Here is a 134521-nt window from a genome sequence, read left to right on the forward strand (position 1 = left end):
CTAAACCTATGGCCTCTAGTTCTAGCCTCACCCAATCTGAGGAGAAAAGAGCTTGCATGCATTCGTCAGGCTCTAGGGCAGATGGATGTCTTCATCCTTTGCACCCATTGCATCAAGTTTGAATGCCTGAAGGTGATGTATATTTAATTTAGGGAATCCCAGGCTTGTTGCAGAAACTAGAAAGAGAAGCATGTCAGGTAAGTGGGATTCTCCCTCTCATTAGCAGACAGAAATTTTGGGTTAAGACATTAAATATGTGTGTGGCCAAGTCTATCCCCTTCCTCATTACAGAACTTTCACAGACATGCGAGCTTTCTTGGACTTTGTCTGGTCCTCATCACCCACTCACCAGCCTTTACACTCAATTGATCATCCTCTGCAATTTATGCCAGCCTGAGCAAGATTCCACTATAGAGACATATTCCCCTCCACTTTAAGCATTTAGAGTAATCGAACACTACAGCACAGAAATCGGCCCTTCATCCCACCTAGTCTGCACTGAACAGTTACTCTGCCTAGTCCCACCAACCTGCACCTGGCCCTTAGCCCTCCATACCCCTCCCATCTACGTACTTAACCAATCGTCTCTTAAATTTTGCAATTGAACCTGCATCCACCACTCCCACTGGCAGCTCATTCCAAACTCACTGAATAATGTTTCCCCTCAGGTTCCCTTAAATATTTCACCTGTGACCTCTAGTTCTGATCTCGCCCAACCTCAGTGGAAAAAGCCTGCTTGCATTTAGCCTAACTATACCCCTCATAATTGTGTGTACCTCTATCAAATATCTCTCAGACTCCAATACTCCAGGGAATACAGTTCTAACTTTTTAAGCCTTTCCTTATAACTCAAATCAAGTCCTGGCCACATCTTTAAAAATTTTCTCCACACTCTTTCAATCTTTTTGATATACTTCCTGCAGGTAGGTGGCCAGAACTGCACACAATACTCCTAATTTTCTCACCAACATCTTATACCACTCTAACATAACATCCCAACTCTTGTAGTCAATGCTCTGATTTATGAAGGTCAATGTGCCAAAAGCTCTTTTTTACAACCATATCTGCTTGTGACATCACTTACAACGAATAATGGATCTGTATTCCCAGATCCCTTTTCCTACCATATTCTTCAGTGCCCTTCAGTTCACTGTGTAAGTCCTACCCTGGTTTGCCCTCCCAAACTGCAAGAATAACATTTGTCTGCATTAAATTCCATTTACCATTTTTCAACCTATTTTGCCATCTGGTCCAGATCTGATTGCAAGCTTTGGTTGCCTACCTGTCTGTCCACTACACCTCCAATCTTGATGTCATCCTCAAACTTGCTGATCCAGTTAATCACATTATCATCAAGATCATTGATATAGATAGCAAACAACAATGAACCCAGCACCTATCTGTGTGGCACGCCACTAGTCACAGGCTTCCAGTCAGCAAGGCAACCATGAACAACCACTTTCTGATTTTCCAACTAAGCCAATGTTAAATCCAAATTACTACTTCATCCTGAATGCCAAGTGATTGAATCTTATGGACCAGCTTATCATGTGGGACTTTGTCAAAGGCCTTGCTAAAGTCCATGTAGACAATGTCCACAGCCATTCTTCCATCAACTTTCCTGATAACCTCCTCGAGAACATCTATAAGACTGGTTAGACACAACTTGCCACACACCAAGTCATGCCGACTATCATTAATCATGCCCTGTTTATCCAAGTACTTATATATTTTGTCCCTTAGAATGCCTTCCAATAATGTACCCATGGCTGATGTCAGGCTCATTGGCCTATAATTTCCCAACTTATTCTTAGACCCATTCTTGAACAACTTCCTTTGCTACCCTCCAGTCCTTAGGCACCTGACCTGTGGCTAAATATATTTTTAATAGCTCTGCCGGACCCCTGCAGTTTGGGCACTAGCCTCCCAAAAGTTCCAGGGAGACACCTTGTCAGGCCCTGAGTATTTATCCACCCTAACTTGCCTCAAGACAGCAAGGTCTCCTCTTCAGTAATTTGGATACAGTCCATGACCACTTTACTGTTTTGCCTCAACTCTATAGACTGTGTCCATTACCCGAGCAAATACAGATGCAAAAAATGCATTTAAGATCTCCCCCATTTCTTTCAGCTCTATGTACAGATGACTACGCTGATTTTCAAGTGGACTAATTTTGTTCCTTGCTATTCTTTTGCTCTTAATATAACCATAGAAGCCTTTGGGATTCCCCTCCACCTTGTGTGCCAGAGCAACTTCATGCCTTATTTAACCCTCCTAATTTCCCTCTTAACTGTTCCCCTACATTTCCTATGCTCCTCAAGCACTTCATTTGATCCTTGTTGTCAATACCTGTTATCCACCTCCTTCTTCTTCTTAACCAGAGCCTCAATATACATCAAAAACCAATGTACCCTAAACCTATTAGCCTTGCCTTTTATTCTAACAAGAATATAAAAATCTGTACTCAAAATATTTCAGTTTGGAAGGCCTCCCACTTACCAAGTAACCCTTTGCCAGAAAACAAAATATCCCAGTCCACACTTGCCAGATCCTTTCTGATGCCATCAAATTTGGCCTTTCTCCAATTTAGAATCGCAACCCAAGGTCCATTCCTATCCTTTTCCACAATTATCTTGAAACTAATGAAATTATGATCACTAGATCCAGTGCTTCCCTACACACACTCTGTCAACTGCCCTATCTCATTCTCCAATAGGAGATCCAGTATCACACTTACCCTAGTTGTGACCTCTATATATTGATTAGAGAAACTTTCCTGAACATATTTAATAAATTTTATCCCATCCAATCCTTTTACAGTATGGGAGTACTGGTACTAGTATGTGGAAAGTTAGATTCACCTACAATCACAACCTTATCTTTCTTGCAACTATCTACTCTTTCTCCATAAATTTGTTCCTCTAAACACAGCTGACTGTTGGGTAGTCTATAATATAATCCTATTAATAAGAACATAAGAAATAGGAGCAAGAGTAGGCCATCTGGCCCTTCGAAGTTGCTCCACCATTCAATAAGATCATGGCGGATCTGGCCACGGACTCATCTCCACCTTTTTCCCCATAACCCTTAATTCCCCTACTATGCAAAAACCTATCCAACCTTTACTTAAGTATATATACTGAGGTAGCCTCCACTGATCCACTGGGCAGAGAATTCCACAGATTAATCACCTTCTGGGAAAAGCAGATCCTCACAGCCCTTTGTATTCCTCAGTCCACCCATATAGCCTCAGTTGACGAGTTCTCCGTCTATCCTGTCTGAGCACAGCCATGACCTACTTCCTGATGAGTAATGCCACCACTTCCCTGTTAATACCTCCCGAAGTATCATGTCTAAAACAACCGAACTTTGACGCTGAGCTGCTACTCCTGCCCCTCTTGCAACTATGCATCTCCAATGGCTACAATATCATAATTCCTTGTGCTGATCCATGCTTGAAGTGTGTCTACCTTATCTACGATAGTCTTTGCATTGAAATAGACACAAATCAGGACAGGAGTGACACCTTGCTCAACCTTTTGGTTCCCGCTTTTGTACATAGACTTAACATCGACTTTCTCCATAACCACTTCACTATCTACCCTGGCACACTGGTTCCCATTCCCCGGAAATTCCAGTTTAAACCCCATGGAGCCACACTAGCAAACCTTTCTCCAAGGATATTGATCCCTCTCTGGATCTGGTGAAAACTGTCCTGTTTGTACAGATCATAAGATATAGGAGCAGAAGTAGGCTATTTGGCCCATTAAGTCTTCTCTGCCATTCAATCATGGCTAATTTATTATCCCTATTCTCCTGCCGTAACTCTGTAACCTTTGTAGCCATACTAATCAAGAACTTTTTAACCACTGCTTTAAATATACCAATAACTTGGCCTACACAGCCGTCTGTGCAATGAATTTCACTGATTCACTATCTCTGGCTAAAGAAATTCCTCCGTTCTAAATGGATGTCCCTCCATTCTGAGGCAGTGCACTCTGACCCTAAACTCCTCCATATAGGAAACATCCTCTCTATGTCCACTCTATCTAGGCCTTACAATATTCCATAAATTTCAAAGAGGTTAGCCCTCATTCTTCTAAACTCCAGTGGGTACAGGCCAAGAACCATAAAACGCTCCTCATATGTTAACCTTTTCATTGTCGAGATCATTCTTGTGAACCTTCTCTGAACTTTCTTCAATGTCAACGAATCCTTTCTTAGATAAGGGGCCCAAAACTGCTCACAGTATTCTAAGTACTGTCTGACCAATACCTTATAAAGCCTCAGTATTATTGTTGCTTTTTGTACCATCAACCTAACCTGCAAATTAACCGTTAGGGAATAATGCACAAGGACTCCCAAGTTCCTTTGCACCTCTGATTTCTAAATTTTCTTCTCATTTAGAAAGTAGTCTATGCTTTTATTTTTTCTACCAAAGTGCATGACCATACACTTCTCTACACTATATCCATCTGCCACTTCTTTGCCCATTCTCCTAATCTGCATAAGTCCTTCTACAGATTTCAAGCTTCCTCAATGCTACCTGCCCCTCCACCTATCTTCATATCATCATCAAACTTCGCCACAAAGCCATCAGGTCTCACCTTCCCTGGAAGAGAGCCCAATGATCCAATAATCAGAAGTCCTCCTTCACCAACATCTCATGAGTGTTAAACGTTTTTATCTTCCTATTTCTAGCCTCACTAGCATGCGGCATGGATAGCAAACCTGAGATCACCACCCCGGAGGTTTTGTCCTTTACCATAGCGCCTAACTCCCTGAACTCACTTTACAGGACCTCCTCAACCTTCCCGCCTATGTCATTGATACCAACATGGACCACAACCTCCAGCTGCTCACCATTGTCCTTGTGACCCTGGCACCTGGGAGGTAATATACCATCCAGGAACGTTATTCTTGTCCATCGAACCTGCTGTCTGTTCCCCTGACGAATTAATCCCCTATCACTATGGCTTGCCTCTTCTCTGAACTTCCTTTCTGAATCAAAGAGCCAGCTTCAGTGCCAGAGATCTGACTGCTGTGGCATTCCTCTGTTAGCTTGTCCCTTCCAATAGTATCCAAAGCAATATATTTGTTTTTGAGGCTCAGCTCTGGCTGCCTACCTCCTTTCCCTTGCCTGACAGTCACCCAGTTAACTGTGTCCTGCTCTTTAGGTGTCACTACCTCCATGTATCTCCTGTCAATCAAGCCCTTCATCTCCCAAATAAACTGAAGAGCATCCAGCTCCAGCTCTGGTTCCGTACTGCATTGTGCGAGAAGCGTCAGCAGGGTGGACTTATTGCAGATGTAGTAACCAGGGATAGCAGGGGCCTCCCCGCCTACTCACAGCTTGCACGAGGATTACTCCACTGTCCTGACTGTCCTTCCTACTGCTCTAACTGTGCAATAAGAAGGAAAAAAATCTTACCAAAAAAACTTTCCTCAGACTCTGCCCCTTGTTGCCGAAGCCTCTTGAGTCAAAGCCTCACATCGCCACTCTAAGCCTGGTCCCCTCCTTACATGGCAACTCCACTTAAACCTAACTTCTTCTTATTGGCCCTTGGCAAGTATGTAATAAGTCACCTAATATTGGAAGGACCAATCCCTTCCCAACTCCATGATCCAGCCTCACCAGCCATTCCGTCTTAGGACACTTTCCCATACAACTCTATGAGTGCAAACACATCCTTTTCACCCTCCTATTTTCCTGGGGCCATGACAGTCTTTCCAGGGAAGGCAGCAATTCACTTTCAGCAACATTCTTTCAGATTATTGTGGTCTCCTGAGAAGCCAGGCTCATTCTGTGACTGTGAACCTGGTTGGTCCTGTGATTGTCACCCCAACAGAGATGTCCACTTTGTTCCTCTCACTGCTCTCCCAGCTCCTGTGCAACAAAACACTGCTTAATTTCTCTCTTTCCCAGTTCAAACAAAGGGTCTTGGGCCTACAGTGCAAATTCTGCTTTCCTGTCCGCAGTTGCTACCTTGTCTTTGGCATTTTCTGTTTTTATTTCAGATTTCCAGCAACTGCAAGTTTTTACTGATATTCATGACTGACTATTGTTCACTTGCACACTTCAAGGCACAGGAGGCAAGAATCATGGAACAACCTATACAAAGGGCCAAATCCATTGTGTCATACCTTCTCCACCTAACCTCCTTTACTCAAAAAGTACAAAAAGATATTATCATATATAAAAATATGCAATCGTACATCTTTTTATCTAGGACATATTTATTGAAAAATACAAATCATTGCTCCAATGGAAAAGATTATATGTATAGAGTTCTACATTCTTATGAAATAAAGTATTTACTTTTGTATATTAAAAAGCTAACACTGATGAAATGGTCATATAGCCTCCTTTCAATTACTTTAAGGTTATAAGAAGGCTAGATGAAATGCAAGCTGCAGTGATAGAAGCAGGGATTATATGAAAATTGTTTTCCAAGTCTTCCAACTCTGAGAGGAGATGCAAGAAGTATGTGAGAAATACTAAAACAAGCATTGGCACCCTGTTATGAACTTCTATTTTTGACTATGTTTGGACCCAATTATCTCCCAGTATGAGTTCTATCATCCTGAGATGGGCAACATGGAAAAAGTACGAAAAAACTTTAAGTACTTTATACCATACATTGTCACCCAATGAAAGCCACATGATAACTGTTCAGTTGACACTGTGTTGTTTGATCTAGAAATTGTTTCTGCTTGCGTTTAGTGTTTATTTATTTGCACAATGCTGGAATCAATCCAAAATTTTCACTTTGCTGCATTAACAGAAATATTTTTTAAAATTTCCAAATTTCTTTTCATTTGATGAAAAGTCCAAAATGTGAAGCACTCAAAATGTCAGATGCAGCTTGACCTATTGAGAGTTTCCATCATTTTCTGTTTTTATTCTATGTTCTCTCTTGTACTTCAAGGGAAAAAAACTTGTTTTTCCTTTCTATTTATATCTGTCTCCTTTGATGCACTTTCTTTCTTTCCATTTCTCTTTCTATATGTATTTCTTTAGACTATAACTAATTCCACTTCCAGCTTTTGGTTCCTTCCTTCTTCATTTTTTTCAGAATCATAATCAGATTTAATATCACTGGCATATATCTGAAATACATTGTTTCGCAGCAGCGGTACAGTGCAATACATAATGCAATTACAATAAGATATATAAATAAATGCAATGCAATTATAATGCAATTACAATAATATATATAAATTAAACAAGTAGTAATAAAGAGAGCAAAAAAGGAAAAAAAGATGGTGTATATGGGTTCATTGGAAATCTGATTGCAGGAGGAAGAAGCTGTTCCTGAACATTGAGTGTGTGTCTTCAGGCTCCTGTATCTACTCTTGATGGCGGCAATGAGAAGAGGGCATGTCCTGGATGAAGAGAATCCTTAATGATGGATGCTGCCTTTCTGAGGAATCGCCTTTTGAAGGAGTCCTCGATACTGGAGAGGCTAGTGCTCATGATGGAGCTGGCTGAGTTTACAACTTTCTTCAACGGGACAAGTGTGTGTTCCCTTGACCTCCCCTTCTTGAAGTCCACAATCAATTCCTTGGTCTTACAAGGTTGTTGTTTTGACACCACTCAACAGGAAGACCTATCCTGAGCACAATATTTTGATGCAATTACAAAGAAGACACAACAGCAGCTATATTTCATTAGTTTGAGAAAACTTGGTTTTTCACCAAAAACTCCCGCAAATTTCTACAGATGTACCATGGAGAGCATTCTTTGAGGGATAAAATCTTGTACACATGGCTCAGATTTGTCATCAACAGCACAATATCTTTATTGAATTCATCTTTCAGTAGTTGAAAACAAGATACAGTGAGATCCTGTTAATAGTGAGACCAGGATCTATTTAACACATTTGTCATCAAACCCATAATTGCAAGACATTTTTATACCAAATCCAATTTTTATTGTTGCATAATATATTTGAATGTGTTTTAACTCATAAAAGTTCAGAGCAGTAAAAAAGTAAAATAATAATTCAACAAGTCTCATAACTGAGGAGTTCCTACATTTATTTCTAGTTACATATATATTTTTGGCAAAACAACAATTTTACATTATTCCATATTTCCTTACATCATAGATGGAAAACATTTCAACTCACTGAATGTATTCTGGCTCACAGAGTCATTTCATCAACTCACTGATGTTATCTCCAACCTATTCTCCCCACTTTACAGTCAGATCCTGCCAGATTCCATCACTTGTCTACATCAACTGTAAGTTTCCACTTACAGCTCTCTAGATATCCTCCAATTTTCAAATATGAGTAACTACTACCAGGACAAACAACAATACCTGTCCTAGATTCCATGGGAAAGCAAAAAAAAAAAAAAAAAAAAATGCAGTTCCTGGCAACCAGAAATAAAAACAGAAAATGTTAGAAATATCCAACAGGTCAGGCAGCATCTGTGGAGAGTGAAACGGAATTTTTATGTTAAGCCTTCGATCTGAAACATTGACTCTCTTTCTCTTACCACAACTAACTTTGTCCTAGATTCAATGTTTTGTGCTCAGTAGCTGGTTTCAACAGCGACCGAGTGAAGTTGATTCTCATATCCCTGCACCAGTGAAGGAAAAAAAACTCAACCAGGATTAAGTGACCTGTTATGGAGAAATTGTGTGATATTTGCTGAGGATGAGAATGACTAGCAATTAACTCATGGCTTTCCATGCATTAGCCTCACACATGATGAAGCTCACCAGCATAATATTCAAAACTGTTCATTATCTACAAAGATCTGCTTCCCCAACAAGAGTTGCTCCTTCAGGACAGGACAGGGGGAGTGTGTCCCTGGTTGAGCTATCAAAGACAGTACCTAAAGTAAGTAACCAGTGCCTAACACTCCTCATATTGCATGAAACCTGTCATTGTGGGAGTCTGCAAAATATTGAATATGCAAGATTTAAATGGTCTAAAACAAAATACTTACTGTAGGATACAAAGACTCTTACAGACAGTTTCTCAAATAATCGGAGTGTGCATTTGAACCTATGCCTCATATGTGAAAGAAAGGAAGTGACTTCAACTTCCTCTGTCCAGCACAAACCAAAATGGCTCCTCTTATGACTTACCTGTGTGCTGAACTGCTGGTCTTCAGGCTGCATAATCTTCTTCAACCCAAAGCAAGCAGACTGGTTCCCTCCAGACACTTGTTTCAGATAGGCAGCTGGCCTATCAAATAGACAGCCTGCCATCTCCTCTACTGAACACATCATCCCAAAGCTATTAAGCACAAAAGCTAATTCATCTGAGAGGGCAAGTTCCGTATTCTCTGCTTCTTGTTTAAGTGTAGAAAATCCCAAATAGGGAAAGCATGCATGCAAATCCCCTGATTATGTTTAAGATGGGAGCTTTGATGTCTAATGATGTTTAAAATAGGAGTGAACTATACAACCTCTGACCCAACCTATCTTTTCCCTACAGGGTAACATATTAAAGTGACCCTCCGTACGTTTGGTTTGTCTCCCATGTTGGGTTAAATAACAAGAAGAAGATCCTTCACTCAGTTTCTCATTATATATTGGATCCCACCTCTCCTCTTTCAGGGATGGATCTGAATGCAAGCAATTTTATCAACCATCCAACCTTATCAAGCACGAAGTAAGACGGATATCATTAGCAGAAAATGTGTGGCAGCAATCATTCCTCCAAGAAAGATTCTGCACTTTGTGACAGCTACATTACCTTATGAATACTAACATTTATAATTAAACACATTTTTAAATTATAGATAGATGTTAAGACTGCACTATAACCATTGGTGATAAGTAACAGCTTTCTCAACCTGCCATAGAACACCACCTCTCTGTTCCTGCTCATTGATGGTCCAAAAATGAGCCATGCACCAAATATTTCCAGTCTGACCCTCCTGATTTGTCCTTGGAGACCACAGGGAATTCATCAATGCAGGACTCAAATTATTGAAAACAAAAATAAATCAAACCATGCAGACAAAGACTGATTTAATACAAAATTTATTTCATGCTAGAACTTTTTTTGCATATTATATTGTGCATGCACGTATTCAGAACTAAATTGCATACAGTGCCGAAGTATTGATTCCAACTTTAGGAGACCAAATTTGAGTAAAGATATTCGCTGACTTGGACTGATAGTCCTGCCATGGAAAATGGTGCCGATAAATTGGTACTGTTCAATGGAATGCACGCTTCCTAATTTAGAGTCTGCAAGTCTGAAATATACACTTTTAAATGCAAAGAGGCTAAGACCATCTGGATGAAGAGTTAATATTTATAGATACACATGATGTCCAGAAAATACAAGATTACTAGCATGCCAACCTAATCAGATACAGGGTCAGAAATGCTTTCTGAATACATGGTTTTAACGGCTTGTTTCAGATGAAGATCTGAAGCATGGATGAGTGGTCAATATGACCAATCGCCATCTACATACAGTTTTCTCTAATCTTGCACTGTTTCATGAATATTACAAAAAAAAGCTATCCATTGCAAATAAATATAGTTAATTCTGACATTACTGTATGATTACATCAAAGTTTTGTAAAAGTAAATTAGTTTGGAAGGAAATATAGCTTCTGATTTAAAGATTACTCATAGAATTACATTTTCTATAACATGCAATTCATGCTAGCAAACAAATATAAATCTACCTTTTTTCTTAGAAACATTTGGGCTTTAGAAAGCCGACAATTCTGGGTCAAATCTGTTACGTACAATGGTCCTTAGAAGCCTGTTTGGCTTGAAGTAGTTTTGCTTGTCCTAAAGAGGTGGGTCTTCTTCTCTTGAAATGTTCCCAATGGGCAGATAATTGCCCACAGAGCGTCCAATTCTGTCCCAGCTCATTAAGTTACTCTGACTGCCCCTGCTTGCATATACTTAGCAATGACAGGGCTGCCTTTGCAGAAATCTGCATGCAAAGAATACAGTGAATACTTGACCTTCTTTCCCCTGCTTTTCAACATAAATGTGGCATTTTGTTTCTATTTAAAAAAAATATAGCTACATGCAGCGGGGGCAGTGTCCTTCTTGTAAAGACCTTCACATGCACCCAGATTAACTGGGACCTCTACAGAGTATTGCTCACAACTGGTTTGGCTTCCATGCAATGGTATCTCAAACTGCTTGTTTTGTGTGAACTCCCTCAGGGTTATATGGCTCAAAAGGTCCTGAGAAAGAAATCTTCACTCGTTGACCAGGTGCACTAATAAATATAAATGTTACCCATTTTCAAAGAGCCAGTGTTTACACAAATGGACAAATGCACACCCAAAGCAATGGGCTGGATCATCAATTATTTGAAACTGCATGTAGCTGCATTATTTCCATCTATGCACCAAGCACATGGAGCATACAGACCACTGGTGCCATCATGTGCCTGTGCGATCCCATCTAGAAATCAACGAGGATTGTCCCACCTAATGTCAACAGTAGAATCATCAGCAGCAAGGTGCTACCTAGAGACATGCAATCTTCAGACTTATTACCTGGTTTTATGCAAGACAGTATAGGCTGTAGGACTAAAGCTTTGGACCATTCTCAGCTACTAATCCATGCTATAAAATGGATGGTATGGGAGACGGAGAAAGCCTCAATGGACAAGGAGTGCTGTAGAGTGAAGAAGACACTGAAGGCAATTTTAGTATATTTCTGCTCATGCCAGCTCTGTTGCTTAGGCTCCTTGAGTTTTCAAAACCTTTATGTAGGAAAAATGCAAAGTACAGCATTGGATCAACAATAGAATGGATAATGATGAGTCTACATCATTGCCAGTCTGATAAAGCATCTCCATGCACTTGCATGCTCAGAGTAGTATCAATGTTAATGAAAGACAAAGAGAAGTGGTTACTAGGGATTGTTTCTACATCCCTAAGTTAACAACCATTATTTCACCAGGCATTGATTTCTAAGGAAGAACTTGGGCAATGTGATAGGCTGTGTTGGATGTGAATGTTCTCTTCGATATTGTGCTACTTTGCTAAATAGTTTTGTTTCTCTGAGCTATTCATTTTTTTAAACTATTTTGTGGTTTAAGTTACCATTTTCAGAGTTTTCAGTGTAAGTTTTGGGGCAAGTTTCTACTTCAGCACAATTAGAGGTTCAAAAATTGTTGATATTATCATGTCCTCATTTCATCCCTGGGGTAGCAATATTTCAGTTAATAGTCCAAACCAAAGTGCAACGAACAAACAACCAAGATCTACCCATCCTGCAATCAATTGCCAAATATAATTCTACCCAGCTTCTGCTAGCCAAGGGTAGGCATGAACTTCTCGTGCACATGCATTTCTTTGCCTTATTGAATGTTTACCATGCAGAGTGATTGTATGAAGTAATTGCCCTTTTATCTCATGAGCTGAGGAAATATTTGTCAAAATTAAAATTATTCACTAATGCCAATACAGTTGACAATCCTGACTCTAAAACACGAGCTGTATGCCAGGTCAAGATGATAAACAGTTTTGTAATATTTAAACTGTTATATGCAAATACTGTGAAGGAGACCAAACAGGGTGATACTGTTTTGAATTAAGTTTTGATTCGAAAGCAAGAATACAGAAATCAGTTTACTAGTTCCCACAATATACTGAATCAAGGACTCGTTCAGCATTGGAGCCTATTTAGTCTGCATCATTGAATTTTTCTGAAGTAGGAGTTTGATTGTATAAAATGAGAAAGAACATTTCTTTTAAGAATCTATATGTGAGGAGCCAGGGGAAATTAAAGTTAATCCAAGCGATCACCATTGCAACCACACTGGCTCAGTGGGGATCATGGTAGAAGATTCTTTCCAGAGGCTCTTACACACTGTTTTCAAGTCAAACATGTTCTGTGAATTCTGAGGAGTTAGGGGAAGGAGTGGCAGTATTGAAGAAGCAGTAATTTCTATCCATCATTACTTGTATTCAACATCATCAGTTCAGTTAACATGGTAACCATAGTCTCTAGTGAGTACCACCAGTAATCTTTCCATTTCCAATACATTTCAGAATGTGAAATTGCCAAATGAGAGATAAGTTTGGGAGTATAATGGCCATTCTCATGCAGAAGTGCATTAATGCCAGTCAGAATATCAGCCAACTAAAGAAAGATTTAATACATTGATAGAGTTTTGTGTTGATCTAGGGGACAGAGGTGAAAGACCAACACCAATTCACCAAATGTCCCCGTCCCATCTCCTTTTCCCATTGGCAACTCCCCACTCCAAGTAACAATTCACTGTTTTCAAATTAGGAAATACCTTAGCCTCCTATTTTGAAAACATGATTGTAGAAAAAAAAATATCCTAGATAATAAGTACATCAGAAACACAAAGCCATTATGTTAGTCTTCCATTAATATAGTAAACTAACCAGCAAGATATTGAATAGTTTATTCTATGTAGCTATTCTGTTTTCTGAGACACAAACATGCAACCCAACTAGAGTAAACGTTGAAATGATGTATAATTAAATCAACTGAACAGAAAATCCAATGTTCAGTTGGTTAGATAGGCCGTGCCAAAGTCATTTCATTTGTCTACTCCTTTTATTAACAAATTTACTTCACCAAATTTAATTTAATGCAAACACTTTTATAGGATATTAACATCACATCAATGGTGGAAATTTGATTAACTTGAGTTTGATCTGACATCTCACCCCATACATCATATGAATTGGCTTGAAGGAATGCCTGGGAACTCTTTAGTCTTTCATCGCAGTAAGAATTGGTCTCATTTTGATGCCAATTTGATACTATTCTGAAGTCCATTGAAGCATTTAAAGACTAGACATGCAACCAATTCCATTTCAAACATGCACAAGAACTTAACATTGAACAGATCTACAAGAACACATACAGGATGAATTTAAGCTGAAAGGTTTCCATCGTTCATGCTGGTAGAAACATACTTCCACGGGCCAACAATATGCTGACATTGAAACACACTAGTGAATTACTCTTTAGCCAATCTGTCCAATACGGAATCAAATTCAACACTTTGCTACAAAGATAATTTTAGCTGAGGTTTTCAAGCTACTTTCTTATGAAAGTGTTGTGATCAATTTTTTTTTAGTCTGGCTTTTAATTTACTTTATAAATTATATTTACATATTAAGTGTTCTCTATAGAAGACTGTCCATCAGAAATGGCACATGAAGCTCCTATATACCACACCAATGGCATGGTTTGGATAATACTGTCTCTCTATGTATAGATCTACATATATATATATAATTTTATATATATATATATATATACACATACAATACACCAGTGAGAGGACTTGAATGAAATTCTACACTTTAATTCATGGCGCTTAGCGTCTTTCTAAAATCTCTATGGAATTTCATAGACAATTACTCTACACAGCTAAGCATTGCTTATTAATCCATGATAAACCTTCCCAATGCAGCTGTATATCCTAGCAATACTAGATTAACAGATTGATATATATACCTATAAGGTTACGTATCTTGCCTGTGTGTTACGTACCCTTTCTTATTCCTCCATCGGGTGGACATGCAAATTCCCCGGTTGATAAGAGGAAGCAGGGCCCGTCTCTGGCATTCCTCTCCCTGGTGTTAGAACGAGTGAAGGGGAGGTGATCTTCAGGCGTCATTGCCTGGTCAATATGAGGACAATCTTCGTTTGCCAATGCTGCATTTGCTGCATCACCGTTCTGTTTAAAATCTTCAAATATACAAGCAAAAGCTGAATGAAATGCTAAGTAGTATGTTTGTGTTTCTTACTAAAGGTTAGCAGAATCTATGGTTTGTAACACTCTATGCAATCAACTAAAGTTACTCCAGAGGCAGCACATCCAGCCAATAAAATATTTTGCATTGGCAAATAATATCACATAAATATAGTAAGCAACGGCACCAAAATTGCGGAAGATAGATCTCAACAATTATCAGCAAAACTACTCTTGGTGTGCATGGAACAGAATGAACAGGGCTTTACAAATGAGAGACAACATTCTGTCACGACAGACCGATGGAGGGACAAAGGATCCACTGTTGCAATTCATGCTTTCTGCAGTGGATACTTCAATGTGATTTCTATAGCTGAGACCACCATCAAGGAGTTTAAACCAAGGCCATTGGGCTTAGTAAGGAAATAATGGGGCAGAATCAAGTTATGCCTGTAAACCATCCTATTTTGTTAAATGCTGAAGTTTTATGTAATATTTATTCTAACAGAATGTTATGCTCAGTTTGTTTTATGGACAAGCTTTTAATCACCTGCACAACCAATTACCATATGGCCCAGAGCAGCAATAGTCTGATCTCTTAGCCACAAGCATCCTTTAACAAAGTCCAATGTCAAATAAATTTGGGGGCCACTCCTTTCATAAGTAGCTGCTGAAGTTACAGAATTGTAGCACAGAAGTCTATTTGGCACATTGTGCTTTTTCCAGATCATTGATGAGGCTAACTACTTAGTCCCTTTCCCAAGAGTTATATAACAAAGTGTTTAAACATCTAGCAGATAAAAACTAATAAATAGCAATAGCAGTTAATGAAAAATGCAAAATGTGTTTCTAAATGCAGCACCCTGTTCCCCATTAATTTTCTTCCATAGGATTACTCCCTGTTATCCCTCCCTTCTCAGATTCCCATTTGCAGCTAATTTTTGGCTTGATGCATTAAAATGCATTGAAGCACATCATCCTAGGAAACACCATATCTGGGAAGGTAAATGAAACAAGCTATGAACAACAGGACAACAGATCTTTTTGCTCGAGGACCTACTGCCACAATCTTCCCAAAACCCGAGCCACCCTGGGAAGAGCCTCATACCATAAATATACCTAAAGACCATTTGTCTAATGTCCACCACAAGTGAGTCATGAGACTGGTTCATGGATCACAGGTTGGTAGGGTGGTGGGGGGGGGGGGTGGAGAAAACTCCTAACAAGGGAAACTACAAAAGCTAGCCATTAGTTCAGAGGATTGGGGAATGGGCAGTTGAAATCAAAGTTGGAGAAGGTTTCATTGGGCTGTACAGCACACTACACAGTGAAGTAAACCTGCTGTGTTCCTTTCCCTTTAAGCTACAACAAAGCAGGATTGCAAGTCCGCCAAAGTCACAGGCCATGCACATATGCACGAAAACAACGCAAGCGTGCCTATATTTGCAACTCTGGACTTTGGATGCTGCTATACGTACAAAGCAGTCAGGTGTCTTTGTGTATCTGATGCACCAAGCACCCAGAAAGGAAAATCTCAGATCTGGCAGAGTACTCAGCAAGTCTGAGAACATCCTTCATTGAGGATTATCTGATGAAATTATATCTTATAGCACACATAAATAATGTGCTATAAGATACAATATCTTGGCCCTCACGTTATCAGTTGTTACAATGAAAAGAAAGGGTCTCCCTCCTTCCCAAGCTTGCTGAATATGGTGAGTGAAATAGTGTAAATCGGTTCAAAAGGCAAAGACTATTGTGAATGGGGAAGGAAATACTGTGTTTTAGTGAGCGTGGTATACAATGTGAAACAGAAGACAGAAGTGTGAAAAATATAAAGGGAAAGTTGCAGATGCTTGGAAAAGCACACTGAATTGGAGACTAAAATACTATAGTTCTCAGTAACTGAAATGGTTTTGGTTACATCATAATTGGACGGTTTAAATACCAGCTCAATAATTAAACAAAGAAGATTTTATTCCTTTTATATAATTTAGCAGCATGTAGCTTTGCTTCCATAGGTCAATATGTAAAAAATGTGCTTCTTCACACCTTCTCTCTTGCTCTCAGTTAGCCGTCACTTATATTTTGATACATTCTGGTCTTTTGTGCAGTGTAAAGGGACAACACATGGGAAGGGGAACGATGCCAGCTGGAGACAGCTAACTTTAGAAACAGTGCAAAATGTGTATTATCCATCGTACACTGGCTTCGGTCAATTAAATACCACTGTGCCTGCTCTGTCAAGGCACTTTTCTTAGAAATATAGGAGCAGATGTAAGAAGTTGAAGGTGGTGTAGGCTATTTACCCACATGTCAACTTCAGTAAGATCATGGCTGACCTTTTACCCCAGCTCCGCTTTATCCCCTTGATTCCTTTCATCAATGAATATCTATCAACCTCAGTGAAGGAAGTTCTTATTTTGAATTAATGTACCCTACTTATAAACACCCCAGTGTCATAAATATATCCTTCCTTAGGTACAGAGATGATCTTGTACTCAATATTACAGGTGCACCCTTACCAAGACGCTATATAGTTAAAGATGCACGGCAGAGCAGACTCGATGGGCCAAATAGAATCATAGAACCATAGAAACTACAGCACAGAAACAGGCCCTTTGGCCCTTCTTGGCTTGCCGGACCATTTTCTGCCTAGTCCCACTGACCTGCACACAGACCATATCCCTCCATACCCCTCCCATCCATGTATCTGTCCAATTTATTCTTAAATGTTAAAAAAGAACCAGCATTTACCACCTCGTCTGGCAGCTCATTCCACACTCCCACCACTGTCTGTGTGAAGAAGCCCCCCCCTAATTTTCCCTTTAAACTTTTCCCCCCCTCACCCTTAACCCATGTCCTCTGGTTTTTTTCTCCCCTTGCCTCAGTGGAAAAAGCCTGCTTGCATTCACTCTATCTATACCCGTCATAATTTTATATACCTCTATCAAATCTCCCCTCATTCTTCTATGCTCCAGGGAATAAAGTCCTAACCTATTCAACCTTTCTCTGTAACTGAGTTTCTCAAGTCCCGGCAACATCCTTGTAAACCTTCTCTGCACTCTTTCAACCTTATTTATATCCTTCCTGTAATTTGGTGACCAAAACTGAACACAATACTCCAGATTCGGCCTCACCAATGCCTTATACAACCTCATCATAACATTCCAGCTCTTATACTCAATACTTTGACTAATAAAGGCCAATGTACCAAAAGCTCTCTTTACGACCCTATCTACCTGTGACGACACTTTTAGGGAATTTTGTATCTGTATTCCCAGATCCCTCTGTTCCACTGCACTCCTCAGTGCCTTACCATTAACCCTGTATGTTCTACCTTGGTTTGTCCTTCCAACGTGCAATACCTCACACTTGTCAGTATTAAACTCCATCTGCCATTTTTCAGCCCATTTCTCCAGCTGGTCCAAGTCCCTCTGCAGGCTCTGAAAACCTTCCTCACTGTCTACTACACCTCCAATCTTTGTATCACCAGCAAACTTGCTGATCCAATTTACCACATTATCATCCAGATCATTGATATAGATGACAAATAACAATGGACCCAGCACTGATCCCTGTGGCACACCACTAGTCACAGGCCTCCACTCAGAGAAGCAATTCTCTACCACCGCTCTCTGGCTTCTTCCATCGAGCCAATGTATAATCCAATTTACCACCTCTCCATGTATACCTGGCGACTGAACTTTCCTAACTAACCTCCCATGCGGGACCTTGTCAAAGGCCTTACTGAAGTCCATGTAGACAATATCCACTGCCTTCCCTTCATCCACTTTCCTGGTAACCTCCTCGAAAAACTCCAACAGATTGGTCAAACATGACCTACCACGCTCAAAGCCATGTTGACTCTCCCTAATAAGCCCCTGTCTATCCAAATGCTTGTAGATTCTGTCTCTTAGTACTCCCTCCAATAACTTACCTACTACTGATGTTAAACTCACCGGCCTACAATCTCCCAGATTACTTTTCGATCCTTTTTTAAACAACGGAACAACATGAGCAACTCTCCAATCCTCCGGCACTTCACCCGTAGACAGCAACATTTTAAATATTTCTGCCTGGGCCCCCGCAATTTCAACACTAGTCTCCTTCAAGGTCCGAGGGAACACTCTGTCAGGTCCCGGGGATTTATCCACTTTAATTTTCCTCAGGACAGCAAGCACCTCCTCCTTTTCAATCTGTACAGTTTCCATGGTCTCACTACTTGATTCCCCCAATTCCATAGATTTCATGCCAGTTTCCTTAGTAAATACAGACGCAAAAAACCTATTTAAGATCTCCCCCATTTCCTTTGGTTCCGCACAAAGCAGACCACTCTGATCTTCAAGAGGACCAATTTTATCCCTTACAATCCTTTTGCTCTTAATATACTTGTAAAAGCTCTTTGGATTATCCTTCACTTTGACTGCCAAGGCAACCTCATGTCTTCTTTTTGCCCTCCTGATTTCTTTCTTAAGTATTTTCTTGCACTTCTTATACTCCTCAAGCACCTGATTTACCCTCTGTTTCCTATACATTTCTTACAACTCCCTCTTCTTCTTTATCAGAGTTGCAATATCCCTTGAGAACCAAGGTTCCTTATTCCTATTCAATTTGCCTTTAATCCTGACAGGAACATACAAACTCTGCACTCTCAAAATTTCCCCTTTGAAGGCTCCCACCTACCAATCACATCTTTGCCAGAGAACAACCTGTCCCAATCCACGCTTTTTAGATCCTTTCTCATTTCTTCAAATTTGGCCTTCTTCCAGTTCAGAACCTCAACCCTAGGACTAGATCTACCCTTGTCCATGATCAAATTGAAACTAATGGTGTTATGATCACTGGAACCGAAGTGCTCCCCTACACAGACTTCTGTCACTTGCCCTAATTCGTTTCCTAACAGGAGATCCAATATTGCATACCCTCTAGTTGATCCCTCTATATATTGATTTAGAAAACTTTCCTGAACACATTTTACAAACTCTAAACCATCTAGACCCCTAACAGTATGGGAGTCCCAATCAATGTATGGAAAATTAAAATCCCCTACCACCACAACTTTATGTTTCCTGCAGTTGCCTGCTATCTCTCTGCAGATTTGCTCTTCCAAGTCTCGTTGACTATTGGGTGGTCTGTAATACAATCCCACTAATGTGGCCATACCTTCCCTGTTTCTCAGCTCCACCCATAAGGACTCAGTAGACAAGCCCTCTAATCTGTCCTGCCTGAGCACTGCTGTAATATTTTCCCTAACAAGCAATGCTACTCCCCCACCTTTCATTCCTCTGCCTCGATCACACCTGAAACATCGGAACCCTGGAATATTAAGCTGCCAGTCCTGCCCCTCCTGTAGCCAAGTTTCACTAATTGCTACAACATCATAATTCCACGTGTCAATCCACGCCCTCAACTCATCCGCCTTCCCCGCAATACTCCTAGCATTGAAATATATACACCTCAGAAGATTTTTACCACCACTCACAACCTTTCATGGCCTACTTCTGCTCCTACAGCTTATGGCCTTATGCCAAAACTCATTATCAAGTGCTCTTGAGATAGACTTTTTCCTTCCCAAATGCTTTTTCTTTGTTATCTTTCAGGGTTTTGCTTTCATGGATTCACAAACAACTTTCAATCTCTCACCATATAAAATGTTCTCCGATATTCTTACTTGCTTTATTCTACCACAGTGGCTGAGCTCACAATTTCTCTACGTCCTTTGGAATAGTTTAATTGTTATACAGCACGGAGACTGAAGCAGACAGCTGATCATTCTCATCACTGCTAGTTCTATCAAGTAAACTAAGTTCCAATTGCAGGTGACTAACTAGTTCAAATGTAAACTTTCACTGGTAGGGGCAGGTTGAAAGGTGTTTAAAAACAGAGGGGATCATGTGCCCAGTAGAATATGAGAGTAAAAATCATGATGAGCCATTATAAAGCCTTCATAAAACACTGGTTCAACCACTGTTGAAATATTGTTTGCAATTCTGCATCTGCGCAGATTCCGTCTGCGTGAGATGATGGGACTTTCGAGAGTCTTTGAGACTTTATTTTACTGTACCCATGGTCTGTTCTTTATCAAATTCCGGTATTGCTTTGCACTGTTGTAACTATATGTTATAATTATGTGGTTTTTGTCAGTTTTTTTAGTCTTGGTTAGTCTTGTGTTTCTGTGATATCATTCTGAAGGAATATTGTATCATTTCTTAATGCATGCATTACTAAATGACAATAAAAGTGTCCTCATAATAAAAATGTCCTCATAATCTAATCTAATCAAAATTCTGTGTGCTTCCCTCTAAGTAAAATATAAAGGTTTTTAAGGGGGTGCAAAAGAGATTTACTAAATTTATTCCAGGGATAGGGTAGACTGGAGAAGCTACAGTTCTTGAAACTGAGGAGGCTGTGAGGAGATCTGATAGAGAAAATAAAAAAATCATGAAGAATACAGACAATGGATAGAGAGAAAAATTATCAGTGGCAAAGGGCTATGAACTAGGGGTGAAAATTTGTAGGTGATTGGGAAAGGAATCTATAGTTAGATGAGATTTTTAAAAATTATGCAGCAGGTGAGTAGGGTGTTCAATCCACTGCCTGGGATAATAGTAAATTTGACTGTGGTTTTCAAAAGCAGCTGAAAATTCATCTAAAAGGAAAAATAAATTGCAGGACCATTAAGAGGGCAGATAAGTTAGAGTAAGTAAGATTGCTCACATGTAATTTTGGTACAGAACTCAATGGGTTGAATGACATCCTTCCCCGTTGTAACTCTTACGATCACTTTTCTTGGGGGTTGAGAAGGGCAGGAGTGAAAATGACCATGGTGCACAAATGTGGAATTGGGAATGAGAATAGGACAGGAGACAGAATGTCTTGGGATCTGTGAGGGATACAATCACAGGGCTGATTCTGAGATTGAAGGGATTGCATAGTGAAGAGGGGCAGAAGAAGATATATTCACTGAAGCTTGAAAGAAAGTAATCTCAATGAGGCATGGACAATTCTGAGAGGGAATGACAAGTTGGATACCAAGAAGTTGTTTCCATGAGGTGGAGAGGTAAAGCTCATGATTATAAACAATGAGATTTCATGCCGCAGAAATCTTGAAAAGCTATAGGGCCTATTACTGTTTCAGTTTCTTTCATAATATTCTAAAGTGTGGAGGCATGTGAGAGGACTGGAATGAGAAACAGGAGTGTGGAACTGGAAGTGAAGTTGACTCATCTTTGTAGAAAGTCTCATTCCGTTACCAAAGAACCCAGCAGGCTAGGCAAGATGAACAGGGTGGAACTCTAGATGCTGACTGCTATGAAAATATTGTTTTACCAAAGCAGAAATATTAAATACATTAAAGAAAGGTACATTATCAAACAAGAGTGAATTTTAATCAGTAATGTGGAAGTTACCCTCCATTGTATCTATGACTGTTCCCTGCACTCCCTGATACTTTGTCTTTGATGATAATTGGTTAAAATTATTAGCTCATATCCCTGTTACAAAAAGAACAGAGAAAGGAGCATGTTGGGGTTGCAGTAACGTTACCAACCGTAATCTTTTATGTCTTGGAAACACAGTTCATTGCTAAATATATTAAAATTAATCTCTATATTTTGATGTTTCTTCAGAAGACTATTTGTAAAAGCAAAGTAAGAAGTTACTGTTGTGATATTAGCAAACGCACAATTAAAGCGTTTGACACTCCTCTGTTAATGCTGGTGTTAACCTGTTTATTCTAAATGCTTCTGTTAGTATACAAATAGCATTTTTTAGACTAAAAATCTTTAATACTAAAATAGGTATTAGAAACATCGTAATCTGATGTGATTATATGAGTATATTTCTCTCATTGAAAGAGTTAAATATTTTTTGTACTAAAATGCACAATTATTTTATGCTAATTCACTCGGAAACAGCGGGGAAAGTGGCTTCTTCTCACATTGGGTTACAAAGATAGAGCATGATCTACACTCTGATACTAAGTTATGTTGTAATTATAATGCATGGCAAATTTTTAAGAGCAACATGAAATATATTTACAAAGAAGCTACTAAGATCTGGAGTGAAACACTTTAATACTTTTCAGGCAGTAAACTGTACTAATTTTCTAGGAGATTGAAGCCTATATTTGTGTATCTTTTCATGCAGCAAGTTTCCTGTAAAAGAGCCAATAATTAGACTATAGACAAATATTTAGAATCCTACATCCTCAGTTTAGCCTGGGGTATAGTCTTTTTTAATCACACAGTTTTACCCTGATCTTGATCCTTACAATTGGTCAAATAAGACAACACTCTGTCCGAAATCCACTTGATACTTCATTTTAGAGATTGGTAGCTAATAAACTATGAGCAGTGCTAAATACTTCAGGGAACTATAGTAGATTCTGGTAGTCATTCTAGGGTATACTCTTATGCATTTTTGCTTTTCTTCTCTACAAGATAAACTGTCGAAGCCGTAATTTAACATATCATACTAAGATTCCAGGAGGAGCTTACCTCAGCAATGCATGGTTTCATTCCAATAAAGAAAGTTGCCAGGTTGGCTGCACTCTATTTGGTAACGTGCTTACTAAAAGAATGTTTGATACAAAACACTAGCATGGCTTAAATGTGCTGCCTTTCCAGAAATCCAAAGCTGGTTGAGATATAAAATGACTACCAGGGGTAGGTGCAAAGGAGGCATTCGAGGGTTAGATGGACATTCCTCTAAGAGGTTTCCTACCTGCTCTGTTTATTTCTAAAATCTCTTCCTGAGCGAGTGGGCATGTGTCACTCTGTGTACTGTGATGTGGAGAGTTTACACCAGATTTACAATAATTGGGGGATCCCAGCTGGGGCGGTCTCGGTATATGCTTCTTTTTCTTCTTTGGTAATTTTTGTTTGGCCATCGCTAAGGAGTAATACATTCCAAAATTATTGACAATGACAGGGACTGGCATAGCAATGGTCAGCACGCCCGAAAGAGCACAGAGGGCTCCTACCAACATGCCCGACCATGTCTGAGGATACATGTCTCCATAGCCAAGTGTAGTCATGGTTACTACGGCCCACCAAAATCCAATTGGAATATTTTTGAATTGTGTGTGGTTATCGGCTCTCAGGTCATGGGGGCTAGCACCTATCCTCTCAGCATAGTAGATCATGGTGGCAAATATCAGGACGCCAAGTGCCAAGAAGATGATGAGCAGCAGGAATTCATTGGTGCTTGCACGCAAAGTATGTCCTAAAACTCTCAGTCCTACAAAATGACGGGTCAGCTTGAAGATTCGCAGGATTCGAACAAAGCGAACCACTCTCAGGAAGCCCAGAACATCCTTAGCAGCTTTGGAAGACAAAGCACTGAGTCCTACCTCCAGATAGAAGGGCAGAATGGCCACAAAGTCTATGATATTGAGAGTGTTCTTGATAAACTCCACTTTGTTGGGACAGAAAGTGATCCTCATGAGAAATTCAAAGGTAAACCATACCACACAGACTCCTTCGATGTACATTAAGAAGGCTTCTGTTTCTGTTTCCTGAATAGTTTCCATCCGGGTTTCATTTCCATTCCTTACAATCTCCGTTCTATTAACGATGGGGTTAAATGCCTCATGAGTCTCGAGGCAGAAGGTGCTGATTGACACCAAGATGAAGAAAAGCGAGGCAAAAGCACAGTACTGTGAAGTAAATCAGAAAACAAAAATATTAGTGGCAAGAACTGAAAGATCAGACAAGTGCATGCACAGCAATTCAAAACAGTGAAGAATACAACATATTGGCACATAATGTCATTATTTTCAACAAAGCCTTTTCATTCCTGATTCCTCTCAAACCTCATCATCTCAGAGGTAAATTTAGCAATCTCCTGCCATAGATATTTTACCATAAAATTAAATTCTTTACTTCATAGAAAGTTGTACAGAAAATATTCTACAAACAAAGGTAACATTTTACGACTGTATAATCAATCATTTTATTTCATGAACATCTTCTAAATAACATGACACAGGCTAATTCCTGCATGTTGTATGCAAGGGATGTTTGGAGGGCATAGCCTTACAAATTTCCTTCTAATGCCAGTAGATACTTTGCATTGGTTGCACCTTGTTTAAGTAGTCCTTAATTAGTACTGAATCCTGATACTTGGCAACATTCGGTCGATGGTAATTCTTTGAGTGGAAAGACCAGCAGCTTCGAAGCAAAGCACAGGGCCCCTTTCATTGAGTTGACCCACAACTAGCACAACTGATGTCACAACCAAGACCAGAGAGCAGCATGTAGAACACAGAATCCTGTGTAATCAAGATGTTGTTGATGAACCAAGAACTCACCACTGGGTTTTCCATCCTAACCATAGCCTTAAGGACAGCTTGCAATAGTTCTGAGCACATTGAAAGTAACCCCAAAGCAACACCACAAATATTTTGCCCAAAAGTTATCGCCATTAATGGGTTGGAAGTAACCAAACGGTACAGGGAGGCTGATATTCCCTATCAAGCAACCTACAACCTGATGTCTACAGGAAGGTTCTGATTATGAGATGATTTTGCCAAGTGGTCTTGTCAGCAAATTATCTAATTGGATCCACTCCCTCTTATCCTCTTAGGACATTAAACAGGTTCTAAGCAGACCATTGTTCCATAGTTTTAGAGTTAAATATTCCTCTTCAGAAATCTCTCCACTTGAGAATGTTGAAGAGAAAAACTCCACCTTGCTAAGATATGCTGAGTCTGCTTTGTCAACATGACCAGACAGAGCCTTCTCAGAGTAGGTAAACACCTAACTTTTGCAAATTGTGACACTCAGTATTTACGTACTGGGGCTTTACAAACTTCCTGATATTTAGACAAAGGTGGCCATCAACACCAGAACAATAATGGAGATTTCCCTCCCCATTTACTCTGAAAGACTGAAGAAGCATTCTACCTTGGGGCTCCAGACAAAATGTCTGTGACTACAATTCATTGAGAGGCTTGTGGCATTGTGAAAAGACCTTGGTTACATGGACAACACCACAAGACTCTCAACTCTCTATTAATTATCTGCATTATAGTATCTGTAGGTTTTGATTGTGGATAACTCATCAGTCCTGATTGGAATGCAAAAGTTATAAATAGCAAGATACTGTCTGCAAAGCTCCTCCCTTTAATAAATCATGAACAACAGTGACCCACATTCAATATGGCTCATAGATTCCTAGAAGCTATATTGAAATGGAAGGAGGAAATTATAATTCAGCAGAATGTGTATCTGTTGCATGGTCTTCCTTCAGTTTCTATGGAAGAAACAGAACAAGCACTACGAGCAAAGGTCGGGTGCAAAGTGATAAGCTATTTTAGTTCACAGTGGGGTGTGGGAATTGTGAGTCAGTTATGAGGTGGTAACATGCATACAAGGTAATGTAGAATTTTTTAAACTACTGGTGTCCATGCTTTCTCTCATGTCATAGTCCTTCTAAGCTGTTCTAACAAAGCTCACACTTCTAATAATGGGTCACAGATCTGAAGTATTCACTGTTTAGCCTTTCACAGATACTGTCCAACCTGCTGATTTTTTCCCAACACTTTCTGTCTTTTTTAAGTTTCTAGCATCTGCAGCTTTTTAAATCTTGAAACTTAAAATAAATTCAAGGATCAGCGCATCATCCTCTGATAGGCCAAATTATAATCTTCCTACCTTATTATTGGCATAGCTTCGAGTTCAACCCTCTTCCCCACTTTAGCAACCAACAATGCATACCACGAACACTTCCGTCCTATCCCCCACCCCTCAATGTCCAGCTTATTGCAAATTAGTTACATCTTGCAAGAAGATGTATGATTGAGGTTAGAAGCATAAAAATGTTCAGGCCTAACCAGGCTTATTCTATTTAAATCTTGACACCACTCTTTAGGAAGAGGACTTGGGAACATGCTCAAGATATAATGAGAAAACTGGATATTGTATACTAAGCAAATTGAGCAGTATTTTAAAGCAAATGAAATAGCCAATGAAAAGCGAGTGCCAGTTTTGCTGAGTGCATTGGGTTTAAAAGCATACAGTTTGCTTTGTGGTTTGACTGCTCAAGCCAAACCAATCGAAATGAGCTTTGCTGATATCCTGAAAGTAATGCAGGAACAAGCCATTGTTAACTGCAGAACGATTTAGGTTCGATGAGCAGATACAAAAGGAAAGGGCGTCCACTTCAGCGTATGTGGCTAAATTGAAGTTGTCTGAGCATTGTCAGTTCAGTGATGGGCCTAATGATGCACTGAGAGATCATTTAGTTTGTGGAATCTTATAAGAAATTATCCAAAATTGGCCCCTGAGGTACAACTTAGATTTTAAAGAGCAGTTTAAATAGCTGTATCAATGGAAACAGCAGAGACAAAATTAGGTTAGAGTCAGAAATGAAAGTGAGTGTGAACAAAATTGCAAGGTCTTAGTCAAACATATGGAGTTACCATTGTGGCAGAGGCTCACATGTAACAGACCAATGCAGTTTTAAAGGTGAAACTTGCAGAAAATGCAACAAAGTAGGACACATACAAAGACTATGTCAGGCAGACAAAAATAAATGAACTGCACATGGTAGAGGAAAAGATAAAAAGTCAAGTTGCAGTTTCAGAAAGAGCACTAAAGTGCATGCTGTTGATGAAATATCTGATAATGATGAGAGTTCCATAGATCGTGTAGCCGTTAGATTCACAATGTGAAAACTAACAATAGACAAGCAATATGGCTTACATTAGAAGTGAATAGTAAATTAATTAAAATGAAAATAGACATTGTCTCAGCTGTTTCAGTTACTCCACAAAATGAGTTTGAATGCTACTGTTCTATAGATTTGCTAAGTATACTCACAGAGAAAAGAATCTCAGGTTGTATGTCGTGACGTGTTATGTGCTCTAATAATAAATTTTACTTTGAACTTTGAACTTTTAATGGCATTTCAAGGATATTAAACAGAAGCCTGCAGATATGCAACTAAGAACTTATAATGAAGAAAAGATCATTCCTGTGGGAATGACATTTGTATCTGTGAAATACAACAACCTACAGGCCACATTGGGCTTGTTTGTGGTAGAAGCTGGAGGGCCAGAATTGTGGAGGCATGGGTAGCTGAGACAACAACTTGACTGGGGATCCATCCACCATTTGCAGCCACATCACCTGCAAAAGAGTCAACTGAAAGTGAAATAAGAAAGATACTGGATGATGCCACAGCAGTGTTGAGAGAACGAATTGGAAGGTACAAACATATCAAGGGTAAAATTGTGTTAAATGAAAATACCACACCCGAGTTTTACAAAGCTCGTCTGGTTCCTTATACCATCCATGATAAAGTAGTCAGTGAGCTACATTGCAGGGAGACTGACAGAATTCTTTCCAAGGTTAAGTGGAGCCTACAGGCAATGCTTATGGTCCCAGTGGCCAAGAAGGATGGGTCTGTCAGGAACTGTGGCAATTTTAAGGTAACCATCAACCCAGAACTGAAAGTAGACCAATACTGTCTGCCTAGGGTAGAGGTTATCTTTCCAAACTTTCTGGAGAGAAACACTTCAGCAAGATGAATGTAGCTGAGGCCTACCTACAGAAGGAGGTAGAAGAGGAGTCCAAAGTGTTTCTCACCATAAACACCCACAAAGGGCTTTATTGCTATAGTAGGCTTATTTCTGGAGTAGCATCTGCACCTGCACTCTGGCAGAAACCAATGGGCCAGGTGCTGCAAGGCTACCCAGCACTTTGTGTTACTTAGATGACATCCTTGTTACCAGTAAAGATGTCAATGGGCATCTCCAAAATGTCAAAACAGTGTTAAAAACAGCATGATGCAACAAGTGTGAATTCTTTAAACCAAGTATCCCTTACTGGAGTCACACCATGATACTCAAGAATTACACAAGTGTGCTGAGAAAATTCAAGCAGTGGTGAATGCCCCAAGGCCAAAGGACATGACACAGTTGTCATCCTTTTTACGATTTGTCAATTACTGTAACAGGTTCCTGCCAAACCTGGCTACTGTGCTCTACCCCTTGAACTCATTATTATAGATGGGGAGGAAACAGCAGTGTGAGCCCAAGGAAATGGTAATGTCAGACACTGTACTCACACATTATGATCCAATGCTTGCCACGCATAGTCCAGGATGCCAACACAACCCGAAGATATGTTCAGAGCTATCAGAACCACTTTTTGCAGTCCCATATTCAACTCCTACAACCACCACAGAGGAGCCCCCAGAATCTGAGGTTGTTTCACAGACACAAGTCTCACCTGCCAAGCAGAGGGATCCCTCTTGTCAAGGAAGATGTTATCCCACAAGAGTAAGAAAGCCTCCAGGGTGATTAAATCTTTAGGCTTGAATGGGACAGTTTAAAATTTACTATGCTGTGGATGTCTATATTGTAGTTGCATTCTATAGAATACTTTATATAAAAGTATTGATACATTCTATACTTATATATAAAAGTTGAGACACATTCTGTATTAAGTTGGAGTTCTATGTACCGAGGGATGTTGTGTATTTAATATTTCAGTAATATTTGAGTAATATTGTAATTTTTCATTTAATTAAGCATTTTGTTCATTTAAATAATTCTTTACTAGTTATATCTATAAGTACATGAACAGCATATGTCATCATGCCACCACGTTATACCTGTGTGCTAAAAGTAAAAACTAATTATGTTATCCCAGTTCCCTGTTTTCATTTTGATTAGTTTTATGTTTTGGAACTACAATACTATAGAGAATGTGGTGCCCTGTCTTTAGTCCTGGGCTAAGAAATTCTCTAGCGGAGCACCCTGTAAGAATTAGTGTGTGTTAATCTGAGGGACTTGATGGCATTCACCTACTTTGATGTGCTGAAGTGAGCTTGGCTGTGTTAAAAGTCCTGACAAACTCCAGCACAGACAGGTGGATCAAATGATCATAGTTCAACATTAGCATACAACAATAAGTAACGATGAATTAGAAAATGATTCTCCCACCTTTACCACCTCCCAACCCTCCCCCCCCACCCCCTCACAGTCCATTCTCAGCTGTTTTTGATAGCTTGAAAGAGGCTTTCTGGTGGTTAAATATTCCAAATTGCCTGCATCAGTGCAATAAAAAAAGAGAAAATCAAAGAAATGTATATGGAAGGTGCAAATAGTTTCACTTGATAGGTCACAGCAAAAAAATGAGCACTAGGCTAGAAATCAGTCAATTAATCAATTATTTTTGAAAAACATTTTCTTTTTTTTTGTCACTCCAAAGTTGTCAGAACTCCTAAAATTGTTTTCATGAATAGTCCCCTACTTGCCCCAGCTACCGGCATAATTAAGAATCATGCTCTGAACAGTTAAAATTTCAGGACTACAACCTGAAAGCCTCGACAGATGCTCCCTGACCTGCTGAGTTCTTCCAGGTTCCAATGAGATTTACAGGAAGATGTTGTCTCTTGCTTGGCATTGCTGCCTGCCACACCTGTGACAGTGTCCTTAGGGCAGCTGCAGGATTGTCAGCCAGGGATCACCACTCCCTTAGCCCTGGTACATCTCCTGGTGGCGGAGCAGTGACAGGGAGGTCTCCCTATCATCCCCTGCAGTTTCCAATGGGATTAGTTGGTCCCCCAATTTCTGTCCTTCCTCCTCAGCCCCCATTTGCAGTCTCTCATATCTTCTTTTAAAATTTCATTCTGGTAGACATTTGCAGTGTCAATGCAAATCCCCACGTAGATGTTAAATTAATACATCATCTTGCCCATTTACTATTTTAGGGGTGGCATGATAGCATAGAAATTAGCACAGTTGCTTCATAGTGCCATTTACTCAATTCCTGCCACTGTCTGTAAGGTGTTTGTACATTCTCCCCATGACCACATGGGTTTCCTCCGTGTGCTCGGGTTTCCTCCGTGTGCTCAGTTTTCCTCCCACATTCCAAAGACGTATGGTTAAGGTTTGGGTTAGTGAATTGTGGGCATGCTATATTAAGGTTGGAAGCTGGCAACACTTGCAGGCTGCCCCAGCACGTCCTCACTGATAAGATTTGCCGCCAACAGCACATTTCACTGTATGTTTCAATGTTTCACTGCATGTACAAGTGAGGAAGAAAAACAATCTTTAAAGCTAATCTTTTTCTTTATCTCATTTAAAAAAAGACTGTTATATTGGTCTGGTAGAGCTACTGATGAAGATTGTAAATTCAAGTGGAAATCTGATATATACCTGTCCTTGCCATCCTTGTCCTGAGTCTCAAGGGTAGGTTATATTTCATTTGGAAACTGATAAATACACAAGGTCAAAAGAACTGTTGTAGTAATAGAGCAGGGAAGGCAGAATTGAAGCTCCATGCCATGATATAATACTGCACTGCACATGACAAAAGAATCCTATATGCTGAAATTGCTGATCCAGACTAAGTACAACCCTGGAGTTATGTTTTGTTCATGAAGCTTCTACTGATGGTTTGCTTTGCATTTTTACAAGATGTGGAATGGAGAGTTGCAAAGGTATTGACGGGCACTCAGTAAACTGTGTGTATCCAAGAGCATTGCCCAGCTTTGTAAGCATTTCCTGATTAGTTATTGAAACCATCCCAAGTAGAACTTTCCATAATTCACTTCTGGAAATGCAACCCCACTGTCTGTCAGACCAGATGACATTTCCTCCTTCTGCTCTAACAACTTGAGATTTATGCGTACCCCATAACACTGTGAGCATATTTTCCTCTTCCTCAAGCCTCAGTGGATTTCCCCCTGTCTCCCGTACACTCTGGTTAATATTCTTCTCTTGCTTGCATACAATTCAGTGCATATTTTCCATTTGTGGAGTGAAATATTCATCCTCTGAGTTGCATGAAAGGAAACTGAATATTCACTGTCCATCATTACCCTGCCCCACTCCATCGTACGTTCATGCTCTCTTGCTAATGTCTAGTGAAAGCTTAGCCACTTCATTTACATTAAGTGCTAAAGTTGTTGTTCTTTGTTCTGCTCTCCATTTGTTCTTTGAATTTTCACTTTTTGATTTGATTTCAAATAAGAGTCACTCCTTGGAACCTTATATTTGGTTTCCAACACTCAAAATCAAACTATTTTGAAGGGACACAGGTAGGAAGTCCACAAATTATACTTCAGGTTGAAAAATTTTATTTGAGGTAAAATAATCAAGAACGCAGATTCTTAAACACAGATCTAAGTTACTAAAAGTGTCAGGATGGTCCTGCTTAGGATAGAAGCCTTTAATGATGGTAACAACTAATCTACCTGCATAACTTATCTTACTATCGCATCAAACTCAGGGGCAAAGAGTCGTAATCTGCACTGTGATCTTCCCTAAGTGGTTGATACTTTAAGTAATATTCAAAGAGTTAGCTTTCTCAGTAACAAAACTAGCTGTCAAATTATTGGTAATATTTACTAAAATGCAAATTCAAGCTTGAATCTTAATTTGGAGTAACGCACACACAAAATGCTGGAGAAACTCGGCATGTCAGGCAGCATCTATTGAAAGGAATAAAAAGTCAACATTTCAAGCCGATAGCCTTCATCATCTAGGCATGCTTGTGGACACCATTTCATACATAAATTCATATTTTAATTTTATTTTGAAAGCTAAATATTTTGTAATACAGCCTGTCTGTTTTCATATTATATATTTCTGTGGGCTAGCTTCAAAAGTTGTGTTAACGCTGCAGAATCGCACATTTCCTAGTGTCCCATCTAATGCTCATTAGGGAAATTCAGTGTAAATCAGATGCAGAGTAAGGCTCTGTCTACACCTTACCAGTGGCATGCCTGACCTTCTGTTGCCCAGTACTGGTGTTCATTTTACCAGAGCCAAAGTAACAGTGAACTGAAGTAGCCTGAGGAATGTAAGCATTTTCTCACTTGCAAACCCACTCAGTACAGATCGGCAAACACGAGGAATTCTGCAGATGCTGGAAATTCAAGCAATACACATCAAAGTTGCTGGTGAATGCAACAGGCCAGGCAGCATCTCTGGGAAGAGGTACAGTCGACGTTTTGGGCCGAGACCCGTCATCAGGACTAACTGAAAGAAGAGCTAGTAAGAGATTTGAAAGTGGGAGGGGGAGGGGGAGATCTAAAATGATAGGAGAAGAAAGGAGGGAAAGGGATGAAGCCAAGAGCTGGACAGGTGATTGGCAAAAGGGATATGAGAGGATCATGGGACAGGAGGCCCAGGGAGAAAGAAAAGGGGGAGGGGGGCAAAAACCCAGAGGATGGGCAAGGGGTATAGTGAGAGGGACAGAGGGAGAAAAAGGAGAGAGAGAGAGAAAGAATGTGTGTATATAAATAAATAACGGATGGGGTACGAGGGGGAGCTGGGGCATTAGCGGAAGTTTGAGAAGTCAATGTTCATGCCATCAGGTTGGAGGCTACCCAGGCGGAATATAAGGTATTGTTCCTCCAACCTGAGTGTGGCTTCATCTTTACAGTAGGGGAGGCCATGGATAGACATATCAGAATGGGAATGGGACGTGGAATTAAAATGTGTGGCCACTGGGAGATCATGCTTTCTCTGGTGGACAGAGAATAGGTGTTCAGCGAAACAATCTCCCAGTCTGCGTCGGGTCTCGCCAATATATAGAAGATCGCATTGGGAGCACCGGACGCAGTATATCACCCTAGCCGACTGACAGGTGCAGTGTTGCCTCACCTGGAAGGACTGCCGACGGGACATCAACCGTCTCGACTTCACCGCACCTTGTTCCCATTCCAACCTCACTCCTTCCGAACGCTCTGCTCTCCACTCCCTCCTCACTAATCCACCCCTTACTATAAAACCCGCTGATAAGGGGGGTGCTGTTGTAGTCTGGTGTACTGACCTCTACCTTGCCGAGGCACAGTGACAACTCACGGATACCTCCTTTTATTTACCCCTCGATCGTGACCCCACGAAGGAGCATGAGGCCATTGTCTCCCACACCATCACCGACTTTATCCGCTCAGGGGATCTCCCATCCACTGCTACCCACCTTATAGTTCCCACACCTCGCACTTCCCGTTTCTACCTGCTACCCAAGATCCACAAACTTGCCTGTCCTGGCAGACCTATTGCCTCAGCTTGCTCCTGCCCCACCGAACCCATTTCTGCATAGCTCGACATGGTTTTATCCCCGCTTGTTCAATCCCTTCCTACCTATGTTCGTGACACTTCTCACGCTCTGAAACTTTTCGATGATTTTAAGTTCCCTGGCCCCCACCACTTTATTTTCACCATGGATGTCCAGTCCCTATATACTTCCATCCCTCATCAGGAAGGTCTCAAAGCTCTCCGCTTCTTTTTGGATTCCAGACCTAACCTGTTCCCCTCTACCACCACTCTGCTCCGTCTAGCGGAATTAGTCCTTATTCTTAATAATTTCTCCTTTGGCTTCTCTCTCTTCCTCCAAACTAAAGGTGTAGCTATGGGCACCCGTATGGGTCCTAGCTATGCCTGCCTTTTTGTTGGCTTTGTGGAACAATCTATGTTCCGTGCCTATTCTGGTATCTGTACCCCACTTTTCCTTCGCTACATCGACGACTGCATTGGCGCTGCTTCCTGCAGGCATGCTGAGCTCGTTGACTTCATTAACTTTACCTCCAACTTTCACCCTGCCCTCAAGTTTACCCGGTCCATTTCTGACACCTCTCTCCCCTTTCTAGATCTTTCTGTCTCTATCTCTGGAGACAGCTTATCTACTGATGTCTACTATAAGCCTACTGACTCTCACAGCTATCTGGACTATTCCTCTTCTCACCCTGTCTCTTGCAAAAATGCCATCCCCTTCTCGCAATTCCTCCGCCTCTGCCGTATCTGCTCTCAGGATGAGGCTTTTCATTCCAGGACGAGGGAGATGTCCTCCTTTTTTAAAGAAAGGGGCTCCCCTTCCTCCACCATCAACTCTGCTCTCAAACGCATCTCCCCCATTTCACACACATCTGTTTTCACTCCATCCTCCTGCCACCGCACTAGGAATAGGGTTCCCCTTGTCCTCACCTACAACCCCACCAGCCCCCGGGACCAAAATATTATTCTCCGTAACTTCCGCCACCTCCAACGGGATCCCACCACTAAGCACATCTTTCCCTCCACCCCCCCTGCTTTCCGCAGGGATCGCTCCCTACACGACTCCCTTGTCCATTCGTCCCCCCCCATCCCTCCCTATTGATCTCCCTCCTGGCACTTATCCTTGTAAGCAGAACAAGTGCTACACATGCCCTTACACTTCCTCCCCCACTACCATTCAGGGCCCCAGACAGCCCTTCCAGGTGAGGCGACACTTCACCTGTCAGTCAGCTGGGGTGATATACTGCGCCCGAGTCCCAACGCAGACTGGGAGATCGTTTCGCTGAACACCTATGCTCTGTCCACCAGAGAAAGCAGGATCTCCCAGTGGCCACACATTTTAATTCCACATCCCATTCCCATTCTGATATGTCTATCCACGGCCTCCTCTACTGTAAAGATGAAGCCACACTCAGGTTGGAGGAACAACACCTTATATTCCGTCTGGGTAGCCTCCAACCTGCTGGCATGAACATTGACTTCTCAAACTTCTGCTAATGCCCCACCTCCCCCTCGTACCCCATCCTTTATATTTATTTATATACACACATTCTTTCTCTCTCTCTCCTTTTTCTCCCTCTGTCCCTCTCACTATACCCCTTTCTCATCCTCTGGGTTTTCTCCCCCTCCCCCTTTTCTTTCTCCCTGGGCCTCCTGTCCCATGATCCTCTCATATCCCTTTTGCCAATCACCTGTCCAGCTCTTGGCTCCATCCCTCCTCCTCCTGTCTTCTCCTACCATTTTGGATCTCCCCCTCCCCCTTCCACTTTCAAATCTCTTACTAGCTCTTCCTTCAGTTAGTCCTGACGAAGGGTCTCGGCCCAAAACGTCGATTGTACCACTTCCTAGAGATGCTGCCTGGCCTGCTGCGTTCACCAGCAACTTTGATGTGCAGTACAGATTGGCAACAACATCTCCTCAATCACCATTAGTAAAAATGCACCATGTGCCTAGACCCCTAATTCAATCACTTTATACTTTTAACTGTGAGACTAAGCACAGATCCAATGCCATATTGAAGTTTGCTGTTGTTGGCCAAATTAAAGGTAGTGATGAATCAGCATTTTGGAAGGAAATTGAAAACCTGGTTGAGTGGTGCTATAACAATCTCGCACTTAACGTCAGCAAAACCAAAGAGCTGATTATTGACTATAGCAGGAGGAAAGTGGAGGTCTTCATTAGGGAATCAATGGTGGAGAGGCTCAGTAACTTTTCATTCCTTGCAGTTATCATATCAGAGTATTTGTCCTGGGACCAACACTTACATGCCATCATAAAGAAGGCATGATAGCACCTCTCCTTTCTGAGAAGTTTGCGCAGATCCCACATGTCATCTAAAACTTCGACAAACTTCTATAGATGCACAGTAGAGAGTATCCTGACAGGTAACATCAGGGCCCAGTATGCAAACACCAACACCTCAGCATAGAAGAGTCTACAAAAAGTGGTAGGCACAGCCCAGTCTATCACAGGCCAAGCCCTCTCCTTCATTGAGCAGATCCCGAAGGAGCTCTGCCACAAAGAAGCAGCATCCAGAATCGGAATCAGGTTTAATATCACTGGCATATGTCGTGAAAGTTGGTGTCTTTGCGGCAGCAGTACAATGCAATACATATTTATTAAAATGCAATTCACGTTTGGGTATATATATATATAATAGTTAAATTAAATAAGTAGTGCAAAAACAAAAATTAAAATAGTATTGAGGTAGTGTTTATGTTCAATGTCCATACAGAAATCAGATGGCAGAGCGGAAGAAGCTGTTCCTGAATTGTTGAGTTTGTGCCTTTAGGCTTCCGTACCTCCTTCCTGATGGTAGCAATGAGAACAAGGCATGTCTGGGGTGATCATCGAAGTGCTCCACAAACCAGGCCATGCTCTCTTCATGCTGCTGCCATTGGGAAGGAGGTACAGGAGCCTTGGGTCTCACATTACCAGGTTCAGGAATAGTTATTACTCTTCAAACATCAGGCTCCTGAATCAGTGAGGGTCAGGCTCCCGAACCAGCATGGAACATGATTCCAGAACCTACAGACTCACTTTTAGGCTTCTGCAATTCATGCTTTTGCTATTTATTTATTTTTATTTGTGCTGTTTGTCTTCTTTTGTACATTGCTCATTACAATCTTTGTTTGTAGCTTTTCATTGTATTTCTCTGTCCTACTGTGAATGCCGACAAGAAAATCAACCTGTTCAATGCCCTAGAAGAACAAAAGTCTCCCGCAGTGCAGCCTTTCCAACAATTTGTCGTCGAGCTCGAGATTGTTTGACCTTCCACTACCCACCAACTCCTGGACCAGCGCCAAGGGAGAGGCTACGCTATAAAATTCCACACACTTGTGGTTGAGGCAGAGTGGAAAGAGAAGCCTCTCATCACTAACTCCAGTGCAGGCTGAGAGCAGAGGTCTGGCATGAGATCCCAGGTTGAGCACGACAGCCTGGATGACCTGATAAATCTGGCCATCCAAACAGACAACTGGGCAGCAGAGTCACGCAGAGAGCGAAAACACCCTGAGCCACCTACTCATCAAACCACCATCTCTCATCACTCAGTACACCAGACATCCCGCCTCTCCGGGAAGTTCCAGGAGTCTCCCCAATATTGATAGTGGCTCCCTGATGCCCGGAAATTATATACAATATCCCACAAATTAATGTTTTTGAGAGGGAGAGGGAGACCGAGAGCGAGCATCCTGATTGGTCTCTCTTCGTGCGAAGTAGACCTATCAGTTTTCTCTGTGGGCGGGCTTTACAGTCAACCTCAAAATTCATGACAGTGCTGCTTGCTGCGCTGTTTGCAACAGTGACTTTTCTACTGCCCATGGTGGGTTAGAATGTAAAAGACATGTTGAGGTGAGTTTAACAGGTGTCATTTGTTCATTAGCATAACTAACGTTATTTAAACTAGCTGGCCAGCTGCTAAGGAACTACTCTATTGATGTCCTACGTGATGACGCCAAACTCCCTGTAGTCTTGCTTAAAGTTGTAATAGAATAAACATGATAATATAATATATATACATATTTTAATGTCACATTTTCTGCACATACCCAACTTGGTTTACAGATTAGACAAAATCACTAAAAAAAGTATTACACACACCCTTGGAAGTCGACCGGGAGCGGGGCTGCTACCTCCCTGAAATGAGTTTTTGCAGGGTGGGATGTCTACGGTACACAGTCCACAGAAGAACCCATGCCGGTCACAGGCTTGCATCTACCTCATTTCAAATCAGTATTAGGGATATTACTAATACTGTTTCATCTTGGCAAGGTGGTGAAAACCGATTTCTAAACTGCTGCATCTGACTAACGACTGGAGTATTTGCAAATGTAATATGGATGGAAAATGAGAGAAGGGCATTAAAAGTAGTTGAACGGATTTGCCAAAATACAATTAGTAATCTTCTCAGGAGAAGTAAAAGTCTACGAGATCAGGGTCTAGTGCAAACTGACTCAAGGCTGAAAAATTGTTGCTAAGAAGTTCAATGATGTGAAGGCTGCAGACAGAGGTGTTTCTTATCTTTTATCATATATTCATCTTGATGCTGTAAGGAACCTCAAATCAGAAGTGTTAGAATTGGCAGTGATTAATGATGAGGAAGAATGACACTGAGGAGGCAAGCATTTATTAGTAACACACATCAAAGTTGCTGGTGAACGCAGCAGGCCAAGCAGCATCTGTAGGAAGAGGTGCAGTCGACGTTTCAGGCCGAGACCCTTCGTCAGGACTAACTGAAGGAAGAGTTAGTAAGAGATTTGAAAGTTGGAGGGGGAGGGGGAGATCCAAAATGATAGGAGAAGACAGGAGGGGGAGGGATAGAGCCAAGAGCTGGACAGGTGATTGGCAATAGGGGATACGAGAGGATCATGGGACAGGAGGTCCGGGAAGAAAGACAAGGGGGGGGGGGGGACCCAGAGGATGGGCAAGAGGTATATTCAGAGGGACAGAGGGAGAAAAAGCATTTATTAGTGCATGTTTTTTATAATCTATTCAGTATACATTATTGATTTACTTGTTAATTTATTACTATTATGTTTTATTTTATTTATAATTATTATATATTTTTCTCTCTGCTAGATTTAGTATTGCACTGAACTACCGCTGCTAAATTAACAAATCTCATGTCACATGCCAGTGATAGTAAACCTGATTCCGATTCTGATTAACCACCCCTTATTGGATCTGAAGCTGGGAGTGAGTTACCTTCATGAATTGCAGTGAAGACATTCCCTCAATGCTGTTAAATTGAAGGATTTGACCAGTAACAATGAGGCATTGTGATACATTACCCTAATGCTCTAATCTCACTGCTGCCACCAGGAAGAAGATACATGAGTCTTAGGGCTCACATTACCTGACTCAGGAATAGTTATTACCCCTGAACCATCAGGCTCTTGAACAAGTAAGGATAACTTCAATCCACTTCACTTGCTCCATCATTGTACTGTTCCCACAGCCTATATCTTCTCTTCACTGACGATCAACACTGGTGAACCTCAGGGGTGTGTGCTTAGCCCACTACTCTACTCTCTCTACGCCCATGACTGTGTGGCTAGGCATAGCTCAAATACCATCTATAAATTTGCTGATGATACAATCATTGTTGGCAGAATCACAGATGGAGATGAGAGGGTGTACAGAAGCAAGATATACCAGCTAGTTGAGTGGTGTCGCAGTAACAACCTTGTACTCAATGTCAGTAAAACCAAAGAGCTGATTGTGGACTTCAGGAAGGGTAAGACAAAGGAACACGAACCAATTCTCATAGAGGGATCAGAAGTGGAGAGAGTGAGCAATTTCAAGTTCCTGGGTGTCAATATCTGGTCCTAACATATCGATGCAGTTATAAAGAAGGAAAGCAGCAGCTATATTTCATCTAGGGTTTGAGGAGGTTTGACTTGTCACCTAAAACACTTGAAAACTTTTACAGATGCACCAGGGAGAGCATTCTGACAGGTTACATCACCGTCTGGTACGGAGCGCGGGGGGTGGGGGAGGGGGTCTACTGCACAGGATCAAAAGAAGCTACAGGAAGTTGTAAAACTAGTCAGCTCCATCATGGGTACTAGCCTCTGTAGTATCCAAGGCACCTTCAAGGAGTGGTGCCTCTGAAAGATGGCGTACATTATTAAGGACCCACATCACTCAGGACATGCCCTCTTCTCATTGTCCTTCTGCCATCTGATTTCTAAATGGACAATGAACCCATGAACAAGTTAACAGATTTCACGATACATGCCGATGATATTAAACCTGATTCTGATTCTGATTCTATGGACTCACTTTCAAGGTTTCTTCATCTTGCATTCTCAATATTTATTGCTTATTTATTTATTATTATTATTCTTTTTTTCTTTCGTATTTGCGCAGTTTGTTGTCTTTTGTACATTGGTTGTTTGTCCGCCCTGTTGTATAAGGTCTTTCATTGTTTCCATTATGGTTCTTGGATTTATTGAGTATGCCCACAAGAAAATGATCTCAGAGCTGAATATCGTGACATATATGTACTCTGATAATAAATTTACTTCGAACTTGGAGCTTCAAACTTTGATGTGCCTTTTAGATGTTAGGAAGTCTCATCTGGTGCTACATGCCACAAATATTAAAGGCAAGAAAATCTGCAGTTGCTAAAATTCCAAGGCAACACACACAAAATGCTGGAGGAACTCAGCAGGTCAGGCAGCATCAACGGAAAAGAGTCACCAGTCAATGTTACAGGCCAAGACCTCCAGCACCCAGGGCATGCCCTTTTCTCACTGTTACCATCAGTAGGAGATACAGAAGCCTGAAGGCACGCACTCAGCAATTCAGGAACAGCTTTCCATCCGATTCCTAAATGGACATTGAAGCTTTGGGCACTACCTCACTTTTTTAATTTACAGTTTTTCTGTTTTCGCACATTTTAAAAAAATCTATTCAATATATGTAATTGATTTACTTGTTTATTTTATTTATTATTATTTTTTTCTCTCTCTCTGCTAGATTATGTATTGCATTGAACTGCTGCTGCTAAGTCAAAAAATTTCACATCACATGCCGGCGATAATAAACCTGATTCTGATTCAGGAAAAATATTAAACTTCTAACTGGTTCTTGCAGCCACAGCATGCACGTAGCTATTTCAATGAAGTTTAGGTTTTGCCTCTAGCAAGTTATTGTTGATACGTAGCTTGCAGAGGGTCTTGAGGCTGCAGTTCGATTATCTATTGCAGTGGTTAGTAATTATTCAAACCAGCATATCAAAGGTATGAAGATAAACAGTGAAAGCTATTAGAATAATCAAGAGTGGTGTTTTACATAGATAAATTCTCTTAATATTTTGTCACCCAAACATTAAACCAGTCATAAAATGGAGAAAAATCTTGCATTTGTACAGTCACTTATGCGCAGTCCATTAACATTGTCTGGTTCTCTTAAAAAATGTCATTGTTAATTAACTAATTTGGAATAGAATAAGAGCTGGAAGCACTTTGTGGGTTAGTTACCTCATTGGTGGTAACAAGAGTTTATGTTTCAGGTTAAAGAACTTGATGTGTCTTATAAATGTTAGGGAGTCTCATCTGGTGATACATGCCACAAGTATTAAAAACACGAGAAAATCTGCAGGTTGAAGACCTGAAACATTCTGACAAAGGGTTTTCAAAGTAAAGTGTCAGCCTTGTTTCTCTTTTCACAGATGCTATCTGCCTCCACTGCAAGCTTTGCTTTTACTTCCGAATTCAAGCATCTGCAGGGTTTTTTTTTGGTTTTCATTAAGTAATTTGAAAATCCAGCCAATTTTATAAAGGCAAGTGTGATAGCCAATTTTCCACAAAGAAAGATCATGCAGCTGCAGATAATATATTTAATTGGTTGATGGAATTGGAGAGATAAATGCGGCTATTGATAGCTATTCTGCTCTTCATTAAATAATACCACAGTGATTCTAAAATTGTTCAAAACTCTAGCTCTGCACTCATCCAGGCATGTGGGGAGTATTTTATCACTACTGATGTGTCCCTTAAGGCTTTGGAGAGTCAGGATGTAGGCAACTCAATGTAGAGTATCCAGCCTCATACTAGATCTTATCTTCACGGTATTTACGTGTGTGATCCAAATAAATTTAATTCCAAGGAATATCTCAGAGAAATCAAAAGCATTCTATTGAGTCCCATTTGTGAATAATTTGTCCATTCTGCATTTACTAATGTCCTCCTGCAACTTGCTGATGCCCTTCTGAAGAAAGACCATGCCCACCAAATCTGTAACTTGGACTCACCTGCAAATTTAGAAATTAGATTTTTCATTTCAGGTTCTAAGTCATTAATATAAATTGTGAACCATAATGAACAATTAACCTTTGCTGCCACTGCTTTCTGTCCTGAGGCTAACTAGTAACCCATTCTGCTTCTTCTTGCCTGATTCCACATCTTTAACTTACTCATTACTCATAAAGAGCATATGTTTTTAGAACAAACATCGAATATAGAACAGTACAGCACAGAAGCAGCCTCTTCAGCCCATCTGTCCCGAACTAAACTAGTAATTAAACACCTAACTAAACTAATCCCTTCTAACTACACTGTGTTCATATCCTGCCATTTTCTGTACAGTCATGTGCCAATCTAAGAGCCTCTTAAACACCTCTGTCATATTTGCCACCCCTGGCAGCATATACCAGGTACCCATCACTCTCTAGGTAAAGATAAAAACATGCTCTACATATTTCCTTTGAACTTACCTTCTCTTACCTTAAATGTCTGCCCTCTAGCATTAGGCATTGCGACCCTGGGAAAAAAACTGATTGTTCACTCTATCTATGCCCCTCACAATCTTATAAACCTTTTTCACATCTCTACTCGGCCTCCACCACTCCAGAGAAAGGCACGAAGGCTTTTTGAAAATCTAGATAAATTACATTTACAACATTACCAGCCAAGGTTGGTCAGACTAGATTTTCTTTTTTTTTTGGTGTATGCCTGCGTGCATGTCTGTGCGTGTGCGTCTGCATGTGTGTGCGTGCGTGCGCGTGTGCGTCCGTGCGTCCCTCTGTGATGATGTCTTTTTCATGGCTTTTTACAAGGCGCGGAATGAGAGAGAGAGACTGTGTGGTGCGCCACCCCTCACACAGACATTTTCGCAGTATTTTCCCTTTATTTTACGAGGTTGAGTTGCGATCTCGACACTCAACCTGGCACGGATGGAAATCGTACTCGGGAGCGGACACGACTGGTTTCGAACCTGGGAGCCTCCGCTCCCGGGTCCGGCGCCGATGTCGTTTCACCACCAGCCGGCCCAAGGTCAGACAAGATTTTCAATTGTGAAATCTACGCTAATTGGATGCTCTTTAATGTTTCCTTTGCAATTCCCAGGATATGCCCTATACTTTCTCTTAAATGTACTCTTTTCTTAAGCTATCTGCAAGTTCTCTGGTGCTACACTTTTCTAACAATTTCTTTAAATATGTGTAATGATGATGTCACTACATATATGTGCTTTCGATTCCAGAGTGTGAATCATTAATCATTAATCGTTGCCTAGAAATGAAATGGGACATTTGGGTTGAGTCTCAGTGGGGTAGGTATCATAATATTAGCCAGTTTAGAGTTATGAAATTGGCTAAAAGACATAAAACAATGAGCAGCGGTAAACGGCTATTTTCGATACTGCATCAAGGTACATTCCATGGGTCAGTGTTAGGATCAATGCACTTTTAAAGGTTATAGCCATTTCTTGATATTATATTCTAGAAAGGATTTCAAGGCTATAGAAAGATTACAGAGGAAATTCACAAAGTACTATAGGAATACTGAATTGCAATTAAATTAGCCTTGCAGTTCCTCATTGCGGATGATCATTGATAACTAAAATACTGAACTTCAATCTTCATTTTAGGAAGCTGAGGTTGTTCTTAACAGCAGCGAAGATGATGTGGGAGTGAATAGTGGTGTGCAAAATCTGAAGTGTATTGATAAAACAGTGGAAACTGCTGTGGTGACAAAAGGGCAGGTAGCCAGAGGGAAAAGATTCAAATTAGTTGGCAGTAAAAACAGAGATGAGATTAGATGAGATTTTATTTTAACATCGTGATCTGTTTTCCATTGACTGAAAATGTGGTGGAAGCAATTTCATTCTTAGTTTCAAAAGTAACTGCATGAAAGAGAAAATTTACAGAAAATTGGGAAGCTGATATATGCACAATGGGCTGAATTGCCTTCTTTGTTGTATCATGGTAATTTTTCAAAAGCTATATTACAACATCAAGTGGGTGAATGCATAGCTTGTTATAATCACCAGTATTATTTATATCCACAAGTAAAAGTTCATTCAGGGCATAGTTATGGTATAATAGTTCGGGATCATGTAGTGCGAGGTATTACTGCAAAGAGATTCACCAGTACACCTCACTCTAATTAAAGAGTATGCAGTCCAGTTACAAGTGGCCAGTGAAAATTTCAACAATCAGGAAGAAAGCAAAAACATTGTTAGTGTGGTAACAATCACACTCTATTACAGTTATTAACAATTACCCCGGAGGAACAACTGCCAAACTAAGGGCATTTTCAAGATTCCTAATTATTTCTGATTTATCTGGTACAAATTAATCTAATTAATGAATTACAACTGGCATAATAATCAGTGATAACCAAGTATCTGGTACAGATTTGTTTAGTGATCTGTGACCAAAAAGTATTATGGTAATCAATGAGCACCAAACATAATTTACTGAGTTAAGAATTGTCTATTATGCTATATTGCACTGATAAACTTATCAGACCATTGCTGTAATCTGTAATTAATGCAGTAAGCAGAAGTAATTAGTACTCACCCTGAGTATTATGTACTGTCTTGATTATTCAACAATGAGAAGTCCAGCAGAGAAATCTGAGATCATTCAGAATGATGATGTATGTTTCATGGAGCAGAATATTATATTTCCTTGCCAATCATGCCTTGTCAGAGGTTTTTATCCCTTCCACTTTGCTGTTGCAAACCTCCTCTTGACAAACTGGTTGGTGCATCAGCTTATCAGAGGAACAAGCACAGGATATGATTGCAATGCCCACAGTGCAAGCACTGACAGCTGCTATATTACATCGTCATTCCGGTCAATGTGATGTCCACCTTGCCTTTTGTCTCCATCAATGTAGCTCCAAACACCAGTGCCAACAGAAGTATTGCCTCAGGAAGATCAGTGAGAAAGTTCTCAAGGACCTCACAAATGCAGTGCTACTCAGACAGCAACTCACCAATGATCTGTCATGGCTCAGCCATCAGGAGCCACAACCTATGGACTGTCCTGAAGTATACCACCATTAACACCTAAAATTGGCTGATTTGTAGTAGTAATAATAATAATGATAAAGTTCCTAGCAATTAACAAATGAGCTTGCTTGGCTATGTCCGTGCCTCAAATTTTACCAGCTTGAGCTGAGAAAAAAAATTAAGATAAATAATAATAATAGTTTTATTTATAGAGCACTTTTCATATGCATGATGTAGTTCAAAGTGCTTTACAGTGGGATAGAAGTACAAATATGAAAATAAAATAAAACATTTTAAAAACATGAAAGTAAAAGACAAAAAGATGTTAGTTAAAGCAAGATTAAGGAAATAGGCTTTGAGCTGGTGTTTAAAAGTGTCAACTAAGTCTGCATTCCTGATAGTCTTAGGTATTGAATTCCACGGTTTAGGAGCATGGTTCAAAAAAAGCTGACCTGCTAGTTATCTTTTGAAGGAGATTGTTTCAATTCAAGTGTCCGATAGAAGAAAACCTGGGAGCTCAACTGGATTATAAAACGAAAACAATTCTGTGATGTACTCTGGTCCCAGACCATTAAGAGCTTTAAAAACAAGTAAGAGGACTTTAAAATCAATTCTAAAAGATACAGGAAGTCAATGCAAAGTAGCTAGTACGAAAGTGATATGTTCCCTCATCCTGGTTTTGGTTAAAAGTCTAGCCGTAACATTCTGAGTGAGTTGAAGTTTGTCAATAGATTGATTTGTAAGGACAGTAAAAATTGCATTGCTGGAATCTAGCCTATTCAATATAAAGGTGTGAATTTGCTTTTCAGCATCATGAGCCTACCTTTGCAAGATTTCTTAAGTGCAGAAATGTTAATCTGGTCACTATCTCTATGAGGGATTTAAAATTCAAATCTGAATCAAGAATAACACCCAGGCTAGCTACTTCTGTTTCACAAGGGGAGCCAAGTTCCCAAGCTTATTAAGAGGTTTATCTCTTTTGGCTTTGGCCAACCAAAAGTATTTCAGTTTTATCCTCATTTAGTTTTAAGAAATTATTGCTCATCCATTTGTTTATCGCAGTCATACCAGAAGACAGAGAAGATCGGGTGTTATCACTATCAGTCTCAACTGAGATACACAATTGTGTGTCATCTGCATAACAGTGGAACTCAAGCTTAGGCTCTATAATGATGTCTCCTAAGGGGAACATGTATAACGAGAAGAAGAGTAGGTGACCAAGACAGTTTCTCTGAGTAACACCAAAAGGTACATTGTATCTCTTGGAAAATTGATCTCCAAGTCAGACAGAAAACTTGTTCTCTAAAGATATATGAATGAAACCAATTAAGGACACTATCTTAGAGACCAACCCAGTTCTCAAGGCAATTTAGGAGAATGGTGCGGTCAATAGCGTTGAAGGCAGCAATAGATCTAGAAGGATTAGAATTGAGACTCTGTTGGCGTTAGTGCTGAGCCAAAGGTCACTGAAATATTTGGTAATGCTTTTAGTTTGCTCTAAAGCCTGACTGAAACTCTTCTAGAATATTGCTCTCATTCAGAAAGTTGCTGGGTTGGTTGAAAATAACTTTCTCAAGAATCTTGCCCAGGAGGGGAAGATTTGGTTTAGACCTGTAGTTAGCTAGTACCTCACTATCAAGGTTTGGCTTTTTAAGTAGGAGTTTGACAGCTGCAGCTTTGAAGGCATCTGGAAAAACTCCAATTTCAAGGAATGTGTTAATAATTTTTCCAACAGAATTGAAAACACTTCTAAAAATGTCCTTAGAAAGTGTGGTAGGGACAGGGTTGAGACAGCAAGTAGGTAGTTTACTCTTTGTTACAATCTCATAGAGTTCTGAATTGGAAATACTTGTAAATTGGAAGACTTGTAATAATCGGAAATACTTATGGATCTGCTAGCTGATATTTTTCCACAAAGAAGCAAAGCTGGTTTCTTAAGATCTAAAAGGAGATTGAGGTTCTCATTACCCACCTATATAAGACATTCCTGGGTTGGAAGCTTCATCTCCTTCAAAAACAAACAGGAAGAACTCTACAGGCAACAAAAGGCAAAGGTCCAGCAGAAGACCCATGACAAATGGAGAATGCAGAAGGTTCAGCAACTCGCCAACAGGCATGATATGGGCAGGTTCTGCAGGGCTGTGAGAGCCAACAATAAAAGCATCCCACAGAAAGTCAGGGGTCTATCCATCAGAGACGGAGAAGATCAAATGGTAATTTGTTCAATCTACAATGACTGCACCCTGGAACCATGGTCACCTGCCCTCTTAGTCAGTCTGCAGACAGCACAGACTCAAACAGCTAGCACTATGCCATTATCGACACTTTCACTGAAACATACAGGAGAATGGACCCTATGTTCGACATTCCCAAGACAGAGCTCCTCTACAAACCTGCATCCTCTGCACCACACTGCCTTCTGCCAATCAAGATTTAGAAGACCCTGGAAAACATGAACCACTTCAAATTTCTTGAATGCCACCCCTTGGCAAAAGTAGACATCGGCAATGAAATTAAACACTATCTTCAATGCACCAGCGAAACGTGATCCTTTTGAGTTCAAATCCTAGGAAACTCATGGTCTTATTCCTGCCTTCATATAACCTTCTGAAACCTGGATTACCGCAGCAGGCACCTTAAAACATTAGTGAATACCACCACCAATGCCTCCAGAAAATCTAACCAAATTCACTGGCATGATAAGCAAGTTATCATTGTTGTCCTGTCCTGATCCAACATCTGCAGCATCAACAAAAGTAGTGTGACCACTTCAGCTGAGAATTATGTTCTCTAAGGGGATGTCTATCGGTGGATTCTCAGCTAGCAGTAAAGGCTGATCTGGGATTTACATATTCTGCGGCAGCGTGGACAAGGGTAAGTGGTGGCTGTGGTTAGTGGTTGGGCCTTTCTGGTTCGGAACTGTGGCTTGTTCTCTGCAGCACAACGGAGGTCAGTCTCATGTAGCACAATTCCCTCTTGAACGGATTCCCCCAGCTGTATCGATTTAGTGCAATGGATTCCCAGTTTTTAGATATACTGTTGACTTTCTTCAAGCTGGTTTTGATGTTATCTTTTAAATGTCTTCTTTGCCCACCAGGGGCTCACTGACCTTCCTTAGACTGGGAGTAAAGGATCTATTTGAGAAGACATGAGTTATGCATCCAGATGACATGACCTATCCATCAGAGTTGGTGTTGCTTTATCATGGTGGAGATGCTGTTCATGTTGGTCTTCTCCAGTATGCTGCATTAGTGCACCTGTCCTGCTAGATGATCATCAAACCCTTTAGTAAGGTTCTTTGGTGGTTTTGTTCCAAGGCTGTAGGGTGCCCTCTGTAGGTGCACCATGATTCAGCTCCATACAGTAACACAGGAAGGACGATTGTTCTGTAGCCCAAAGACTTCATTTGGACATGTAGGTCGCATTCTTCAAAGACACTTTTCCTTCATCTTGCATGGGCTCCACTAGCACTACTGAAGTGGTGGTTGATTTCCAAGTCAATGTCTGCTTTTGAGAAGAGAATGCTGTCAAGGTAGGGAAAGTGGTCTATATTTTCAAGGGCGATGTTGTCAACTTTTATCGAGGGCTGAATAAATGGCTGGTTGGGCAGTGGCTGATATAGCCCCTGTGTCTTTTTTACATTCCAAACAAGACCCAGGGCTCTATATGCTTTGGCAAAGGCACTCAGGATGCATTAGAGGTCTTCTACAGAGTGTGCTGTGATGGCGTTGTCATCCACGTACTGAAATTCCATGATAGTGGTGATGCTGATCTTGATCTTGGCTTTGAACCAGTTGAGGGTGAAAAGCCTGCTGTCCACTTGTGGCAGGTCTTGGCCAATGAGATGCAGGATGGCAGCAATAAAGATGGCAAATCGTGTGGGTGCAATGATAGAGCCCTGTTTGACTCCTGTCTTGACAGTGAAGGGTTCTGATTCAGCACCACTGTTACTGAGTACTGTGCAGTAGCCTTGGTATTTGTAAGTACTTGTCAGGGCAGCCATGTCTAAATAGAGCCTGGTGGTCTACTGTATCAAATGCCTTTATCAGATCGATGAAAGCCAGGCACAAAGGTTGCCTCTGTTCATGGCATTTTTCCTGCAGTTGGTGTACTGTGAATATCATGCCAGTGGTGGCTCTAAATGGGTGGAAAGCGCACTCCAATTCAGGGAGCAGTTCTTCAGATAGCGGAAGGAGTTCATTGAAAGAAGGGAGATGCCTTTGTAACTGCCACGGTCTGCCTTGTCTCTCTTCTTGAATATGGTCACCTGAGCTTCACCAGGAGCACGGTGTGCATGTGGTGCAGGACTGCTGGTCCACCTTCCTGGGATCCCATCAGCACCAGTGGCTTCGTTGCTTTTCAAGCTCCTGATGAAGCTCTTTCATTCTAGGAGGTTCCCCATGTTTTCACTCACAGGTCTCTGAAGGATTTGATTAGTAACCACTAGTTCAGCAGTACCGTTATGGTTAAGCAGTTCTTGCAAGTGCTCTCTCCATTGATTGTTGATATGCTTCTGATCCCTTAGCAAGTTCTTACCATCCTTTGAGTGCAGGGGGTTTAATCTTGGGCCATAGACCGCTTTGGTTGCACTGAAGAGGCCTCTTGTGTTACCAGAGTCCGTAGTCTCTGGATTTCCAGGACCTTCTCAGGCTTTGGAGACTGGAATGTGTGCACTTTGCAACATTACAGCCCTAGTTACACTCTGAGTAAGTCAGGTGATGTCACTTACATGCCTGATACATGGCTCCTGAAACTATTCCATTCTGTGTATGGAAAGAGATTAAAAGGCAGTTGGAGGGATAGATACAAGAATGTGTTCATAGCCTCCATGAAAAAATACATGTCCACTGACTCCTGACAATCTCCAACCCAAAGCACTAAAGAGGTATTGAGAACTTCATTTGTGTGTTGTGAACACAGTTCTGTGGTAAAAGCAGAAGGAGCACACCACCTCACAAACTACCCTCCCACCAAATGCTCCATCAACATCTCTTGCCGCATTAGTGGTAAACCTGTGGCCCCATCCACCTCCCCGGAACTCACAAATGCAGAGTGGACACAAGCCATCACCACCGCAAAGGACTGCCTAAGAAGATCTTACTATATTAATTTCTGATCACAGGAGCACTATGGATAGGGGAAGTTATTCAGTTCAATTTGTTTTGTCCATCAAATACAATCCAAAATCATCCCTCTCCAGGATACAATTGTTTGTAAATAATTCCAGGATTTCACTGCCACTATTTTATCTGTGAGGCTACTAGGCTAATAACTTCTCACATGTAAGTTTAGCTTCATAGAATTTTATAACTTCCTCTTGGAAAGTTTGTTGTTCTCAACTTTCCTTTGAATGTTTCAATTAGAAGAGCTCATTTTGCATTTACTTTTGTTTTTCACTAATTCCTGCTCTGTTTATAGTACTTCTGCATTTTACATGACGTAAATGTAACAGACAATGTTCAGATTCTAAAGTCCATTTTTAAGTAGAAAAATAAACAATAAAAATTAAAGCACCAATCAAAATCAGAAAGGGGAGAAAAGCCTCCATCCCATTAAGAGTTCCGGTAGATACAAACCTACCCTAGGTATAGTCATAGACTATAGCACAGAAACAGGCCCTTTGTCCCATCTAGTCCATGCCAACCCATTTAAACTGCCAAGTCCCATCGACCTACACCCGGACCATAGCCCTTCATACCACTACCGTCCATGAACCTATCCAAACTTCTCTTAAATGCTGAAATCAGGCTCCCGTACACCAATTGTGCTGGCAGCTCGTTCCACACTCTCACGACCCTCTGAGTGAGAAAGTTTCCCCTCATGTTCCCCTTAAACATTTCACCTTTCCCACTTACCAATGACTTGCAGTTGTAGCCCCACCCAACCTCAGTGAAAAAGCCTGCTTGCATTTATTTTATTTAGACCCCTCATCATTTTGTATACCTCTATCCAATCCTTCCCTCGATCTCCTACATTCCAAGGAATAAACTCCTAACCTATTCAATCTTTCCTTATAACTCAGGTTCTCCAGACCCAACAACATCCTTGTAAATTTTTTCTATATTTTTTTAACCTTATTTGCACCTTTCCTGTAGGTAGGTGACCAAAACCGCACCCAATATTCAAAATTAGGATTCACCAACATCTTATGCAACTTCAGGAAAACATCCCATCTCCTATACTCAATACCTTGATTTATGAAGGCCAATGTGCCAAAAATTTTCTAGCTGTGTCACCACTTTCAATGAATTATGGACCAATATTCCAAGATCCCTTTATTCTACCACACTCCTCAGTGCCCTACCGTTCACCGTGTAAGACCTAACCTGCTTGGTCTTCCCAAAGTACAACTCCTCACACTTGTCTGCATTAACTTCCATCTGCCATTTTTTAGCGTATTTTTCCTGCTGGTCCAGATCTTACTGCAAGCTCTGATAATCTTCTTCGCTGTTCACTATACCCCTATTCTTGGTGCCATCGCAAATCTGCTGATCCAGTTAAGCACATCATCATCTAGATCATTGATATAGATGACAAAGAACAATTGACCCAGCACCAGCCCCTGTGGCACTTCACTAGTCACAGGCCTCCACTCAGAGAGACAACCTGACTTCTTCCACAAAGCCAGTGTCTAATCCAATTTACTACCTCATCTTGAATGCCAAGCAATTGAACCTTCCTGACCACTCTCCCATGCGGAAACTTGTCAAATGCCTTGCTAAGGTCCACGTAGACAACATTCACTGCCTTGCCTTCATCAGTTTTCCTGGTAACTTTCTCAAAAAAGAACTCTATAAGAGTGGTTACTTACAAAGCCATGCTGACTATCCATCCAAATGCTCATATACCCATTCCCTTAGAATACCTCCCAACAACTTTCCCACTGCTGATGACTGGTTTATTTTTAGAGGGCTTCTTAAACAGTGAAAAAACATTAACTATCCCCCAATCCCCCGGTACCTCACCTGTCACTAAGGATTTAAATATCTCTGCTAGGGCCCCTGCAATTTCTTCACTTGCCTCCCGCACGGTCTGAGGAAACACCTTGTCACATCCTGGGGCTTTATCCACCCTAATTTGCCTCAAGACAGCAAACACCTCCTCCTCTGTAATCTGTATCGGGTCTATGACCTCACTACTGCTTTGCCTCACTTCTGTAGACTCTGTTTCCATCTCCTGAGTAAGTACAGATGCAAAAAGATCCATTTAAGATCCCCCCCTCTCTTGTGGCTCTGCACGAAGATTACCATTCTAATCTTCCAGAGGATTAACTTTGTCCTTTACAATCCTTTTGCTCTTTTGCTCTATAGAATCCTATTGGATGCTCCATCATCTTGTCTACTAGAAGACAATCTCATGCCTTCTTTTAACCCTCGTGATTTCTTTATTAAGTGTTCTCTTGCATTTCTTATATTCCTGAAGTACCACATTTGTTCCTACCTGCCTACGCCTGCTATGTACCTCCTTTTTTTGATTAACCAGGGCCTCAATACCTCTCAAAAACCAAGGTTCCTTAAAGATGTCATCTATACCTTTTATTTTGACAGCCACATACAAGCTTTGTACTCTCAAAATTTCGCTTTTGAAGGCCTCTCACTTACCAAGTGTACCTTTGCCAGAAGACAGCCTGTCCCAATCCACACTTGCCAGATCCTTTCTGATACCATCAAAATTGGCCTTTCTCCAATATGGAATCTCATTCCATGGGCCAGACCTATCCTTTTCCAGACTTACTTTGAAACTAATGGCATTATGATCACTAGGTACAAAGTGTTTCCCTACACTAACTTCTGTCACCTGCCCTGTCTCATTCCTTAATATGAGATCAAGTATGGCTAAAAATGTAAGCATCTTGCTAAACTAAAAACTCCTGGTTTTCACAAAAATCACAACAGCATTATCAGCAATTAATAATTTACAAAATGTTTAAAGCAAGAGCTCTCTTAACCATTAATTATTCCAGCAAAGAAGCAATGCTTCTGTCTTGTGGCCAATAACATATTTATGAAATATGGTCACTATATAATGCAGTGAGTTTGTGGACCTGATGATTGGCAAGCCTTTCTAATTTGTGGCCACAAGGGATGATTGATCGTATTCCTGTAGAAAGAAAGGACTAATGGAAATAAGAAAAATGCAAGCTTGATCTCTCAAAAAGGAACCAAGTAATTGAACTTAATGCTATTTCCCTGTCACTATATATTCTTCATTGTAAGAATCCTCAAAATGTGGTGAAAGTCAGAAGTTCAGAGTTGGTTATGGAAGCAGGCCCTGTGTCACAGCTGTTCAATTAAATTATTCCTATTGATCACCATTCGCTGTTTCACAGACTCAAACCAATTCATTACTTGGATTATCACATCTTCAGTCATCCCAAGAGCTTTTAAGGAAATTGCAGAACTTTTTAACTGCCTTCTTGAAGGACCAACTGAATAATATGCTCAAAAATTCCACACATATTTTTCCATCTGTTTTTCTTGAACCCATAAACATGTGGATCCATTAGACTTGCTGTTACTTAAACTGTTCCTTCAATATAAACTGAAAGTAAATCCCTGCCCATGCCTGTGTCAACAAATATATTTCTGGCAATTGTCATTCATCTTAATTAAAAATTGGGAAAGCAGGATCAAGAATTTCCTGTTTCTGTTCTCTCACCATTTCCCAAAAGGTAAACACAATACATTCTGCAGATGCTGGAAATCCAAAGCAACATACTCAGAAGGAATATAACAATAAAAATGTAAGCAAAACAATTGCTCAGCTTCTTGTTTACAAACCACTTATGCTTCCATTCTTTTCTTCTCAGTAATTTGAGAACTTTTCACCCAAAATAAGCATTAAGAGGTAACATGGCTTCACAGAATTCTGACTCCAGCAAAAACTTTCTTCAAAGTTGACCATAGCCTGTTATTAAAGCTGACACCCAGTCATGATCAAAGATCTCTGCTTCCTTAGGATACAACCTAGTATCCTTCCCAACAGGCTCACCTACAGGTGCCCCTCAGTGATAACATCCAAAAGCACAGCACCTGTTCCTACATTTCTATCAATGCCACCATTATAGCCACCCCTCCCCCACCCACAGTGATCTCCATTTTGCAGGCTGCTTGTCCAGCTGAGTAATGAGGAGGCAGAAGTTTCCTCCAATTAAAATTCAGAAAGACTGAACCCACTATCTTCAAGCCTTGTAGTGATTTCTGTCCTGAAGAAATTGAATCACTCCTTTCTTTGCCAGGTAACTTAAGACTAAATAATATGGATTTTCACGTGTTTGACTCTAAAAGGAACTCTGATGTATTTACTTATCATCACTATGGATACCTTACTTGAATCTGATCCTGTCTGTGCAAAACAACAAATTTCATGACACATGCCAGTGATATTAAACCTGATTCTGATTCTCCTGTAGATCTCCCATCCTTTACCACTAATATTTATCTATTTACCTTCTGTAAACCTGTGCTGGCCAGAAGCTATCCTGAATTCACCTAGCAACCATGACTTACTCTGATTCTTGGTTCAACATGGCTAATCTTAACCTTCTCAGATATACTTTCAAATCCCTCCCCCCCCCCCCCATATCACTGCCCTCTGAAATATTCGGACTCTTCCATTCTGGGCTCAACAGAGGCTCTGATTTTAAACCCATCATCACTGGAAGCTACACCTTGAACTCACAAAGAGCTACTTTTTGGAATTGCCACTCTAAATGTCTCCACCTCTCTTGCTTTCCTTACAGTTTATAGTTTGCTATTTTGATCGAGCTTTTAGCCACCTGTTCTTCTGTGGTTCAGTGTCAAATCTTGTTCAGTAAGTACTTGTGAAGTGTCTTGGATATAATTATTATATTAGAGGTGTAGTATCAGCATGTTGTTGCTGTTGAATTGCAAACAGATGGCATAGTTTGAACAATACACACGAAATGCCAGAGGAACTCAGCAGGTCAGGCAGCCTCGATGGAGGGAAATAACCAGTTGGCATTTTGGGTCAAGTTCCTTCATCTAAACAGTCCTGATGAAAAATCTCGGCCCAAAATGTACCTTCATCAAAACAGTCCTGATGAAAAATCTCAGCCCGAGATGTTGGTTCTTTATTTAACTCCATAGATGCTGACTGACTGACCTGCTGAGTTCTTCCGGAATGTTGTGCGCTCGCTCAAAATGTCCAGCATCAGCAGAATCTCTGTGGCACATTTTGAAAATGTGTTTAAAACAAATACTAATTGCTTGTAATTGTGATTGTGTTTGATAGATGCAAAACCTGTAAATCCTTTCAATTTTTACACAAGTAGCTTGTAGTATTATTTCGATACTGTTATCACAGTAACAATTCCTGTACTATCACCTAGGCCCAAGAAGTTTATATATTATTTGAGATGCCAAAGTGCTATTGTCAATGTATCATTATCATCAGAGGATGAAGTTCCATTTATCAGAACTTCTGCCTTAGTCAACCTTTAGTAATGAGTTCCAGGTCTCTGCTAACTTCTGGATGGAAAAAAAAATCTTATCAATTCTCTATTAATCCTGATACCAATTACTTGAAATCCACAGCCTCTGGTTATTAGCTTCTCAGTTAAGGGACATCTATTATTTCTATTTATACTCCTCATAATCCCATGAAATCTACATTCAGCACCATTGTGCCATCCAATATTTCTGTACAGGATGTTCACCAGACTGTATGCAAAACTCTAGTTGGTCTAACTGATACCTTGTACAGTTCTAGCATGATAACCCTTCTATTACAATCTAAGTCTCGCTAAAAAGAGGCCGATATTTATCTACCATTTTTCACATCATGATAAGGTAATCTCAAAGCATGCTTTGGGCAACAAGGCATTAACTGTTCTCTGGTCACTGTTGGACTCTAGAAAGTACAGCGACACACAGATGGGGGTTCAGTGGGCTGGCAATATCTGGAAGCACACACTCCCCATGATGAGGTCAAAAGAGAAGCACAGAAGTCCCATTGATGGTGTTCTGAAGGCTACATCACAGCATCCACTCGCGAATTGCCAGGTTATCATCAGTTCACCGGCTGACCTGCCACAATCTCAGAAGATTTGTCTTGCTGGCCCCTCTCCAATTAAATTTCTCTACTTTGACTTCTATTTGTAAACATACTGACCAACTGGCCAGCCCATTGTTATCGTCCCCAATTTGGAGCTTTATTCCACAATAACAGACACAGAGCCAATTTTTGCACAATCTGTGAATGTCTTTATTTTGCCTCCTCCATTTAAACAAATCTGTCTTACAGCCACTAAATTACTTATCAACCATTACCTTTTGCTTCTTGCTATTGAGCCAGTTTGGGGTCCAACCAGCCTTGTGCCTATTGGGCATTTACTTGAACAGACCTATTTGTGAAGTTGGACCTTGCCAAAAGCCTCATCAAAAACCATGTATATTACTTCAGACACATAAGCTTAATGAGTTTTTCTAGGTAGATCTTAAAATTTCTATCACATCATTTTGGATCATTGGGACCTCTTTTGGGGCAGGAGTGACCTGTACACAAAGGACAGGTTGCACTTGAATCCTAGGGGGACCAATATCCTGGCGGGGAAGTTTGCAAAGGCTACTGGGGAGAGTTTAGACTAGAATTGCTGGGGGTGGGAACAAAACTGACGAGACGGAGGAAGAGGCGGTTGGCTCACAAATAGAGAAAGCTTGGAGACAGTGCGAGAGGGAGGATAGGAAAGTGATAGAGAAGGGATGCGCTCAGATGGTTTAAGATGTGTCTAATGCAAGGAGTATTATGAACAAAGCAGATGAGCTTAGAGCATGGATCAGTACTTGAAGCTATGATGTTGTGGCCATTACAGAGACTTGGATGCTCAGGGGCAGGAATGGTTACTTTGATTGCCAGGCTTTAGATGTTTCAGAAAGGACAGGGAGAGAGGCAAAAGAGGTAGGGGCATGGCACTGCTGATCAGAGATAGTGTCACGGCTGCAGAAAAGGAGGAAGACATGGAGGGATTTACTACGGAGTCTCTGTGAGTGGAAGTTAGGAACAGGAAGGGGTCAATAACTCTACTGGGTGTTCTTTATAGACCACCCAGTAATAACAGGGACATCAAGAAACAGATGGAGAGACAGATTCTGGAAAGGTGTAATAATAACAGGGTTGTCGTGGTGGGAGATCTTAATTTCCCAAATATCAATTGGCATCTCCCTAGAGCAAGGGATTTAGATGGGGTGGAATTTGGTAGGTGTGTTCAGGAAGGTTTCTTGACACAATATGTAGATACACCTACAAGAGAAGAGGCTGTACTTTAGATTATGAGAACACTCAGTCCTCTTTTATTGTCATTTAGAAATGCATACATGCATTAAGAAATGATACAACGTTTCTCCAGAGTGATATCACAGAAAACAGAACAGACCAAAGACTAACAATGACAGAACCACATAATTATAACATATAGTTACAGCAGTGCAAAACAATACCATAATTTGATGAAGAACAGACCATGGGCACAGTAAAAAAAAGTCTCAAAGTTCCCAGTCGGCCGACTCCCGAGTTCCCGATAACAGGCGGCAAAAGGGAGAAACTCCCTGCCATAAACCTCCGGGTACCATCAAATTGCCGATACCTTGGAAGCAGCTGACCACTGCCGACACTGAGTCCATCCGTCCAAAAACTTCCAGCTTCCAACCAGCCTCTCTGATACAGCCTCCCGAGCACCATCCTCTGCCGAGCGCCTTTGACCTCTCCCCGGCTGCTGAAACACGCAAAGCCGAGGATTTCAAGGCCTTCAGCTCTGGAGATTCCGGTTACCACACAGTAGCAGTGACAGCGAAGCGGGCATTTCAGAAGTTTTCCAGATATTCCTCTGTACTCTCACGTCTATCTCTATCAAATCAGAATTGTGCACGGTCTTCTACTTGACAGATTACAGATATCATTCACCGGAGTGGCCGCGCGTGCTGTCATCGCGCCACCATCTTCTCCCCCCTCTTTTATCTGAGTCTTGATCTGAATACTTGATCTGGTATTGGGAAATGAACTTGGTCAGGTGTCAGGTCTCTCAGTGGGACAGCATTTTGGAGATAGTGAACACAATTCTATTTCCTTTACCATAGCATTGGAGAGGGATAGGAACAGACAAGTTAGGAAAGCATTTAATTGGAGTAAGAGGAAATATGAGGCTATTAGGCAGGAACTTCAAAGCATAAATTGGGAACAGATGTTCTCAGGGAAATGTATGGAAAAAATGTGGCAAATGTTCAGGGGATACTTGCGTGAAGTTCTGCATAGGTTCGTTCCAACGAGACAGGGCAAGGATGGTAGGGTACAGGAACTGTGGTGTACAAAGGCTGTTGTAAACCTAGTCAAGAAGAAAAGAAGAGCTCAGCCAAGGCATTCTACAAGTATGTGAAGAGCAAGAGGGTAAGACATGAGAGAATAGGACCAATCAAGTGTGACAGTGGAAAAGTGTGTATGGAACCGGAGGAGATAGCAGAGGCACTTAATGAGTACTTTGTTTCAGTATTCACTTACGGAGAAGGATTTTGGCGATTGTAGGGATGACTTACAGCGGACTGAAAAGCTTGAGCATGTAGATATTAAGAAAAAGAATGTGCTCGAGATTTTGGAAAGCTCAAGTTGGATAAGTCACTGGGACTGGACGATTTGTACCCCAGGCTACTGTGGGAGTCAAAGGAGATTGCTAAGCCTCTGGCGATGATCTTTGCATCATTAATGGGGACGGGAGAAGTTCCGAAGCATTGGAAGGTTGCGGATGTTGTTCCCTTATTCAAGAGAGGGAGTAGAGATAGCCCAGGAAACTATAGACCAGTGAGTCTTACTTCAGTGGTTGGTAAGTTGATGGAGAAGATCCTGAGAGGCAGGATTTGTGAACATTTGGAGAGGCATAATATGATTAGAAATAGTCAGCAGGGCTTTGTGAGAGGCAAGTTGTGCCTTACAAGCCTGATTGAATTTTTTGAGGATGGGTAGGTTCCGGTAAGTTTTTTGTTCAGATTGTCTAGCGTAGAGAGAATGCCAGGCAAGATGTTGGAATGCTCCTCTTGCAGGATGTGGGAAGTCAGGAAGCCCTCCGGTGTCCCTGGCAACGACACCTGCAAGAAGTACATCCAGCTGCAGCTCCTAACAAACCGCATTAGGGAACTGGAGCAGGAGCTGGATGACCTGCAAATCATTCGGGAGAATGAGGAGATTATGGATAGTAGCTACAGGGAGGTAGATACGCCAAAGGAGCAGAGGACAGGAAATTGGGTCACTGTCAGGCGAGGGAAGAGGAAAGGGCAGGCAGAGCAGGGTTCCCCTGTGGCCATTCCCCTCAACAACAAGTATACCGCATTGGATACTGTTGGGGGGGATGACTTACCTGGGACAAGCTGTAGTAGCTGGATCTCTGGCACTGAGTCTGGTTCTGCAGTGCAGGAGGGAGGGTGGAAAAAGAGGAGAGCGGTAGTGATAGGGGACTCGATAGTTAGAGGTGCAGATAGGAGGTTCTGTGGTCGTGCCAGAGAATCCAGGATGGTTTGTTGCCTCCCGGGTGCCAGGGTCAAGGATGTCTCTGATCGCTTGCATGACATTCTGAAGTGGGAGGGTGATGAACCAGATGTCGTGGTGCACATCGGTACCAATGACATAGCAAGGAAGACTGAGGAGGTCCTGGAGAGTGAGTATAGGGAGCTTGATAGGAAGTTGAAAAGCAGGACCTCGAGGGTGGTAATCTCAGGATTGCTACCTGTGCTACATGCCAGTGAGGGTAGGAATAGGATGCTCTGGAGGATGAACAAGTGGCTGAGGAACTGGTGTAGGGGGCAGGGTTTCAGATTTCAGGATCATTGGGACGTCTTCTGGGGCAGGTGGGACCTGTACAAGAGAGACGGGTTACACTTGAACTACAGGGGGACCAATATCCTTTCAGGGAGGTTTGTTAGTGCTATTGGGGAGGCTTTAAACTAGATTTGCAGGGGGATGGGAACCAGAGTGCCAGAGCTGACAGTGTGGCTGGGGTGAAAATAAATAATGTTAAAAGTTCAAGCAAATCCGCTAATAGAAAGGTTGTGAGTGGTGGTAAAAATCTTCTGAGGTGTACATATTTCAATGCTAGGAGTATTGCGGGGAAGGCGGATGAGTTGAGGGCATGGATTGACACGTGGAATTATGACGTTATAGCAATTAGTGAAACTTGGCTACAGGAGGGGCAGGACTGGCAGCTTAATATTCCAGGGTTCCGATGTTTCAGGTGTGATCGAGGCAGAGGAATGAAAGGTGGGGGAGTAGCATTGCTTTTTAGGGAAAATGTTACAGCAGTGCTCAGGCAGGACAGATTAGAGGGCTTGTCTACTGAGGCCATATGGGTGGAGCTGAGACACAGGAAAGGTATGGCCACATTAGTGGGATTGCATTACAGACCACCCAATAGTCAACGAGAATTGGAAGAGCAAATCTGCAGAGAGATAGCAGGCAACTGCAGGAAACATAAAGTTGTGGTGGTAGGGGATTTTAATTTTCCATACATTGATTGGGACTCCCATACTGTTAGGGGTCTAGATGGTTTAGAGTTTGTAAAATGTGTTCAGGAAAGTTTTCTAAATCAATATATAGAGGGACCAACTAGAGGGGATGCAAATATTGGATCTCCTGTTAGGAAACGAGTTAGGACAAGTGACAGAAGTCTGTGTAGGGGAGCACTTTGGTTCCAGTGATCATAACACCATTAGTTTCAACTTGATCATGGACAAGGATAGATCTGGTCCTAGGGTTGAGGTTCTTAACTGGAAGAAGGCCAAATTTGAAGAAATGAGAAAGGATCTAAAAAGCGTGGATTGGGACAGGTTGTTCTCTGGCAAGGATATGATCGGTAGGTGGGAAGCCTTCAAAGGAGAAATTTTGAGAGTGCAGAATTTGTATGTTCCTGTCAGGGTTAAAGGCAAAGTGAATAGGAATAAGGAACCTTGGTTCTCAAGGGATATTGCAACTCTGATAAAGAAGAAGAGGGAGTTGTATGACATGTATAGGAAGCAGGGAGTAAATAAGGTGCTTGAGGAGTATAACAAGTGCAAGAAAATACTTAAGAAAGAAATCAGGAGGGCTAAAAGAGGACATGAGGTTGCCTTGGCAGTCAAAGTGAAGGATAATCCAAAGAGCTTTTACAGGTATAGTAAGAGCAAAAGGTTTGTAAGGGATAAAATTGGTCCTCTTGAAGATCAGAGTGGTCGGCTATGTGCAGAATCAAAGGAAATGGGGGAGATCTTAAATAGGTTTTTTGCGTCTGTATTTACTAAGGAAGCTGGCATGAAATCTGTGGAATTGAGGGAATCAAGTAGTGAGATCATGGAAACCGTACAGATCGAAAAGGAGGAGGTCCTTGCTGTCTTGAGGAAAATTAAAGTGGATAAATCCCCGGGATCTGACAGGGTGTTCCCTCGGACCTTAAAGGAGACTAATGTTGAAATTGCAGGGGCCCTGGCAGAAATATTTAAAATGTCGCTGTCTACAGGTGAGGTGCCGGAGGATTGGAGAGTTGCTCATGTTGTTCCGTTGTTTAAAAAAGGATCGAAAAGTAATCCGGGAAGTTATAGGCCATTAAGTTTAATGTCGGTAGTAGGTAAGTTATTGGAGGGAGTACTAAGAGACAGAATCTACAAGCATTTGGATAGGCAGTGACTTACTAGGGAGAGTCAACATGGCTTTGTGCATGGTAGGTCATGTTTGACCAATCTACTGGAGTTTTTCGAGGAGGTTACCAGGAAAGTGGATGAAGGGAAGGCAGTGGATATTGTCTACATGGACTTCAGTAAGGCCTTTGACAAGGTCCCACATGGGAGGTTAGTTAGGAAAATTCAGTCGCTAGGTATACATGGAGAGGTGGTAAATTGGATTAGACATTGGCTCAATGGAAGAAGCCAAAGAGTGGTAGTAGAGAATTGCTTCTCTGAGTGGAGGCCTGTGACTAGTGGTGTGCCACAGGGATCAGTGCTGGGTCCATTGTTATTTGTCATCTATATCAATGGTCTGGATGATAATGTGGTAAATTGGATCAGCAAATTTGCTGATGATACAAAGACTGGAGGTGTAGTAGACAGTGAGGAAGGTTTTCAGAGCCTGCAGAGGGACTTGGACCAGCTGGAAAAATGGGCTAAAAAATGGCAGATGGAGTTTAATACAGACAAGTGTGAGCTATTGCACTTTGGAAGGACAAACCAAGGTAGAACATACAGGGTTAACGGTAAGGCACTGAGGAGTGCAGTGGAACAGAGGGATCTGGGAATAGAGATACAAAATTCCCTAAAAGTAGCATCACAGGTAGATAGGGTTGTAAAGAGAGCTTTTGGTACATTGGCCCTTATTAATCAAAGTATTGAGTATAAGAGCTGGAATGTTATGATGAGGTTGTATAAGGCATTGGTGAGGCCGAATCTGGAGTATTGTGTTCAGTTTTGGTCACCAAATTACAGGAAGGATATAAATAAGGTTGAAAGAGTGCAGAGAAGGTTTACAAGGATGTCGCCGGGACTTGAGAAACTCAGTTACAGAGAAAGGTTGAATAGGTTAGAACTTTATTCCCTGGAGCATAGAAGAATGAGGGGAGATTTGATAGAGGTATATAAAATTATGATGGGTATAGATAGAGTGAATGCAAGCTGGCTTTTTCCACTGAGACAAGGGGAGAAAAAAACCAGAGGACATGGGTTAAGGGTGAGGGGGGAAAAGTTTAAAGGGAACATTAGTGGGGGCTTCTTCACACAGAGAGTGGTGGGAGTATGGAATGAGCTGCCAGACGAGGTGGTAAATGCGGGTTCTTTTTTAACATTTAAGAATAAATTGGACAGATACATGGATGGGAGGTGTATGGAGGGATATGGTCCATGTGCAGGTCAGTGGGACTAGGCAGAAAATGGTTAGGCACAGCCAAGAAGGGCCAAAAGGCCTGTTTCTGTGCTGTAGTTTCTATGGTATGTGACTAAACACATTGATAAAGGTAGAGCAGTAGATGTAGTGTATATGGATTTCAGCAAGGCATTTGACAAGGTACCTCATGCAAGGCTTACCGAGAAAGTAAGGAGGCATAGGATCCAAGGGGACATTGCTTTATAGATCCATAACTGGCTTGCCCACAGAAGGCAAAGAGTGGTTGTAGATGGGTCATATTCTGCATGGAGGTTGGTGACCAATGGTGTGCCTCAGGGACTTGTTCTGGGACCCCCTACTCTTCGTGATTATTATAAATGACCTGGATGAGGAAGTGGAGGGATGGGTTAGTAAATTTGCTGATGACACAAAGGTCGGGGGTGTTGTGGATAGTGTGGAGGGCTGTCAGAGGTTATAGCGGGACATTGATAGGATGCAAAACTAGGCTGAAAAGTGGAAGATGGAGTTTAACCCAGATAAGTGTGAAATGGTTCATTTTGGTAGGTTAAATATGATGGCAGAATGTAGTATTAATGGTAAGACTCTTGGCAGAGTGGAGAATTAGAGGGATCTTAGGGTCCGAGTCCATAGGACACTCAAAGCTGCTGCACAGGTTGACTCTGTGGTTAAGAAGGCATACGGTGCATTGGCCTTCCTCAATTGTGGGATTGAGTTTAAGAGCCAAGAGGTAATGTTGCAGCTATATAGGACCCTGCTCAGACCCCACTTGGAGTAATGTGCTCAGTTCTGGTCGCCTCACTACAGAAAGGATGTGGAAACCATAGAAAGGGTGCAGAGGAGATTTACAAGGATGTTGCCTGGATTGGGGAGCATGTCTTATGAGAATAGGTTGAGTGAACTTGGCCTTTTTTCCTTGGAGCGACAGAGGATGAGAGGTGACCTGATAGAGGTGTATAAGATGATGAGAGGCATTGATCATGTGGATAGTCAGAGGCTTTTTCCCAGAGCTGAAATGGCTAGCACGAGAGGGCATAGTTTTAAGATGCTTATGTACAGAGGAGATGTCAGGGGTAAGTTTTTTCTGCAGAGAGTGGTCAGTGCGTGGAATGGGTTGCTGGTGACGGTAGTGGAGGCGGATACGATAGGGTCTTTTAAGAGACTCCTGGATAGGTACATGGAGCTTAGAAAAATGGAGGGCTCTGGGTAACCCTAGGTAATTTCTAAGTACATGTTTAGCACAGCTTTGTGGGCCGAAGGGCCTGTATTGTGCTGTAGGTTTTCTATGTTTCTACATTAACATTAACATAATTTAATTTTATGGGTTGCCCCCAGCACAATCTTCAGACTAATTTGCACCTTAACACAAATCAACACATTTCGCTGTATGTTTTGATGTACATGTGACAAATAAAGCTAATCTTTAATCTTTAATGAGATGCCCACTTACTCCTGTCAATGAGCAGGGGTCAGTTTATTGCCACCAGTGTATGTGCAGTTATCATGTCTGGGATGGCAATATTTTAGGAACTTGGAAGAGGCATTTTACTACCAAGAGAGTTTGAGATGGTAGTCTCAAAATACCATAAAATACAATTCTTGAATGAGATCTCATGAAATTAATGTGAGTGAACTGTCCATATATTACCCTTACTTTGAGCTGTATTACAGTAAATGAACAATGTGCTTCTATTACTTTCAGTGTTTGTGCCTATGTGTGAAAGATACCCAAGCATTAATATACTGCATTTCTGTCACATTATGATTGCCCAGTTGTCAACATCTTGCTTTCAGTATTTGGAATATGAGATTATTGCCGTCAATGTATGAAATGATGGTTCAATACTGCCATTGTGCGTTTGTTTGAATATTTAATATAATATGTTATTTGTCTATGAGATATAAATGTATGATGATTGCTATCTCTGCATGAGTTGTTAATATGCTGTCTGTGTGTGAACTGCTGATGTTGCTATAATTACATGAGGTGACATTATTTTACCATCAGTGAATAGAATATCAACATATTTCTATCAGTCTGCCAATATCCTACCATCAATGAAGGAGTTCTCACACTTGATCATATTACAGCCTTCAGCAACATACAGAACATACAAAAAGGATGAACCCTGGAAGTGAGAGAGTCTGCTCTTAATCCTAACGCAGCTATTGAAGTCCATAAGACCGTAAGACATTGGAGCAGATTTAGGCTATTCAGCCCACTAATTTTTGCTATGCTATACTGCCTCTCTTTTGCTGTTATGTTGGCTTTGACTTTACTTGTCAGCCACAGTTGTGTCATCCTGCCTTTAGAATACTTTTTTGGGATGTATCTGTCCTGGTCCTTCTGAATTGCTCCCAGAAATTCCAGCTATTGCTGCTGTGCCATCATTCCAACTAGTGTCCACTTCCAATTAACTTTGACCAGCTCGTCTCTCATGCCTCTGTAGTTCCTGTTATTCCCTTGTAATACTAAACATCTGACTTTAGCTTCTCCCCCTCAAACTCAGGGTGAATCCTAACATATTATGATCTTGTCTCCTAAGGGTGCCTATACCTTAAGCTCCCTAATCAAATCCAGTTCACTACAAAACACCAATTCAGAATAGCTGATCCTCTAGTGGGCTCAGCCAGAAGCTGCTCTAAAAAGTCACCTCATAAGCATTCTGTAAGTTCTCTCTCTTGCAAACCAAAATCAGCGCCAATCTAATTTTCCCAGTCTACCTGCGTATTGAAATCCCCCATGACTATCGTAACATTGCCCTTTTGACATTTTCTACCTCACATTGTCATTTGTAGCACACATCCTGGCTACTGTTTGAAGGCCTGTATATAACTCCCATCAAGGTCTTTTTACTATTGCAAATCCTTAACTCTCCTCATAACGACTCTACATCATTTGATCCTATGTTACCTTTTTCTCAGAATTTGTTTTCAATTTTTCCCTACAGAGCCACGCCACTCCCTCTGCCTACCTGCCTGCCGTTTTGATACAATGTGTATTCTTGGATACACAGTGTATCAATGTGTATCCTAAGACAAAAACTCACCAATTGCTAGACTGTAACCAGCATACACCTCAAAGCGTTTCAGCATTTCAGATTTATGGGTTATTGGGATCTTTTCTGGGGAAGGTATAACTGTACAATAGGAACAGTTACAGCTGAACTCAAAGAGGACCAATATTCTTGGAGGTAGGCTTGCAAGAACAGTTGAGGAGGTTTAAACTGGTTTGGCGGGGTAAGTGGAAATGGGAACCATAGTGATATGGTGGACAGTTGTTGTAAAGGTAGTTGCACCAGGTGGAGATATTGTAAGAAAGGAAAGGCAGTGAAAAGGGCATAACTGCGGACAGTTGCATGGGTTGAAATGCATCTATTTTAATGCAAGAACTTTAGGAAAAAAGATGACGAACTTAGAACATGGATCAGTATATGGAATTATAAAGTTGTGGCCACTGCCAAGACTGGGCTGTCACAAAGACAGGAATGGCAGCTGGATGATCCAGGGTTTAGATGCTTTAAAAGAGACATGGAGGAGTAAATGGTATTGCTGATCAGGGATAATAGCACATCTATGGAAAGTGAGTGCATTGTAAAGGGATCTGAGTCAGCATGGTGGAAGTACGGAACAGGAAGGGTGCAGTCACTCAACTGGGAGTACTCCATACACCCTAATAACAACTGAGGAACAAATCAAGAGGCAGATTTGGGAAGATGCAAAAACAACAGGGTTGTTTTCATGGAGACTTCGACTACCCCAATATTGGTTGGCACCTCCATATGTAAACGGTGTTGGTAGGGCAGAATTTGTCAGGTACGTCCAGGAAGAATTTGGTATGAACACAGGCTGACTAGAGGAGAGGCCATACTGCATCTGACACTAGGCAATGAACCTGGTCAGGTGACAGATCTCTTGGCAGGTAAGCGTTTTAGAGGCAGCAACCACAACTTCCTGACCTTTACCATAATCTTGGACGGTATGAGGGGCAGACAGTATGGGAAAGTGTTTAATTGTGGGAGGGCTAATTATGATGCTATTAGGCAGGAACTTGGGTGTGTAAATTGGGAATGGATTTACTGAGGGAAATGCATAACAGAAATGTGAAGGGTGATTAGGGAGCACACATGGGATTCTGGATATGTTTGCCCCATTGTAGCAGGGTAAGCTTCACAGGATGAAGGAACCATGGCTGACAAGAGATGTGGAACATCTAGTCAAGAGGAAGAAAGAAAATTACTTAAGATTTAGGAAACAAAAATCAGACAAAGCTCTTGAGAGTTCCAAAGTAGCTAGGAAGAAGATTAAGAATGGACTTAGGAGCACAAGAGAAGGCCTTGGAAAGTAGGATTAGGGAAGGCTCCAAGGCATTCTACACATATGTGAAGAACAGGAGGATGACTAGAGGCAAGGGTAGGACCAATCAGGTATAAAAGAGGAAACATGTGGCTGGAGTTGGAAGAGATAGGAGAAGAGATTTGCTTCAGTGTTCAACAGTGAGAGGGATCCTGGTAAACATGAAGTCAGCGTAGAACAGGTTGGTATGTTGGAACATGGTGACATTAAGAAAGAGGATGTGCTGGAATTTTTGAAAAACATTAGAATAGATAAATTCCCAGGGGCGAACAGGATATGCCCAAGACTTCTATGGGAAGTGTGGGAAGAGATTAGATTATGAGGACACGCAGTCCTCTTTTATTGTCATTTAGTAATGCATGCATTAAGAAATGATACAATGTTTTTCCAGAATGATATCATGGAAACACATGACAAACCGACTTAAAAAGTAACAAAAACCACATAATTATAACATATAGTTACAACAGTGCAAAACAATACCGTAATTTGATAAGAACAGACCATGGCACGGTAAAAACTTCTAAGTCTCTCGAAAGTCCCATCATTTCACGCAGACAGTAAACCTCGAGTACCGCCAACTTGCCGATGCAGCATATTGGAAGCATCCGACCACAGTCCGACTCCAAGTCTGTCCGAAAACTTCGAGCCTCCAACCAGCTCTTCGACACCGAGCACCGAGCACCGAGCACCATCTCTGCCGAGTGCTTCGACCCCGGCCCCAGCAACAGGCAATAGGCAAAGCCGAGGATTTGGGGCCTTTGTCTCCGGAGATTCTCGATCGCGCAGTAGCAGTGGCAGCGAAGCAGGCATTTCAAAAGTTACTCCGGGTGTTCTTCCATGCCTCTCATGGCTGTCTCCATCAAATCCGGATTGTGCACGGCCCCCTAGTTCCACATAATCGATATCATTCGGAACAGCTACACGCGCTGCGTTGCGCCGCCATCTTCTCCTCCCGCTGTGTTTTTGACAATAAACTTTGCGTCCTCGCTGATCACATGAGTAATGCCAGATGATTAGAGGGTGGAAAATGTTATTCATTTGTTCTATAAAGGAAATAGGGATAACCCTGGGAATTATAGACTAGAGACTCTTACATCAGTGGTGCACAAACTATTGGAGAGTATTGTTAGAGACAGGATTTATGAGCATTTGGAGATGTATAGTCTGGTTAGGAATAGTCACCGTGGCTTTGTGAGGTGCAGGCTGTGCCTTATGACCCTGACCAAATTCTCTGAGGAAGTTCCATGATTATCCCATTTGGAAAGTCAGGAAGCATGGGATCCAGGGAAACTTGGCTGTGCATATTCTGAGTTGGCCTGCCCACGGAAGCAGAGAGTGGTAGCAGATGGAGTTTATTCTACCTGGAGTTCAGCGCCCAGTGGTATTCAACAGGAATCTATTCTGGGATCCCTGCTTGTTGTGGTTTTTATAAATGGTTTGGATCAGGAATTGGAAGGGCGGGTTAGTAAGTTTGCAGATGACACAAAGGTTGTAAAGTACTGCAAGGTGTAGTAGTAGAAGCAGGTATATAATTGACATTAAAGAGACACTTAGATAGGTACATGGATGAAAGATAAATGGAAGGCCATGTGGAGGAAAGGGTTAGATTGATCTTAGAGTGGGTTAAGGGTCAGCACAACATCGTGGGCTGAAGGGCCTGTACTGTAACATTCTGTTCAATGTATTCTGTTCAAAGCATTTCCATCAGCTACAAGGCCCAAGTCAGAAGTGTGATGGAATACTCTGCATTTGCAGCTCTAATAACCTTCAGTATCATCCAGGACAAAGCAATCCATTTGATTAGGACCACTCTCTCCAATAAGCATTCTGTCCCTCCACTCACAGCCCACTGTAGCTGCATTGTGTCACAAGATATGCAGAAATGACTTACCATGAATTCTTCTGCAATGCAAGGGTGGAAGAGTGGACAATGAATATACGAGTTGCATTATATGACAGATTGCACCATTGTAAGAGGTGTCAATATACGCTAGTCTAGGAGTGAAATTTCAGTGCAGTACCCTTATCTGTGAGTATAGTTCTGCCATTGTGTGAGGTTTTAGTGTACTGTACCACAGTCAGTCAGTGAGGCATCAAATCATTAATTAGTAAATATCGTACTCACAGATAATGACATCCACATTACTCTCTGTGCATTAAATGCATAACTCTGATTATATAAATAATGTTGTGTCCATTTACAATATATTACTAAGTGATATTAAAATAAAACTGAGAGAATATTGTATGTATTCATTCTTATGATTTATATGCATTCCTGCACAAAGTATATTTGATGTCATATATTTTAGGTACCACTGTATTAATGTATTTTGGTGTTTGAGGATTCGGCAGTTAATGTGTAAGTTTACTATTACTGTTGTGTGATATACTAGGTTATGCCAGTGTGTAATCTTTCATTGTAAGAGGTGCATGTTGCTCTCCTATTGTGGGCAGTTAATTTATTGCAATTAATATGTGACTTATGAGCGTGTAACCGTCATTGTATGAGGAGTGAACGTATTAATCAGTCCAAGTTTAATATTCCCATTATGCGAGGATTTCATTGATTACTGTACTTAGGGTGTCAATACATTAATGTCCGTCTATTCTATGAGCTACTCTATGTTGCCCTCATTGACTGAGCTTTCAGTATCTTACTGCATGACTGACACATGCCATTATTTTGCCAACAGTAGGCCAGATGGTGAACTTATCCAACATTACCATCAGTATTGGGGGTATCAATATATTATGGTCAGTATATCAGGATACAGTGCATATTGTTGATATGTAAGTTATATGAATACATCATTGTTTGCATTTGTGATATCAGCATATTACTGTCAGCTTACATACTGCATTCAGGATAGCAGGTTTTGATTGTTGTATAATAATGGTGATGTGTAGTGGAGGATTGCTTCTCTGAGTGGAGGCCTGTGACTAGTGGTGTGCCACAGGGATCAGCGCTGGGTCCATTGTTATTTGTCATCTATATCAATGATCTGGATGATAATGTGGTAAATTGGATCAGCAAATTTGCTGATGATACAAAGATTGGAGGTGTAGTGGACAGTGAGGAAGGTTTTCAAAGCTTCCAGAGGGATTTGGACCAGCTGGAAAAATGGGCTGAAAAAATGGCAGATGGATTTTAATACAGACAAGTGTGAGCTATTGCACTTTGGAAGGACAAACCAAGGTAGAACATACAAGGTAAATGGTAGGGCATTGAGGAGTACAGTAGAACAGAGGGATCTGGGAATACAGATACAAAATTCTCTAAAAGTGGCGTCACAGGTAGATAGGGTCATAAAGAGAGCTTTTGGTACATTGCCTTTTACAGATCAAAGTATTGAGTATAAGAGTTGGAATGTTATGGTGAGGTTGTATAAGGCATTGTTGAGGCCGAATTTGGAGTATTGTGTACAGTTTTGGTCACCAAATTACAGGAAGGATATTAATAAGGTTGAAAGAGTGCAGAGAAGGTTTACAAGGATGTTGCCAGGACTTGAGAAACTCAGTTACAGAGAAAGGTTGAATAGGTTAGGACTTTAGTCCCTGGAGCGTAGAAGAATGAGGGGAGATTTGATACAGGTATATAAAATTATGATGGGTATAGATAGAGTGAATGTAAGCAGGCTTTTTCCACTGAGGCTAGGGGAGAAAAAAAACAGAGGTCATGGGTTAAGGGTGAAAGGGGAAAAGTTTAAAGGAAACATTGGGAGGGCTTCTTCACACAGAGAGTGGTGGGAGTGTGGAATGAACTGCCAGATGAAGTGGTAAATGCAGGCTCGCTTTTAACATTTAAGAAAAACTTGGACAGATACATAGATGAGAGGTGTATGGAGGGATATGGTCCAGCTGCAGATCAGTGGGACTAGGCAGAAAAATGGTTAAGCACAGCCCAGAAGGGCCAAAAGGCCTGTTTCTGTGCTGTAATGTTCCACTGTTCTATGGTTCTATGTGCATTTGGGTAAACATATTACCACCAGTATTTCTGGTTTCTTGCTGTAACTTTGCAAGACATCAACGACAATTTACATTCTGTAAGCTATCCACGTTTTTCTGTCCGATTATGTCCTGTCACAATACTACTACCAGCGTTTAAGATTAATTTATTATTAAAATTGTGTAGCATACCTGACCTTGTCCGTACATGAGGTTTCAATAAATTATCATAAGTCAGAGAGGAATCAATATATTGCTCTTTGTGTATGCTTTAAGTATACAGTATACTACATCAATGTGTAAATGTCTAGTACTAAAACTGCCCATTTGAGACATGTTTCACTGTATCACAATGAATATGTTAAATAATATATTAAATGATATATTAAGTTCAGTAAATAAGGTCAAATATATCACCATTACTGTTGATTTATTATGTCAGCAAATGAGCTGTTATTACAGGTCAGTGAAAGCATTTAATGTCAAAATACTTCTATCTGCATTTGGGGTCTCATTACCTGAAGAGTAATTTATTACTAGCAGTTTGAGAGGTTTCAATATATCATTGCAACCTGTGGACTGTCAATCTGTTCCCACTGTTGTCTGTAAAGACTTTGTATGTCCTCCCCGTGACCGTGTGGGTTTCCTCCGGGTGCTCTGGTTTACTCCCACAGTCGAAAGACGTACCGGTTGGTAGTTTCATTGGTCATTGTAAATTGGCTCGTGATTAGGCTAGGGTTGCTGGGTGACATGGATCAAAGCACCATGGGGCCTGTGCCACGCCATATCTTAACAAATAAATCAATAAAATTATTGCAGCATACAAGATGTCATTGTGCTATTGATACTAGTTTGTGTCATTTTGCTACTGCCACTGTTTTAATGTCAATATGACAGTCCAGATCAGGGCACTCTTTAGCCAAATATTCTAAGGAGAGTGGCCAGCTGACAGCACTGCATGGGTCAGTCCACTCCTGACCCCTGTATCTCCACTATGCAGCACTCAGTTGCAAGTACAGAGAAGGTCAACTGATCTCTGATTTAGAATTGAATCTGTTCAGTAATGTTGAGTCGACAGGTCAGTTACACCCCATAGTTTTACACCAGTACGTGTAATGTGATCCCATTAGTTTGAATAGAATGACTGATCGAGATGGAAAAGTGATTTTTATTTTAATTATGACAAATCCCGTAAATTAATTTTTCAATTACATGTGTTTTCACAGAATTATATTAGATTTTACTTTTTTAATCTATTCCATAAATTATTTAAATCTATTTCAGTTCTTTAAAGTGTTTTTGATTAGCATGATCTGTCCATTATTGTTAAGGGTACGAATTGACAGCCTATTACTATAAAATAAAATAGCAGTGTATTACAATCAGTATCAACTTAGTACTGTTAGTGGTGTTGATGCATTAGTCAGTAAACGGATTACTCTGAGTGTATTTGGTGTAAATGTATTGTCATTTTTTGAGGTCCATGTGATTTTTTGACATTGTGTGAAGTACTAAGTTATTACTGACAGTGTAGGGAGCCAATTTATTGCCATTGATGAGTGTTAAGTATTCATGAATGGATTTGTGCAGAATGACTCAGTCTTGGCTGGGTCAGTACCCATTTTATAACCTCATTGGAAGTGCAGAACACCGCACTGCAATTTAATTAACCCCAGCTCAATTAACAATAGCTTTTAGGGGTGAAATTTGCACTGTTAAGAGATGCATTCATTCATCACCCTGAATGGCCCATTTGATGCACCCACTAATACTCCCCAAAGGAGAATTATTTGTTTTTACTTCTTATCCGGTAATCGAATCATAAGAATTACTTCAGTTACATTGTATCTTACCTACAAACGTTTGTACTATACTCAAGGACATATAAGAATAGTAATTTGACCTAATACTCTGCTCCAATTGGATCACAGAGCTACTTTGAAAGAATGGTAATAATATTTAGTTAAAGTAGGTACCCAAACTGCAGCTCCATTGATTTTAATGTGTTACCTGCATGTGTCAATGGAACAGAGATACTCTTGTGAAATTATAAAAATTGTATGATTTCTTGTTCAACAGAAGTCAAACGTGTTGGGTTTTGTTTGAAATCTCGGTGATTTTCAAGAAGATTTACTGCTGTGCTGTAATTAGATGTTGTCATCCTAGAAGCCTCTAAGATAGTTGAATCAGATTTAGCATAGGCAATTCTGAAAGTGGAAACTAACATGAGTAGATGTATGACTCCTCAGCTGCATTAATGCACAATATGCTCCTGATGAACAACCAATTCTTGCTACAGTCTGGACTGTGGACAGTTGAGTCAATAGGAATTGAGTGAAGAATGCACTGGAAAAAGATAATATTCATTTTCCTTATGACTTTGTGTGGATTTGAGAAATCAGACAAAGGCTTGTCACTATTTTTAATTGGAATTACTCCAAAATATCTAGTACTTATCAATTCTCTCAGGAAAGGGATAGAATACATAGATACAGAGGAATCCTTCACTGGATTGTCAAACAACAAATTCTCACTCTCCTCCTTCACTATTATCATGTCCATGAATATATAACCAGGGTGGACAGAAAATGACCAGCCAATTATTTTAGTCGATCTCGTAAAACAGAGTACGTACAAATCATACTCACCTGGAGCCATATAATATCCTGGATTAGTAACAACAAGCTAATTCAGAGGGGAAATTTCCTGACCATCCTATTATAAACAATCCAAGCTAATCCTAATTCTGAAGACACAATAACACTTCAGTCATCTGTATGTGGTAGCCATGCCCCAAAGGGGAGTAGAGTTTTGTGGCAACACACATCAAAGTTGCTGGTGAATGCAGCAGGCCAGGCAGCATCTCTAGGAAGAGGTACAGTCGACGTTTCAGGCCGAGACCCTTCGTCTAGCATCTGCAGAATTCCTCGTGTTAGAGTTTTGTGGCACTCAGTCATCACTGCCCAAACCATCAATCTGATTCATTAGTTTATGATTCTTTGAGAAAGAATCAATTACCATCTGACCTAACACAATTGTTACATACTTTTCTGGTTCAGTGTACAATATCTAATTGAAATATTAATTCCACATGAACAGACTGTAGTGTCCACATTATTTAATGAACCTTGATCAAATTATCTTTGATTCCACTCTCCTAGAAGCTCTTTAAGCCCATACAGGTAGTTGAGGTGTTGAAAACTCTGCTGTAGCCCATATCTCTCCCTCCTCCAGAGCATCAAATATAGAGAACCTTTCCTTTTACTTCTGTTAATACGTATTATAAGTGGAAAAAAACAAAATTGTTCTCCATAAAAATTTTGCAAATGCAAACCAAAGAAAAAGATCAAGCACAGCTAAGTCATTTAGCACACACAGATTCATGAGCATCCTGTCATTATCTCCATGTAGAGTTCACAGTTTCAGCCTCTTTAGGAAGTGAGTCAACACTTAAAGGACTTTCTTCATAGCACCCACAGCACAATAGTAGAAAATATTGCACTGGCGATGAGGGGACAACTATGGGAGGAGATGATATTGTGATTCCCAGTTGGCCTGGGATTGAGTTACAGGTTATGCATTGCTCCATGCCTTGGTGAAGTGTAGGCTTGCCACCATGCCAGTTGCTGCCTGAAACTTACAATAGAGGTTACAGTTACAGAAGGGAGCTCCAGTGAATTATCTACATAAACCAGCCTTCGAACAGTGACACTTGAGAATGCTATGTAATTTCAAAGGGACCCTTTAATTCCAAAGTTTAGTAGGACCCTTTAACAGGCTCTGGGACAGCTTCTTCCACGGGATCATCAGACTGATTAATTCACAATGACACAATTGTATTTCTAAGCTATATTGACTGTTCTGTTGTATATCTTACTGTATTATCACAAATACTATTCTATTTGCTATACTATTTATTACAAATTACTAATTTGCACATTGCCCATTCAGATGGAGATGTAACGTAAAGATTTTAACTCCTCATGTATGTGAAGGATGTGAGAAATAAAGTCAATTCAATTCAATAATTATCATCTTGTTTTGAAACCTTCAGTGATGTGCTTATACTTTCTTTGTGAGGTAACAATGGAGGTCATATGTTTCCCCCAAAGGATATGCTGAGCAGCCTTTGACATTATCAGCTGCAAAACTCACATCAGGCAAACATCGTCCTTACAAAGCTGAATCGCACCAACAATTGTTCATTCTGTTTTTCTTTCCATCATTATCAAGCTAGAAATGGTTACTTGCACAACCTAAAATGGATAGATGGGTTGTATTTCTAAGTATCAGTATTTTCCGTATAAAGGGAGAAAACCTTGACACAGGATCCTAGAATTTGCCGTAAACGATGATTAGACCACAATAACTGCTAACCCATGCTCAATGGGAGCTTAAGGGGAGATAACCCATCTTTCGTGGAGAGATCCCAGTTGGGTGCACTCAGAATTATCGCCCTCACAAAAGAAGTGATTGAAGCATTGACAGCTAGCTAAACCACATCTCCCGATCAACCACTGGAGAAATCAAGTGTCAAAGCACATATGTGGGAAAAAACCTTAAAGAGCTGGTGGCAACTTCAAGCCTTTCAAACAAACACCAAACCTGATGTGGGAAATTTGGTCAGTTATGCAGGGAGCTGCTGCCATTTCTCACTGAATCTGAGCCACTATTTTAACTGAGGCTGTCTTCTCTATCAGTAAATGTAAGGCCAACAATTATTGCCAGTCTGCCTTATCCCTAAAGAGATGACATGACCTTGAAACTGGGAGGACCAGTTGGTGGATTTCCTCGCATGGTGTTACTTGATGATTAAGAAGAAATTGGTGGTATGTGTCCAAGTCAGGCTAGTGTGAGATTTAGAGGGAAATTACTTGCAAGTGCCAGTGGCACAGTGGCACAGAATGCAAGTGGCATTCCCAAGTGCCATCTAGGTAGTAAAAGTCCTCATTTTGGTGGGAGTTGTCAAATAAGATTTTCATAGTTGCCATGGTGTATTTTGCAGTTTTGGGACAGTTCTGCAACCACAGTGAATGTGGCCAACAGAAAATGGAGTGATTAAGTGATGGATTGAGTATCAGGCATACAGGTTGCTTTTTTCTTGATGACATCACCCTTCTTGCATCTTGTTTGAGTTGCACTCAACTACACCGATGAGGAGAGTATTACATCACACATCTGTCTTGTGCCTTGCTGTTGATTGACAGGCAATTAGAAGTCTGGAGGTAGGTGCAATGCTAAACTTTTGAACTGCTCTTGCAACCATAGTATCTATGTGGCTAGCCTTTTTAAATTTCTGGTCAATAGCGGCTCCCAGAATATTGATTGCTGGAAGCTTGGCGATAATAATACGCCGTGTTACTCTCTCTTGTTGGAGATGGTCATTGCCTGCATGATCACCACTAGGCATTTACCAACCTGTGTTTGTCTGGCACTTGCTACTTGTATTCATGAGCAGCCTTAATACCTTAAGTATTGTGAATATAAATAGACAAGTATCAGTGAGCATTGTCACTTCTACCATAGAGGGAAGAAGTTATGAATACAATGTACATAATACAATGTCCTGAGGAATCCTTACAGTGATTTCCTGGACAAAGATTAATCTTCAACAACATCTTGTTCTAGGTATGTCTCTAGCCAACACATGTTTTTCCCTAATAATTTCAGTTTTATCAAGGATCCTTGATGTCACATACATTAAAAAAAAATCAAAGGCAGTATCTCTCATCTTGCCTGTGCAAAGCATTTATTTTCTCCATGTTTCTGATTAGTTTACTTATGAGGCTATCTGGATTTGTGATTTTTTTTATAAGCAGGCCATAACTTGGCAAGTTTCCACATTATCAGATGGATGTCAGTATTGTAAAGGTACTGGAACAATCTAGCTGGAGATGTAGGTCGTTCTGGAGCATAAGCTTCAAGTACTAAAGTACTGGTGCTGCTGGTTCCATTACTTTTGCTATATCCAGTCAAATTAACCACTTATAGGTATCATAGGTAGAGAAACAAGTTGGCTTAAAACTTGTTTCTGTGATGGAGATCTCAGATGGACTCTTGTCCCTGACAGATCTTCCTGAAAGTGATTACAGACACTTCAGCCAAGTACAGATCTCTACCATGTATGAAGAAGAGGCCTTTGTTAACTATTTAATCATCCACATGACTGGATGTGACTTTTTTGACTATTGCATAGCTACATATGTTGTATCTCAATTCTTCTGTGCCATACCTCATCTTTCAATATGTCTGATGTCAATTCTGGCAAGTCTTTCTGCACATGTTGAACCAGTGTTCATGCCTCCAACTTAATCATAATGGAAGAGTGAATGATATGCCACCCCATAAGTTACCAATTGTATTGAATTGGGGTTGTGGTGGAGAGGTGTAGAATATAGCAGGAAAGGCATGGTTTGGTGAGCACAACTGTGTCAAGCTATTGGTTAGCTAGTTTGGAGGTCATTTCACCAAATTTAGATATCAACCCATATCCCCCCATTCATGGAGAGGCCATTGAAAAGTAAGTTAAGTTGGGAGTATCTTTTCCATGCCTGATTCTAGAGGCTCCATTAACACTGAATTCTGTATGCAATTAAATTCTTAACAGTATTGGAGCAGCTTGATATATCCAACTGGCTTGCTGGGCTTTTTCAGAGGGCAGTCAGGAGTCACCCACACTGTGTGTGACTGGATAAGGTTTTCACAACCAGCTCAGAATGGATGTCCAATGATGACAGGAATGGGGGATTTCAAGAAGGAATTACTTTTCTAAACTTTGGAACTCAGTTTGATGTATTGTGTGGTGGAATCTTACTGTTCCTGTACTTCCTTTTGTTCCTTACTTGGGAGTGTTTAGAGGACGTCTTAAATACACATGGAACTGCTTGCAGTGGGTAGATAGGATGAGCTATGTTTAATACTTTTCTGCTTCGTCTTTTCCAGTTACCTAAAGAGTACTTTACTTTATCTGTGATAACTTTTCCACCCCTCACATTGAGGAGGGGCTGGATTGCTCCAAACATAGATCAAAAATTCCAAGGGAAAGAAACTGAAGATTCAAGATTATTTAATGCCATTTCCTGTACACAAGTGTAAAGGAGAACAAAATAATTGATTTGATGCAGCACCAAAAAGCACAAAAGGCAAAGGACAAAATAATACACTTTTCAAAAACACAGTAAATATAAATACACATGATAGCTTATATACATTAATTGATTGCATGTCCATAAAGTGATTCTAGGCCATACATAAGGAAATAATAAAGTAGTGGTGGGTTAGTGGGTGCAGATGTTGATCAGCCATGCTGCCTGGGGTAAGTAGCTGTTTTTGAGTCTGGTGATCCTGGCATGGATGCTACCTCGTCTTCTCCTTGATGGGAGAGGGACAAACAGTTCATGAACAGGGTGGGTGGGATCCTTCCTGACGTTACTGGCCCTTTGCTGGCACCTTTCTGTATGTATGTCCTTGACGGTAGGTAGGCTGGTGCCGGTAATGTGTTGGGCAGTTTTGACTACCTGTGGCAGAGCCTGTGGTAGTTTTGACTACCTGTGGTAGAGTTTCCATACAAGCAGTGATGTAGCTTGTTAGGATGCTCTCTACTGCATATCTGTTGAATGACATGAGTATGGATGTGTAAGGTCCAGCTCTCTTCAGCCCCCTCAGAAAGTGGAGGTGTTGATGAGCTTTCTTGACTGTGTAGGATCTGTTCTGGGACTATGAGAGGTTGTGTTTGATGAGTAGTCCCAGGAGTTTGAAATTGCTCACAGTTCCCACTGCTGTGGTGCCAATGTAAAAAAGGGTGTGAGTGGTGCGAGTTCTCCTGAAATCAATAACCATCCCTTCTGTCTTGTTGACATTAAGGTTATTTGCCTAGCACCTCAGCTCTTCCAGTTTCTTGCTGTAGGGCATCTCATAGTTGGTGATGAGCCCCACACCACTGTCGTGCCATCGGCAAACTTGACGGTGTGATTTTTCGGGTGTTTGGCCAAGTAGTCATGTGTGAGCAGAGTGCACAGCTACAGGTTCAGCACAAGAAGATGAAAATCTATCCTACCCACCTGAAACAGAGTACTTGATGCTGTCTCTAAGTGATTTGTTTCATGATGTCCCGTTTTGAATTAGAAACTGAAAATTCATTGATTGCTGAATACACCCTGAATAGCTTGGCATAATCCCTCTACACACATGCTTGGTTCATACACAAATTCCCCCTCATGACAATCTTGAAAAGGAGAGGAGGGGGACAAATTCTGTGAAGCATGCAATTCGTATTACATAAGTAATTGGATGTTACTTATATCCCAGAACTAATACAGGTCTCTGCAAATACTTAAAACAGCACCTGACTACAGTGCAATCTCATTAGCAAGCAATAGATTTGATTTTAAAATGCCGCAGCAAAAGCATGAAATCAGATGGCTGATGAACAATGCCTTAACATAATTCATAGGCTGGATTTTGCTGAAAAAAAATAATATGTAAGCATGTTTGACATAATGTTCATTTTACGTCATTCCATGTTTTTCCTTGGGCTCTTTTCTCTCTTTAAGAAAGAAGTCCATGACAAATGTATGTAGGATAAATGGAGAGAAGTTATCTTCATGAACGGATGAGTCAAGGGATATAAATTTTAGTAATGGCAAAAAAAAATATGTGTGGGTTTGTAAAGAAAGCTTTCAGAAAAGGAGTACGATCTGAAACTTGTCTCTTGCTGGAGTATTGGAACAATTAATTAGTAATAAATTGTTAATAAATTGCCACAAGGGAAAATAATTTATAACAGCACTGCAAAGAGCAGAAAAATGCTACTGACTAAATTACAGAAGGTAAAGAGCTGTAATCAATCTGATGGGCCAAATGTCCTCCTCTTGTTCCGTGACACTATTTTGCTATGATTCTATGATACTACCCCAGGATTTATGCTTCTGTAATCACCAGATCACATTCCTTATGCTTGTTTAAATGTGTGAATGAAAACTCAGGAGCTGGCAAGCTACAAGCTGACAACCCCATCCATTGTACCAGCACCTTACCCCACAGGTAAGTGCATGTATCCTACAACTAATGATAGGGTTAAATTCAGAGAAAAAAAAGGATACATAAAAATCAGTTTATGTTCCAAAGTTAAAGAATTTTAATTAAAAACACCAAAAATGCAGCAATATAAATTTTGAGTCCACTTTGGACACAAAATTCAACTATTTCAGTGCCTTTATATTTTACATTATGAAATTTTGTGTCATTTTTTATTTAATTAAGGCAAAGGAAGAAAAGTGGAACTTCCTTTGGAATGGTATCACTGCCAACCCTCTCCAGTTCAGATATAGAATAATCAGATGAAGACTATTTTCCTTGACACTGACAGCACAAAATGCCCCAAAATCTAAGAAAGTATTAGAGAACAATTAGGTGACAATTCTCACTTCCTCAGTTGTGAATTCTCTAGATCAGAATCACTGTGAAGTGGTGAATAGTAAGATCCTTAAGGATGGAGAATATTAGAATATATTAGGAGTGTATATTTTATATACAGTGTCTCAATTCATTATTGACTCAATGAACAAATGGACTATTCTAGATATAAATCTGCACAATTGGAGAGAGTTATTAATTATAAGAGGTCTTTAGAGAATACGGATGGTAACATGATGGAATTTTATGTCAAAATTGAAAATGATTTAATTTAATCTGAATACAAGGACTTGAGATTCAAGATTCAAGATTCTTTAATGTCATTTCCAATACTCAAATGTAAAGGAGATTGAAATACTTGTTACTCTGGATCGATGCAGCCAAAAAAAAAACAAAAATAAGATAAAGAACACAATAATAAACAAACCATAATAAATATACTGTAAATATATAAAATAGCTTATATACAGTGTCTATAAAAAGTATTCCCCCCTTGTAAGTTTTCATGTTTGATTGTTTTACAACATTGAATCACAGTGGATTTATTTTGGCTTTTTGATCAACAGAAAAAGACTCTTTCTTGTCAAAGTGAAAACAGGTCTCTACAAAGTAATCTAAATTAATTACAAATATAAAACACAAAATAATTGATTGTATAAGTATTCTCCTCCTTCAAATCAGTATTTAATAGATGCACCTTCGGCAGCAATTACAGCCTTGAGTCTATAGGAATAGGTCTCAATCTGCTTTGCATATCTGGACACAGCAAGTTTTCCCCATTCTTCTTTAAAAACTGCTCAAATTCTGTCAGATTGCAAGGGTATCATGAGTGAACAGCCCTTTTTCGAGTCCGGCCACAAATTCTCAATTGGATTGAGGTCTGGACTCTGACTTGACCATTCCAAGACATTAACTTTGTTATTTTTAAGCCATTCCTGTATAGCTTTGGCTTTATACTTGGGGTCATTGTCTTGCTGGAAAACGAATCTTCCCCCAAGTTGCAGTTCTCTTGCAGACTGCATCAGGTTTTCCTCCAGAATTTCTCTGTATTTTGCTGCATTCATTTTACAAGCCTGTTGCAATGCCTGTTGTAGAGCCTGCTGCAGTGAAGCATCCCACAGCATGATGCAGCCACCACCATGCTTCAAGGTAGGGATTGGTTGTTTTTAATGATGTGCGGCGTTTGGCTTATGCCAAATGCAGCTTTTAGTTTGATGGCCAAAAAGCTCAATTTTAGTTTCATCAGACCATCGAACCTTCTTCCAGTTGACTTCAGAGTCTCTCACATGCCTTCTGGCAAACTCTAGCTGAGATTTCATGTGAGTTTTTTTCAACAATGGCTTTCTCTATACCACTCTCCCAGAAAGCTGTGACTGGTGAATCACCCAGACAACAGTTGTTGTATGCACAGTCTCTTCCATCTCAGCCACTGAAGCTTGTAACTGCTCCAGAGTTGTCATAGGTGTCTTGATGGCCTCCCTCAGTAGTCTCATTCTTGCAAGGTCATTCAGTTTTCCAGGATGGCCTACTCGAGGCTGATTTTTAGCTGTGCCATATGCTTTCATGGCTGTGCCATGACTGACTTAACTGTACTCCAAGGGATATTCAATGACTGGAAAATGTTCTTGGATCCATCTCCTGATCTGTGCTTTTCAATAACCTTTTGGCAGAGTTGCTTGGAGTGTTCCTTTGTCTTCACAGTGTAGTTTTTGCCAGAATACTGACTCACCAGCAGTTGGACCTTCCAGATACCTGTGTATTTTTACTACAATCAATTGAAACACCTCAACTGCACTCAGGTCTCCAAAAACAGATCTCCGTTTAACTAATTATGTGACTTCTAAAATCAATTGGCTAAACAGTGATGATTTGGTGTGTCATATTAAAGGGGGTGAATACTTATGCAATCAATCATTTTGTGTTTTATATTTGTAATTAATTTAGATCACTTTGTAGAGATTTGTTTACACTTTGACACGAAAGAATCTTTTTCCGGTGATCAGTGTCAAAAACAGCCAAATTAAATCCACTTCGATTCAATGGTGTAAAACAATAAAACATGAAAACTTCCAAGGGCAGTGAGTACTTTTTATAGGCACTGTACATACTATAGATTGATTGTATGTCCATAAGGTGACACTAGGCATAGGAGTGTCTGTAAATAAGGTGACTGACAGGAAATGATAAAGTAGTGCTGGTGGGGTGTGTGGAGGATAGAGTTAATGGATAGAGAAAGCAGCAGTATGTCATGGTATATGGGGACAATATATTAAAATGTATGCAAGTAATGGCCAACTATTATTAAATTAATATATATAGCTTTCAAGCAAGATTTATATCCCTTTAAGACATAAAAACTCAGTGAGGAAGGTGATCACATCTAATGAAAATTGTTGTCATAAATTGTTGCAAGGGAAAATTGTTGTCAAAAAGTGCAGTAAACCTGACAACAGGGAAATTAATCAGATTAATACCATATTTTCTTTAAAATATGCTGTTTTTATGAAGCTTGATGGAGTAGATTTGGGGATGACTTTTTCCGATGACTGAAATGTCTAGGACCAGGGATTATAGTCTCAAAATAAGATATTGGCTATTTAGGACTGAGGTGAAAAGAAAATTCTTCAGTATGCAGAGTCCTCCACACTAGAGTGCTATTAAATGTCAGTCAACATAGTTCGTTCAATACATAGATAGATTGATTCAATTTGTGGATATTAAAGGAAATAGAGTTAGTATAGGAATGTAGCATTGTAGTAAAATATAAGACATGATTTTACTGAATAATGAATGAGCATGAGAAGGTTCAAGTGACCTAGATTTGTAGACATAGAAAGAAGGTTGTTTAAAATGACAATTGCAAAGAAATCTACTGATATACCCAATACACAATCTAAAAGTGAGCTAAGATATGATATTTAACATCACCATCATAATATTAAGATATTCAATGTAAAATTAATAATCATTTGAAAAATGGAAACAAGTTGGCAATGGAGTGTGAGAAACAAAGGAAAATAGTTTGAAGATAAGGAGTCAGCTATCTAAAGTGGAGGTGCTGAAATTCTTTTTCATTGAGGATAACAAATCTCTGGAATTTTCTGCTCCAGTAGGATGGGGAGTCCCAGTCATTAGAAGTATTTAAGATGGAGGTAGATGGTTTTATGAAAGATTAAGGGAATTGGTGTTTTGGGGAACTGGCACGAAGGAGGAGTTGAAGCTAATGTAGATTAGCTATAAGAACTTCAAATGGTGGGGCAGGTTCAAAGGGTCAAGGGGCCTAATATTGCTTCTAATTTTTTCAGTTCTTGTGTTCTGGAAACACTTTACCTTGGTTTTAAGAAAGGAAGTGAACATTAGGTTTGTAAAATCAGTAGAAGGTGTTTATGTCCATTCATCTCAATTCAAGAGATGAGAATTAATAAATTATTCAAACTTATGGTTGACAAACCACTAGAATGAAATGGTTAAAATTCTAGATTCAGATTTGAAAGGGATACTAATTATAAGAGAAGCCTTTAGAGAACACTGATCGTAACATGATGCAATTTTATGTCAAAATTGAAAATGATTTAGTTTAATCTGAATCCAGGGACTTAAGATCCAAGATTCAAGATTGTTTAATGTCATTTCCAGTACACAAGTGTAAAGGAGATTGAAATACTTGTTACTCTGGATCCAATGCAACCAAAAAAAAAAAAACAAAAATAAGATACAGAACACAATAATATACAAAATATAATAAATATAAATACATAAAATAACGTACGTACATACTTTAGATTGATTGTATGCCCATAAAGTGACACTAGGCCCAGGAGTGTCTGTAGAAATTATAAAGTAGTGGTGGTGTGGGGTGTGGAGAGTTGGGTTAATGGATGGAGGAAGCAAACTATGCAGCAGCAATAGGCCTTGGTATAGAGAAACAATATATTAAGTATCCATATTTAACCACTAAAATGAAGTGGTTATATTTCTGGATTCAGACTGATATGGTGAAGAATATTACTAGTGCAGAAAGACATGAGGAAATCTGTAAAATTTGTTATAAATCTATTATCAAATTGAAAGATTTAAAGAGGAAAAACATGAAGAAAGTGTTATAATAATTTATCATTATTGAGATGGTGATCTAGCAAATAACAGGATAAACAGATATTCCAATATATTTACTGAAGTATAACTTTGGTAGGTGACCAAAAGGTGGCAAAATTTCAATTTTGTTCAAAAATTGAGCAAAGGAATTACAGGTACATTAAGCTTCAGTCTATAATGTGGGTAACTGGGATCAGTTCCCGTTATTTTTTGCTAAAAGGAAGTCACTCTTGATGTATTTTATATCTGCTGAAATCATACAAGAAAACAAATACAGAAAATTTACAGAATGTAATTTTGTATAGATGTTCTAAAAGGAGTCAAATGGGAAGTGCATGGCAAAGACAAATGCATGCAAAATTAAGACGAATATTGCCAAATAGGTAGGTAGAAGGAGATGAAGAAGTGAGGTACTTTTTAGTCTGGTGAAGGATGAGTTGTGCCTTACAAGAGCTTAAACTGGGATTGTCTATATATTGTCAATAATTGTCAATCCAGCTTCATTATATTTTTCTATCAATTTTCCCATTATTAATGTCTATTTATAATGGAAACTGCATGTGTAAACTATCCCTTACCTACAAAATACAAAGTAATTTCTGTTGAGTTTGTTGAAGTAAAAGTTTTTTTTTTGCAGTAGTAGCTATAGAATTGGGAAATCAAAACTGAGGCACGATAGTGTATAAATAGTAATGAAATTGGAGAGTGAACATATCAATAAAAATAATATGTATCCTTTTAAAATGGAGTCTGAGTTGCACTTGCATGTCTTGGTCAGACGTTTCTTAAAGTCTCATGTCACCTCAACAGTACAGATGACCTTGACTACCTGGGTGCAAAAAAGGTGAAAAATTGATTCATTCCCTCTTTAATTTGGGGGTGGGGGGATGAGAGAGGTGTAGGTAGCAAAATTTGAGGGAATCCCAGACTGCAATAAGGATTACAGTCTTAAAGAATGACAATCACACCACAAATACAGTTCAATGGAGAAAATAAAATGTGAGTTTAATTATTTTGGAAGCAAAATAAAGGCATCATAAATGATATAGGATGAAAGGCTCAATAGAGTAGCTCATGACTGTCACAGCTCCCATAATTTGGGTTCAGTTTGACCTCAGCTGCAGCCTGTGACTGAAAGGGTTTCATCTAGATGTTCTGGCTTTCCCCCACATCCATGATGGGTTGGTAGGTTAGTTGGCCACTGTGAATTACCTGATGTGTGTTGATGAGTGGTAGAAATGTTGATGGGAATGTGGGGAAAATAAAATTCAATTAGAGGAGGGTTGGCAAAAATTAGTTCTTGTCGGTCAGCGCAGATGTTGCTAGGCTGAAGGGCCTGATTTCTTGCTAAGTCTACAGCTTTGTGTTGGTGCAAAGAAAAAGCACCAGAAGAAATCAAAACAGAATTTGTTACTTTATGATCTGAGCCTTAACTATGCTACAAAATGACGTCAATTTGAATTTGCAGAGAGTTTAAGTATTTTGTTATATTGTGTGGATTTTTGGCAGCTCATTGCATGGAGAATAGAAACTCAGTGGAAGTAAGCAATATGAACTCGAGAATAACGTTATGAAGGATGATAGTTTCAGAGTCTGAAGTTCCTACCCACAAAATTTTGAGGACCCTTTGTAAGAGAGAGGTTTCTCTTACAATGGTTTAAGAAGTGGTTCACCACTAATACCTCAAGAGAAATGAAGGATGCTGAGAAATGTTGGTCTAGTTGGTGATATTCACATTAATGCATAAAGGTGTTTTTTCTCCCCTATAATGATCTGTAATTTAGGACAAAATTGCCATCAAGCATGTGCCTTAGATACTATCAGCACCAGTATCTGGACAATTAGTTCAATTCTATGCAGGGTCAAAGCTATAAGATTTGACTTCTATCTCAAAAATCTGCTTGGGTTTGATCCCAGTTTCCAGGGGTGAAGGGGCACCAGGTGACCTGTTGTGTGATCTAACTTCAACGTGACTATTCCTTTAAAGAAGAACTGGTGAGAAGTTGTTTGGTTTAGTGCCCTGAGCACAAAGAGAGGCTGATCACATAGATGACGTTAGAACGAATGTGCTCTGTCTTCCCCAACAACCACACTCTTAACCCTCAACTCACATCCACTGTCAACTAGAACCAAGTTTGTGTCTAACATATTTTCTCCTTCAGATATTGTTTTTCAAGACCGTAGAGAAGGAGGCTAAAATTTGTCAAATTATTAATTTAGCAACACTAAGGAAGGTCAAATGAAAAACCATCTAACCTGCTAGAAACTCTTTCTGAACGCTGCGCTCCATATTTTTATTATTCTTCCAAAGAAACTTGTCCATGTATATTTCCTACTCCTCCCTCGCCTAATCCAACCCTTGAGAATTTCATTTAGAATGAATGGTCCCGATTTTAATGTGCAGTTACCTAGCTTGTTCTGCATTGGTCCCCTGTCAATTGTGAATTCATTCAAGAATAAGAAAACCATAAAAACGCAACAGAGAGCAAAACGAGAATGTAAACGATCCTGCGGAATTAATTATAAACATTGATTACGGAGAGGTCCTTCCATATTATCGCTTATGCCATTGTCATTAAATTATTACCTCTTTTTTGTTTCTCGCGCTGAAAAGACATTTTCCAAGGCATGCTATTTACAACATTGCGTTAACTAAACCAGGTAACTTATATTGTTACTTTAAAAAAAGACCCTTGCTGGTTGATGTTGGTTGGGGCTTTCCATCCATGAACGTTGTTTGTTATTTTTAATTTCTTGAGATAAGGATCTCATACCAGCTCCTGCAGCAATTTGTGGACAACCTGTAAGACAAGTCTTGTTTAATGTTCAGGAAGGCGCATTATTTCAGATTCAAGGTCAAATGATCTGTCTGAGCACTGCATCAAACTAAACGGTTAATTGCCAAGCTTCAGAGAACCACTGCTGGGCGACGACGTTGTCTGTCTGGCTGTATTCTGCGGCTGGTTTAATCAGCTGTTCCCTTTCCTACTGCAGAGATTTCGGGAAAATCGGACGTTGTGCGAGGTACCACCTGCTGGAACATCGAGGAAACACTCGCTGGTTCCTGAAAGTCTCGACCTTGCCCCTTGGTGCCTTTCTCTAGGAATTCTCTGAGGTAGTACAGTAAAATAACAGGCAGAAATGTGTTTCTGGTGCAGTCAGAGGGAGATAAATGAGAGGAACTACTCCTGGAAATAATAACGGAAGGAATCACATTAGACATCTTGGAAAAGGCATCCTCGTGTCGCTGGTGAACCTTTCTTACAAACACAAACACGGATTGCTGTGCTTTATGCACGGGAGGGAGAAGTTTTGACTCCGGGTTACATTGCAATCAACAAGTAGCATGTAAAAATACTGCAAATAAATAGGGATATCGGTTTCACGATGTGTATTTCCGCTTTCTCCTGCCCGTATCCCTATAATCGTTATCTAAATTCTTTCGGAAACCGGCGCAATAAATATAGTCTGTGCTCGCACGTTAGCAGGAGGACGTGAATTAGATGCGGCTTTTCAATATCGGTTACGTTGTTAGTGAATACAGTGAACGATTTTGCACCCGAGCAGAATACGGATTCTTACCATATCTGAAATAAGTGGTTTTGTTCTTTGGGCGCTAAGGTGATTGAGTGATTTGAGTGCTTGTCTGGAACCTGCACATTGTCATTAGTCCCTGAATAATCTGCAAATCGATAACCTTCATTTTCTGAGGTCAGCGATAGCACAACATCTTATAGAGCAATAAACAAAAAAAATGTGTTTTAAAACTGGGGGCACATGACAGTCGCTCCCAAGAGCTTTAAGATTAGATAAATAATTATCGGCAATTTAACATTAAATCTCACAAACTGTAGAACTGCTGAAATACACTCTGGCACTTGTGGATGCTTTTCTTTGTAATAGTCTTTGCTGTAAATACTGTTGCGTTATTCTTGCTATTTCTAGCCGGAGTTTCTTTAAGAGAAAATAGATCGAAGCCCAGTGTCGTGATTCATTATCTCCTTTCAGTAAGATGATCCACAATTCTTTTTTTTTCAAAAAGTATTTAAACCCAGGATTTGAGGTTAAAGTGGCGACTCTCAGGTTCCTCTGCAGTCTGCACCCACAGTGTGCGCCTCTGGAATATCAATGAGCCCCAATCTGAAGCGCACTCCCGCTGTGCATGAGCACTGTTTCTTCCACAAGAAGGACTAGGTCTCCGAATTAAAAATAACCCCTGCTTTCCAATATACGCAGATGCTTGAACCCCGTCCAACAAACATATCAATTTAATTAACAATTTCCAATATTTGTATCTTTAGAACGCAATACACACAGGAAGACAGTTCCTCAGCAAACGTTACCAGGTGCTGAAAAAAATGGACTTTTTGTGCTAATCTGAACCATCTATCTGAAACCTCTTCCCACCGTATGCGCTGAGCGAGACTACATTTATTGGTAGTCCGCGCAGTTTTGCAACAGCCACGACTTGGCTCCATAAACCTGCTGCAATCTGCAATCTTCTCACTTCGCTGTACCAAAACGAGAAGTACAGGATCTCAATCTGGATCTCCTGGATTCTTCATGCAATCATTCTGCATTCCCAGGAACTCCATGTAGTTTTGACTATTGGTCTCCCTTCCACACTTATCTCCCACCCTACCTTCACCACCCGCGCCTCCCTAAATCCGCTCTTTCTATATTACTTCAATGGAAACTTGCCACTTACATTCTTTCATTTAAGATGCTTCTAGAAATTGAACTCCCCCTGCCCCTATTCATTTAACCAACAGGTTCTTAAGCGTAGTTCATAGTTAAATGCTGCAGAGCCTTGCTGAGTATTTTCCCTTACCCGTGCATATTTAGATGAATAGGGGTCTTCAAAGAGAGCCCAGATGCGGCGTTGCCATTTCCTCCACCAACAGGCTTTCGCTCCCGCTTCAGGGGAACAGTCTCCGAGGGCGAGGCGCTTCGTGTCCAGCTCGTCCTCCGAGTCCCCCACCCCGTCTCCTCCGCCGCCGCCGTCGCCATCGCCGCTGTTGAGATCGGGAGACTCGAAGCTGTCCAGAGCCTCCTCGGCGTCTCGGTGTTGCCGGTAAGTCATCCAGCAGCAAGGCTCAACGTCAGTCTCGTCGATGCCCCAGAAGGCGATCTCCTCCTCGTACAGGGGTCCGCACACGTCGGCCGGACAGTGCAGTTTCCCCGTGCGGTAGTAGTTGAGGATGTGAGCGAAGACCCCCGGGTGGCGGTCGAAGAAGAACTCGCCCGCCTTGGGGTCGTAGTCGAAATTGGCGAAGGCGCCGGGCTCGGTGAGCCATGCCAGCCGAGTGCCGGGTAGGGTCTTCAGGGTGCTCCGGTACGTTTCGTGCCTAGTCCCTCCCACGTTTATCACGATGCGATCGTTGTCGTCGCCCATGCCCATCTCCTCGACCAGACATGTCGCGGAGGGAGGTCGTTTTCCTGGTGTACTGCCGCGGGAGGTGGAGACGTGCACTGAGCTGATCATTCAGCACCGCGGCCAGCGGCCAGGCATCTGTCCGCCGTCCCTCCGCCTTCTCCCCGCCTCTTTCCTCGCCCCAGCGCTGACCTTTCTCCTTCTCCCCAGGCTCAGGTATAGCCACCTCCTCTGTCGTGCAAACCGATCACACAGCTTCGATGTTGATCGATCAGGTGATGCTCTTACATTGTTCGGCTCGGCGGAGGCCGGCTCTGCTGGAAGGAAGCGAGCGAGAGGAAGAAAAGACAGCGCATTGGAAGGAGGAGCTCGTTGTTCTCCGTCTCCGCTGGCAGCAGCGCTGCGCAGCCGTGAATTCAGGTCCACGCCACCATCACCAACAACTCCCCCCCACCCCTCCGCACCCCAAACACCATCACCGCCTCCTTCATGCACCGTGCGCCGTCCTAGAAACCGTGACAACTGTCAGAAGGTTGCTTCATGAACCGCACTAACATTGAGGTGTGCTTCCAACTGGAAAGCCACAATACCGCTCGAAAATAGCGATACTTCACTGTTCCAATTCAGTTTTTTTTAGATTATAAAAAAACACTTGATTTTAGGGTGATGGTTTGACAAACCAGCGATTAGCGCAAAACATAATTGTGCACGGATCTACTTGTATACTGTATATATAAATTGTCCTCACAAACGCATTACCTCCAGCAGGTACACAGATTTGCACAAAATATAAAAACACACACACACACACACACACACACAACATGCCAATGCATGTGTAAACCAATGGTTGTGTGTTCATTGATAGTGCGGTCGCAAATCACATACACACGGCCCTTACGGTTTTGACACAGGTGATTAAATTTTACAGCTCTGTAGAGCTGAGGGTTAGTTTCCCAGAGCACGCCGACAGATATTTCTGCCGTACGGACCTCAGTGTCGATCACGCAGACTCTATACTGTATTTCAAAGGTCGTTACAGTTTCTGTTGTGGTATATCAATTTCAGAGTCACACAAAACCTTATTAATATTGTCCGGGAATGGATTACAGGGTTGTATCAAAGGACTTAGATGATATGTTATCCAAAAGAAAAGTCATTTTAGCTTCTGAATGTCATCAGAAATACAAGATAGATTTTACTATCATTAACAGTTGGCAAGGACGTGTGAGTTGGTATCAAACACAATGCGCAGGTCTCATTTCCTTTGAGGAAATGTTGCTGCATGTTTTGTGCCTTGTGTACTGAATTATGTCACGCTTAAGAAATTAAATGAACGTTTTGTTTTGTACGTGTTTTGTGGTGTGAGGGTGTCCTTTTTGTACTTCTCTTGGAATATTAAAATAGTATAGTAGAATCCTTTTACATTAGCGAAATGAGTCAGAACTTTTTTTCTTTTTTACTTTTGTATTTTCTTATATACTAACTAAATGTGTACGTGCATCACTTGCTGGGCTCACTGTATTGTACCATACTGTAATTGATCAGGAAAGTAACCATTCGCCTTTCTCAAACGGTGTAACAGTTCTAAAGGCAACAAAATGTGTAGTTGTTCTGGCCGCAATAGCAGCTAGACTCCAAAGAGAGTTGAATTATCATTGCCGAACAGCATACATTCCTGACCTTTGATAGTCAACCAGTATCCACAAGAGTTAGTGCCGGAATGGGATGAAACATCATCGTCACCAAAGAAGCATAGATGCACCACAACTCACAGGATACAGTGCAGCCCAGGACAGATCAACCTGGTTGAATGGTATTTCCATCACCTTCCATCATCTGTCTGTGCCCTGTGCTGCATTATCTACAACTTAAAAGATCTCCCATGGCTCCTTTGAAACCGCCTCTCTCCTCTCCACTGAATCAAATATTGAAACCCAAAATCATCTCAAAGCTGTTTGAGTCTTTAGGACATTTAGTAGTGCTTTCATTCAATGAAATAAACTTGTTTTAATATAAATAAAATATAATTCTATTGAAATATTCTCTATGGTGAATTTTATATACATATTTTATGGGCCACATGTGTATTCCATATTGACACAGATGTTCCTTTTCTAAGTGAATTTTGTTCATTTTTATTGTCAGTTGTAAACTGTGGTTTATCTGTTATGGGTGTTCATGTACTCTTGCTCTCTACAGAGTGGCTTGTTTCTAAATTACACTATGGGTCAGCTCTTTTGGAATCAGCCCCTCCACTTGGATTCATCTCTCTGGTCTCCAAACTCCTTTACATACATAAACTTTGCATATCTCTGCCCAATACAATAAATTTCACAATATTAACCAGTGATAAATAATAACCCTGATTCTGATCTGCGTGACACCACCTAAGATCTAATCAGCATCTGGAGTTCACGATCTGAATTAAGGGCAGCAGATCCAAAGGACAAACAAGTCTTGGGGGGGAAAAGTCCAACCTATAGAATGTTCCTGACAGTGTTTGACAGATGGTGAAGCTAGAACAAAAGTCATTTAAAAAAAGCATCTTCCAGCAAAGCTGGTGTGTTTAAGCTGAGTGGAAAATACACAAGCACACAGCATGCTGGCTCCGGCTGCAGACCCACCCTCATTCCTGGCCTCTGTGGGAGATTGTAATGGAGTTTTACTGTACATGAGTAAATGATTGCATTCAGTTTTAAATTTTGTTTCGTGATTTCTTTTCATTATACCGTAATTTATGTGGATGATCATTGATTATTTTCTAATGGTTTATTGGAGCCCTTTCTACTTTTTATGGGGCAGATCTGGCAATGTTCTTTGCTTTTTGTTTTTGTTTACTTGACCTATATGTAGCTGCTTTGAGTTTTTGTGGGAAAAAAAAAGAACTGGCTGTAGGACCAATAAACATGGTGGTAGTAAAAGACAGCCGTGAGTGAGATTATTTATGGTATTGATGTTCTGAGCTTTTTCAATCAATGGATTAGGTAAAATCTGTTTTTCAAATTCATCGTTCAAAGCAAGATGTGAATGTATCTCATGACTTTGAAAACTACGTAGATCAGGAATTGCTAGAAATACTCAGTTGGTCATACAGCATCTGTGGAGAGAGAATCAGAGTTGATGTTTCAGCTTCAAACTCTTTGTCCAGTTTGGGATGAGAGAAAATGAGTTTGTTTACAGTAAGGTAGCAGGTGTGGAATGGACGCGTAGAACAAAGGAAATATATCTGATAGGATAAAACCAAGGGGCTTAATAAAACTGTTAGAGGTTCATTGCCTATGCCATATGTTGCTAATAACACGACTGTGGGAAGTGGCAGTAGGCCAAGCTATTCTCATGGAGAGAGTAAAACAGAACCAGAGTCAGAAATGGCCAGTTTAGATGCAGATAGAAAGAAAGAGCAAGTTGTCTGAAGTTGGCTAATTCAATAATAAGATAATCCCTTTGCAAAGCATCCATGCTCAGTCTACGGGAGTGACCTTGAGCTTTCAGTTGCCTGCCACTTTAATTCTCCATTCCATTCCTATTCTGATCTATCCACCTGTGGTTTCTTGCACTGTTATGAGAACCAGTGAAGCCTTCCTTTCTGCCTGGACAGGTTACAGTCTTCCAGGCTAGTATTGTATTCCAGGATCAATTTAATTCTCAAGGGATTACATGCGTAGTCATTTCAATCATTTCTCATATGAAAACCCCTATACTCAAAAGTAGCGAATTTCCATTCCACTTCATTTTACTCAAGTATTCTTTCTTTATGTGAATTGTACCACTTTACTCCTAGCATGGTCTCTCCAAGGCCTGCACAAAGTTAAAAGACTGGAAATTTGTCTGTGACTTCAAACACAAAATGAATATCATGTAGAGTGTCCTGAAAATTTCAATTGAACTGGAACTGAATTTCAAAAGCAGACTACAATGAACATACATTACTCTATCATGCAATCAGTGCACATAACAGGTCATTAAATTTATTCCCTCTACTCGTGCTCTAAGACCTCTTTAGTAAAGACAATTTAGGCTTTGTTTTCCTAATTACTTGCTACACATGTGCCCTAACTTTTTTTTATGATTCGTGCACAGGGATGCTCAAGCTGCTCTGGATATATTAATACCTCTAGTGTCTCACTTTTTAATAAATATTCTGCTTTTGCTCCAAATAGTTTACTTACCATTCTATCTAAGCTTGAGCTGTGAATTCAGGCAGATTGAATCTTGTTCCTTCATCTACATTGTCTCGAACAATCAAAGGCCAAGCATCGATCATTGTAGTCTACCACACTGTCTTTGTAAATGTGCCAGCTGTGTAAATATTTTCCCCCATGCAATAATACAGGATAGGTTCTGCTACTTCCAGTAATGTTTTGTTTTGTGAGAAGACATAGATACTAATAGTGACTTTGGTGGTAGTACAAGACAGTCATGAGTGAGATTATTTATGGTATTGATATTCTGAGCTCTTTCAATCAATAGATTAGATAAAGGCTGTTTTTTCAACTTCATTGTTCAATGTGATTATATTGGAAAGGCCAGTATATATTTTGCATCCCTAACTGCCCTAATGATGATGGTAGTGAATCATTTTCTTGAACTATTTCAGTCCTCGGGTGAAGTCACACCATCAATATTTCCAAGGATGGCATTCCAGGAATGATGGAACAGTGATAGATTTTCAAATCAGGGGAATGAGTGATTTGGAGAAGATCCTGCAGGAAGCATTGTGCCCATGTACCTTCCACAGCAATCTCATGAGGTAAGAAAGATGCTGTTGCAATAGTTTAGGCAAGTGTATTTTCTATATTCTTCATACTTCAGCCACTTTATAAACTCCTGGAGTAATGAATGTTGGCAGCCTTAAATGGATTGTGTCAAGCTTCAGGAGTGTTACTGGAGTTGCACTCATCCCTAGAAGTGGAAAGTATTCTGTCACATTTTTTGATTAGTGTCTTGGAATTCATCACATGGAGTTTGGGGTAGTAGTGGGGCAAATCACTCAATGCAGAAGACTCAGATTCTGCTCTCCTTTTGTAGACATATAATTTATGTGGCAAATCCCGTCTGAACTTTTGGTCAATGTTATCTGATTGTCAGGCCTCAGCAATGTTAATACCAAGTAATGGACCATTCTGTTTTCTAATAATTAATGCATATATTGGAACATAAATCTGAATAGCAACCTCAATATTATTTCAAGGACTTTCCTGCCCAAGGCTAAGATTATTTTTACACCCATGCCTAACACTCCTTCTCTCATCCCTGTTACCCTTGATCCTGCGACCTGTAGATTGTGTAAGCCTGACCTTTTCTTTTCATATTCAATTCTTCTTACTGTAACCCTATCAAGTGTATTCATTAGAACGGGAGAAATAAAAGCAAGAGTAGCCCTGCCCTACTATTCAATATGATTACAGCTGATCTTGGCTGACCTCAATTTATGTTATGTGCCAGTTCCCCATAACCCTCAGTTCCTTAGCCTTTCAAATATTTAGCTATCTCTACCTGAAGTACTTCATTTGATCTGGCTTCCACCCCCCCTCGGGGGTGGATAATTCCAGAGGTGCACTAATCTCTTAGAGTAGAAATTTCTACACTCCTCAGTTTTAAGTTACCTACCCATTAACTTTTAACTTGTTTATGGCTGCATTGTGGGTGAAAACATCTCAACATCTACTCTGCAAAGCCCCCTTAAGAATGCATATGTTTGAAGGAGGTCATTTTATCACATTCCAATGAATGCAACTCTTTTGTTTCAGAAATTAGTCCAGTGAATCTCTGCATTCAACGTTACTATGTCCTTCTTTAGATAGGAGAATTGAAACTGTGCACCAGTTCTGGTGTGACCTCATCACACTATGTATAAAAGTAACAAAATCTCCCTATTCTTAAATACAGCCCCTTCACAATTAATTCTAATAATCTGTTTGCCTTCTTAATTACTTATTGTACTTATTGCTAGATTTTGGGATTACTGTAGTAGAACATCTAGATTCCTCTGAATGTTAATCATTACAGTCTCTCTCTCCTCTTGGTAATAATTCTCTTTTTAATTCCTTTTACCAAATGCATGACATCGTACTTCCTGACGTTAAACTCTACTTACCAGGTTTTCACCCAATCACTCTACTTACTTATATTCCTTTATCAAATCACAATGTCCTCATCACAACATCCCCTTCCACCTACTGAGTTTTCACCCAATGATTCTACTTATTTATATTCCGTTACCAAATCACAATGTCCTCATCCCCTTCCACCTACTGAGTTTTCACCCAATGATTCTACTTATTTATATTCCTTTATCAAATCACAATGTCCTCATCCCCTTCCACCTACTTTTGACTCATCAGCAAATTGGAAAAGCTTATATTTTCTTCCATCTTTCAGATCATTAATGTAGTTAATAAAAAAAAGTGAAGGCCATGAACCAGATTCTGGGAAACTCCCCTAGTTACATCATTCTATCCTGAAGAGGATGCTTTTATTTATCCTTTCTGCTTTTTTTTGTGTGACAGCCAGTTTTGAATCCATGCTAACATGCTGCCTTAAATACCCAGAACTCTTACTTTATATACCAGACTCTGTGTGGCGCTTTGTCAAATGCCTTTTGGAAATCTAAATATACTACATCTATAAGTCCACTTCTATTACTTCTTCCTGCCATATCCTCAAAGGATTTGAGCAAATTTGTCAAACATTATTTACTTTCATAGAACCGCATAGACTAGATTTGATTAGACTTCCCCTCTGCATCTTGCCAACAATAAATGTTAAACTAGGTGCATAAAATTCCCTGCCTTCTATCTTCTTCCATTTTTGATTAAGGGAGTCATATTGGCTGTTTTCCCATCTCTGGTAATGTCATTGAATTTAGTGAGTTCATAAAATTTTCCATCAACTGGTCCATCATCTCTGCAGTCACCTCCTTAAATCCATTGGTGCAGTAAATGGTTCTGAATGATTTGCTTATCCTTGACCTCATAAGTTTCAATAATACTGTCTTATTCCTAGTGAATAACAATTTTACAAGTTCCTCCATGTAATTTGAAATTAGTCTTTCTGCACCTTAAAAAGATTTGCAGTGTTCTCTTATGTAAAGACTGTTGCAAATGAATTGATTTAACATATCTGCCATTTCCTTTCTACTCTCCGTTCAGAAATCCAAGGAGGCAGTCCAACCAGTCTGCGAGTCAACCACAAGTAAGTGAAGGTGAAGAAGTATTGTCACTGAACTTGACCCTCCCAGCGAACAGTTGAAGGACAGTTTGCATGACGTCCAAATCACATTAGAGATGGAATCAACAGATGGTGAGTCATCAACAAAACACCCATAAAACAGGATACTATGCAGCAGAATTTTACACCTCATGTTCTTCATTATCACTTTAAATATTACAGCTGATTCCTTAATAATATTTCTTTTCTGCTTTCCTCCTCCATCTTCTGCACTGAATGGCTCATCTTTCATCTCAACTCCTCGTGTTCATTTTCCTCTGAATTCATTGTCCTCCTTTCCTCCTTAAGTCTCTGCATTCTAGTAAAATCATCCACTCCTGTCTTCACAGCCTTGTCATGAAACCTTTCAAAACCCCTTGTAATAATCAATATTAAGGTTGTGTTGCATTCTTCAACTCTTCACCTATTTTCTCTTCTCTAACCTCACCTCTTTTCATTTCTGCTTCCTGAAGAAGCAGAATTAAAAAGAATTGAGATAGCCTCCAACCTGATAGTATAAACATCAATTTCCCTTACTTCTGGTAAGCTCTTCTCGTTCCTGCCTTTTCTCTTTTACCAGTTGCTATTCTGGTTACCCTCTCACCCCTTTCCCCACCTACCCATCTCCTTCCTCTGGCTCCCCTCCTCTTTCCTTTTCTTCCATGATCCACAAACCACTCCTATCCAACTTTCCACCTATCACTTCCCAGCTTCTTGCTTCACTCCCTCTCCCCCACCCACCAGAACACCTATCTCACCTACACCTGGCAGCCTGTGTGCCGTCCCCTCTCCCCACCTTATTATTCTGGCTACTACTCCCTTCCTTTCTAGTCCCAACGAAGGGTCTCAGCCTAAAATATCAGTTACTTATTACACCCCCCCAATAGATGCTGCCTCACCTGCTGAATTCTTCCAGCATTTTATGTGTGTTGTTTAAGATTTCCAGCAACTGTTGAATTTTGTGTTTATTTAATGCTGGTCTGCCTCTCTCTCATATCTTAGTTCTCTTGACTCTGTTTTTATTTCTGTGGTACTCTTCCAGATCCAGTTAAAGAGCCGTGAGTCACACAGCACTGTACAGTAGAAGCAGGACCTTCTACCCACCTCATCTATGCGGATGCTCAGCCTGTCTATGCTAATCCCTCTTTTCTTTATTAATTCTATATCTTACCATTCCTGCTTATTCCTGCCTCTCCCCCTCCCCTCTTCTTCTGGGCTCTTACCTCTTCTCACCTGCCTATCACCTCCTGCTGGTGCCCTCCTCCTTCCCTGTCCTGTTTGGTCCACTCTGCTTTCCTGCCAGATTCCTTCCTCTCCAGCTCTTTTCTTTTCCCACTCATCTGGCCTCACTTATCACCTTCTAGCTATCCCTCTTCCAGTCCATTCTGGCATCTTCCCCCTTTCTTTCCAGCCCGAAAGATGGGTCTGGACCAGGAATGTTGCCTGCTTGTTCATTTCCATGGATGCTGGCTGGCCTACTAGGCTCCTCCAGCACTTTGTATGCATTCCTCTTAAACTGTGTTAGAGTTCTGGCCTCCAGCAGTCTCTGGCAGCTCATTCCACCTATTCTTTGCATGAAAATATAAAAGTTGCCCCTTAGATCTCGTTTAAACCTCTTTCATCTCACCATAAGCTATACCAACCTGAATATATTTGTCAAGACAAACTAATGGAGACAAGAATGTACTGTCACTGAATGTGACACTCCCAGTCTAGAGCTGAAGGACAGCTTGCATAATGTAACATCAGAGGTGGGATGAGCACAGAGTGAATCATCAAAGTAACACCTAGAAAACAGGGAGGAAGCTGGAGCATGGAAGGGAAACCCATGTAGTCACAGAGAGAATACGTCTGCACACAGAGCACCTGGAGGTCAGGACTGAACCATGATCACTAGAGTTATGAGGCAACAGCTACTAGCTGCTCTCCTGTGTTGCCCTTGATAAGCTGTTTTAAATCAGGCATTGATTTGGCTGGATTAAACCTTGTTTCTCTCCTTCACTGAAGCTGTGTTGCCCCTTCTGACAATATGAAGAGCTTGTGTATTTCTTTTCTCATAAAGATTAAGACCAACCATTTGGCTTCCTTTCTGTTGTTCTCTCCCCTTTGTGCTTTCCCAGATCTTATATTCTCTCCTGGTCCCATTATTACATGCTTCTCTTGATTCCTTTCCCATCTTCTGCTTTGCCCTGAACAAGCTTATCTTGACCATGAGATCTACCTCTTTACACTCATGAGGTTGATCATACTATCTCCATTCCTGGCCTCACTATTAGATGATGTTGATACTGCCTCCCTCTTCTTGAAGAGGGAGGCAGTATCAACATCATCTAATAGTTTTCCCTGCTTTTAAATTCATCATCATCATTCTCACATAGAGACCCCTCCTCTTCTTTGTAAATGGCTTCTCCAACTCCAACCTCACATTCTTACCTTTGAAGCTCCCTGAATCCAGGCCCATTTGATCCTCAAATGCATATCCAAGACTCTTCTGGCTTGAGGTCTGCCTCATTACATGAACAAAATAACCCTAATCAGAGTCACGGTGACGTTCTTTGGAACCTCAACTGTCAATAGCTAACTTTCTTAATCTCTCTCAAATTATCTGCAGCTCTCATTGCTGTTAAGGTTCGGCACAGTAGTGTAGTGGTTAGCACGGTGCCTTAAAGTGCCAGCAGCGGGTTTAATTCCCACCGCTGACTGTAAGGAGTCTGTGCTTTCTCCCCATGACCAGGTGCTCCAGTTTCCTCCCACAGTCAAAAGACGTACTGGCTGGTAGGTTAATTGGTCATTGTAAACTGTCCCGAGATTAGGCTAAAGTTAAGGTTGCCGGGTGGCACAGCTCAAAAAGCCTGTCTGCACTGTATCTCAATAAATAAATAATATATATACAAAACTATCCTACTCCAAGGGTGGAGCTACTTCTGTTTGGCTCCATTAGTTATCCAACCCATAACCAATGCCTTCCCTCCAATTGGTGCAATAACCTCTGGGCTCTCCTAGACCCACCTTCCATTTATCATCTGTAGGGTATTCCTTGGCTTAAAGTCTGACTTCAAGTTCCACCTGTATGTTAATGACACTAAGCTCAATCACACAGTGAAACCTTCTTCAGGTTAGCCACAGCCTACCTCATATAAAATATTGGATGCACTAAAATTTCCTGTAACTGATTATGGAGACTAAAACCATTGTCTCTTAAATTGGACTTATATTCTTTGTAGTTTAGAAGAGAAGCACGATGGTCTTACTGGAATATGTAAGACCACGATAGGATAGGTGTTAGATGTTTCCACTAGTGGGAGAGACTGAAATGAATGGACATGGTCACAAGATAAGGGGGTGGTCACTTAAAACTGAAGTGCTTAGGATTTCAAATTTCAAAGTATTTTTTAATCGAAGTATGTATATGTCACCATTTTCTTGCAGGCATTCACAGTAGAACAAAGAAATACAATAGAATCAATTAAAAAACAACACACAAAGACTGACATGCAACCAATTGCAAAAGTAGAAAAGGGGTGCAAATACAAAAATAAATACATGTATAAATAACACTGAGAACAAGAGTTGTACAGTTCTTGAAAGTGTAGGATCAGTTCAGAGTTGAGGTGAGTGAAGTTACCACACTGGTTCAGGAGCCTGATGGCTGAAGGGTAATAACTGTTCCTGAATTTGATGGTGTGGGACCTAAGGTTCCTGCACCTCCTTCCCGATCACAGCAGTGAGGAGAGAGTATGGCCTGGATGGTGGGAGACCTTAAAGTTCAAAGTCAATTAATCATCAAAGTGCATATATGTCACCATATACATTTTCTTGTGTGTATTCACAGTAAAGACAAAGAAATACAATGGAATCAATGAAAAACTGCACACAGCAAGACAGGTAAACAGCCAATGTGCAAAAGACAACAAATGTGATAATAAATAAATTAATAATAAAAAAGTAAGAAATAATTTTCGCAATCATGAGATGAGAAACACTTGAAAGTAAGTTCATAGGTTGTGGGAACAGTCCAGAGGTGGGGCAAATGAAGTTGAGTGTAGCTTTCGCCTCTGGCTCAAGAGCCCCACGATTGAGGGGTAATAATGAATCCGGTAGTGTGGATCCTAAGGCTTCTGTACCTCCTTCCTGATGGCAGAAACAGGAAGAGAGCATAGCCTGAATGGTGGGGGTCCTTGATGATAGATGTTGCTTTCTTGGGGACTGTTTGAAGTCATTGACAATATTCCAACAATACTCATCATCCTCCCTACCCCAGCCAGACCCTTAATTTCCCCAACGGCACCATCAATGAAACATTCTACAATACAAACCTGCTAAATCTTTCTCTCTCTCTCTCCCCCCCTCTCTCTCTCTCTCTCTCTCTCTCTCTCTCTCTCCCCCTTTCTCTCTCTCTCCTCTCTTTCTCTCTCTCTCTCCCCCTTTCTCTCTCTCTCTATCTCTCTCTCCCTCTCTCTCTCTCTCTCTCCCCCTCTCTCTCTCTCTCTTTCTCTCTCAATCTCTCTCGCTCTATCTCTCTCTCTCTTCCCCCAACCCCCAGACCCAACACTTATCATTAAACTTACCTCTGACTGAGTTCCTTAATCATCCGTCCTTGTATTTCTTTCAGCCTTAGGTGTCAACTTTTGACAATTTTATGTTTGATAGCGTATTATGTTTGAGGTGCTAAATAAATGCAAGGTATTGTTGCAGTTGTTATGGTGTGACTGGGAAAGAATGCTGATATTTATAGAGGGACTTTGAAGGAACACTGATGGTGATGTGGACTAGGAAAGAATCACATGAGGATGGTAATGAGATCTGATGGTAATGGGAGTGATGAGGTTATAAGAAATTGACAGATTACTAATATTAGTATTAATGGGATCAGAGGTCAGCCAATGATTGTACAGATTAATGCTGGGAGATGTGCTAGGTGTAAGAGGGCATAAATATTGGTAGAAGTAAGGCACGGAGAGGAGTCTTTGTGCCAAAACTGTTCCCAATAGGAATAAATATCAAAACAGGAGTGATTATTAAATTTAGTACTGAAAGTTTATTAGGGTTCCATCCGAGCTCAGTAACAGTTATTAACCTTTTCCATTAACCGATGATACAAGCAGCCTAGGAGAGATCAGTGATGTAGCAGATGATGAAATAAGAAAGGATATCTGAAAGTGGTGAGACTTCATTATCAAACTGTAGGTTAATTTAATGTTTGTAATGACAGTGTAGAGGTTCCAATGCAATGGTGCTGGATCAGTAGTATTGTTTGGGGGAGAGGCGAGGGTGTGGGGGTGTTAGGCCTGATGGGCTTGCGGGACTTTCAAGAATATTTGTAACATTGATGATGGAATTGATGGTGAAAAAAGATCTTTGCAGATCTCAGTGTGAATGGGGAGGAACTGATGCTGATAATGAGACCTGTGAGTAATGCTGATAATGGTTTTATTGATCCTGTGATATAAAATTAATCCAATTCTTTCAACATGGAGGAAAATTACTAATAATAATGTTAGTGGAATTAGTAAGTGACTGTTGCTGTGGTGGTAGTATATGTACGAAGTACTGTTGACATCGGCTCCTTTAAGGGTTAAAACCACAACTTCAACTAAACTGATAGATAACACTGGCATCAAGAATTTTGAGGATGAAAATTGTAATTACATTGTTAAGGATGGAGCTGAAGGAGAAATCTTGCACGTTGATGGGACATAGAGAGAAAATGACAAAATCTAGACCGAGAGAGACGTTAAGTGTTCTTTGATAATCATTTCAGGTTGGGAAGGAATACTGTTCCAGATGGTGAGGAGAATGGAGTTGTGATGGAAGAGTTAGATTCCCGCCCTGCCCACAAACTGTTTTGGCCAAAGTCATCAATAGCTTTCTGTACGATCAATGCAATATTCCATTTTGATGACTGTGGTCTACCACATCTTTGACCACACTATTCTTTTCCATTATCTGTCTCCTGAAGTGATTTTTTCACGGTCCTGCATTTGTATTGTTTCGTTCATACCTGTCACGGTCACCATTATGACTTTTCTTGTAGTGCCCATTCTTCATGTCTTTGTGCATTTTGTGATCCTGCTCTTTGGCGATGTCACAGCTAGTAATGCACCACCAATTGGGGAACCATTGTTCACGATCTTTTAAATATGCCTTATATACTGAGGTATCAACACCCTTAGAGTATGCAAGGTGCAGTATGTTACCATAGCTTGATTATAAATACCAATGCAGTTTTGAGTTTTGATTCATTACAGTAAGCCAGTGTTTTCTGTGCTAAACGTGGCAAGTCCTGCGGTGGATGTGTGGTAGTGAATAGGTCTGAAAGGCATTTGAAAGCCAGGAAGAATGATTCCAGTGTTCAGGATACAGGAGCTGAAAGCATCTAAAGTCTGCATGGACCTACATTTCTGCTTGACTCTGCCTGCTTATTTTTTACCCAGGCAAAAATTTAATGTTCAGGTTTGAGGGAATTTATGGATTGACCATAGAATTTATAGGTTTTGAAGGAAGGAGGAATTTTACGGTAAGTATGCATTCATAGCAATTCCCAAAATACACTGCACATGTCCTTGGTTATCTCTTTATCTGTAAGGGAGAAAGAGAGAAAGAATGTGCAAAATCATAAATAGAGAAGGGTTATCCCATTAAAGATTCTTGGTGAGACAGCTGTCTTCCACATCATTTCCATTCCCTTCACATCTAAAATATTCTAACTGTTCATGATGACTCAAGGATTGCAACTTAAATTAACAACTTTCTATTTGTATTTGTTGGCACCATTTATATCAAACACCCTGCAAACAAATATAATAAGAACGTATGCTGGAGACAGAAATCTGAGCAGAGATTCATGTGTATCCAGAACAGCAGGCTATATGGGATTTAACCATCTTGGCTTTCTTAGCCATTTTTCAGGAGCAATAGATCAAACATATTGTATGACATGGTGAAACGTGTTTTCATGTGGTATGAATAACAGACAAGAGGCAATAGAGGGCTTTGCATTCGTCCTCTATGGTGATTAGACAGTCTCAGCCATGATACCCAAACCCCGACTTAAAAATCTCTGGGTCTAAAATGAACCTAAAATGCAGTATGATGTTTTTGTGCAGGACCTCCATTGCTGTTTGTGGCTTTTTTCCATGCACATATCAGTTTATGTATTTCTCTACGTTACTTTAGAGACTATATTCCAAAAGTACTTTATTGACTGTAAAGTATAAGTATTAAGGTTGTGTGGGGTGTTGTAAAATCACAAATGACTTAATTTTTCATTTCAAATGTATCGAGCTCAAAACATTTCCAATGTATTGAGCCTCTTTTATGTAAGCAATATTTCAAGTTTCAGGCAAGGTTTAGTAAGTAAATTTCCTCAGAGCAAATTCACACTCTGCCCCAGTGGCAGTGCACAGTCAAGGAATCAATGGGAAGAAAGGCCAACAAGTTCAGACTTACAGGCTTTTTCAGGAAGCCTTGATCAGGTAGCACTTACTATACGTAGGTAAAGGCAAGATTCAACCACAGAGTACCAGCAACCACCCCTCTCCAGCAAACTGCAGTGCATTGTCTTCGGCGACTGTCATCTCTACTTCCTAAACATTGACTTCTTCTCCCGTCAAACAGCTCTCTGAGACTGAACCAGACTGCTCACAATATTATAAACATCAGAGATTTTGAAGCTGCTGGATATCTTGAGCAACACACACATACAAAATGCTGGAGGAACTCAGTAAGTTAGGGGAATGAATAGTCAATATTTTGGGCCGAGACCATTCGTCAGGACTGGAAAGGAAGCAGGAATAAAAAGTGGGAGGAAAGGGGAAGAACTACATACTGACAGGCGACAGGTGAAACTGGGTGAGGGGGAAGGTGCGTGAGTGCGGGAAGGGAACTGAAGTAAGAAGCTGGGAGGGGAGAGGTGGAAGAGGTAAAGACCATAAGGCCATTAGGCACAGGAGCAGAATTAGGTCATTTGGCCCATCGAGTCTACTCCACCATTCAATTATGGTTGATCCTTTTTTTGCTCCTCAGCCCCACTTCCCAACCTTCTCCCTGTAACCTTTGATGCCATGTCCAATCAAGAACCTATCAAACTCTGCCTTAAGTACACCCAATGACCTGGCCTTCACAGCTGGCTGTGGTAATAAATTCCACAAATTTACTACCCTCTGGCTAAAGAAATTTCTCCGCATCTCTGTTTTAAATGGATGCCCCTCTGTCCTGAGGCTGAACGCCCTTGTCCTAGACTCCCCCATCATGGGAAACATCCTTTCCACATCCACTCTGTCCAGGCCTTTCAATATTCGAAGGGTTTCAATGAGATCCCCCCTCGTCCTTCTGAATTCCAGCGAGTACAGACCCAGAGCCATCAAACATTCCATATACGATAACCCTTTCATTCCCGGAACCGTCCTTGTGAATGCCCTCTGAACCCTCTCCAATGCCAGCACATCTTTTCTTAGATGAGGAGCCCAAAACCATTCACAATACTCAAGGTGAGGCATCACAAGTGCCTTATAAAGCCTCAGCATCACATCCTGCTCTTGCATTCTATACCTCTTGAAATGAATACTAACATTGCATTTGCTTTCCTCACCACCAGCTCAACCTGCAAGTTAACCTTCAGAGTGTTCTGCACAAGGATTCCCAAGACTCTTTGCATCTCAGATTTTTGGATTTTCTCCCCACTTAGAAAATAAAACACACATTTATTTCTACTACCAAAGTGCATGACCATGCATTTTCCAACATTGTATTTATTTGCCACCCTCTTGCCCCTTCTCCTGATCTGTCTAAGCCCTTCTGCAGCCTGCCTATTTCCTCCAGCAATCTTCATATCATCTGCAAACTTGGCAGCAAATTCATCTATTCCATCATCTAAATCATCATTATACAGCATTAGAAGAAGCAATCCCAACACTGATCCCTGCGTAACATCACTAGTCACTGACAGCTAACCAGAAAAGGATCCTTTTATTCCCACTCGTTGCCTCCTACCAGTCATCCAATGTTCTAACCATGCCAGTAACTTTCCTATAATACCATGGGCTCTTAAATTGGTAAGCAGTCTCATGTTTAGCACCTTGTTAAAGGCTTTCTGAAAGTACAAATATACAATCTGCATCCCCTTCATCTATCCTACTTATAATCTCCTCAAAGAATTCCAACAGGTTCGTCAGGCAAGATTTTACCTTAAGGAAACAATGTTAATTTTGTCCTATCTTGTCCTGTGTCACCAAGTACTCCATAACTTCATCCTTACCGATTGACTTCAACATCTTCCCAGCCACTGAGGTCAGGCTAACTGGTCTATAATTTCCTTTCTGCTGTCTTCATCTTTTCTTAAATAACAGAGTGACATTTGCAATTTTCCAGTCCTCTGGTACCATGCCAGAGTCCAATAATATTTGAAAGATCATTGCTAATGCCTCCACAATCTCTACCACAATCACTTTCAGAACCCTAGGGAGCGGTTCATCTAGTCCAGGTGACTTATGTACACTTAGCTCCTTCAGCAACTTCTCCCTTGTAATAGTAACTGCACTCACTTCTCCCCCCTCGCACCCTTCAACATCTGGCACACTTCTACTGCCTTCCACAGTGAAGACTGATGCAAAATTCTCACTTAGTTCATCTGCCATCTCCTTGTCCCCCATTATTATTTCTCTGGCCTCATTTTCTAGTGGTCCTATATCTACTTTCATCTCTCTTTTATTTTTTACATTCTTGTAAAATCTTTTACGATCCACTTTGATATTGTTTGCTTGCTTGCTTTCATATTTCATCATTTCCCTCCTAATGATTCTTTTAGTTGCTCTCTGTAGGGTACTAAAAGCTTCCCAAAACTCTGTTTTCCCACTAATTTTTGCTTTGTTGTATGCCCTCTCTTTTGTTTTTACACTAGCTTTGACTACCCTTGTCAGCCACAGTTGTTCTATTTTGCCATTTGAGTATTTCTTCATTTTTGAATGCATCTGTCCTGTACCTTCCTCATTTTTGCCAGAAACTCATGCCATTGCTGCTCTGCTGTCATCCCTGCCAACAGCTCCTTCCAATCTACTTTGGCCAACTCCTCTCTCACACCACTGTAATTTCCTTTACTCCACTGAAACACTGTTACATCAGAATTTATTTTCTGTGATATCTACTCTACTTTCTTCCATTTCTGGCCTCTTGAATAGCAACCTTCAACCACCAAGGACCTAAGATCTAGAATTCCTTCCCTGAACATTGCTACTTTTTCTCTCCTCTTCTAAAACTCAGCATTAAACCTATATATTTGACTAATCTGTCCTGACCCAATATTTTCTTGTAAGGTTGGGTATCATTATTTTTGTTCAATAACGCTCCTGTGAAGTACCTTGGGATGTTTTGTTAAGAATGAATACAAATACATTGTGGTTGTTATTGAAGGTGCTATAAATATTTAAAGTGATATTTTTAGTAGCTGCAGAGAGAACTCAACGAAACACAAGTTATATTGCCTAAATTATTTCTGGTCAAGAAAATTGTGTTAAATCTACTTAACAAAGTTGTAAGAATTATAAATTCATAGATGATTGAGGTACTTGGCATGGAAAAAGGTCCTTTGGCTTTATCTCACCATTATCTTAAGCAGAATATTATTCAAAAGATTCTGTTTATTATCAGAGAACGTATACAGTACACAACCTGAAATATTTAGTCTTCACAGACATCCACAAAAGACAGAAGAACCCCAAAAGAATGTATGACAGAAAAGCATTCAAACTCTAAAGCTCCCTCTTCCCCTCTCCTGCAGATGCAGCAGCAAGCATCAGTGCATCAAACTCCCCCTCCCCTCACCCATTTCAGCAAAAAATGCGTCAGTGCCCACCACCCACCAAGCAATAGCAAAGCACCAAAGAAGAGAACTTAATCTGCAGTCAACAGAAACAGTTGGACATGCCACAGACTCTCTCTCTCTCTCTCACAGAGAGACGCCACCCATTTCACAGTGAAAGGGGAGACCAACAGTCGCTGTTCCAATATTATAGTCTGCCGTGTCGCTTTCTATTCTGAGATCCTCCAACTTGAGAATCGACAGCAAACTCTTCTCATCATTGAGAGAAAAGAAGAGGGAGTGCGATTGCTTGACTACAGAGACCTCTGTCTGTACAACTGGCACAGCTAAATCCTGATGTTCCTTCTCCCACGTCGCCGTGGTCGGCAACAGCGGCCTGGAGTTGCCATCTTCCAAGCCGTGCCTGGAAAATATTGGAAAATGGTCGCCCAGCAAGTTCCAGGAGTCGAAACCCAACTGCCATTAAGAAAAGCCGCAGTTTGAGTGCTGTTGCAGATAGGACCTCGATAGAACCCCAGCCACCTTGAAAAGGGGGAGAAAGGATAGTAAAGAGAGGAATTAAAGATGTCTCCACAGATGAGCTTGAAGAGGCAGCCACCTGGTGCCATCTTAACTCCATTTTCAGGGATTCTGGGTTGTCATCTCCATACCAACCCAGGTGTCTAACTGAGTTGGTTCCACTAGCCTCCAATCAGCTCTTATTCCTCTAAACCTTTCCTATCCATCTACCTATCCAAATGTCTTTTAAACATTGCAATTGCACCTGGGTCCTACCATTTCCTCTGACAACTCGTTTCCATATTGTAAACTCACCACCCTCTGAGTGAAAAGGGTGCCCCTCAGGTCCCCTTTGAACTTATGCCCTCTAGTTTTAGACCCCCCTACCCAGAGATAAAGACCACGACTATCTATGCCCCTGATGTTTATACATCTCTGTTAGGTCACTTCTTAATTCCGGTGCTCTAGGGAAAACAGTCCCAACCTGTCCAGTTTCTCCTTATAACTCAAGCCCTCCAGTCCTATCACCATCTTTGTGAAATTTTTCTGCACCCAATTATGAACAATTACATTTTCTTTAACTGGAATAACTTGTTCTAAGGAAAAATTTTCTGAACTCTTCAAACTTCAACAGATCTTTAATATCACAATGGGACAATTGGAAACAGTCCTTTGAATAGTTGGACAGAACCTTATTTTACATGTAACCTGCATTCTACACGACTTGAAGCTATTGATTGAGAGAAAATAAAATCTAGTTAAAGAGCTCCATTACTATACATCTGAAGAGGACAGAACAAACCTTGACACTCGGATAATCATGTAGTTTTCCAAAAAGGTTATTTTTAAAAACAGTATTGATGTGCTTTCATAATGGAAAGTAATAGTGTTGTGGGGTCAGGAAAATAAAACTATCCCTGCATAATTCTGATTATTATAAGTCATGGAGGTAGTGTGGAGGAGCAGAGGGATCTGGGGGTACAGGTCCACAGATCCCTGAAAGTTGCCTCACAGGTAGATGCTTTGGGGTGTTAGCTTTCATAAGTCGAGGGATAGAGTTTAAGAGTCGCGAGGTAATGATGCAGCTCTATAAAACTCTGGTTAGGCCACACTTGGAGTACTGTGTCCAGTTCTGGTCGCCTCACTATAGAAAGGATGTGGAAGCATTGGAAAGGGTACAGAGGAGATTTACCAGGATGCTGCCTGGTTTAGAGAGTATGCATTATGATCAGAGATTAAGGGAGCTAGGGCTTTACTCTTTGGAGAGAAAGAGGATGAGAGGAGACATGATAGAGGTGTACAAGATATTAAGAGGCATACATAGGGTGGACAGCCAGTGCCTCTTCCCCAGGGTACCACCACTCAATACAAGAGGACATGGCTTTAAGATAAGGGGTGGGAAGTTCAAGGGGGATATTAGAGGAAAGTTTTTTACTCAGAGAGTGGTTGGTGCGTGGAATGCACTGCCTGAGTCAGTGGTGAAGGCAGATACACTAGTGAAATTTAAGAGACTACTAGACAGGTATATGGAGGAATTTAAGGTGGGGGCTTATATGGGAGGCAGGGTTTGAGGGTTGGCACAACATTGTGGGCCGAAGGGCCTGTAATGTGCTGTACTATTCTATGTTCTATGTTCTATAAGTCCATATGTTTCATTAAGCTGAGTGACTGTATTACACTCTATACTTATCTTCCTTCGGTAACACAGTATTAATTAAAACACCACTTCGAGAACCAGTAAACAGTGATCTTCTATTTAAAATACAGATTACAAAACGGCTATTGAGGGCTACCTTCCCCAATTTTCTTTTCCCTTCTTCTAGCTAAGTTTTGATTCATACTGGAGTACAGTTCCAGTTCAGATACAAGCCAGATCACAATTTTCATTCCCACTGCAACTTCCAAACATGCTCTTGATTTGTTTCAAAGATTTCTTGAGAGGGGAGAAATTTAGTAATGGTTTTCACTCATTTTCAGTTTCCAGAGGTGCGTCAGGAAAGGGCCTTTTGGTACGAGATTAATTGAAAACAACATCCAGGATAACTAAAAAGGACTTCATAGTAGAATACTCTGACGGGATTCACTGCCTTGGCCAATAGATGAGAAGATCTATATGGCAATGCACTTAAGAATCAGTGGTGTCTGTACGGTTATCTCCAGCAGGAGTCCTACTTCTACTGTAAAAATAGGAAGATTTGGGGAAGAGAGCTACATACATTGAAAGTGCAGGTAGAATATGCTACAATATTCTGTTGAAATAATCTAATCTCCCCATTTTGTTCATTTGTATGATGCTAGTTTGTTGCCCAATACTAGTGGGTTAATTAGAAAAACATTTGATAGCAAAAGATTGTCCTATGAAAATAAGATACATATAGCTTAGAGAGAAAAAAAATCGAGGAGAAAAACCGAACATAAAGAAGAATCTTGAAGGACCTAGCATCCTAAAATCAGAAATTCGAGCAGCCGTAAATAAAACAAAACATAACAGAGCAACTGGTCCAGACAACATCGCTGTTGAAATGATACTGGCCTTAGAAGATTTTGGAATAGAGAAAATAACAGAAATAGCAAATGAAATCTATGATCATGGGGAGATACCTGATGAATTAAGTAAATCAGAGTTCATCACATTTCTAAAGAAAGAGGGAGCAACAGAATGTGAGTTACTTCATACAATAAGCCTGATGAGCCACGTAGCAAAAATTATTCTCAGAGTAATCATGATGAGAGCAGGACGCTGTATAAAACCAGAAATCAGAACAATGCAGCTTTGTAGAAAACACTGGAACCAGAAATGCAATTTTCATGCTACGGATGATCTGTGATCGAGCCATCCAGGTACAAAAAGACATCTACCTATGTTTCATTGACTATACAAAAGCTTTTGACACTGTCAGACAGCAAGATCTTCTGGAAATGCTTCAAGATCTTGACATAGATGGGACAGATATACGTTTCTTAAGAAACTTATACTGGGACCAGACAGCATCCATCAGAATAGAAGGAGAAGTGAGTGAGTATGTGAATATCATGAGAGGAGTCAGGCAAGGTTGTGTCTTTTCGCCAGACTTATTCAACCTGTACAGTGAAAATATCTTGAGAAGTATCAAAGACATCAAAGGATTTACAATTGGAAGCCATAATATAAATAACATTAGATATGCGGATGACATCGTACTAATAGCTGACTCAGAAACAAAACTTCAAGAACTACTCACTATAGTGGCAGCAGAAAGTAATCGCAGAGGCCCCTCAATCAACACCAAGAAGACAGAAAGCATGGTCATCTCCAGAAAGACAAACATCCCACAATGTGTGATCAAGATCAGAAATACAAACATCAAACAAGTCAACAAATTCAAATATCTTGGCAGCCTAATAACCAGTAATGGCAGGTGTGACACAGATATCAAATACAGAATAGCAATGGTGAAAGAAGCTTTCCAAAAAATGAAGTCCTTATTAACAGACAGAAAGATGAGCATGTACACTAAAAACAGAATACTGCAGTGCTACATTTATTCTATCCTGACTTATGGAAGTGAATGCTGGACCATTTCCCCAGCAATGGAAAAGAGACTAGAAGCAGCTGAATTATGGTTCTACAGGAGAATGTTAAAAATATCACGGATCACACACACATCAAATGAAGAAGTTCTCAGGAGAGCCCAAGCAGTTTGATCACTCATACCGACAATAAGAGAAAGACAACTCAGATTCCTAGGACACATCATGCGAAAAGATGAACTGGAAAAACTCATACTCTCTGGAAAGATTGAGGGGAGTAAACCTAGAGGAAAACCTCTGCTTATGTACATCAAAGCATAGCCAGGTGGCTACACATCGAGGAAATGGAAATCATCCAAAAAACGAAGGATAGATCTATATGGAAAACCATGGTCACCAAAGTCCGCATCGGATATTGAACCTAGACAGACATAGCTTAGACCTTCAGTATTACAAGCTACTGAAAATCTCAGGTGCATTGGCTTCTGTTCCTATGCCTGACCGAGTTAAGATCAGTAATAAATTATATTTATTTTGTGACAAGAATACACATAGATTACGATGTAGCTGTCCTGTGCTGGCACCAGTGGAATCAGCAGTTGGTCTGCCACCTGACTTCAGGAGAGAGAGAGATAAGGAAAACAATGGAGCAGCATGTGGAGATGTTAATGAAGGGAAAGAAGAGCTGTCAAGATCGGCTCCCCCTTTGAACCCTGAACTGTTTGAAGTGATGGACAGGCGATACCCCCGCAGGGGGATAAAAAGGGACAGGTTCGCTAAAGCAGGACACACATGACACCCGAGGTAACAAGACCCTGGAAGCGGTGCGTCTCTCACAAGTCGGTGGGAAGTACCGGGCCATAGACGCACAGGGTGGAAAGGCACGATCAGTGGGAACCTGGTGTGTGTCCACCCTTGCCTGGGTGCCGGGTTCACCGCAGGGAAACGATCGCATCTGGAAACGGAGGGGTCACGGTCGGTGACCTCAGATGACATCACAAAGGACTCACCCGAAAGCTGACTGCGAAGGTCTGTGTGGAAGCCTTGAACATTCATTCATTTTTGCTCTCTCTCTCCTTCCCCCACACTGTCCATCTCCCACGGCAGCGATTACCGCGAACTGAACTGAACTAAATTGAACTGAACTTTGCATCACTTTGAAACTGGTCATTTACCCCTAGACAACGACAGAGCTTGATTGATCCTGTTATCTTAATTCTGTGTACATGTATGTTTATCATTGCTGAACTGTTGCATTCATTATCCTTTTGATTAGAGTACTGTGTTGCTTGTTTCTTTAATAAAACTTTCTTAGTTATAGTAATCTAGATTCCAACTGAGTGATCCATTTCTGCTGGTTTGGCAACCCGGTTACGGGGTACGTAACAATTTTTACTAATACAGAAATGGATAAAGGTGCAAATGGAATATCCAAGCTGCCTATAATGTGCACTTTATTTAGGAAATTACACAATAATAATCTCTGGGATCATCTATATAACTATGCAACATTATATAACTCTACAAAGTATCTCGACACTTGCATTCAGGTTATCAATTTTGTTATTCATTAACACTTTGGGCCATTATGGTTAAGTTCAAGGACTTACAGGTTTCCTCTGTGAGGAATTACATACCTTTCTGGGACAGGTATTGCACAAGTTGTGACAGGAATAGGAATCAAATCTACAACTCTACCTTCAATACTATAATTTCAAGCAAACTCATCACCAAACTCTGGACCTTGGGAGTCAGTGTCTCACTCTGTAACTGGATCCTTGACTATTGTACCAGCAGATTGCAGTCAGTAGGCAGCAACACCCCCAGCAAGATTATTCTAGACACTGTTGTGCCATAGGGTTGCATCCTCAACCCCTGTTGTGTTTCATGTACACTCATGACTACATGGCCGGATTGGAGTAGAGGAAGGAGATAGAGAGCTTAGTGACATGGTGTCATAAAAACAACTTTTCCCTCGGTGTTAGCAAAACCAAAGAGCTGGTCATTGACTTCAGAAAGGGGGTTCGTGCACATGCTCCTGTCTATATCCATGATGTTCAAGTTACGAGGGTTGAGAGCTTCAAGTGTCTTAGGATGACCATCACCAGTAGCCTGACCTGGTCTAACCATGTAGATGTCACAACCAACAAAGCTCACGAGCACTTCTACTTCCCAGGAGGTGAAGGAAATTTGGTATCTTTCCATCAAACCTTAGCAATTTCAATCAGAGCACCATAGAAAGCATCCTGTCCGGATGCATAACAGCTTGGTATGGCAACTGCTCTATACGTGACCACAAGAAACTGCACAGAGGTGTAGACACAGTTCAGCACATCACGAAAACCAGGCTCTCCTCCATGAACTCTGTCCAGACTTCAGTAAAGCAGGCAACATAATCAAAGACCTCACCCACCCATATACGCTGTCATCTCCCCTCTTCCATTGGGCAGAAGATACAAAAGCCTGAAAGCATGTACAACTAGGCTCAAGGGCAGCTTCTACCCGACTGTGATAAGGCTACTGAATGGTTCCCTTGTAGGGGATAAGATGGTCTCTTGACTACACAGTCTAGCTCACTATGATGTTTCACTTCATCCCGTTTACCTGCACTGCACTCTCTCTGCAGCTGTTACACTTTATTCTATATTGTTATTCTTTTATATGTTCTACATCAATGTTCTGTGTGATAATATGATCTGTATAAACAGCTTTTTTTAAAATTCTACCTTCATACATATGACAATTATAAACCAATATCAAACCCACGTTTACCACCATGGTGCCTGTCTAATCTCGGAATGTTCTAATATTCTTTTTAGATAGGAAAATTATTTGTCATTTCTGGAATGTAGAAAATTTGCAAACAGCAAGATTCTACCAGCAACAATTAATTGAGCACTGAGTCGCAGTAGGACTTTGCAACCAGTGACGTACTGCTGCCAAGATCTCTGTCGTTTGTGATATATGTTAGTGACTTGGATGTGAATGTAGGAAGGAATTTTAAAATGGATCTGAGGGGATTTTTATTTTCATATAGAGTGGTTGATATCTGATGCCCAGCTATACTAATCCCATTTATCCACTAAAGGTCGGTGTCCTTAAATGCCTTGCCTATGCAGGTGCCCATCTAAATGCTTCTGAAACATAGTGATTATATCTGATTCTATCACCTCCTCTGGCAGTGCATTACAGGTTTCAACAACTTGCTATGTAAAAAACTTCCAATCAGATCCCCTTAAAACTCCTTCCTCTGATCTAAAACCTGCGTCCTCTTTTTAATGATACCCATATCATAGGGAAAAGATTCTATCTACCCTAACTATGCCTATTATAATTTTATACTGAATACTCTACCTGCACCATTTCACCCTTCTACTTCTGTTACTCCCTGGAAAACAAGCCCAAGTTTGGGGCAGCAACATCGTGGAGGTGGACAGTGTCGAGATATCTGTCCAGAGTCATGACCTTGCAGTAGGTTATCCGTCAGCCAGTCCTTAAATTGACTCTCTGATCTAAAGAGATCAAGAAGCACAGATTACCATAGGACAGATATCACTACAGAAAATTACCCTGGGATAAAAGCATTATGCTGAAAGCCTGGGAATTTTACTATTCTTTTGTGGTTGGGGGTGGATTGAAAGTCCCTGAGGCTGATGAATTCTTGTGATGGTTTCAGAGGAGGGAGAGCATGAGATCTCTCTTGATGATGAACTGTATCTGTAGAAACACAAAAAATCTTCATAGAGGATGCCTACTTGTACTGACTAATGTCATTTCAGACAAAGGTGAAATTATTGGCAGTCTTGGTGAACAAATCTTCAATAAGTTTCCATAAACACTTCTATGCAGCTGTTTCAAAGAATGGGGGGGGGGATCTCATTGAAACCTATCAAATATCGATAGGGCTAGATAGAGTGGATGAGCAGAGGGAGAGTCTAAGATGAGAGGGTGCAGCCTCAGAATATAAGTACATGGTGAATCTGTGGAATTTATTGCTGTGGACAGCTATGAGGCCAAGTCATTAGAGATTGATACGTTCTTGATTAGTAAGGGTGTCAATGGTTATGGGGAGAAGGTAGGACAATAGGTTTGAGGGGGATAATAAATCAGCCATGACAGAATGGCAAAGCAGACTCAGTGGCCCAAATGGCCCAGTCTGCTCTGGTCTTATGGTCTTTAAAAGCCGAGCCTTGAAAGTAGCTTGAGATGTGTAGTATGAATGTGATGCTGAGCTTTGAGGTCACAAGCGTGGTCATCTGGTTCAGCAGGCAAGGAATCTAATTCATGGACATTTCAGCTTTTTCCACCTGGTGTGATGTCCTGGAGCCCCTGAGGCATTGTGGCTCAGTTGTAAATAATACCAAATCAGCCTGTAGATGTTGCTTTATGGATAGTGTCTCCTGTGAGCTGGATTTCTTTTATCTGCCAGTCCATCCCCTACTCCCTTCTTTACTGCCCAGATCCACAGAACAAGAGCAAGCCACCAGCCTTTCTTGTTCTTATGACTTCTTTGTTTTTTTTTACCTTCCCAAATGGCCTGACATACCTTTTAATTTTTAGAATCTGTTTCTCAGAGAACAGAAAGAGATCAAGTTAAAGAGGCTATTTCATTTTGGAAGTATATTCATTTTAGAACCAGCTCTATACACAATATGAAGGTTAAGCTAAATGTCTATGTTAAAATTAATCCTACTAAATATTAGATTATATTTAACCCTGTTCTATCTGAATGAATTCTCTTTGTACTTTATTCAAGTTAGTATCCTGTATTCACACATACAAATTTTTGATCACTGGTGAACAGTTCCTTTCAGACTCCAAACTCCCAGTGTCCATATTGTTCTAAGTGTTCACCGGCTCTCTCTCTGAACTCCTGGTACTTAGACTCCTAATTGTTCTATTGAAGATCATGGGAGATCAGAACCACTACATCTTTTGATTAGGCATTTTATACCTTTCCAGACACGATGGCTCCCGATGTTTCAAATCATAAACAATGTCAACATTTTTCTTGATGTTGGTTGTGTTATTACCCTTTACAGCTTCTCTAGAACCTTATGTCATTTACTTTACCCACCATTACTTACCACACATTTTTCATGTACCATTTCCTTATTGTACTTTAATCTCTCCTGGGTTCTGTTCCATCTCAAATGTTCCCTTTTGCTCTTTCCTTCTATCCCATCATCTCCCTCTGACTCTGACCTTCCTAGAAATTGGTTGCATTGTTGAGTTAGAATTGCAGAGATCGTTTGGTCCATTTTGACCTTGGCCATTCTCCAGATGTACCCAATCAGAATTGTCTCTGACTTTTAAAATTTCTATCACATATCTTTACTCTCGGGAGAAAAACAACTCCTCCAACATTTCTACAGAATGATTCCCATCAGTCTGGCACCATTTGAGTGAATCCTTTCATCATGATATTGAAGATTTTTTTGTAAAGGTCAGTCAGAATTGAATGTAATTCCAACTAAGTTAGAAGAATGTTTTACAAAGGCTTATCATGTCTGCTTTAATTTTCTATTCATAAATCAAAGAATCCTGTCTATATTTTTAAACAGTTTTTGTGTCTTGTTCTGCTCTAAGAGATCTGTGGATATTTACCTGGTGTATTTCATACATCTCTTGAAAAACCATCTATCCAATATCTAATGCATTAGATATACTACTTTACTTCAAAGAATTCAATCAAGTTAAATTTGCATGATTTGTTCTTAACAATTTCATGCTTTCATTTATTAATCAAAACTTTTCCAGATGACAATTAATTTTGTCCTGGGTTAGAGGGAGTTTGGCACTGATGGTGCCAGGGTTTGTCTCTTTTCCTTTAATCTAGATGTCATCCCCCGTCAGCATCAAATAGGATCGAAGTCTGTGTCCAGAACCAGCAGAATTTCTACAGCATAAGATGCATTCATCCAGACCAGGTAATCCCTTTAATTACATTCATGTTATTTTGTCCTTTCAGTTATTGCTATTTCCTTGTCATCTACTGCTCTATGAGAAGTATCCTTGTCCCAGGTGAGGACATACAAACTTCTCTGCTACCTCAACCCAGGTTCCACAAAGACAACTCCTTTTGGACCTCATTGGACCCCCCAGACTTACTTAAACTTTTACTTAACGGGTGCCTAAAAATAATTCTGAGCCCTAACATGGGAGCATCTAGTTTTGTCTCATATTCACTTTTTGCAATTCAATTGTTTTTTTTTAAGAGCTCTACATTTCCTATATTCAGCCTGGTTCTCTGCTGTAACATGAACTTTGCAGTCATCATAAATCTCATTTCTCAATCTCTATATCTTTATTTAGCTTTAGATGCCCTTCCTTTACCTTTCAAGGATTCATTGATTTTTGATTCCAATCCACCTGGGCCACATCCTTTTATCCCTCACTGAAGTTAATTCACCTCCAGTTAAGTACTCATTTTACATTTGATTGCACCTTGTCATTTTCCATGATCATTCTAAATCTGATGAAGTTATGATCATTGTTCTCCAAACCCTCTCTCGCTGAAATATGTTTCCTTGCTCTTCTTTAGTCACAGAATCGACATTTCTTCTTTTCAGACTGAGCTGGAAACTCAGTCAATAGTATTCTCGTATTGACATTACAGCCACCCGCCCCCCAAACATCCAAAAACATATGCATACCAATGAACTGGGAATATCGAAGAATTTCATCATTTTGAGTTATTATTGTCACATGTACTGAGATACAGTGAAAATCTTGTCTTGCATACTGTTTATACAGAACAGATCATTACACAATGCATTGAGCTAGAATAAGGTAAAACAGTAACAATGCAAAATAACGTGTAAAAGCTTCCAAAACAGTGCAGTGCAGATAAACAATAAAGTGCATAATGAGATAGACTGTGAGGCCAAGAGTCCATCTTATTGTATAAGAGATCTATTCAAGAGTCTGACAACAGAGGGATAGAAGCTGTCCTTGAGCCTGGTGGTACATGCTTTCTGCATTTGCATCTTCTACCTGATGAGAGAGGGGAGAGGAGAGAATGTCTGAAGTAGGTGGGGTCTCTGTTATGCTGGCTGCTTTACTGAGGCAGGTAGACGTATAGACAGAGTCCATAGAGGGAAGGCTGGTTCCTGGGAAGTGCTGAGCTGTGTCCACAACCCTCTGCAGTTTCTTGCGGTCACTTGCAGAGCTGCTGCAATACTGATCTATAATGCAACCAGACAGAACGCTTTCTACAGTGAAAGTTGGTAAGAGTCCACAGGGACATGCCACATGTTCAGGTAGTGGCCAAGGCTGCCGGTTCCTTCCATTGAGGAAACTGCGTTACAGAGTGGCGCAGCTAGTAAACCTACTGCCATCCAACACCAGAGACACAGGTGATGTCTGTGTGGAGTTTGCATATTCTTCCTGTGACCACAATGTTCCTTATATTCTTCCTGTGACCACAGTGTTTCCCCCAGGTGCTCTTGCTTTCTCCTCAAGTCAAAGATGTGAGATAGAATCACCGATTCACTTAGCACAGAAACATGCTCTTCGGCCCAACTCGTGCCTACCAATCGGTATCTTTATCTGGGATAGACCCATTAGTCCCATTTGCTTTTAAGTTTTTCCTATTCGTGGACCTGCCCAAATGTCGTTTGAACATCATATTTACACCCGAATCCTAATTTTTAAATGAGACTAGTGTAAGTGAGTGGTTGATGGTTGGTGATCAAAGGCCAGGCTCCATGCTGTATCTCTCTGTTTCTCTGTGTCATTCAATAGTGCTTGCAACTACTGTAATTTGTGGGCTGGAAACAAAGGTGTCCAGGTCAGGTTCGAACTTCACTTTCTTACCTCAGGCGGTAAAATCAATTGTTTGGGATCTTAAATGTAGTTTTAATATCCTCGACAGAAAAACAGATATCGACTTTCATTGCCTGTTTTTACCTACAGAACAGGTATGGCATAAGGTAACAAATGGGGTTGCAATGCTTGTAGGACCACACCTCACCATAAGTCAGGACAGGAGATGTGTAAGGAGACAATATTATATGAAATCTTCCTTAAGCCTTTAAAAGCTACATCGCATCTCCTACGTGATATTGTATACAGAATGACCTCATCAATTTTATACAATATATAATATATTCCACAAATAAACATGTACTCCCCAAGGATTTGTCTACCTGAATAAGGAAGTATGTTCCTCAAAGATACTGAAATGAGTAAAAAAAAATTCTATTAGTCAGGATTAATCCCATAAGAGCGCAATAAATATCTTCTTTTCCAACCTTCCTCTGATGCACATACAACAAAAGAGGCTGCAGTCCAAAAGCCCTGGTAAAAGCTCCAGTAATTGTCATTTTTTGGACAGTACTTACCCTCAGACAGCATTGACGATCCACCTTCTTCAATACTTGCAGTCTCAAATGACTTGATCCTACAGACTGAAGTACCAAACCACTTTAGAGGACAATAAAGAGGTTTCACATCAATATCTCAGTCTCAAGGTCAAATTTGGACAGTTTGTTTTAAATTCCATATTTATTTTTACTGATTTCAAATTCTCCAACTAAAAAGGCAAGATTTGAAATCAAGATCTACAGATTATTAGTCCAGACATAAGAATTATTAGTCTGGTAACATAATCATTACAGTTTTGGCCAGAATTTGATATAAAAGTTTTAATAATTATCTATAAATGTTCATATTTTAATAAAGTCTACCTGTAGTCAATTGTACTTCTCACACCAAAATTTCTATTGGTGCATAAAATTTGGAAAATAGAAAAGGGGCAGAACTCTTACCTCTGCAGGGTACTTCAACGTTTCATTAGATCCAGAGCGGTCTGCACTACCTCTTTGACAGCCCTTGATCCTTATTCTGTGATAACCATAATCACAATAAAAAGGAAATCTGTGGAGCTGTCAGGAAATGTTCAAATTGGCCCACATCCACAGCCCTTTAAGGAAGATCATTTCCAAGTTTTGGTGTGAAAAGTTATTTCCTGATTTTTTTCTTGAAAGACCTACCTCTTGTTCTGGACTCCAGGGAATCTGCCTTCTCTCTATCTACCCATTCAAACCTCTTTTTCATTTTAAATTCCTCAGTTTCGTCACACCTCATCATCTAAATTTAAGGGAATGAAATCCTAGTTTATGCAAGCTGTATCTCTCCAACATCAATATTCTTGTTCAGTTTACAAATCTACGAGCAATATTCAGTACGAATTTGGATAGAGGTGCTGCACAACTGCATATCATAACTGTACTGTATTCCAGCCCCCTTTGGATGAAGGTCTGTGTACACACATCTATTGATGCTTCTGGACACATCCTCAGTGATGTTCCTGGAATCATCGGGTATTTCGGGTCTTTCAACATCATACAACCTCCTCCAGGTGACCCAGCCAGGGCTGATCAGACCCCAGCTTGTGTCCAGATGGCTAGCTACTTATGACTCCATGGCTCCCCTCTTTTGAGCCACAGCCATCTTGAGGCCCTCTCTGCCGCATCGGTGGTACTGCGGATGGCTCTCCTCTTCCTCTCTCCCTCGATGCCCAAAATGCTGAAGGCTCTAACTAAAGAATGGGCTACGAATCCCCTACAACCAACCTCCACTGGGAGAGACCTCGCTCTCCATCCAGCCTGCTGACAGTTGCTGACCAGTCCTGCGTACTTGGAGAGCTTCCTTTCAAAGGCCTCTTCCAAGCTATCTTCCCATGGGACTGTCAGCTCCAGCAGCACCACTTGCTTAGTAGACTCAGACACAAGGACAATGTCTGGTCACTGGGTGGTGGCTGCAATATGGTTCGGGAACTTCAGTTGCTGTTCGAGGTCCACCAACAGCTGCCAGTCCCCTGCAGAGGTCAGAGTGCCTGCAGACGTTCTTTTGGCAGGTATTGGCTGCTCCCCAGCTCTGACAAAGGCAATGGTCTGTTTTGAGGGTCGGGACCGCTTCGCCCATTCAACTCCTGCGCTGACGGCTTCAGCGATGGTCTTCAGGACCTGATCATGCCTCCACCTGTACTGTCCCTCACCAAGTGCCTTTGCACAGCCGCTGAGAATGTGCTCCAGGGTTCCTCGCTTGGAGCACGGTGGGTACGCAGATGACTCTGCCTTGCCCCATGTGTGCAGGTTTGATGGGCTTGGAAGCACATCGTACACTGCCTGGATGAGAAATTGGATGTAGTGTGGAAGTTACCTTGAGCTTTTTTGATTTCTTTGCAGAGAATATGATTGACACCCGCGTTAGCCAGTGAGCTGGGTCTGCATGTATTGCCATCATTATCCCCAGGCAGAATTAAAGTCCTTGGGCAATTCTCCCACCTAGCCTCACTCAGAACAGCATTGAAGCTAATGTCTAGAAATGAATTCACACAAGTAATTTCTGTAAAACTTTCCCACTGCTCACTGCAGACACAATAATGTTTTATTTTTCCAAGATCTTTACGTGAATAGATACTCCTGACTGATGCTGCAGTGCATTTTAAATATCTTTTGTTTGTTGATTAAGTTGCTTACTATAAAATCACTATTTATTGATAACAGTGAACACATCAGAGTGTAGGTCTACCAATGTCAATTGAAACTGAAATTGAAAATAATGCTGAATGATTTACTTCAGAGCAGACAAAGTCTGCTTACTCAACAATGTATTTCTATGTTAAATTGGATAATATGAAAAGCAGACTATTGAATTTATTTTGAAAATCTTCATAACTGAGAGAAAAGCAAGTTCTTTAAGCAATAAATACAACTTCTGATGATTATTCCTCTATGGAGTTTTTATATCTGACTACCAGCATAGTCTAAAGTGTCACTGTCTAGTTCTCAGTGAGTACAAAGAAAAGGACAAGCACTAACTCTGTCAGATTTTAAAGAGTGGGTTTAAAAGTAAGAGCTGGTGCCTGAGGGGTCGTTGTGCGGGAACCTAAGAGTACATGTCAGTAGTCAGTGTGAATAGTGGATGTCACGTCTTTATGTACCTAGTGTGATCATAACACAACACCATGTTCCTTGTAATCATTTAGCTGGGCACCTTCTGCCAGACACCTCTCCTCTCCTGTCCCTTTGCTAGTTTATGATTGATTGCAAGCTGTTGCTGCCTAGTGTGTGAACAGTGCAACTCCCTTTAAGGGCCAGAGCTCCAAGGCAGCAGCTGTTAGAAGTTCCACTGGGTGTGTTTGCAGGGCATGTCATGTTTCAGATCAGGAAGCATCTGACACAACACAAATACAGCACTCTTGGAGCAATCCTATGGCAACTTTCAAAACCAGAACTAGGGAAAAGCATCACACAGTTCTACCACCCCTGTTTGAAACATGAATTTTTCGGCCTTTATATTTAAAGAGAGCTTAGGCAATTCTAATGTAATACAGGTTTAATTTTCTAACCAATCTTGTTTGATAACTTGCAAATCATCACCTGGTGAGATCCTGACTTCCATTATTCCTTCCATGATAGTTACTTATTGTTCTGTACCAATAATTTCCTCCCCTAATTTATTTCTGGTCCCTCGCATTCTTGATCACATTTTTCTTCCTCTACCATGACAATGCATATATATATATATATGAATTTGACAGGACTGACATTGCCTTATCAATTGTTACTGTATTACCAACATTTATCTTTAATTGGCCTGCATTCCCCCTTTAACATTCTCTTTCTCTATACTCAGCTGAAAAATATTTTTTTTAGTATTGACAACCTTGGCAACCTTTTTTTATTCCATGCTCTCATTTCGATTCACTTTTTGTGCAGACTTCATTTATACCATACGTGCATGTTACTTCTTTATATTTTTTGCAGTCTGCATGGAATTCTAATCACTTTTGCAATTGAGCACCGCTGGCTGTTTACAGCTTCTTTATGTTTTAGTCACTTGTTGTGGCTGCGCTGCATACAGTAAGTGGCAGCATGCAGTTTTGACAGTACATACAAGTTTGGTTTTGTACCCAGCATTAGTCTAAAATAATTACTACTGTTTATGTGTGTATTTTTACCCACCTTTTACAGGTGCTGCTGATCTGTTAAGTTTTTACACCCTTTTCTGAAGCCTAATTTACTGAGTTTCAATAGTTTTGAATTAGTCTTAGTCTGAGGATACCCCTTTCCAAGTCAAAATAAAAAAGGCACGTATATGGTCATTGTTTGCAATAGGTTACAGTCCTTACACATCATTGAGTTTATCACCATCAGTTCCAGTAATCTCTACCTTTCAACCCATTCTGCTTATTCCAGTTTGTGAAAATTGGTACAAATATCCTATTATAATCACATTGATGCTGCTACGTACACCCGTAATTTTCATACTTATACCTTCCTCCACTCTGACTGCCTTCAGGAGTTCTGCAGATCTTTCTCCATATTTTGTTTTAACTCACATTGCTTCCGTCACCTGTCCACTCAAGCTGATATTTTAGTCCAGTGCCCTTAATTGTTCGCTTTTTAATGAATCAGTTTCATGCCCTTTGATTCTGTAGTAGTAATGACAGTGAAACTATCACTGTTTACTATTGTTATTCAGTGAGATGCAACTTCGGAGCCTCTGTGTGAGCTATTTTTAGGGCCATGTGATTGATGAAGCAATACACCTTTAAAATTCAGTTCTGAATTTTGCTTAAAATTCTCAGGGTGCTGCTGGGCTGCTTTGCAAATAGTTGAACCACCTCCATTCAAGTAATTTCTTTCATTTACAAAGGAGAGGCTGGAAAAAGCCAGGGAGGTGTGACAGAATTCACAGAGATCCCAAGTTGCTTCCAGTTTCACCTAGGGAGACTGGAAAAGACCAACAGCTTTGCCCTCATTACCACCACAAAATCTGGGCCATCGTACCACTTCCTTAAATTGTAAGCCTATCTAGAAATAGCAGTACTATAAAAGACAAATTCAACTGAAGCATGCTTCTCCAAGAGCATGACAGATTCCAGGTTCCTAGAATGATAAAATCTTTACTGACCTGAGGGATTTACCACCGTCTGACTGACTGCCAATCACCTTCATTCCTGATGTGGACAATTTTTAACAAGTGCTCAGAGCAAGTAAATAACAGACAAATTAAAATTATTTTGACTGATTTGTTTCCATATCTGTCATTACCCGTTTGCTTGTGGATTTACATAGATCTGAATCATAATTAATAAAGTTGAATGTGAATTAACAAATTTGAATATCAGTCAGACAGCTGAATGAATTTGCATTTAGCTGAATACATTTGCTGGAAGAACTTGAACCTTAGCCAAGTTACGCTGCAAGCATCTGAATAATTTCAGGATGAGATATTTTCACATATGAAGTGTGAAGTCAAGGTGTCACAAGGATGTGCAACTCAGAAACTGTTAGAAGATCATGCTCTGTGATATTACTGGTGAGCACACCATAGTGTGGCTCATTGTAAGGCAGAAGATAACAATAACCATGTAATGCCTTGTGATGAATTGTGTTTATCAGGCATACTGAAGTAACATGACTAAATGAACCTGATGCTATTTCAATTGCATCATCTCCCAGGATTTTTGTTTTGTCACACCAGAACAATAAATAAACTCATGGCTGCTTCAATGCTTTTTACTACTTTTCAAGGGGCTAACCATGTCAGAATATGTTTGTTGTCAACAGGCTTTTACAAATTAGTGATTACCCAGTTTTGGTATTAATTGTAAAAAACATTCAGAATGTATTAGTGATAGTATTGTTCATTATAAGGAGTAAGGAGTCAGCTGTGGCCCACTTGCTCATGAGTCAGAAAGGTCAATTAACACTCAAGAAAGCTAAGCATTAAACCCAAAGTGATATCCAAGCGCAGAACTGTGGTAAAACTAGAAAAGGAATTAAGTGAACAGCAAATAAATTGGAGTGGATGTAAATTTGCAAATAAACAAAAGCAGCAAATATCCTTTCATATCTGAAAAGCTCTTCACCTGCTTCTGTTTACTTGTCTAATAAAATTCTAATATTTACTAGAATTGATTTTTAAAAATAGCTTTTCAGTTTGCTCTTCTGATTTTTCATCAACTAATTTGGAAAAACAGCTAAACATGCTGTAAAAGAAGATGAGAAACATTCTTCCAGAGAGGAATTCTCACCTTTAATTTTAATCCTTCCCTGTTCTCCTCCCTTCATGTTCCTGTAACCTCCTACGGCTAAATCGCTACAGAACATCTTGAATTCTGACCGCTTAAACCTTCAGAATTAGAGGGAAATATGGCAATGATTAGCTACTGCATACAGCAGCGGTCTCCAACCACTGGGCCGCAGACCGGTACCAGGCTGCAAAGCATGTGCTACCGGGCCGCGAGGGAACGATATGATTTGCCGATAGGAGTCAGCTGGACATAGAAACAGAGAAACATAGAAAATAGGTGCAGGAGTAGGCCATTCGGCCCTTCGAGCCTGCACCACCATTCAGTATGATCATGGCTGATCACCCAACTCAGAACCCTGCACCAGCCTTCCCTCCATACCCCCTGATCCCTTTAGCCACAAAGGCCATATCTAACTCCCTCTTAAATATAGCCAATGAACTGGCCTCAACTGTTTCCTGTGGCAGAGAATTCCACAGATTCACCACTCTCTGTGTGAAGAAGTTTTTCCTCATCTCGGTCCTAAAAGACTTCCCCTTTATCCTCAAACTGTGACCCCTCGTTCTGGACTTCCCCAACATCGGCAACAATCTTCCTGCATCTAGCCTGTCCAATCCCTTTAGGATTTTATACGTTTCAATCAGGTCCCCCCTCAATCTTCTAAATTCCAACGAGTATAAGCCTAGTTCATCCAGTCTTTCATCATATGAAAGTCCTGCCATCCCAGGAATCAATCTGGTGAACCTTCTTTGTACTCCCTCTATGGCAAGGATGTCTTTCCTCAGATTAGGGGACCAAAACTGCACACAATACTCCAGGTGTGGTCTCACCAAGGCCTTGTACAACTGCAGTAGTACCTCCCTGCTCCTGTACTCGAATCCTCTTGCTATAAATGCCAGCATACCATTCGCCTTTTTCACCGCCTGCTGTACCTGCATGCCCACTTTCAATGACTGGTGTATAATGACACCCAGGTCTCGTTGCACCTCCCCTTTTCCTAATCGGCCATCATTCAGATAATAATCTGTTTTCCTGTTTTTGCCACCAAAGTGGATAACTTCACATTTATCCACATTAAATTGCATCTGCCATGAATTTGCCCACTCACCTAACCTATCCAAGTCACCCTGCATCCTCTTAGCATCCTCCTCACAGCTAACACTGCCGTCCAGCTTTGTGTCATCCGCAGACTTGGGGATGCTGCATTTAATTCCGTCATCCAAGTCATTAATATATATTGTAAACAACTGGGGTCCCAGCACTGAGCCTTGCGGTACCCCACTAGTCACTGCCTGCCATTCTGAAAAGGTCCCGTTTATTCCCACTCTTTGCTTCCTGTCTGCCAACCAATTCTCTATCCACATCAATACCTTGCACCCAATACCCTGTGCTTTAAGTTTGCACACTAATATCTTGTGTGGGACCTTGTCAAAAGCCTTTTGAAAATCCAAATATACCACATCCACTGGTTCTCCCCTAACCACTCTACTAGTTACATCCTCAAAAAATTCTATGAGATTCATCAGACATGATTTTCCTTTCACAAATCCATGCTGACTTTGTCCGATGATTTCACCGCTTTCCAAATGTGCTGTTATCACATCTTTGATAACTGACTCTAGCAGTTTCCCCACCACCGATGTTAGGCTAACTGGTCTATAATTCCCCGGTTTCTCTCTCCCTCCTTTTTTAAAAAGTGGAGTTACATTAGCCACCCTCCAATCCTCAGGAACTAGTCCAGAATCTAAAGAGTTTTGAAAAATTATCGCTAATGCATCCACTATTTCTTGGGCTACTTCCTTAAGCACTCTGGGATGCAGACCATCTGGCCCTGGGGATTTATCTGCCTTTAATCCCTTCAATTTACCTAACACCACTTCCCTACTAACATGTATTTCCCTCAGTTCCTCCATCTCACTGGACCCTCTGTCCCCTACTATTTCCGGAAGATTATTTATGTCCTCCTTATTGAAGACAAACCAAAGTAATTATTCAATTGGTCTGCCATGTCCTTGCTCCCCATAATCAATTCACCTGTTTCTGTCTGTAGGGGACCTACATTTGTCTTAACCAGTCTTTTTCTTTTCACATATCTATAAAAGCTTTCCTCATTCCCGGTCACGGCCACTGTTGAGCCATTACGCATGTGAGGCCATTACCCGCGCGTCATCCATGTCAGCGCGGGAAAGAGATCAGCTCCTCGAGCTTGCAAATGACAGCAGACTGAGGAGTATGTTTGACAGAACATCTCTGTCAGCATTCTGGATCAAAGTCAAGGCTAAATATCCTGAGATAGCCACGAAAGCACTGAAAACATTGCTTCCATTTCCAACATTTTTCTGAGAAGCGGAGTTTTCTGCAGTGAATGCACAGGAAACGAAACTGCGGAATAGACTGGACATCAGGAACCCCCTTCGAGCATCGCTGTTTCCCATCACCCCTCGATGGGACCGTCTTGTTGCAGGGAAATAAGCCCAGGGCTCCCACTGATTCAGCGATATTGGTGTGTTGCACTGATTTTATATGTTGATATGGGGAAAATATGCGCTGTGTGTTTAATATCCAAACGTTACTTAAAATGTTATGATGCTATTGATTTACTTATATAACCATATAACAATTACAGCACGGAAACAGACCATCTCTGCCCTTCTAGTCCGTGCCTTACGCTACTCTCACCTAGTTCCACTGACCTGCGCTCAGCCCATAACCCTCCATTCCTTTCCTGTCCATATACCTGTACAATTTTTCTTCAAATGATAATATCGAACCTGCTTCTGCCACTTCTACTGGAAGTTCGTTCAACACTTACTTCAAGTTCCCCTGATAATTGACTTATCACTATATTCATGCGAGGAAAATATGCGCTGTGTGTTTAATATTAACTTCGTTAGATAAACCCTTTTAGAAACGAAATTGAGCGTATTAGCCACTTATCACCTATATTCCAGTTGTGATTAATACTCCCCCCTGAACAGAATCGCCAAAAAGGATTTGCAGGGGAAAGAAAGTCGGCAGGTGACGACGCGCATGCATACTGGTGCCCGCGCAAGGCTTCATGGTCATTGTAGTCTTTTTCGGTGTAAGCACAACATATTTGACTGCTACTCTTGTCCACTGGCAACCCTACCCTCCCCGCACCCACCCGGGTCGGCCGGTCCACAAGAATATTGTCAATATTAAACCGGTCCGCAGTGCAAAATAGGTTGGGGACCCCTGGCATACAGGATAATAGATAACTCTATAGAATGTATGTAGCTAAATGCGTTATACGTGAGTGAATGCCTCACGTTTGTTACCTCCAAACTCCAACCCTGCACAGTCTCCGCGCCTGCACAAACCGTTCAAGGCTTCACTAACCACTAATGGCATGAACATTGACTTCTCTAACTTCCGCTAATACCCCACCTCCCCCTCCTACCCCATCCATTATTTATTTTTATACACACATTCTTTCTTTCACTCTCCTTTTTCTCCCTCTGTCCCTCTGACTATACCCCTTGCCCATCCTCTGGGTTTCCCCCCCCCTTGTCTTTCTCCCCGGACCTCCTGTCCCATGATCCTCTCATATCCCCTTTGCCAATCACCTGTCCAGCTCTTGGCTCCATCCCTCCCCCTCCTGTCTTCCCCTATCATTTTGGATCTCCCCCTCCCCCTCCCACTTTCAAATCTCTTACTAACTCTTCCTTCAAGTAGTCCTGACGAAGGGTCTCGGCCTGAAACGTCGACTGTACCTCTTCCTACAGATGCTGCCTGGCCTGCTGCATTCACCAGCAACTTTGATGTGTGTTGCTTGAATTTCCAGCATCTGCAGAATTCCTGTTGTTCACTAACCATTTCCTGGGTTTAAGCTCTGGAATTCCTCCCAAATTCCTCCTTACCTAGAATACGTAATAAAAGCAATTTTCAGTCAATCAACTGATAGTTTGTTTGTGGCTTTGTACTAATTTTATTTTATGAGGTTCCTTTGAAGTACTGGTAAATGTTACAACATTATTGGGACTGTATAATGGAAGTTATTGGGCTAACTCTCCTACTGCTTGTCATCACAAGTTACCTTCTCCCTGCTCATGCTGACTCTGCGACTGTGGGTCGAGGTGGCTTTTGCTGGAGAGTTAGGTTCCAGCTCATGAGAAACAGGAGACACAAGCGGCTGTAGCTGCTGAAACGCAGAGCAACAAACAATCTGCTGGAGAAACAGCTGGTAAATCAAGACTGATACAGTACTGGCGCACTTCAGGAGTGTGTGCTTAGCCCACTGCTCTGCCCTCTCTATACCCGTGACCATATGGCCGGATTTAGCTCAAATACCATCTATGAATTTGCTGATGATACAACCACCGTTGGGAGCATCTCAGATGGAGATAAGAGGGCGTACAGGAGCGAAATATACCAGCTAGATGAGTGGTGTCGCAGCAACAGGCTTGCACTCAATGTCAGTAAGATGAAAGAGTTGACTATTATTTAAATGGGGAGAGAATTCAAAGTTATGAGATGCAATGGGACTTGGGAGTCCTTGTACAGGATACCCTCCAGGTTAACCTCCAGGTTGAGTCAGTGGTGAAGAAGGCAAATGCAATGTTGGCATTCATTTCTAGAGGAATAGAGTATAGGAGCAGGGATGTGATGTTGAGGCTCTATAAGGCACTGGTGAGGCCTCACTTGGAGTACTGTGTGCAGTTTTGGGCTCCTTATTTAAGAAAGGATGTGCTGATGTTGCAGAAGGTTCAGAGAAGGTTCACTAGAATGATTCCAGGAATGAGCGGGTTAACATATAAGGAACGTTTGACCACTCTTGGACTGTACTCCTTGGAGTTTAGAAGAATGAGGGGGGACCTCATAGAAACATTTCGAATGTTGAAAGGCATGGACAGAGTGGATGTGGCAAAGTTGTTTCCCATGGTGGGGGAGTCTAGTATGAGAGGGCATGACTTAAGGATTGAAGGGAACTCATTCAGAACGGAGATGTGAAGAAATTTTTTTCAGCCAGAGGGTGGTGAATCTGTGGAATTTGTTGCCACGGGCGGCAGTGGAGATCAAGTCATTGGGTGTATTTAAGACAGAGATTGATAGGTGTCTGAGTAGCCAGGGCATCAAAGGTTATCGTGAGATGGCGGGGGAGTGGGACTAAATGGGAGAATGGATCAGCTCATGATAGAATGGTGGAGCAGACTCGATGGGCCGAATGGCCAACTTCTGCTCCTTGGTCTTATGGTCTTATGGATTATGGACTTCAGGAAGGGTAAGGTGAGGGAACATAAACCAATGCTCATAGAGGATCAGAAGTGGATTAATTTCAAGTTCCTAGGTGTCAAGATCTCTGAGGATCTAACCTGGTCCCAGCATTTCGATGGAGCTATAAAGAAGGCAAGACAGTGGCTATATTTCATTAGGAATTTGGAGAGATTTGGTTTGTCAATCAAAACACTCGAAAACATCTATAGATGTACTGTGGAGAACATTCTGAAAGGCTGCATCACTGTCTGGTATTGTGAGGGGTGTATGGCTACTGCACAGGACCAAGCTAGGCTACAGAAAGTTGTAAAATTAGTCAGCTCTGTCTTGGGTATTAGCCTCCATAGTACCAAAGACATCTCCAAGGGGCAGTGCCTCAGAAAGCTGACGTCCTTTATTAAGGACCCCCATCACCCTTTTCCCATTATTACTGGATGGAGGTACAAAAGCCTCAGCGATTCAGGAACGGCTTCTTTCCCCCGCCATCCAATTTCTAAATGAACATTGAACCCACTCACTTCTTTAATATATATTTCTGTTTTGCACTATCTTAATCTATTCAATATACATATATATACTTACTGTAGTTGATTTACTTATTTACTTATTTATTTTGCTTTCTATATTATTATGTATTGCATTGAACTGCTGTTTGCTAAGCTAACAAATTCCACAACACATACCGGTGATAATAAACCTGATTCTGATTCTGATTTTAACGTGAAGTATCAACAGTTCTTCCTCTTCTCACCCTGAAGAGGTTGCTTCACCCACTGAATTGTTCCTGCAGATTGTTCATTAGCAACAGTTAGGATTTGCTGGGCCACCTGCAGGTTGAATGGTCTGTTGTGCTGAGAGAGCAGCTTTCACACAGCGGGGACTGTTGGAAGGGGTTGGGGTCAGACAGTGCCTGTGGGAGCTAGGGACCAGTGACCTCTCTTGGCCAGAAATTATCAGTTGAGTACTTCTGGCATTCTTTTGGTTTTGCTTCCTTATCAGTTTCTTTGCTTCTTAATCCCTAACCAGTTCTGACATAAATATATTTTTCTCTCTCCTGACCTTCCAAGCATTCTCCTTTATCTCAGATTCCCAGCAAAAACTGCATTCTGTACTTGGTTTTCCTTCCCTCTCTCCTCCCTGTACTTCCATCTCCTCCAGACACATTAGTTGTCATTAACAAAGCCTTAGGGATCTGTATTTTCTTGGGCTCCATCCTATCACAGCCTTTTCTGGTCTCTTCATCCTTCGTAGTCACTTCAAAGAGTAATTTCTCAAATCTGCCATATTTCTGAAGCAAGGACACTAACCTGCAACATTGAAGTTGTTTCACTCTCCACAGGTGATGCCTGGCTTGCAGAGTACCTCCCCTAGTTTCTGTTCTTATTCAAGTTCCTTGGATCGTTTCCTCTAAAAACACAGCAATCTGCTGTCTCTGTATGTTAAATCTCCAATCGATTGCTTGCACTGGATTACTCTGACTGGACGCTAGCTCGAAGTGGGATCCTTTGGACTCCAGAGCATCACAAGAGAAAAGAAATTGGAAGTTCTATTATTATATTCAGTGAAGTTCTTCCCTTGAAACAATCATTGTTTAAACAGACACCAAGCAGAAGGAAAAGGAATTTCCCACTAGGCTTTGGCTAAATCTTAGTTCTCTGCTTTTGCCTCTGTACCTTCTACCTGACTGGATGAGCTTTTATGACATCTTTGTTCTCATTTCATTTGAGAGTATTTGTTGCTAGTTTGGCATGGAAGAATGTTTAAGTGGATGACTGGGACCCCTGAGCTGAGAAGAGTGGACGTCGGGTGAAAATGTCTTTGTTGTAGACTGCGGGTTTACCCACAACTAACCATGATTTGGACAAGGTATGAGGGAGAGGTGCGGACTTCTGGAAGTATAGCCACCACTGCCTGTATTTCTCTTGCCGTGCCTGCTTTAGCACGGGAGGAGAAAACGTGACTGGCCAGCACTCCTGCTAGTCAATGCATTGCAAGAGCTCCAATCATCTCAGAATTGCAACAACACCTAATTCCACTCTATGAGTAAGTGCTGCCAAGTGCATTAACATTACAAGCAGCTCTGCCAGACACCTGTCATCAGTGTTCACTAACACAAGCCCAAGTTCCCTGTGATTACAAGAGCCAGTTCTCTGTCATTTGGGGTCTGGTTGTTGATGTTTAAACTTGTCTCCACACAGTGAACCACAGGGGACTTTTATTAGACAGTCCAAAGAGATTCACAAGACCAATTCCTGAGATAAGAGGATTGTCCTATCAAGGAAGGCTGAACAGGTTGGGTCTGTATTCTTTAGAGTTTTCAAGAATAAGGGATGATGTTATTGATACAGACGACATCCTGAGGGAACATGGGGACATGGCTGGGGTGAATGCTGGTTTGATTTCACTAACTTGAAGGTGGGGACAGAGTTATAAGATAAGGGGCCATCGTTCAGAATGGAGATTCATAGAAGTTTCTTTTCATGGAAGGTTGTGGATGCCTGATCATTAGATTTATCGAAGAAGGAGGCAAATAAATTTTAGAAAGGTTGTGGAATTGAAGGCTGTGGGGAGCGAGCACATATGAGGAATTGAGGCCATAATCATGTTGAATGGTGGCACCGGTCTGAGGGGCTAAATGGCCTCCTCCTGTTCCGATATCCTTGTGTGCATTCTTCTTGTGTGCAGGATCCTGGAATCTGCTAATACAGTCTTTAGTAATTCATGGAGTTGTGAATATTTTGACAGTGGAATTAGGGTACTTAACAGTCGTAAACCATTGTCAAAGATACAAATTGTTAGTAATTTTGTTTGAAAGTATCTGTGTTGTCCATAATGTTATACCTAATACTCATCTATAAGCTGCTTACAACTTTATAGACAGACTGAGAAAGATAATTACAGGCTGCTAGCTCCATCTGCTGATGACTTTTCAAAGCAGGTTTACCATGGATGACAAGTTTCCACTGTCAAATGAGCTCCACATAGATCTAAATCTACCAAACTTGTATTTTAAAATCTGTCCTAATAGTTATCCCAACTCTAAAAGTCAACCTTGTGGAAATGGTGCCAACTCACGGGACATTGTTAGATAAAGATGTGCTAAAACCCAGCAGCCCCTCCAAGAGCAGCTACCCAAACCAGTCGGCTCCTCTGAGGGAAAAACTCGAACCAGCTGGCCTTTCCGACGGCAACG

General features: G+C 40.8%; 1 protein-coding gene across 8 annotated transcripts; it reads right to left on the minus strand.

Moving 5' to 3' along the window:
- Positions 1–10857: 10857 nt before the first annotated feature.
- Positions 10858–90118, minus strand: LOC140205513 (voltage-gated potassium channel KCNC1-like). 8 transcript variants are annotated; one of them, XM_072273131.1, is made up of 5 exons: positions 89465–90118; positions 23418–24351; positions 14485–14653; positions 13810–13820; positions 11569–11708 (listed from the first exon to the last, which is right to left on the minus strand). In XM_072273131.1, exons 1-5 carry the CDS (start codon positions 90116–90118, stop codon positions 11569–11571), a joined length of 1908 nt encoding a protein of 635 aa, XP_072129232.1. The 8 variants fall into 8 exon arrangements, with proteins under 8 accessions (XP_072129235.1, XP_072129232.1, XP_072129230.1 ...); XM_072273129.1 differs by lacking the exon at positions 13810–13820 and adding an exon at positions 13536–13537 and having other exon boundaries at positions 14485–14686; XM_072273134.1 differs by lacking the exons at positions 11569–11708; positions 13810–13820 and adding an exon at positions 10858–10922 and having other exon boundaries at positions 14489–14686.
- Positions 90119–134521: the final 44403 nt, after the last annotated feature.

The sequence above is a fragment of the Mobula birostris genome, chromosome 11, assembly GCF_030028105.1.
Source record: "Mobula birostris isolate sMobBir1 chromosome 11, sMobBir1.hap1, whole genome shotgun sequence".
Taxonomy (NCBI): Eukaryota; Metazoa; Chordata; class Chondrichthyes; order Myliobatiformes; family Myliobatidae; genus Mobula; species Mobula birostris.

Bases quoted from the DNA above. Each gene is read 5' to 3' on its own strand.
- LOC140205513 (XM_072273129.1), bottom strand. From the start codon at position 90,118: ATGATCAGCTCAGTGCACGTCTCCACCTCCCGCGGCAGTACACCAGGA. The intron at 24,352-89,464 runs GTAAGGGAAAAT...TTTACTTCACAG, and splicing joins ATTCATCTAAATATGCACGG to TACTGTGCTTTTGCCTCGCT. The intron at 14,687-23,417 runs GTAGGAAACCTC...GTATATTTGAAG, and splicing joins TTTAGAAATAAACAGAGCAG to ATTTTAAACAGAACGGTGAT.